We start from the raw sequence: 121,896 nt of genomic DNA, 5'->3' as shown, positions 1-121,896 counted from the left end.
ACTAGAAGCACCATCTGAGACTAAAGGGATGATCCTTTAAAACAGAGATGAGGAGGGATTTCTTCAGCCAGAAGGTGGTGAATCTGTGGAACTCTTTTCTGCAGAAGGCTATGGAGGCCAAATCACTGAGTGTCTTTAAAGACAGAGATAAATAGGTTCTTGATTAATAAGGGGATCTGAGGTTATGGGGAGAAGGCAGGAGAATGGGGATGAAAAAATATCAGCCATGATTGAATGGCGGAGCAGACTCGATGGGCCGAGTGGCCTAATTTGGCTCCTATGTCTTATGGTCTTATGTTCAACATGAATCGGTAACAGGAAAAACTTTTAAAGGTGAAGGAGAATAAACAGACGCACTGTGGTCACATATATATTTCCAGAACGTCAAAAAGAAACAGCCTGGCTGTATAAAATTGTTGCCTTGCCTTATTGCATTTTAAGTATAAAAGTACTATCGTTGAATTGGATAGGAAAGCTACAGGAAATTAAAATGTGCTTCACCTCTTCGAATTTTAGCAATTCACCACTGTTTGGCCGAGACAGCAAATGCCTCTGTCAGTTAAATTTTCATTGGTCAGCAGGGTATTGTTACAGCTGAGTATTACATGGTGCTTATATTTAGCATGTAAGCGTGTGAAGGCCAAGAAACTTAATCCCCTTTTGAACTGTTCTGAGGCGACTTTTTGGAATTGAGCTGTCAACTAACACTCATCAAATGTGAAGCTCCATCGCAGTGCCTGATATTATGATACGCCAGACATGATGCATGCACATCAGGAGTGAGTGGCAGAACAGCTAACCTCGCTGGATTTGAAACACAATACAGAGAGTTACAGTTACACACTGTCAGCTTCAAATCACAGTTTCAAGAATCAAGACGCTCATGATGTCCAGGTGAGCCGATGCAGTTGGACGTTACCTCAATAATTCCACTTCTCCGAAGCTCTTCATTATTCATTTAGTATGTCATTAAAATTGCAATAAGGACAGTAGATACAAATTGTCACACACTGTATTTGTGACAGATAATTTAATGAATAACTGCCACTGTTGCTCTGCAAGGCTATTTTCATGGTTTGGTAACTGGAAGTAAAGCCAATAAACTTAAGCCTGTCTCGTTAAGCAATAGATCTCCAAATGGTGGTTACAAGCTATTGCAAATAGAAAGCAAAGGAATAACTTACATTTCCATTGTGCTTCACAAAACCTCAGGGCACCCCAAAGTGCCTGACGGCCATTGAAGTCTCTTTGATGTGAAATCGTTGTTGTAATGCATCGAGAATTAGTTTGCACACAAAGGACTTGTCCTTGTGTGTGAGAAATGATACATTTAAACTTGCAATTATACTTTCGGCATGAAATTGAGATGACCAAATGGAAGGTACAATGTGGACCTCTCTCTGCCCACAGAAAATGAAGCTCTGTGCATATATTTATTAGCAGTTAAAATTTGATTGTTACCAAAGATTAGAAATGAAAGTTTAAAATGACCCAATACCTGTGAAATTGAGCATAGTGCTGCTGGTGCAGGGTGCCATTAAGATATTTAAGTTGGCTGAAATACATAGTAACCACTTACAGTGCTGGGCCCTGTTTCTAGAGCACAGTGGTCAACAAACAGCAAGTTCCACACTGGGCTGCACACGAAAATCAGTTAGACGAGGAGACAGCATCAAGTTTGCATGCTTGGCTGCCTCATTGGGACCAAATTTCCAACAACAGGCCACAATTAAGTTTTCCCCCAACAAGGCAGCACGGCAGCATGGTGGTTAGCATAAATGCTTCACAGCTCCAGGGTCCCAGGTTCGATTCCCGGCTGGGTCACTGTCTGTGCGGAGTCTGCACGTCCTCCCCGTGTCTGCGTGGGTTTCCTCCGGGTGCTCCGGTTTCTTCCCACAGTCCAAAGATGAGCGGGTTAGGTGGATTGGCTATGCTAAATTGCCCTTAGTGTCCTAAAAAATAAGGTTAATGGGGGGGGGGGGGTTGTTGGGTTACTGGTATAGGGTGGATACGTTGACTTGAGTAAGGTGATCATTGCTCGGCACAACATCGAGGGCCGAAGGGCCTGTTCTGTGCTGTACTGTTCTATGTTCTAAGTTTAAAACTCATTTCCTTTTATACAGCCGCCAATGTAAAGTTGAAGTGCTGTGAGCTTGTTTTCTGCAGTTGGTCCCAAGTACATGGACAAACTTAGTGCAGATGACTGAATAACTGTGTTACACTGTACAATCACATTCATGTCAAGCCAAAATCTTTTAACATCAGCATGAATTGTAATAGAACTTGAGCTATAATTAACTCTGAATCTTGGGGTCTCTCTTTGATTTTTTAGCATGCTGTTTTCATATTATCATATGTACATATAGTGCGTGCCCTAAAATTGTACTGTATAATACTGGGAATGCACAGCATTTCTGGTTAATGTTCTTGATAAAAAGTAGAGCAAAGAGGGGGAGACATGGACGAGCCACGGAACATCAAGGAAAAGGAAAGGGTATATGAGGGGGAGGAAGGGAGGGGGCAAAGGCTCACAAAAAGAATGTGAAGGACAAGTGACAAAGCCGCAGAGGACTAGCCTGAGGGCACCTGGTTAATACATGTTTGGGCCACATTGGGAGTACAGCAGAGGCAGATTGGCCAAAGGGGGATCTCAGCCACAGAGGGAGGGGAGACAAGTGTATGTAAATATTGATAATGATCTTTGTTTGTTGTGTCTTCATTTTCTCTCTTTTCTTTTTTTGCTTTTATAATTTTAATTTTTCCTTGATTGTTTTTGCTATGCATCATGTCCGGTGATGCAGCTTTCAATTGAACTTACAAACTGAAATGCTAAACATAAAATGTGAAAACCAACAGAAACATTTTTTTAAATGTTCTTGATAAAATAGTGATACTGTAATTTTGTACAAGCATTTAACCTTTTTTTACCCTTTAGGATTCAGTTTCTGCTGTACTACGGGGAGAAGGTGAGCTGTTGGTGAGTATCTGGTAAGTGCTCAAGGTCTATTTTCTTATTGTTTAAAATAGTACTGGCATTTGTGATAAGATAAATAAATATCTAAAAGAAAATAATTAAATAAAACAATAAATTAAAGCTCATAAGTATGGGAGGACAGGTGATATGTCAAGTCTGCAGCATGTGGGAGCTCATGGATACTGGTGTTATTTATCAAGGCGAGCACATCTGCAGTAAGTGTCTGCGACTTGAAAGAATTTGACTCCGGGTCACTGAGTTGGAGGCTGAGCTGCAGATATTCTGATATGTCAGGGAGGCTGAGAGTTACCTGGATGCTTTGTATCACGAGCATTCACAGCCCTTAGGATAGAATCTTCTCGTTCGGAAAGTGGTCAGGGACAGGTGCGTGTGACTGCAGCTGAGACATGGAGGGGAACCCGAAGGGCAGGAGTGCAAGAATGTCAACCTCTGCAATTGTCCAACAAGCTTGAGGTTCTTTCAGCTTGTTTGGATATGATTGGGGGCTACAGGGTGGATGAGATGATGTCTATGGCGCGGTTCTGCAGGGTGCCACTCAAGTGACGGAAGCTCATAAGAATGTAGCAGACAGTATGGTGAGGGCGATTGACACTGCTCCCTGCAGCAAGGAGTGAGAGACCAGGCAGCTGCATTGCCTGCCTGGTGCCAGGGTTCAGGATATGTGCTTCGGGCTGGAGAGGAACTTTCCAGTGGGAAGGGGAGGATCCTGTTGTTGTGGCCCATTGAGGTACCAATGACTTAGGTAGAAGGATGAAAGTGGTTCTGCATAGTTTGAGGAGCGAGGCACTAAATTAATCAACAGAGCCTTTGAAGTTACAGGGCAGGATTTTCCGTCGGCTGCGCCAGAATCGGGAAACGCAATTGGATGGAGAATCAATTCCGTGCCACAACTGTGCTGATTTCACGCCAAATCGCAATTCTCTGTCACCTCGACAGCAGTGTCAAGGAATTTCAGAACACACACACAGTAAACACCATTTGCATATCATTAGTGGGCCCAACCCGGTATTTTCCAGGGCCTCCGTGATTCTGCGCCTCCAATGGGCCGTATTCCCGATGGCATGGTTCACTTATGCTCAGTGACCCCCCATGAGACGAGGGCCTTGCGCAGGCAAGGACAACCATTGCTGCAGCCTGCAAGGCAGCCACCTTGCTGCGCATCCCACTGACCATCCAACATGGTCCCCAGCTCAGCAGAATGATACCGGCCATATGGGTGCCCCACTACACCAACCCCACACCTAGTCCCCAGCCTCCATCCCACCCTCCCGGCTGCCATCCGTTGGCAGGGCATCACGCAGCCCACCCAAGGGCAACGCCCACAGTAGCTTGGGGGTGCTGGACGTGGGTCATGGAGCATAGCGCTGGCAAGGGCAGTGCCAGCCGATTGTACCCTGGCAGCAGGAACGGGCGTCAGGGCCAGAATCCCCATGGTGCCGGCACCGATAGGGCCAGGGGTGTGGGAACATGCAAGGGCAGAGCCTGCAGTGCCAACCGGGGCTACTGCGTAGTCTGTTAGACCTGGTTGGGTACGGGAGTCCGCACTATGCTAATATAGAACATAGAACAGACAGCACAGAACAGGCCCTTCGGCCCACAATGTTGTGCCGACCACTTTCCCTAATCTAAGATCAACATAATCTACGCCCCTACAATTTACTGCTGCCCATGTGCCTGTCCAAGAATCGCTTAAATGTCCCGAATGGCTCTGACTCCACTACCGCTGCTGGCAGTGCATTCCACACACCCACCACTCTCTGTGTAAAGAACCAACCTCGCACATCTCCCCTATACCTTCCTCCAATCAGCTGGAAACAATGTCCCATCGTGATAGCCATTTCCGCACTGGTGAAAAGTCTCTGGCTATCCACTCTATCCATGCCTCTCATCACCTTGTACACCTCTATAAAGTCACCTCTCTTCCTTCTTCGCTCCAGTGAGAAAAGCCCTAGCTCCCTCTATCTTTCTTCTTAAGACATGCCCTCCAGTGCAGGCAGCATCCTGGTAAATCTCCTCTGTACCCTCTCCAAAGTATCCACATTCTTCCTGTAATGAGGCGACCAGAACTGGCACAATATTCCAAGTGTGGTCTAACTAGAGTTTTATAAAGCTGCAGCAAAACCTCGCGGCTCTTAAACTCAGTTCCCCTGTTAATGAAAGCCAACACACCATATGCCTTCTGAACAACCCTATCAAACCGGATGGCAACTTTGAGGGATCTATGTATGTGGACCCCAAGTTCCCTCTGTTCCTCCACACTTCCAAGAATCTTGCCTTTAGCCTTGTATTCAGCATTCAAAGTCGACCTTCCAAAATGAATGACTTCACATTTATCTCGGTTGAACTCCATCTGCCACTTTTCAGACAAGCTCTGCATCCTGTCAATGTCCTGTTGTAACCTGCAACAGCCCTCGACACAATCGACAACTCCACCAACCTTCGTGTCATCGGCAAACTTACTAACCCACCCTTACAATTCCTCATCCAAGTCATTTATAAAAACCACAAACAGCAGAGGTCCCAGAATAGATCCCTGCAGGATACCACTGGTCACTGACCTCCAGCCAGAATACTTTCCATCCACTACCACTCACTGTCTTCTTTTGGCCAGTTAATTCTGTATCCAGACAGCCAGATTTCCCTGTATCCCATGCCCCCTGATTTTCTGAATGAGCCTACCATGGGGAACCTTATCAAATGCCTTACTGAAATCCATATACGCCCGACTTTGAGCTATGTGTCTAGTCACATCCTCAAAGGATTCAATGAGTCTTGTGAGGCATGACCTGCCCCTCACAAAGCCATGCTGACTATCTTTAATCAAACTATGTTTTTCTAAATAATCTTAAATCATGGGCGGGATTCTCCAACCCTCGGTGCTGAAATCACGTTGGGCGCAGGGGCGGAGAATTATCCAAAATAGGCTCCCACGCCGGCACGCGATTCTCCGGCAACCGGAGAATCGGCAGCAGTTGCGAGCATGCGATTGGCGTGCCGTCGGTCGGGGGCCTTTGAAAGCGCCCCCCGCAGCAATTCTCTGTGCTCGACAGGCCGAGTGCCCGCCGAGTTGCGCCGGCATGGTTGACATGTAGTGCCACCTGGTGGGACCTCGGCGTTCTGGCTGCGGGGGCCGTCCTGCTGGGGGGGGGGATCCGATTCCAGGGGGGAGGCCTCCATGGTGGCCAGGCCCACGATCAATGGCTACCGATCGGCGGGCGTGCTCATTCCAGGGGGTGCCTATGCTCCTCTGTGCCGGGCCCCTGTAGGGCACCGCCATGTTGCGCATGGGCAGCTGCGAAGACGGCTCCCGAGCACATGCGCAGCCGCGCGGGCGTAACTGCAGGGTCCCGCGGGCAGCCGGAGCTGCAAGTCGCACGCTGGGGCCCTGCTAGGCCCCTTGATGGAGAATTACCCTGGACCTTCTAGGAAAAAGTCCGGAGTGATTCCTGCCTGTTTTCTGGCGGGCATGGGGACTTAGTCCCCAGAAGGGAGTGATGCACTGTTAATTACGACGAGTCGCGAGTAGATTGTAATCGAGGCTTTATTACACAGAGATGTGTGGCCTCCTACAGCAGCTGACAAAATGGCTGCTGTACGGAGAGCACACATATTTATACTCCGCCTACTGGGCGGAGCCAGCAGGCAGGGATCTACCCCCATACCTGTAGTACAGGGGCCTTACCGTAAAATCCATATATACAGTATAATACATCAGTGGTGATTACCACAGGGAGAACCCCACTCCATCTCTCAGAATCCTTTCCAATATTTTGCTCACCACAGATGTAAGACTGACTGGTCTGTAATTCCCAGGGATTTCTCTATTCCCTTTCTTGGACAGGGGAACAACATTCACTTCCCTCTCTTCATCCGGTACTACTCCAATGGAGAGTGAGGACATAAAGACCATCGCCAACGGCGGAGCACTCTCCTCCCTCGCTTCCCATAGTAACCTTGGGTGTATCCTGTCAGGTCCAGGGACTTATCTAACCTGATGCTTTTCAAAATTTCTGGCACATCCTCCTTCTTTATATCAACTTGTTCGAATCTATTAACCTGGTTCGCGCTGTTCTCATGAGCAACAAGATCCCTCTCCCTCGTGAATACTGAAGCAAAATATTCATTTACGGCCTCCCCTATCTCCTCAGACTCTAGGCACAAGTTCCCTCCACTATCCCTGATGGGCCCTACTCTCACTCTGATCATCATCTTCTCACGTAAGTGTAGAATGCCTTGGGGTTATTCCTAATCCTTCCCACCAGGGCTTTTTTATGCCCCCTTCTAGCTCTCCTGAGTCCATTTTTGAGTTCCTTTCTGCCTACCTTGTAACCCTCTAGAGCAGTGCCAGATCTTTGCTTCCTCAACCTTACATAAGCTTCCTTCTTCCTCTTGACTAGAAGCTCCATTTCTCTTCTCATCCAAGGCTCCTTCACCTTACCATTCCTTCCTCGTCTCAGTGGGACAAAACTATCCAGCACTCACAGCAAGTGATCCATAAACAATTTTTGATGTGTCAACCTTTCACCCCCTGCAGTCAACGGATATTGGAAATCAATTAGCCATGGTGGCCTTCCAACTCGTCGCTGCAGCCCTGGGAGATGCCTTGCGGCTATACGGGCTGCAGCTGATCGAGGAAGAGGATGCAGCAGAGCATGAGGCAGCAGAGACTGCCCCAGAGAAACAGGAGGCAGCTACCCAGGATAGAGCTGGCCGCCCAACAGGACAAGGGAGAGGATGTGCAAAGGAGGCATCGCATGTGGCTTTGTGTATACCGGCAGCGTCAGTCATTCGAGGACCTGCTGGCCTGGGCGTGACGTCGAAGACTCTGGCTGAGCAAGGAGACAGTGCGACATATCTGCCAGATCATGGTGTATCTGGCACTGTGGGGGAATGGGGAAGGTCACCCACTCCCGGTGGTCACGGAGTCCCTATAAGCCCAGTTAGCACAATAAATCCATTTCAATGTGGATTGAGCCCACCAGGATGCACGGGCAGCGGGGTTCGCCCATCATCGACATGCCACGGATACAGGGGATGACCAATGGGATGCATTTACCCCTATGAGCATCTGCAGATGACAGGCCACTCTACACTAACTGAAAGCTGGTCCCCTTGATAAATGGGCATCTGGTGATTGACCATCAGTTGCGCATCATGCATGTCTGCGCCCGATACCTGGGCATTGTGCACAACGCCTTCATCTTGGCTTACCCTCCCTGGTTTGCATGAGGCTGGAGTGGGAGCAGGGATATGAGGAACAGAGTTGAAACTGGGGACACCAAGGTGGTTGGGGGGTGCGGGGCGACAGTGGGAGAGAAGAAAACCTTGGGCGCGATTCTCCCAAAACGGGAGAAATCGTAAAGCTGCCGTAAAACCCGGGCGGGTTTTACGGCAGCGCGCCCCTTCCCGACCGGGGACCAGAAGGGGCTAGCAGCCCGACGCCGTAGGCTCCGTCAAGACGGGCTTAACGATTTTCGTTAAGCCCGCTTGCCGGAGTTAGCGCCGGCTGACGCGTCATATGACGTCAGCCGCGCATGCGCAGTTTGAAAGACTCCAACCCGCGCATGCGCAGGTGACGTCATCGCGTTTTTGCGCGAAACCCGCGCATGCGCGGGCCGGGTTGCCCCTCAGCCGCCCCGCGAATGGATACTGCGGGGCGGAGGAAGGACAAGTAGTGCGCGGGCATCGGGCCCGCTGCCCGCGATCGGTGCCCACCGATCGCGGGCCCATGGCACCCTTGGCACGGCCGTGGTACGGTGCCATGGTTATTAATAGCGAGTTAGTCACGCCGTTTTTATGAACGGCAAGACCAGGTGTGTTTGCCGTTCGTAAAAACGGCGTAAAGGGCTGGGACTTCGGCCCATCTAACAGCTGAGAATCGCTGCCGGCCGTAAAAAAACGGCGGCAGCGATTCGGGTCGGGACTTCGGCGGGGGGGGGGGGAGAATAGCGGGAGGGCGGCAAAAATGTCGGGAAGGCCCTCCCGCTATTCTCCCACCCGTCGTGGGGGGCGGAGAATTTCGCCCCTTGTGACAGGTGGGCAAGCCCACGAGGTGGCTTGGTGAGAGAACACCTTGGAGTTGCGAGAGGTGGATGAGTGGATTAATTGAGAGACTAGAGGTGGAAAACATACCCTGGCCCTGCAAAGGAATGCATTTTTTCCGGCTCATGTCCCATCCTTTTCTGCAGTGAAGTGACACTTATTAATGCTGCAATACCCTTCCAGGCAGGAGTAGTCCCCATGCTGGTGGGCCACTTCCTGGAGTTCTGATACAGAATGTCCTGAATCTGCTGGAGTCCATCCATAAGTCTGGTCAGAGATCCCTTGGGAAATCTTGGGGCAGGCTTCCTGGCTGCCATTACACATGCAACAGCTCTAGACCAAGTACTGGGGAGGCCATTATATGGAGCTGAGTGATTTCAGTCATTACTTTTTCCCAAGGTGAGCAAATCAGCAGAAGGCGCCAAGAGTGCTGCGTGATTCATGCAGTGAAAAAGAGGCTAAAAAGAATTCTGTGAGAAATCAGGCAGCATTTGATCCATTTTTTCAACGGAACTGACGATTTATCTTTCCTTGGTAAGATTCCGCCCACAGATCTATAATCAATAAGGGAATCGAGGGCTATGGGGATAAGGTGGGAAAGTGTAGTTGAAGATTATTATATCAGGTCAGTCATGGTCGATGGGCCGAATGGCGGAGCAGGCTCGATGGGCTGAATGGCATACTTCTGCTCCTTTATCTGGTGGTCTTATGCTCTAATGTACCAGATTCTGACAATCCTTGCTTTCTTCATGGCAATTCCTCAGCCAACCCGGGTGGACTTGCCAACCAATCCTTTTATTTCCTGCAGTATAAATTGCGATCATTTAAATTTGGCATTCTTGCATTTGACCTGATCTGTGTAAGACCAACAGTTTTAGTAACATACGTTCTCTCTTTTTTTCAGCGATATACAAATCATTCAGTGCCGTAATTTTCCTTCTCTATAAAATTATTTAATCTACCATTTGCAATCATTGTGACTTTAGGCATGTCTTACTCTCATTCTAAATGTTGGCTTTTCCAAATTTTTGATTGTTTAGCTGTGCTATTTATCTCTGAACGTTAGGATTCTCTCAGAGGCAGTGTAAAGCTGCTTGTCTGCTCCCTTTCTGCAGTTTATATATCTTAACTGCCTAATTTAAAAGTGCAAGCATGTTTCATGAATAAGATATTCAAAGACATTCCATCTCCGAGTATCAGGTTTGAGCTTTTGTTTTGAGCTGAGTGTGGTAGTGCAGTGACTTCAGTACAGGATTAACCAAGAAATCATCAGTTCAAATCCAGCTAATACAGGGCGAGTGGCTATGAGAGCTGTAAAAAGTTTCCTCGTATTTTTAGGGAAGAAAATCTAACATCCCTTTAAAATCTGACTTCCACATGACTAAGTCTGACACGATCTGCTTTCAACAGAAATCCAAGCAATCATCTGTAACTCGGCATTAAACAAAATTCCACCTCCACTTTGCTGGGGTATGATGTTGCCAGCATTTCCCATAGTTAATAAAAATTTGCACCAGAAATAGACACTATCTGAATTAATTATCACTTCCTGAACTCCAAAGGCCTTCCTAATTTTAAATCGTCTGAAAGGGTACCGCTGTATGGTGCAGATTGTAACAATACCTACATTGATATCCGAAGAACACGTTAAGCAACATGTGTGAAAAGAGTCCCCAACGTTTTCAAATCTGAAGCCTGCATTAGCGAATTAGTTCCTGCCCAGTAACTGATACACTGAAGACATTGGCTGAAACATGATCTTAATTTTATAACTCTTACCTCACAATGACATTCTGGAATGATCCGTGATCTGTTTCTCACCTAAATGCTGCCTCTGAGTGACATTATCCACAAACTAGCATTGGCTTTCACACTGATTCGCTCAGTTGACTGGATTGCGATTTTATAGGTCAGATAATGCCAACCGCAAGGTTTTGATCCCTGTTCTAGGAGGAGGTAGATTCAGGGCCTGCCTCCACACCCTACACACAGAGGGGAAGAAAAGTCACAGGACTATGCTGTGGTTCAGCAAACAATTACCAACTGAAGAAGACATTTTCACACTGTTGACAATGCCCAGCTTTAGCTCACCACCATCTCGGACTCCTTTGCTGTTGTTAAATTATTTGACAGCATGTCCAACATCCTGTACTGGATAAGCAGAAACTTCCTTTAAGCAAATATTGGGAAAACTGAAGCCACCGGTTTTGGCCCCGACTTCAAACATCATTCCCTCGCGATCCTAATTCTATCCCTCCCCCTGACAACTATTTGAAACTAAACCAAACTCTTCTCAACCTTGGTGTTCATGTTTGAACCCAAGGTGAGCTTACAATCACATATTCTCTCCAAGACCCCTATTTTCATCTCCAAAACACCACTTGACTCCACCCTGCCTCAGTTGATCTGCTGTTCATTTTTTTGTTACGTTTGGTCTTGATTCCAATGCACTCCTGGTTGGTCTCCCACATTTTACCAGCTGTAAACTTGAAGACATCCAAAGCTCCAATGATGATGCTCTTACTCGCATTCACTCCTGACCTCTTTACCTGCTGACCTTCATTGGCTCTTGATCAAGCAATGCCGTTTGAGTTTAAAATCTCACTCTTGTTTTCAAATCGCGCCATGGTTTTTCCCCACCGTATTTCTTTCATTTCCTCCAGCCTCACAACCCTTGGAGATATCAGTGCTCATCTAATTCTGACTTCCAGAGCATGTCCAATTTAAATCGCTCCACTATTGGTGGCTATCCTCACCATTCTACCTCACTTTCCTCTTTTCAGCCACTTCTTAAAAACTACGTCATTGATGAAGCATTTGGTCACCTGACCTAAAGAGCACAATTTAACTGGAAAAGATCAATGTCTGGTTTTGGGCACATTTAGATGGGTGTTTCTCGGTGACTGCAGCGCTGAGAAAGACCCTGCTATTCAACGGCACTTGGCCAGATTTTTGACATTGGGAGGTTATCTTCACCAAGGCCACACTTAGAGTCATTTTCTCAGGTTGCCCCAATCTGCCCCTCCCCCCCTCACTGTTTTCGACACCCCTCCTCCACCAAACTCGGGGAGACCCCCGGGAACACCACATCCCTCCTCCACCTGATAAGGACCCCCCCCCCCCCCACCCCCCCCAGGCCCGATCCCTGGCAGTGCCAACATGACACCCAGGCACCATGTCTTGCTAACCTGGCAGTGCCCCTGCCAGCCTTACAGTGGCAACCCGCCCACCCTGGGTTCCGGGGAAGTGTCAGGGTACCACTCTGCCCTTTGTCTGACAACCCGGGAGTCTCTAATGCCCCCCCCCCCCCCGATGTACCATTAAGACTGGTACACATTTGTGAAAAGCAGTACAAAACAGAAGCGTGGTGAGGTCTCCCAGACAGCTTTCAACAGACCTGAAAAATCATTATACTGTCCGTAATGAGTCAACCAAGGTACAAGTTGGAGAAATATACATTACTCAAAGCAACATAACTGTTTCAGCAACAGGGGTACATCATCAAATTTCATTATGCTGCATTGGTTGGCAAATGGCAGAAGGAGAATTGGGATCCTGGCAGAAGTCCATGAAGATCCAACTCCCACCAAGATTCAATGCTATCCAAGGAAGCATCTGCACCACAAATGGTAGATTTACCTTAGTTTCATGAATACATAAGTGATGTGCCCATTTTTTACTCAGGAAGCCATTAACCAATAGTGAATCATAGAATCGTAGAATCATAGAATTTACAGTGCATTTGGAGGCCATTCGGCCCATCGAGTCTGCACCAGTCCTTGCAAAGAGCACCCTACCCAAGCCCACACTTCCACCCTACCCCCATAACTCAGCAACCCCAGCTAACCTTTTTGGACACTGAGGGCAATTTAGCATGGCCAATCCACCTAACCCTGCACATCTTTAGACTTTGGGAGGAAACCGGAGCACCCGTAGGAAACCCACGCAGACACGGGGAGAACGTGCAGACTCCGCACAGACCGGGACCCAAGCCAGGAATCAAAACTGGGACCCTGGAGCAGCAAAGCAACTGTGTTAACCACTGTGCTACCATACCGTTCCATGAAACCGGAACTGCAATCAAAACTTATGTACTGTAGTGACAGTAACAATAAGCATGATGAAGGCACTCAACTATTGCGCCATATGTTCCTTCCAAACAATATCAAACTTGGCAAGGATCAGTCAGTTTGTAGAACATAGCTGCATAGCTGAGGTCAGGGATGCCCTGGTTTGGCGCATGGTTGATTTCTTTAAATTAAGAAACAGGATGTAACATCAGAAGACGTTAACAGTTTTATCATTATTATCAGACTGTCTGCCCTCATGCATTCAATAAAGCAGCTGACAATATATGATGAGTAGATATCAGTGCATGGTTTCCAGGTAATAGCCACATAGTTTCATGCTAAAGGAATTGAGGGATCTTTACTTATTCCAGTGTAATCAGAGGTTGAAAAATGCATTCATTACATTGCTGTACCGTGCTCTTCAGAAGATTGAAAATATTGCCTTATTAGGCTATAATATTTTGGCTCAAATTAAAAATCTAATTTATTATATAATCGCCCAAAAGCAGAAACACACAGGAAGTCACTAGTAAAACACTTGACTTAAACAATACCGATAACGGTGGAGTCCAAGGTTTTTGCAGATATTCCTAAAATAATTCAGTTCAGCCTTTGATGAAATGATGGTAAGCAATGATCACCATAGAGACACTTTACAGAACCTCAGAAGGAATAGACAATATGAAACGGGAAACTAAGGGTCCAACAAAAACCCACAGCTCTTCTACATATTAACTAGCATTCCAACAATTGGTTTCCACACCCTCGATGAAAGATCTTATACAGATGACAATATCTTCCATATTGTGGTGGCTTGAGACTTACAGTAACAACGAGGGGGTTTATTAACAGCAGGCAAAGGCAACTATATACAGGCACAGAGAAATAATGGTTCGGTCTTGACTCTCCAGCTCCAGGGTCCGCACTGCCTGGATCGCTGCTCTCAGGGCCCCGTGCTTTCTCTCTATTAGTCAGGGTTCATGCGCTCCTGCGTAACAACTCCCGAGCCAGTCGCGTGGGCCCCAAAGCCCAGTCCCTTAAAGGGCCATACTATCTCACACCTCTCCCCTTAATCCCTCAACACATTTTGCAAAGTAAGCTGTATACAAGTGCTATATACAAGGTCAAGATACATAAGGGATAAAGGTTCATCACAGAGTCAGTCTGTCTGGGGGCCTTCGAGTCCTCGCAGATCTATTTACCCGCAGCCAGCTCCACCGTCTCCAAGGTAGTCTTATCTGCAGAAGATGAAGGTTCAGGTGACTCCACCTCTTTTGTAGGGCTGTGCGCCTCTCCAGCTCTTACCTGGACAGTTGGTGGGGCTGACTCTGAAATTCCCAGTTCCTTCTCCTCTAAAACAGCAATAGGAGTGCCTGCGGTTCTAGTTGGAACTATCTGTTTAGGAATGGGGGTTATCATCTCCCGGATTCTCAAGTGGTCGACATGCTTCCACACAGTCCTGCCATTAACATTTACCACATACGATACTCTAGGTTGGGATACAATCCGATCGGCTAACAGAGACGGACGGAGGTAAAATTTTGAACTAGAACTAGGTCACTCACCCGGAATGATCTGACATGCCTTTTGGAAATATCAAGTCCAAACAAGTTCTGAGGCAACGGCCCTAAACAATTCAGCCAGCGTGACCCCCATGGTTGCGTGAGGGTTTGTGTTTAGGACAACAGAAGTTGGCCAAACAATGGCACAATAGTCAGTCTGCTTGCTTCCTTACAGCATTTTTAAAAGTCTGTCCCATCCTTTCTGCCAACCCATTAGATGCAGGATGCTACGGGGCCATTCTGGTATGCCAAATTCCATTCATCTGAAAAAAGTGCTGGAAATCGTTCCCAGTGAAACGGGTGCCATTCTTGACACATGGCGTCTGCTAAACCATGTACAGCGAATAACCGGCATAAGGCATCCGCAGTAGCCGCCGAGGTCGTAGCTCCCGTCTCTTGTATAGATAGCCATTTGGAATGAGCATCTACCAAGACAAGAAACACCTGCTTAAAAAAGGGCCTGCATAATCGACATGTGCTCTGGTCTATGGGCGGCCCAGCCACTCCCAGTGGTGGAGATTGGCAGAAGTAGATAACAATTGTTGAGTCTGGCAGGGAATGCGTTGCCATACCACTTCCTCAATAACTTTATTGATTCCCGGCCACCAGATATAACTGCATGCCAGCATCTTTATCTTTGTTTGGCCTGGATGGGCACTGTGTAATTCTTGTAAGAGGGCTTCCCTCACTGGGTGTGGAATGACGACTCGAGAGTCCCAAGGTAGTACTTCAACCTCACAGGTTAGTTCACCCCTGCTGGTTAACTACGACCTCAACTATTCAGACCTCTCAAGGTGCCATATTACTTGTTTCACCTTGGCTAATAGCAGATCTCACTGAGTCCATTTTTGTATGTGTCGACAAGATGTCGAAGAAGTTCAGTGCAAAAATGATTTCTTGGGGATACTGACGGTGCCACCAAGATCTTTGGCAAGGGGAAAGTACTCAATCTGTCCACATTGGAGATTTGGGTGCCAGGCCTGTGTTGGGAGGTATAGCTGTAGGTCGCTAGCAGCAAGGTTCAGCATAGCACCCTAGCAAAGGCAATTGGGGGCATTGGTTTATCCTCTCTCAAAGACCCAATAGTAGCTTATGGTTGGTTATTATCACCATCCATAAAAGTATTTGTAGAACTTTTTAACACCAGAGCTGGCGGCTAGTCCCTCCTCTTTGATTTGGGCTCAGCTTCTGAAAGTGTCCTTGAGGCAAAGACAATTGACCATTCTGATCTGTCCACCCTGTCCTGATCTGGCTTCCCCAGGTTGAAATGAACTAAAAGGTTTGAAGATTGCAGAGCTTATTTTACCAGGTAGAAATCTTCCTCTTGCTGCTCCTTCCATTCCAACATTGTTGGTTCCTTAGCAACTGATGTAGAGGCGCCAATGTCATGGCCAGGTTTGGATTGAACCTGTCATAATAGTTCACCATTCCCAAGAAAGATTTCAGCTCGGCTATATTCCAGGGTGCTGTGACCTAATGTGTGGCTTTGACTTTTTCATCAATTGAGTGTAAACCTGTGGCATCCACTTGGAGCCCCAAGTAGGTGACTTCCGTGGTCTGGTGGGTACATTTCTCATGTTTAAGACAATCCCCGCATCTCTGAATCTCTTTAATATCTCTTCCAAACTTGACATGTATTCTTCGTGTGTGGTTCTGTGACTAAAACATGTCTTGGTAGACCATCACTTTTGGGATACGCTGAAGGAGGTTTTCCATGGTACACTGGAAAATAGTTCAGGCAGAGGAAATGCTGAAAGGCAGCCTCATGTGTTGAAATAGGCCCGTACGTATATTGATCCTGGGGAATCTTTGGGACTCTTTGTCTAATTCCAACTGCAGGTACATGTTGCTGAGATCCAGCTCAGAGTAGTTGAGACCTCCTGCCAGCTTAGCGTAGAGGTTCACGATTCGGTGGATCCACCTGGGTAAACTGGAAGATTGTGAGCTTATAGTCCCCACATATTTTGTTGATTATTCAGTCTTCAGCACAGGAACTATGGGGGCCGCCTACTTGGAAAATTGCACTGCTTTAATTATTCACAGTTCCTCTAATCCAGTGTTTTCCTGGGACACACTTTTGCAACTGGCCAACCGTCGGGACCCATGGCAAACCAAGCTTTGTGACACACGCCGAACGACCTTCGGGACCTACGCTGACCAACCTTCATGACACAACCTTCATGACACACACCATGTTCGCTTCCATTTAATGCAAAAGGGGAGCCTGCTTGGTCCTCACGATCTCATTTGAATCTGGTTCAAAGGAGCAATGGGCAATGCACATATCAGATGCAGACTTCAGCCAGTTACTTTGTACCGTCTTCATCTTGATGAAAATGGAAAATCCAACCTCACACATGTAGGTCGTCATGAAGGGCAATAGCAACGAAATGTGTGTTTTACTCAGCACTGGATACTTCTGGCAGATGCTACACCAGAATGCTGACAGCTTTGTGGGCTTTTTGTGGGTTTCTAATGTGGTGCTACAGATCAGCTACAGCAGCATAGATTTTTAATTTGGAGTCAGCTCTAAGTTAATAATTGAACTCAATCTTTAACCCAGGGTTGGGGAATCGAGAACTAAAGAGCATAGGTTTAAGTTAAGAGGGGAACAAATTAATAGGAACCTGAGGTTATACAGGGCCTTGGTGAGGCCACACCTTAAGTATTATGTGCAGTTTTGGCCTCCTAGTTTGAGGAAGGACATTTTTGGTATTGAGGGTGACCAGTGAAGGTTCACCAGACTAATTCCTAGGATGGCAGGACTGACATATGAAGAAAGACTGAATCGACTGGGCTTGTACTCACTGGAGTTTAGAAGAATGAGAGGGGATCTCAGAGAAACATATAAAATCCTGATGGGACTGGACAGGCTAGATGCGGGAAGAATGTTCCCAAAGTTGGGAATGTCGAGAACTAGGGGTCACAGCCTAAGAATAAGGGGTAAGCCATTCAGGACTGAGATGAAGAAGAACTTCTTCTCTCAGAGAGTTGTGAACTTGTGGAATTCTTGTGATTAAAGAGGGCACGATAGAGGATTCGAGCACTGAGGCAATATGGGTGGAGCTAAGAAATAGGAAGGGTGCAGTAACATTGTTGGGACTTTACTACAGGCCTCCCAAAAGTTAGCAAGAAGTAGAGGTACAAATATGCAGACAGATTATAGAAAAATGTAGGAGCAATAGGGTGGTTGTGATGGGAGATTTTAACTTCCCCAACATTGAATGGGATTCGTGTAGTGTTGGAGACGTAGATGAAGCAGAGTTTGTAAAGAGCATCCAGGAGAGTTTTTTAGAGCAGTATGTAAATAGTCCAACTTGGGAAGTGGCCATACTGGACCTGGTATTGGGCAATGATCCCGGCCAGGTGGTTGATGTTTCAGTCGGTGATTACTTTGGGAATAGCGATCACAATTCCGTAAGTTTTAGAATACTCATGGACAAGGACAAGAGTGGTCCGAAAGGAAGAGTGCTAAATTGGGGAAAGGCAGAGTATAACAAAATTCGGCAGGAGCTAGGGAATGTGGATTAGGAGCAGCTGTTTAAGGGTAAATCCACATTTGAAATGTGGGAGTCTTACAAGGAAAGGTTGATTAGAGTGCAGGACAGACATGTTCCTGTGAAAATGAGAGATAGAAATGGCAAGATTAGGGAACCATGGATGACGGGTGAAATTGTGAGACTAGCTAAGATGAAAGAGGAAGCATATGTAAGATTGAGGCGACTCAAAACTGATGAAGCTTTGGAGGAATATCGGGAAAGTAGGACGAATCTCAAACGCGCAATAAAAAGGGCTAAAAGGGGTCATGAAATATCTTTGGCAAACAGGGTTAAGGAAAATCCCAAAGCCTTTTATCCGTATGTAAGGAGCAACAGGGTAACTAGGGAAAGGATTGGCCCACTCAAAGACAAGAGAGGGAATTTATGCGTGGACTCAGAGGAAATGGGTGAGATTCTTAATGAGTACTTTGCATCGGTATTCACAAAGGAGAGGGACAAGACGGATGTTGAGGCTAGGGATGGATCTTTAAATACTCTAGGTTAAGTTGTCATACGGAAAGGGGAAGTTTTGGGTATTCTAAAAGACATTAAGGTGGACAAGTCCCCAGGACCAGATGGGATCTATCCCAGGTTACTGAGGGAAGCGAGGGTCGAAATAGCTGGGGCCTTAACAGATATCTTTGCAGCATCCTTGAGCACGGGTGAGGTCCCGGAGGACTGGGGAATTGCTAATGTTGTCCCATTGTTTAAGAAGTGTTCAAGGAAAATCTAGGGAATTACAGACCTGTGAGCTTGACAGGTATCGTGTAGTGTTGGAGACGTAGATGAAGCAGAGTTTGTAAGGAGCATCCAGCAGAGTTTTTTAGAGCAGTATGTAAATAGTCCAACTCGGGAAGTGGCCATACTGGACCTGGTATTGGGCAATGATCCCGGCCCGGTGGTTGATGTTTCAGTCGGTGATTACTTTGGGAATAGCGATCACAATTCCGTAAGTTTTAGAATAGCTAAAAGAGTACAAAAGTAGGCAGGTCATGTTACAGTTGTATAGGACTTTAGTTAGGCCACGTTTGGAATACTGCGTGTAGTTCTGGTCGCCACATTACCAGAAGGATGTGGATGCTTTGGAGAGGGTGCAGAGGAGGTTCACCAGGATGTTGCCTGGTATGGAGGGTGCTAGCTATGAAGAAAGGTTGAGTAGATTAGGATTGTTTTCATTGGAAAGACGGAGATTGAGGGAGGACCTGATTGAGGTCTACAAAATTATGAGAGGTATGGACAGGGTGGTATGAGTGGTAGGCAAACTGTTGGAGAAGATACTGAGGGATAGGATCTATTCACATCTGGAAGAAAATAGACTTATCAGTGATAGGCAGCATGGTTTTGTGCAGGGAAGGTCATGTCTTACAAACCTAATAGAATTCTTTGACGAAGTGACAAAGTTAATTGATGAGGGAAGGGCTGTAGATGTCATATACATGGACTTTAGTAAGTCGTTTGATAAGGTTTCCCATGGCAGGTTGATGGCAAAAGGGAAGTCGTATGGGGTTCAGGGTGTACTAGCTAGATGGATAAAGAACTGGCTGGGCAACAGGAGACAGAGAGTATTGGTGGAAGGGAGTGTCTCAAAATGGAGAAGGGTGACTAATGGTGTTCCACAGGGATTCGTGCTCAGACCACTGTTGTTTGTGATCTACATAAATGACCTGGAGGAAGGTATAGGTGGTCTGATTAGCAAGTTTGCAGATGATACCAAGATTGGTGGAGTTGCAGATAGCGAGGAGGACTGTCAGAGAACACAACAAAATATAGATAGATTTGAGAGTTGGGCAGAGAAATGGCAGATGGAGTTCAATGCAGTGAATCTACATTTTGGAAGATCAAATTCAAGAGCGGACTATCTGGTCAATGGAAGGGTCCGGGGACAATTGATGTACAGAGAGATCTGGAAGATCAGGTCAATTGTACCCTGAACGCAGGTTGATAGAGTGGTCAAGAAGGCATACAGCATGCTTGCCTTCATCGGACGGGGTATTGAGTACAAGAGTAGGCAGGTCATGTTACAGTTGTATAGGACTTTAGTTAGGCCACGTTTGGAATACTGCGTGTAGTTCTGGTCGCCACATTACCAGAAGGATGTGGATGCTTTGGAGAGGGTGCAGAGGTGGTTCACCAGGATGTTGCCTGGTATGGAGGGTGCTAGCTATGAAGAAAGGTGAGTAGATTAGGATTGTTTTCATTGGAAAGACGGAGATTGAGGGAGGACCTGATTGAGGTCTACAAAATTATGAGAGGTATGGACAGGGTGGATAGCAACAAGCTTTTTCCAAGAGTGGGGGTGTCAGGTGGTAGAGGCGGGCACGATAGCATCATTTAAGAGGCATCTAGACAGGTATATGAACGGGCAGCAACAGAGGGAAGTAGACCTTGGAAAATAGGAGACAGGTTTAGATAAAGGATCTGGATCGGCACAGGCTGGGAGGGCCGAAGGGCCTGTTCCTGTGCTGTAATTTTCTTTGTTCTACCACAGAAAGCTGTTGGGGCCAGTTTGTTGGATATATTCAAGAGAGAGCTGGAGGTGGCCCTTGTGGCGGTGTGGTGCAACAGGGACTGGGGGCGCAGGCAGGCCCACTGTGAAGATTAATGTGACAGTGGCTTCGCACATGTTAGGTGAAACATGTTTTAGTAGTGAACATTTTACTGTGGCAGATTTCCATTCTCCCTAGCTACAGATGGTGACCAGGTGTCCACACCAGTGCCCACTCAGTGCTCCTCATTCTTTGACCTCCCATGGTCTAGTGCTACATCTAGTTGACTCGGATGCACATCAGAGGTGGAGACAGCCTTCTGCTTTCCATGCCCTGTGGGCTTTGATGCCCTTGGCAGATGTCCTCTGGAGGACCTGGGACTGGAGGGCTCAGCCAGTCCTGGAGGCCCCCCATTGTCTGCACCATGGTGTCGACACCCTCAGTGATGATCCTCAGTGACTGGGCTACGCTCTGGCGTTCCTCGGCAATGTCCACCTGAATCTGGGACAAGTCATTCATCAACTGGGACATGCTGTTGAAGCCCTCAGCCATGATCATCACAGACTGAGCCATGCCTTGGACATGACCACTCATGGCTCAGATGTTATGCTCCAGGTTTTCCACTGTGATTGCTACGCTAGCAGTGTTTCCCTCGATGCCACACATTGCCAGCATCATTGTGAGGGCTCCTTTTTGGCACTAAGTGCAGTGAAATACAGGTTGCGACCTTGCCAATGCAGGCAATGCTAAAATCCCCGTCAGATGCACGCAAAACCAGATTTTAACTTTTGTCTGTTGAATCGCACCCTTAGTCAGTCTTTGGGTGAACTGCGCCACATATTTCAACCCTGATGTTTCCTGAATTAGTTTATTGCCACATAATCACCATGGGGTGAACTAGCTTCAGGAAAGGAGGCCAATACAAGTTGATGTGAAGTTTTCTTTTTGGTTGTTTCAATGTTCCTCAATATTTATGGAGCCAGGTGTAGCAATAGTGATTCTCTCAACACTAAAATACTACAGGCCGCTACTGAGCTGACTCACCTCCCTCTGCCTTGCTACAGCTCTGCCCAACACTTAAAAGCCTCTCCAAAACCGAGGGCGGGATTCCCCCCCCCCCCCTCCCCCCGGGCGGGTCGTCTCCCCAGGTGAGGAGGATGGGGGCAATGGTCAGGAGAGATGGGGTGGACATGGACGGGAGGCTGCCCACCAGTGGGCACGGTACAGGCTGATAGCTGCACGTTCACGGACTAGGAGGGTGTGGGAATCGCCAAGTATGGTCACAGACTGCACTCCGCGGCACCAGCCTATCACCCTCACCCCACCCACCCAACACCAACTACACGCAGCCCACCCGCATGTACACCACCCCTCAATTACACATCCACTGGCGGCACAAGGAACCGGGCTCACACGGACGCCGGTGGAAGCGTGTCTATTGCAGGCCATGGAGGATGATGACAACCCGCCCTGCGATGAGCTCTGGGCTCTACATCGTTGGACAATGTTGTCATAATATACGCTCATGTATATAATGAGATGCAGACAGGCAGTGATTGACACACAGGATGACCAATGAACACATAACACAGAACAACCAATCACCAGACAAGACACCACCACGATCAAGCTCACAGGGCATTAAGACTCCCGCTTTTTTCGGACCCAGACACTGAGACAGTCAGTGTGTACAAGTCAGTGGACATTATTGCCATGTGGTAGCTAGTAAGTCTGGTCGAACCAGTAAGAGGTTGTCAGTAGGATTAGTAGAGTGTCAACCCACAGCTGAACATGTACATCTGTTCGTAGTTTAAATAAAACCGTGTTGGATCATCTCCGTTGTTAGATGTTTGTTTTAGCTTCCCTGCATCCAGTTGCAGTCAACGGGAAACCAACCTGCCGAACACATCATGGTACCAGAGTGCTATTAATCCTGCCGAACCTACCTCGAGTAAATCTGCAACGACCAGAAAGTGGCCATCCAGCGATATGGAAAACATCCAGCCTCCTCCGCAGCTCCGCATCTCCGGCAACCTCACCACCAATTGGAAGATCTTCAAGCAAAAGTTCCTCCTGTATATCGAGGCCTCCGACCTTGAGGCAGGATCAGATGCAAGGAAGATTGCGCTATTTCTCTCGACCGCGGGGAATCATGCCATCCATATCTACAACTCGCTTACGTTTGCCGATGGCGAAGACAAGACGAAGTTTAAAACGGTCCTGCTGAAATTCGACAGCCACTGCGATATTGAAGTGAATGAGAGCTTTGAACGGTACATCTTCCAGCAGAGGCTTCAGGGTAAGGATGAACCTTTTCAGTCCTTCCTGACCCATCTCCGCATCCTAGCGCAGTCATGCAATTACGGCTCAGCAGCTGATTCCATGATCCGGAATCAGATCGTTTTCGGGGTCCACTCCGATTCCCTTCGGCAGCAGCTCCTTAAAATAAAACAGCTAATTCTCTCTGTCGCTATTGAGACGTGCGTGGTCCATGAGCATGCCAAAAATCATTAGTCCCACATCAGGGCGGTGGAAAATGCAAAACTAGCTTCCCATGAGGCAGAACGGGTGCAGGCCATTGAAAAAATGCAAGGCCTGAAAATAATTGAATGTATAATTGAAAATATGGAAAGATGTGTCATTTGAAACATGGAAGTCTGGCAATATCTGGTTTGAGAGAAACATGAGAGGATACAGGAAAAGATCCCACGAAGTGTTAACAGCAGCTGCAAAGAGCGGGATTATAAAATGCAGATTATTTCTCCCAAACAAGTTTAGCAAACACAGGGGGCGAGATTCTCCCAAAACGGGAGAAATCGTAAAGCTGGCGTAAAACCCGGGCGGGTTTTACGGCAGCGCGCCCCTTCCCGACGGGGGACCGATTCTGGTCCCCGGTCGGGGCTAGCAGCCCGACGCCGTAGGCTCCGGCAAGACGGGCTTAACGAAAATCGTTAAGCCCGCTTGCCGGAGTTAGCGCCGGCTGACGCGTCATATGACGTCAGCCGCGCATGCGCAGTTTGGAAGACTCAAACCCGCGCATGCGCGGGTGACGTCATCGCGTTTATGCGCGAAACCCGCGCATGCGCGGGCCGGGTTGCCCCTCAGCCGCCCCGCGAATGGATACTGCGGGGCGGCGGAAGGACAAGTAGTGCGCGGGCATCGGGCCCGCTGCCCGCGATCGGTGCCCACCGATCGCGGGCCCATGGCACCCTTGGCACGGCCGTGGTACGGCCGTGCCAATCGGTGCCATGGTTATTAATAGCGAGTTTGTGACGCCGTTTTTACGAACGGCAAGACCAGGTGTGTTTGCCGTTCGTAAAAACGGCGGAAAGGGCTGGGACTTCGGCCCATCTAACAGCTGAGAATCGCTGCCGGCCGTAAAAAAACGGCGGCAGCGATTTGGGTCGGGACTTCGGCGGGGAGGGGGGAGAATAGCGGGAGGGCGGCAAAAATGTCGGGAAGGCCCTCCCGCTATTCTCCCACCCGTCGTGGGGGTCGGAGAATTTCGCCCAGGATTTTTGTCTGAAGCTAAAAGCAATGGTTCACACCTTCATTGAAAGTAACTATCTTAGTAAGCATCTGGAAAAGCATGGATGAGGGTTTCAGTTGAGTTAAGTGATAAATGTAAACCTTTCAAGTTATAACCAAGTGAATTTTTAGCAAATGCTAAAAGCAATGTTTCACACCTTCATTGAAATTAACTATCTTAGTAAGCAGCTGGAAAGGAAAGGATGAGGTTCAGTTGAATTTGGTGACAATTCTAGGTGTGAAGTTCTGCCGATATCAGGTAAATTAAAGAAAACTGGAGACTATCAGTCTACTAGAAACATAATTTAAAGCCAATATCAAAATCAAAATTATGAGCTGGTGACACAATTGGAAAATAAAACTATAGAAATGACAGGAACCAAACCAAAATTCACACCTCTATTGAAATCAAAGCATTTTTGAACATCACAAATGAAACAATGTAATCAGAGACCTGAGAGGTGAGGTTATGTCAAAATGAATACTTAGTTGAATTAGAATGTTTAGATCAAGGATACTTTTTACAATCAAAGTGAAATAATAGTTACTTTACAATGAGGTCATAAAAACTTAATAACTGTTAGAAAGAGAATATAAACCCAGAGACCAGAGCAGGAACTACCAGAATCAGATCTCAGAGAGAAGGAGAGAAGGAACAAGAGAAGTAAGCAGAGTCAGCTTACAGCCAGCTCGGTCATGGGAAAGATAAAACATATCAGCCGAGCTAAAACAGCTAATACATCTAAGGAAGACTAGTATTTAAAGAGGAGGCAGAGTCAGCTCAGAGTCAGCTCAGAGGTAGCCAGCAGAGCCATCTCTCACAGCTCGGTACATGGGAAAGATAGGACATAGCAACCGAGCTCACCAGCGAATACATCTCAAGAAGACCAGATTTTAAAGAAGATTGATTATCAAGTTGGGCCTGAAGGTCCCTTCAACCAACCAGAAGGATCCAGAAGCAAGATCTTTTTACCTTTCTGTAAAGAAAGTGATTGCAGCTTTTAAAAGAAAAAATATAATAATAAAATAACTTAATTTAACCTGAAACAGTGGTTATTCATAAGTCTACTTTACTTACTTAGCAATGCGGGACCCAGGATCGATGAAATCTTTGGTAAAGGTATGGGTTATACCGGGGGATAACTTGAAAATATAGTTTGACCTGAATAGCACCCCTGAAGCCTGCATCAGAGTCAGGGAGTGAGAATCCCTGTTCACCATTTAGAAGGTCGTCCCTTTTTGGTGTAGGAGGACTTCTAAGAATAGTAGTGAGTTTTCAACAACAGTACATTGGCCAACCGCACTGCGCATGCACGCTGGCGCACGGAACACGCTAACATCAGCGTTATGACGTGTCCGAATTGTGGCTCCGCCCATTTAAAGCGGCAATGTCCAGCCAAAGGACGGCGATGCCTACAGGGTGAGAAGCCAGGCCATTACGCGGCCTGCTGCCGGTCCGCTCCACGAATTATCAGCCAGCGGTCCCAGATACGGCGCAGAAGTATCCGTTCGGTACAACAAGACATGGGGGATACTAATCCCGACAGCCCAACGGATCCCGATGCTGATTGTTTTGAATCTCCATATTGGGTGGACATCATAACCACACGCGAGCTGGTCACCACTGCACCGGCAACCCGCCTTTCGATCCTCAGTGTGGATCCCGATGATGAGTGCTATCCTCACAGTCATCAGGCTCACATCCAATTTAAACTGGACACCGGCGCGTCTGCGAACTTCATATCGCAGTCAGATCTCGACAGCATCCGTGACCGACCAAGCATTCTTCCACTAACATGCCAACTCCTCGTCTGCAATGGCAATGCCATACCTGCCAGTGGATCGTGTTGGCTAGGGGTATCTCACAAGGAATTCAAGGCAACCTTACAATTTGAGATTGTTCGGCCTGACAGGGTGTCCCTGCTCGGTGCTCACGCCTGCAAGTTCCTGAATCTGCTCCAGCGAGTCCACACCATGTCCTCGACACTGACGACTACTTCGACTGATGTGAATCTCCAGGCCGAGATAGACGACATCCTCACGCAATATCACAACGTGTTTGATGGAATGGGCCTGCTCCCATATCGCTACAAAATTCTGCTAAAGCCGAACGCCACCCCAGTGATCCATGCACCACGCCGGGTGCCGGTTCCTCTCAAGGATCGGCTAAAAAAGCAGCTGCAAGACCTCCAAGACCAGGGCATCATCTCATCTCAAGGGTCATGGAACCAACAGACTGGGTTAGCTCCATGGTATGCGTCAAAAAACCCTCTGGTGAACTCCACATTTGCATTGATCCCAAAGACCTGAACCGCAATATCATGCGAGAACACTACCCGATCCCGAAGCGTGAAGAGTTGACCAGTGAGATGGCTCATGCCAGATTCTTCACCAAGCTGGACGCCTCCCGGGGTTTCTGGCAAATACAGCCGGACGCGTCCAGTCGTAAGCTGTGCACGTTCAACACTCCATTCGGCCGCTATTGCTACAACCGCACGCCCTTCGGTATCATATCAGCTTCCGAAGTATTTCATCGCATCATGAAGCAAATGATGGAGGGCATTGAGGGGGTGAGAGTATATGGAGACGACGTGATTGTCAGGTTCACAACGCCCGAGGATCAGGTTGTCCCCCTCCGACAGGCCTTTCAGCGGATTCACAAAAATGGCCTCCAGCTCAACAGGGCCAAATGCTCCTTTGGTCAATCCGCTATCAAGTTCCTGGGTGACCACATTTCACAACACGGGGTGCAACCTGACGCCGACAAGGTGTTGGCGATCAACGCCGTGAAGACCCCGGAGGACAAGAAGGCAGTCCTCCGCTTCCTCGGGATGGGGAATTTTCTGGGGAAATTCATTCCCAATCTGGCAGCCCACACCACAGCCCTCCGGCATCTCATGAATAAGTCAACAGTGTTCCAGTGGCTGCCCGCACATGAAAAGGAGTGGCTCGAGCTAAAGGCGAAGCTCACCACAGCCCCAGTACTGGCATTCTTTGACCCAACCAGGGACACCAAGATATCTACTGACGCTAAACAGGAGGACAGCATTGGGGCGGTGTTCCTCCAGCAGGACGACTCCTCATCTTGGGCTTCCAGTGGCATATGCCTCCAGGGCCATGGTGCCGAACGAGCAACTGCATGCCCAGATCGAGAAGGAATAGTTAAGTTTCATGACTGTATATGGCCTGCCGAAGTTCACGGTGGAAACAGGTCATAGGCCTTTAGCCCACATAATCCAGAAGGATCTAAATGATATGACGCCTTGACGACAGCACATGCTTCTTCATCTCCGTCGTTATGACTTCGAACTCGCCTACACACAGGGTAAGGAGCTGATCATCGCAGATGCCCCATCCCGATTCATCACCATGCCATGTGACAAGCGCGACTTCATCTGCCACATAGAGACACAGGTGCAGTTGTGTGCCAGCAACTTACCAGCCACTGATGAACGTGTGGTCCAAATACGTGAAGAAACTGCCAAGGATCCTCTACTGCAGCACGTGATGCAACATCTCGCCCATGGCTGGCAAAAGGGACAGTGTCCCCAGTTCTTTAACGTAAAGGACGAGTTGACGGTTGAGGGAGTCCTTCTTAAACTGGACAGGATCGTCATTCCTCAAAGCATGTGAGCTATGGCGCTCGGGCAGATCCATGAGGATCACCTTGGGGTCGAAAAATGTCGACACAGAGCTCGGGAGGCGGTTTATTGGCCGGGTATCAACCAGGACATTGCTAACACGGTCCTCAACTGCCCGACCTGTCAGAAGTTTCAACTGGCTCAGTCAAGAGAAACACTGCAACAGCACGAGCTTGTGACCTCTTCGTGGTCTAAAGTGGGGGTAGACCTCTTTCACGCCAATGGGCATGATTATGTGCTCCTGGTTGACTACTTCTCCAGCTACCCGGAGGTGGTGAAATTGTCGGACCTCACGTCTAGGTCCGTCATCAAAGCCTGCTAAGAGACATTTGCCAGACACGTGATATCACTCACAGTAATGAGTGACAATGGTCCGTGTTTTTACAGCCAGGGAGTGGTCTGATTTTGCACGAGCCTACAACTTCAGACACATCACTTCCAGTCCCCATTACCCGCAATCAAACGGGAAGGCCGAAAAAGGGGTCCATATCGTCAAGCGGTTGCTGTGCAAGGCTGCAGACTCAGCATCTGATTTCCACATGGCGCTGCTGGCCTGCAGGGCGGCCCCATGTCGACTGGTTTGTCTCCAGCGCAGATGCTCATGAACCGCAACTTGGGGACGACTGTTCCAGCCATTCACATTCCAGACCTTGATCACCTGATGGTGCTGTAAAAGCTGCATCTGTCCAGGGACCAGCAGAAGATCGCGAATGATGCTCATGCCATGGATCTGCCTGCGCTGGCTCCCGCAGATGTTGTTCACGTCCAGTTGCCTGAGGGAGGTTGGTCGGCCCCAGCTGTTGTTATCAGGAAGGCCGCCCCAAGGTCTTTCATTGTCCAATTGTCTGATGGCTCCATTCTCCGGCGCAACAGGAGGGCGCTGTGGAGAGTTCCCTGCCCACCGCCTAACAGCATTACTCCGCCGGCTATCGTGCCTCCTCCGGACGTTTCCTGCCACGAGGCTACTGATCTGCCATTGATCCCGCCTGTCCACTACACCACCGCAATGCCAGCAATCCCGCCTGTCCAAGTGCCGGCGTCTCCTGCTCCACCTCTGTGGCGATGGGTCAGAATTCGGAGCCCGCCTCAATGACTGAATCTATAGACTTTACTTTTGTAAATTTTGTTCACTTTGCTCTGTATCTACACGATAGACACCTTCCCATATATCTCTGTTCATTAACTCACCTTTTGTACATAGTCAGGCATGTATTTCCCTTCACGTTTCATAACTTATTTTTAAAAAAAGGGGAGATGTCATAATATCCACTCATGTATATAATGAGATGCAGACAGGCAATGATTGACAAATAAGATGACCAATGAACACACAACACAGAGCAACCAATCACCAGACAAGACACCACCACTATAAAGCTCACAGGGCATTAAGACTCCCGCTCTTTTCGGGACCCAGATACTGAGACAGTCAGAGTGCACAAGTCAGTGGACATTATTGCCATGTGGTAAATCTGGTCAAACCAGTAAAAGGTTGTCAGTAGGATTAGTAGAGTGTCAACCCACAGCTGAACATGTACAGGCATTCATAGTTTAAATAAAACCGTGTTGGATCATCTCCGGTGTTAGACGTTTGTTTCTAGCTTCCCTGCATCCAGTTGCAGTCAACGTCAAACCAACCCGCCTAACACATCAAATGTCTGACCCATGGCCACAGTACCACTGTCCACCCAGGCCGTCCCTGCATGCGACCATGACACTGCAGCGCACGGTCCCGTCGTTTGCCCCGGGGGATAGCTAGGGTGACCTGGGGGGAGAGGGGGTCACAATCACGTGAGTCTGACATTTTATCACCCTTCAGACACCCACTGGTGCTCACCTCACATCACACCCCCCCCGCACGCATCGGACAGAGCACAAAGGCAGCTTCTGTAAGTGGGAAAGTGATTTTAATAACAAAGAGTTCATACACGTGCCCTAGCCCTAGATCTAATCTGTGCCCTGCACCCGTGCCAACTTACTCAGTGTCTAATGTTTTGGCCTTATGGGCCGTATGACTACATCTAGGTGGTTCCCCAGACGGTACAGCAGAACTGGAGGTGGACTCTTGTCATTCCTGCCCTGTGAGAGGGACGCTTTTGGCGGCTGTATCCTGGGGCAACCCGGCCTAGATGGGCCAGGCTGTGGCTTGGGCGACTGGGATGGCGAGCTGCCAGCCTGTTCTGCCCGCTGCCCACCAGATGCACCTGGGATGGAAGGAGGGGGAATCCGAGGTATCACGGTGTTCCGGGACCTCCTCCACATTGGGACCCGGAACGGGCCCCAGCACCTTCTCCTCCCTCAGGGTGCCCGATGGCCCCCGAGCCTCTACATGGGTCAGGGAGGCGAAAGGACCTCGCACCCAACGCTCCCCCCCCCGACACCTGGCACTTCCAGTCCTGGAGGCCCGCCCTGGTATCAACAAGGGTCTGCAAGTTTGCAGCCATGGAGCTCAGGGAGTTGGTCATCCCTGTCTGTCTGGGCGATGCTGGCCAGCACCTAGGAAATGGCGCCGATGCCCTCAGCGATGGCCTGCAGAGACTGGGCCACTGCCTGCAGAGACTGGGCCATGGCTTGCTGAGACTGGGCCAGGGCCTGCAGAGACTGGGCCATGGCTTGCTGAGACTGGGCCAGGGCCTGCAGAGACTGGGCCATGGCTTGCTGAGACTGGGCCAGGGCCTGCATAGACTGGGCCATGGCTTGCTGAGACTGGGCCACTGCCTGCAGAGACTGGGCCATGGCTTGCTGAGACTGGGCCAGGGCCTGCAGAGACTGGGCCATGGCTTGCTGAGACTGGGCCAGGGCCTGCAGAGACTGGGCCATGGCTTGCTGAGACTGGGCCAGGGCCTGCAGAGACTGGGCCATGGCTTGCTGAGACTGGGCCAGGGCCTGCATAGACTGGGCCATGGCTTGCTGAGACTGGGCCAGGGCCTGCAGAGACTGGGCCATGGCTTGCTGAGACTGGGCCAGGGCCTGCATAGACTGGGCCATGGCTTGCTGAGACTGGGCCAGGGCCTGCAGAGACTGGGCCATGGCTTGCTGAGACTGGGCCAGGGCCTGCAGAGACTGGGCCATGGCTTGCTGAGACTGGGCCAGGGCCTGCAGAGACTGGGCCATGGCTTGCTGAGACTGGGCCAGGGCCTGCAGAGACTGGGCCATGGCTTGCTGAGACTGGGCCAGGGCCTGCAGAGACTGGGCCATGGCTTGCTGAGACTGGGCCAGGGCCTGCAGAGACTGGGCCATGGCTTGCTGAGACTGGGCCATGGCGTTGAGTGCCGCTGTGATCTGCTGCTGGCTCTGCCTCATGGCTGCCTGTGAGAGGGCACCCATGTCCTGGGCCACAGACGCCGCCTGCACGGAAAGCCCCACACCTTGCATACTGCGACCTATGCCTGACACCATCGCAGCCATTGCCTCCACCGCGGACCCCACCTGTGCGTTGTCAGCCTGGGTGCCACGCATGACCGGCACCACTACCTGCTCCTGCACATGGGTAGACTCCTCCACCTTCATCTGTCGCTGCCACCAGCCGGCCGTTAACCCCTTTGGTCGTCCCTTGGTCCGTGACTGCATCGGGTCTATGGGTGGGTGTGGTAACAACAGGAGCCTGGGACCTGTCTGGGCGGCAGATGGTTGCCCATGCCGGGCTGCCCTCTGACCACCCAGCCCCTCGGCTGCTCCTGCCTCCACCTGCTGTACCGGGACGGCTGTGTTGTGCGCACCAGTTAGTGTCCCAGATGCCTCATCGCTAAATTGCCCAACCGAGGTGAGTGTCTCTGCGATGGTGGAGGGTGTAGGAGATAGCTGTGGCGTAATGTCGAGGTCCTCATCCGACCCGAAGTCCGGGGTCCCCTGGGGTGGTGATTCCTGTCCATCCGTCCCCTGTGTGTGGGTATCGTGTGCGTCAGTGTCCTGGGCGTCGGTATCCTGTGTTTTAGGGTCCTGTGTGTTCGGGCCCTGTGTGTGAGTGTCGTGTGTGTCAGTGTCCTGGGCGTCGGTATCCTGTGTGTTAGGGTCCTGTGTGTTCGGGCCCTGTGTGTGAGTGTCGTGTGTGTCAGTGTCCTGGGCGTCGGTATCCTGTGTGTTAGGGTCCTGTGTGTTAGGGTCCTATGTATCGGTGTCCTGTGCATCAGTGTCCTGTGCATCAGTGTCCTGTGCGTCAGTGTCCTGGGTCGGCTGCAACGGGGGCCTGTTGCTGTGGCTGCCCTCCTTGCCGCTGGGTGTGGCCTGCCGGCGTCAACGCACTTGTACTAGACGTGGGCGGTGTCCACCTGGTGCTCTGAATCTGTCCCTGGCTCGTGGCCGCCTTGGAACCCCCTGGGGGCGTTGAATGCCTGATGGGCTGGGTCTGTCCCTCCTCCCCCATAACCCCCTCTCCCCCGTATCCCCACTCCCCCGTAGGATATGGGGGAAGAGGGATATGGGGAAGGGGGTATATGGGGGAAGGAGGATACGGGGGAAGGATGTATATGGGGGTTATGGGGGGAGGGGGGGCTATGGTGGAATATGGGGGAATGGGGGATATGGGGGAAGGGGTTATGGGGAAGGGGGGATATGGGGATATGGGGAAGGGGATATGGGGAAGGGGATATGGGGAAGGGGGATATGGGGGAAGGATGTATATGGGGGAAGGGGGGCTATGGTGGAATATGGATGGATGAGGATATGGGGAAGGGGGTTATGGGGAAGGGGGATATGGGGAAGCTGGATATGGGGGAAGGGGCATATGGGGAAGGGGAATATGGAGGAATGATGTATATGGGGGTATGGGGGAAGGGGGATTATGTTGTATATGGGGGAACGGAGATATGGAAGAAGGAGGATATGGAGGAAGGGGGGATATGGGGTATATAGGGGAAGGGGGTATATGGGGGAAGGGGAAAATGGAGGAAGGGAGATATGGGGGAAGGGGGATATGGGAGAATGAGGGATATGGGGATATGTGGAAGTGGGAGCTATGGAGGAATATGGGGGAACGAGGGATATGGGGAAGGGGATATGTGGGAAGGGGGATATGGGGGAAGGAGGGATATGGGGGTATGGGGGCTATGGTGGGATATGGGGGAACGGGGGATATGGGGGAACGGGGATATGGGGGATATGGGGGAAAGGAGATTTAGGGGAAGGGGATATGGGGAAGGGGATATGGAGGGATATGAGGAAGGGGATATGGGGCAAGGGGGAAATGGGGAAGGTGAGATATGTGGGGATATGGGGGGATATGGGTGAGGGGGCACATGGGGGATATCAGGAAGCGGGATATGGGGGAAGGGGATATGGGGAAGCGGGGATATGGGATAATAGGGGGAGAGGGGTATGGGGAAGGGGATATGGGGGAATGTGGATTATGGGGAAGGGGGTTATGGGGGAAGGGGGGTATGGGAGAAGGGGTATATGGGGGACATGTGGGAAGGGGCAATGGGGGATATGGGGAAGTGGGATATGGGGGAAGGGGGCTATGGGGAAGTGGGATATGGGGAAGGGGGATGTGGGGAAAGGGGGACATGGGGGAACTGGATTATGGGGAAGGGGGATATGGGGAAGGGGGATATGGGGGATGGGGGATATGAGGGAAGGGGGATATGGGGAAGGGAGGATATGGGGAAGGGGGAATGGGGGATGGGGAGATGGTGAATTTGGGGGAAGGGGGATATGGGGAATGGGGATATGGGGGATGGGGAGATGGTGAATTTGGGGAAGGGGGATATGGGGAAAGGGGATATGGGGGAAGATGGGATATGGGGGATATGGGGAAGGAGGATATGAGGAAGGGGATATGGGGAAGGGGATATGGGGGAAGGGGGGTTATGGGGAAGGGGATATGGGGAAAGGGGACATGGGGGAACTGGATTATGGGGAAGGGGGATATGGGGAAGGGGGATATGGGGAATGGGAGATATGAGGGAAGGGGAGATGGGGAAGGGGGGATATGGTGGGATATTGGGCAAGGGGGATATGGGGGAAGGGGGTGTTGGGGAAGGGGGGACAAGAGGGAGGGGGGAGATGGTGAATTTGGGGGAAGGGGATATGGGGAAAGGGGATATGGGAGAAGATGGGATATGGGGGATATGGTGAAGGGGATATGGGGAAGGGGATATGGGGAAGGGGATATGGGGAACGGGGGTTATGGGGAAAGGGATATGGGGAAAGGGGGACATGGGGGAACTGGATTATGGGAAGGGGGATATGGGGGAAGGGGGATATGGCAGGATATTGGGGAAGGGGGATATGGGGAAAGGGGATATGGGGGAAGATGGGATATGGTGGGATATGGGGGAAGGGGGATATGGGGAAGGGGATATGGGGAAAGGGGGACATGGGGGAACTGGATTATGGGAAGGGGGATATGGGGGAAGGGGGATATGGCAGGATATTGGGGAAGGGGGATATGGGGAAAGGGGATATGGGGAAGATGGCATATGGTGGGATACGGGGGAAGGAGGATATGGGGAAGGGGATATGGGGAAGTGGGGATATGGGGAAGGGGGATATGGGGGAAAGGGGATCATGAGGGAACTGGATTATGGGGAAGGGGATATGGGGAAGGGGGATTTGCGGGATGGGGATATGAGGGAAAGGGATATGGGGAAGGGGGATATGGGGGAGGTGAGATGTTGAATTTGGGGGAAGGGGGATATGGGGAAAGGGGGATATGGGGAAGATGGGATATGGGGGAAGGGGGATAAGGGGGAAGGGGATATGGGGAAGGGGATATTGAGGAAAGGGGACATGAGGGAACTGGATTATGGGGAAGGGGATCTGGAGGAAGGGGGATATGGGGGATGGGGATATGAGGGAAGGGGATATGGGGAAGGGGATATGGCGGGATATCAGGGAAGGGGGATATGGGGGAAGGGGATACGGTGAATTTGGGGGAAGGGGGGATATGGGGGTGGGATAAGGGGAAGGGGGTATATCAGGAAGGGGGATATTCGGGATATCGAGAAGGGGTAATGGGGGTTATGGGAGAAGGGTGATGTTGGGGAAGGGGATATGGGGAAAGGGGAATATGGGGGAAGGTGAGATATTGAGGGATATGGGGGAAGGGGGATATGGGGAAGGGGGTTATGGGGGATGGGGATATTGGGGATATGGGGGAAGTGGGGCAATGGGGGATATGGGGGAAGGGGCATATGGGGAAAGGGGGGATATGGGGAAGGTGGGATATGGGGGGATATGGGGGAAGGCGTATATGGGGAAGGGAGATATTGGGGATATGGAGAAGGGGCAATGGGGGATATGGGGGAAGGGGATGTTGGGGAAGGGGGATATGGGGAAAGGGGAATATGGGGAGGGTGGAATATTGAGGGATATGGGGAAGGGGATATGGGGAAGGGGGATTTGGGGGAATGGGTATATGGGGATATGGGGGAAGGGGGGCAATGGGGGATGTGGGGAAGGGTATATGGGGAAGGAGGATATGGGGGAATGGGGGACATGAGGGAACTGGATTATGGGGAAGAGGATATGGGGAAGGGGGGGTTTGGGGGATGGGGATATGAGGGAAGGGGAATATGGGGAAGGGGATATGGGGAAGGGGATATGGGGGAAGATGAGATGGTGAATTTGGGGGAAGGGATATGGGGAAACGGGGATATGGGGGAAGATGGGATATGGGGACGGGGTTATGGGGAAGGGGGATATGGGGAAGGGGTACATAGGGGATATGGGGGAAGGGGGGCAATGGGGGATGTGGGGAAGGGGATATGGGGGAAGGGGGATATGGGGAAGGGGGGATATGGGGAAGGGGGATATGGGGAGAGGGGAGCATGAGAGAACTGGATTATGGGGAAGGGATATGGGGGAAGGGGGTTTGGGGGATAGGGATATGAGGGAAGGGGATATGGGGAAGGGGGATATGGGGGAAGGGGGATATGGGGGAAGATGAGATGTTGAATTTGGGGGAAGGGGATATGGGGAAAGGGGGATATGGGGAAGATGGGATATGGGGGAGGGGATCTGGGGGAAGGGGATATGGGGGAAGGGGGATATGGGGAAGGAGATATGTAGGAAAGGGGGACATGGGGGAACTGGATTTTGGGGAAGGGGATATGGAGGAAGGGAGATATTGTGGATGGGGATATGAGGGAAGGGGGATATGGGGAACGGGGATATGGTGGGATATCGGGGAAGGGGAATATGGGGAAGGGGGATATGGTGAATTTGGGGGAAGGGGGATATGGGGGGTGGGATAGGGGGGAAGGGGGATATTGGGGATGTGGAGAAGGGGCAATGGGGGATATGGGGGAAGGGGAATGTTGGGGAAGGGGGGATATGGGGAAAGGGGAATATGGGGGAAGGTGGGATATTGAGGGATATGGGGGAAGGGGATATGGAGGAAGGGGGATATGGGGAAGGGGATATTGGGGATATGGGGAAGTGAGGTAATGGGGGATATGGGGGAAGGGGCATATGGGGAAAGGGGGGATATTGAGGGGTATGGGGAAGGGGGATATGGGGGAAGGGGGATATTGGGGATATGGGGGAAGTGGGGCAATGGGGGATATGAGGGAAGGGGAGATGTGGGGGAAGGTGGGATATGGGGGATATGGGGAAAGGGGGTTATGGTGAAGGGGATATGGAGAAGGGATATGGGGGAAAAGGGGGACATGGAGAACAGGATTATGGGGGAAGGGGATATAGGGGATATGGGGAAGGGGATATGAGGGAAGAGAGATATGGGGAAGGGGATATGGAGGAAGGGGATATGGGGGAAGGGGGATAAGGGGATGGGGGATATGGGGAAGGGGATGGGGGGATATGGGGAAGGGGAATATGGGGATTATGGGGGTAGGGGATATGGTCAAAGGGGGGATATGGGGAGAGGGATATGGGGCAAGGGGGTATAGGGAAGGGGAAAGGGGGAAGGCAGTGGGGGGTCTCACTTAGCGCTGCGTGGCTGGCTGCCGTTTTGGGGACATCGCGCCGATTCATGGAGAATCCCGCACCTAGTTCTCAATTCTAAAAGCAAAGTCATACAGACTTTAAACGTTAACTCTGATTCTGTCTCCACAGGTGCTGCCAGACCTGCTGAGGGTTTGCAGAATTTTCAGTTCCTATTTCTCAGTTCATGCTTTCAGTCATTTCAACTAACTCTTTTATCATTGCTGGGCATCCACTTTCTCTGAAGCGCATTGAGACATTTAGTGATTTATAGGCACTTATGTAAATGCAAGTTGTTTTTGTGTTATGTTAATTAGCAATCAATGGCTAATGGGCAAAAAAGCTAAATACTACACTCATTAAGAAATAAATTGTTTCTATTCTGGTCATTTAGTTCTAAGGAATTTGAATCACCCTCACTGCTTTTCCAAAGAAATAGACACTTTTATTGTATTATATTTAGGTAGATTAGAAAATGATAAAGGAGTCTTACCTTTGGTAATTTAAACATGGAGACGAGATGATTAATATCAAACAATTGAATATAAAAGGGTAAGTCAAGAGTGTCTCTGATATATCCAAACTGTGCATTGGCATTCATTCAACTTGCCCACCTTTGAATAAGGGATTATAGTGAAATAATATTAGATTTGGACATTCCTGAGCAATTTGGATTGACAGCTTGGAGCACAGCCACTGACTGTTCAGTGTCGATGGTGTTGGAGGCCCATCTGTCTTTGTTTCTCTGTCTTTTCAGTGCTGTGCCAAGAGTTAGAACTATTTCAGACTAATAGGGGATGAGGCCTATAAATTCGATAAATGAACTCAATCAAGTCATCAACCAAGATGAATCTTAAAGGGAACAAGAGAGAAATGTGCATCCTGTCAGACAGTATTAAAACTAATGGGTCATTTGCTTTAGAACAATAGTCTCTTGCTTACATTGCCTACAAATGAGATTACCAATTGGATGGGTTCGGTTAACAGATTTATGTTGTGTAAGGCACAAGGGTTTGTAGATTGTGTTAATTATTTAATATGTTAAATTATTTAGGTCATATAGTTTAATAGTTTAAATGCTGTAGATAGTTACCCTTATTGCATTTCCTTGGATAATAGAGGGTAATGAACTTTATCTCCTTCAGTGCAGTTTTTAAACAGAATCTAAAGTGACTCACTGCTGCTTTCTGTGAGGGAAGCTGACAGTACAAGTAAGCAGCTAAAACGTGAACAATGTACGTACATGTTCGGATATGTTACGTATTTTTACGACATCATCCAAATAGGGATAGAAAATGAGGCAGTGCACTCATAGTGATATTGATCCGCTTCTCTTTTTTAAAAAGCAAATTGAGCCACTACTTAATTATAAAGTTCACCTGGAATTGAATGTCCTCAGGAGGAAATAGTGCTCATTTTTGCGACAAAAATCCATTGCGTGGATTCTGGTTACAATATTTGGAAAGCAAAGCAATGTAGGCTCTCACAATTTAATGCAATTTCAGCATGTCTGAGGATAGCAGATTGGCCTTTTTTCAACCAGAGAGAGCCTGATCAATGTCACTAATAACGTAAGTATATTAAAGTTGCCTGCTGCGGAGAACAGAAAGTCACATTGATAACCCTACACAATCCAGGAACAAAGAAACAGTATCTCTCCACTGAATTTGCTTCTGAAAAGAAATTTTCAGAGCGAAACATTTTCCTTCCCTGCAATAACTGCAACTAATAATAGGGTACATTGCCCACTGCACATTTCTGAATACAGTGGAAGTGTTCAATCAGAAATATTAACCTAGCTTGTTCTTTCAAATCTAGCTGACTTGTTTCGCGAATGTTTTCTGGTTTTAATTTCAGATTTAAAAACATTTATTTCAGCAAATAAAAATCGAATACATTTCTGTGTCCATTGCATCTCAGGCATTTCAGCTTGTCACAGACCCACATTGATGTCTTACATGATTGGTTCAAATCTCACATTTGGAAAAGACAAACAAATCACAAATGAGGACGTGGGGAAAGTAAAATGGAAAAGTCCAAAGATGTGCAGGTTAGGTGGGGTTACGGAATAGGGCAGGAGATTGGGCTCTTACAGAGGGTCTGTGGAATTCTATGGGGTTTGTTTTGAGAAAAGGTGTAACCAATCAAAACATTCCATGGGCACCAGAAAACCATCTATGGAAAATTAGTTATGCCCCTACTACATCTCCGAAATGGGCCTTACCAAAGTCACAGTTAAATCCTATGTGATTGAAACAATAGCAAACTAACCCTGCAGCCATTGACATGGTTGACCACACCAACCTCATCAAGTACCTTTCCTCCACTGTTCATCAGACGAGAGTGTTCTGGTCTAGTTCCATTCCTGCCCACCCAACTGTAGCCAGAAAATCACTATCAGCCCTTTTTTATTATCTCTGTTGTCCCTCAAGGGCCTATCTTTGGCCCTTTCTTACCTACTATCTACATGCTGTCCCTTGACAACATCACGTGAAGTAACACTGTCAGGTTCCTATGTATGTGAGGTGACACACAGCTCTACCTCGGCACCAGGCCTCTCAACCCCTCCACTACTTCTGTGCTGTCAAACTGTCGATTGACATCCAGCCTTGGATGAGCTAAAATGTCCTCCAGTTAGATATTAGGAAGACCAAAGATTGGCTTTGACTTAACCCTCCACACAACACAAACAGGAAACAGTTGAGGGGCATGTGCGTCCTAGTATGACATGTTGATTCCTATTGTCATTTTTATGGAGGTATCGAGCAAAGTGTTTAAATTCACTTCATGAATATTCAGCCTCCCCCCAACCAATCGCAGCATATTCCTATCCCTGCTGCCAACAGTAAACTCGATCCCTCTAGTCCCACCTGCAGCCTTCCTTTTGGTTGGATCCCATCTCAAGTCCCAATTCGCAACTTGCCCTGCAAACATGATTATCGGTGATCATCCCTGGCGCTCCTGGTTCTAGACCCCTGCTGCTGGCTTTCCCATCCAGCAATTGAGGCCAACTTCTCGACAGGAAATGGAATGCATCGCACAAACCCAAGGTTTGGGGAAACATGCCAAAGCCCACTTTTAAAATAATTCAAAAACATCTCTGCTTACGGATAAGGGATGATGTGGAAATGCTGGCGTTGGACTGCGGTGAGCACAGTAAGAAGTCTTACAACACCAAGTTAAAGTCAAACATGTTTGTTTCAAACACCAGCTTTCGGAGCACTGCTTCACCTGAGGAAGGAGCAGTGCTCCAAAAGCTAGTGTTTGAAACAAACATGTTGGACTTTAACCTGGTGTTGTAAGACTTCTTACTACTGATAAGGGAAGGGATGAAGTTAGTTTCTCTCCTGGCTGTCAAAAAGCTTTCCACCTCCCTCTTCATGATACGTATTAAAGCCCACATCCTCGTTGCTCACTTTTCTGGTATGTTCCTGGTTCCTGGTATGTGGTAAATTTTGTATTTTGTGAACTCGACAGGTGAATGGCCTCATTGTCCCTGTAGCTCACTGGTCTGACCTATCTTGATGAGTCTTGAACCTCAGTGTTCTCGTGCTCCACTGATATTGCAGCCAGCTTGGAATTCAAAGTAATTTGGGTCCCAAATCAATTGCTCATGCACTTCAGTACTGTGGACATAACGTGCAGTATAGGCCTGAGAGCCCTGTAATACAGGAAACCAGCTCTCAGTTTATAGCAACACGTTGGGGCACCAGAGTTTAATTCCCAGTTCTCTTAAGTTAACACACCAGGTAGGAAAATTTCCTCTCTGACCAGATGTAATGAAGCAATGCGCCTGTTTATGAAGAAATGCTTAATGTGAGTGAAATTGAAGTGTTGGTTCAAAACAGGGTATCTCATTGGTTGCTCATTAATCCTAATTAGTCTTTATTAGTGCCACAGGTATGCTTATATTACACTGCAATGAAGTTACTGTGAAAATCCCCTAGTTGCCACACACAGGTGGCCTTTTGGGTACACTGGGGAGAAATCAGAATGTCCGAATCACCTAACAGCACGTCTTTCGGGCTTATGGGAGGAAACTGGAGCACCGGGAGGAAACCCACGCAGTCATGGGTAGAACGTGCGGACTCCACACAGTCAGTGACCCAAGTGGGAATCATACCTGGGACCCTGCCGCTTTGAAGCAACAGTGCTAACCACTGTGCTACCCTCATTATACGTTCTGCCTGTGTAGTAACCTGCACAGGACTCATCCAGCTGGTGATGATTGTTACCCGTGCTCAATTGGACTGAGTTAACCCAGCACTAGCATAAAAGGCCGGCAGCTGTAGAGCCAGCTAAAAAGGTCTGAGGACCTGGTGAAAGGTAACCGGGCCCTGTGCATGTATGAACTTTTAAGAAGCCTGTTGGACTCTCCTGCCTTTATCACAGCCTGATATTCAGTTCCATATGCCCATGGTATTTATGGGGAGCCAACGAGGTTGCAGATGGGGTCAATGAATGCAATAGGTCTGGGGATGCAAAACATAATAGCAGGTCTTTATTTTCACCTTATAAGTTCCTCTTGCCTTGCTGGTGGGAGGAATCCGAGGGGCAAAGGGGTATGGGCGGGGAGGGGGGGGTGCGGGGGAGGGGGGGCGTTGGAGTTACAATTCTGCTCTTCCTGCCACGCAAGGAATGCTAACACAGCAATTTACTATTGGTAGCCGGCAATCCCTGCCTCTAATCCACTGTGGAATATTTCCTTGCAACAAATCCGGCTCCCAATTGGACTGGAAGAGCCTAATCTGTGTAAGCGCCTTATCAACACTTAGATCTCTGATGTTCACCGTTATATTGGGGTTGTCGTTGTCTTGTTATTCTCTTGACGTAGCATAAGCTGCTTCCTTGATGTGCACTCTGACAAAGGAAGGTTCAGACGTGGAGATAGCTTCAACACGTTTATTAAACTATTAACAATTCTCCTAATTGGATTCAACTCTACTGTTAATCCTGCTATAGCTACTGAGACTGACGAACCAGTCTGCTACAATCCACGTGGTGGGTACGAAGTGTTGAATCAACCCTGTGTACACACTGAGTGTCTCCACTGGAAAGAGGAAGATCATGTGTGCTCTGTCCTTTTTATATGGGTTGGTGTAATGCCCTCCTGTGGTAGTGTCACCTCTGTGTGTATCGTGAATGCCCATTGGTTGTGTCCTATCTTACTGACCTATTGGTTGAATGTCTGTGTGTCATGTCACTGGTGCTCCCTCTAGTGTCTAGCTAATCTATGTGTATTTACATTAACCCCTTGTGTGTTTACAGTGATGCATATCACCACAGTCGTATGCAATTTGTATCCACCGCTGGAACCCTCTTCCACCGGCATGGACGTTTAATATCAAACTTATGGGTTTCACTACATCTCATATCACATATGTTGTATAAGATCTACAAATGAAAAGGTTAACTGGGGATAGGGTGGAGATATGGGCTTAGGATGTGTGCTCTTTCCAAGGGCCGTTGCAGACTCGATGGGCCGAATGGCCTCCTTCTGCACTGTAAATTCTATGATTCTATGATAAATGGGTTTTGCCTGTGTCCAATTTCATATGCAGAGTTCACACTTTTATCTCGAATACTATTTGTGTATATTAAGGAAAGATTCACTGCATTGCTCATTGTAACTTTATTTAAAATCTTGGATTCTAAATATAAAACTGCACAGCAGGCTTTATAGTGATATGTCCCTGTCTCGAGAGGATGGAGAGTTTTGGTACGGCTGGAAGCTGAGTATGCAATCGACTTTTGGAAAAGTACCAATGTAGAAGAACAGAAGGAACGTCATAATGACTTCTTTACTTTTCATGTATCTCATATTACCATACTCACAGTCGCTTACAATTGCGATAACATTTCCATTCACCATTTCAAAGTAGAAAGCTGTTTCCTTTATTTTTGGATCAGGTTTTCAATTTAATTCTTGGCAGACTTTGCATATTGCTCATTCGCATTATCTAAACTAAAAATATAACAATATAATGAATATAATTTAGTATAATACAATACCTACTTTTGCACATGTCTGCTATTACTAACCTGTATTTATACTGTAGAAAAACATTGGTGCTTCCGAACACAGCACTTGGGAAAAGTCAATTGCATCTTTTATAGTCTTGGCTTTCATGGCTAGGACTATCAATAACCTTAGGGCCAATATCAAGAAAGCTTTGTTCCATTGTTCCATTCTTAGAATGACATCTCAACATGATAAAGTCTGCAGGGGTAGGAATGTTATCTATTTTATCTGTTTTGAAGAACCTTTCCTTAAAATTGATTAATGTTTTCAGAAGCTGTTTAGTGTCAAATGCTCTTAATGTAACTATTTATGATGAGCTTATAGTGATACATAGTCAAGCAGCAAGGTAACCATTTTAATGGTTTTCACGCAGAGAAAACTATTTTACCTGTGATGCGACTTGTACTCCCAGAACTAAGCATTAGCTGACAGGAAACTCAGCATCACTGAATTTATGTGAAGAAAGCTATTGCTGTTTGAACATAGAACATAGAAGGACATGTTTGAAGGACATTACTGTGTTTTTCTTTATTATTTCACAGGACATGGGTATCACCAGTTAGGCCAGGATCCATAATTTCCCTTGAGAAGGTGGTGAGCCATATTCTTGAACCGCAGAGAATCATGCGGTGTAGGTACATCCGCACTGCTGTTCGGGAGGGAATTCCAGGATTTTGATCCAGGGACATCAATATAGTTATAAATCAGGATTGTGTGTGGCTTAGACAGAATATGCAGGTGATGGTGTTGCCGCGCATCTGCTGCTCCTGTCCTCGGTGGTAGAGGTTGTGGGTTCAGAAGATGCTGTCAAATGAGCCTTGGTAACTTGTGGCCATGCATCTTGTAGATAGTAGACGTGGATGGCGCTGTCCTTTGGAGTAGAGATAGTGAATGTTGTATGTGGTGGTGGTGGATGGGGCGCCAATCAAGCAGGCTGCTTTGTCTTGGATGGTGTTGACCTCCTTGAGTTTTGCTGGAGCTGCACTCATCCAGGCAAGTGGAGTTATTTCATTACACTCCTAACTTGTGCCTTTTAGATGGCAGACAGTCATTAGGGAGTTAGGATGTGAGTCACTGGCTGCTGAATTCCGAGCCTCTGACCTGCTCTTGTAGCCACGGTATTTATATTGCTAGTCCAGCTCAGTTTCTGGTCAATGGTAACACCCAAAATGTTGATAGTGGGGGACGCAGAGATGGAACTGCCATTGAATGTCAAGGGGAGATGGTTGGATACTCTCTTGGAGATGATCATTGCCTGGCACTTGTATGACGTAAATGTGACTTGCCACTTATCAGGCTAAGCCTTATTGTTGTCCAGGTTTTGCTGCATATGGACTGCTTCAGTAGTTGAGGAATTACAAATGGCGCTGAACATTGTGAAATCATCAACAAACATTCCCAATTATGAGCTTTGATGGACGGAACGTCATTGATGGAGCAGCTAAGGATTGTTAGGTCTAGGACACTGTCTTGAAGAACTCCTGCAGTGATGTCCTGGAAATGAGATGAGCCAGAAACAAAGGGCTGGATTCTCCAAAAATGGGACTATGTTCCCACGCCGGCTTAAAAACGCTGGTGTTTCATGCCAGACTTTCCTTAAAAAAATTTACAGCTATTCACCTACCTTGAAGGGGCTGGCAGGGCCCCGGAGTGCTTCTTGTAACTTCAGCTGCGGATACGGGACCCCGCACTTGCAGTTGCGAGTCCACACATGCGCACGGCGGCGGCCTGCAGCAGTCGTGCCGAACGCGATGGCGGACTCAGCAGGCGGACCTGGACCAACAAAGAAGGTCCCAACGATCTGCCCCGCGCCGCTCGATCTAACCCGTCCGATTGTCGCCCCGGAAGCTCGTAAGGCCTCCCCCAGTACTTGATGCCCCCACCCCCACCAGTGCGGCCGTGGACTGAGTCCGCAGCTGCCACACGAGAGTCCCGACCAGCCATACGTGGTTAGAACCACGCCATCAGGAATTCGGCCAGTCGGGACCGGAGGATCACTGGGAGGGCATCTGGCAATGGCCCCCCAGCCGTGCCGTCTAAATTATGCGCGAGTGATTCTCCAGGGACTGGGGAATCGCGGGAGCGGCGCAGGACCCGATTTCGGCTTGAAATCAGATTCTCCGCCCCCACGCCAAATGTGATTTCAGCGCCGGGCTGCAGAGAATCCAGCCCAAGATGTCATCAATGTACCAGAAAAAGTAGTGAGGGACAGAACCTGAGTAGGACTGGAACACCTTTCCCTCACCTTCACATGGTTCATCTCTGACTCTTCAATTCCCTTTGTCGCTTTCTCTGTTATCATTTTTGGCATTTTTGGCTACCAACTAATATTTAGTATCAGCCCACAGACTCCCATGACTACCTTAAATACATTTCCTCATATCCAGCTTCCAGTAAGGACACTATTCAATTCTCACAATTTCTCTTCTTCCATGACATCTGGCATTTCTGATACATCTTCCATTCAACTCAATGAGATCCTCCAACTTCAGGTTTGACAAGACTTTTGATGGTATCCATTCCAATTCCTAGACTTCTACTTTCATTCCTTCCCCATCTCACAGATCATTACTCTCATCTTCTACCCTTCCTGTTTCCATGTTCAATGGACCGCACACTACTTTTTTTGCCATCTCTAGTGTGATGCCACACCTCATCTCCACCCCCCCATCCTCGCACCACCCCAACATCCATGAAGGGCAACCCTGGCCCAATCACATGTGCACAAAAATGCCATCTTGGCACCTTGGCAGTGCCAACTTGGCACCCTGGTAGTTCTCCACCAGCTGGTAGTGCCACCTGGGCACTGTCAGGGTGGCCCCAGGTAGTACTGTGAGGATGCCAGGATGCCAGTCTGGCACTGCCAGGATACCCAGGGTAGCCTCAGGTATCTTACTGCCTTGCTCTAATATGAAGATTTGCGAAAATGTGAATAATTGGGTTGAATCTCGCGAGGCGTTGTGATCTGGGTGGATCCCGAGAGCCATTGAAGGGACATCTTCACAATTACATGAATAGGATGGGAATAGAGGGATATGGAGCCCGGAAGTGCAGAAGATTTTAGTTTAGACGGGCGGCATGGTCGGCGCAGGCTTGGAGGGCCAAAGGGCCTGTTCCTGTGCTGTACTTTTCTTTGTTCTTTGTTCTTTGTTTTTTCACTGGCCATTCAGCAGAGGGCAGTAGAGCGGAGCTGCTGATTGGCTGTTGTGGGGAAAATTTGCATCAGTGCATTGCGGTCACTGCATCCAGAACGTGTACCTGAGAAAGACACCCTCCGTGTTCAAGTGAAGGCAAGCATCCAGCAGATGGCAGTAGAGTGGAGCTGCTGATTGGCTGTTGCAGAGAAAATTTTCATCAGTGCATTGCGGTCACTGTATCTTGAAGGTGGTTTGTGGAGGAGCTGTTGTCAAGTGACAGTTAAACCCCAAACACTTCTTCAGTGTTTCCCTCCCAACCTCCCTAAACAAGAACAAAAAATCACGGTAAGGATCCCAGCTGAGTAAAGATAAAGAGGGAGACTCGAGGGCAGGTAGAAGTAGAAAGAAGTTGAACCATGATGTCACAGCCTGCAGGTAAGTGATTGGCTGGTGAATGGTAAGTAGTTTTTATTTTCCCTCAGGTGTTCTCGTGCGGGGCACAGTGGTTGCTGAGTGAGTGCTTGCTGAGAAGGAGAGTAAATTTTTAAAAAACTTACTAACTGCTGGGTAAGTAGTAAAGATTTAAATTGTTTGTGCAGACCCATAACAACTGCTGTTCTCATGTGGGGCGCATCGGTTGCTGGTTAAGTGTTTTATTTTTACCTGTATTTAAATGGGCAGTTCCTAAACCCTAGATAATACACTTGTAGTGTCCCCCACCCTTCCACCTCCTCTAACCTAAGGGGTAGAGTGAATAACAGGTAAGCTGTTTCTTTCTTTTTGTTTTATCTAGAGGGGATGGCAGGGAAGGCAGTGCAATGTTCCTCCTGCAGAATGTTTGAGGTGAGGGACGCCGTCAGTGTCCTTGCTGATTTCACCTGTGGGAAGTGCAGACATCTCCAGCTCCTCAGAAATCGCGTTAGGGAACTGGAGCTGGAGCTGGATGAACTTCGGACTATTCGGGAGGCAGAGGTGGTCATAGATAGTAGCTTCAGGGATGTAGTTACTCCGAAGAATCAAGATAGATGGGCGACGGTGAGAGGGGCTGGGAGGAAGCAGTCAGTGCAGGGATCCTCTGTGGTTGTTCCTGTCAGTAACAAGTATACCATTTTGGATACTTTTGAGGGGGACGACCTACCAGGAGTAAGCCACGGTGAACAGATCTCCAGCACTGAGTCCGTCCCTGTGGTTCAGAAGGGAAGGAGGGAGAGCAGGAGAGCAATAGTTATTGGGGACTCGATAGTTAAAGGGACAGATAGACGGCAACGAAAGAGACTCACGGATGGTATGTTGCCTCCCGGGTGCCAGGGTCCGTGACGTCCCAGACCGTGTTTTCAGAATCCTTAAGGGGGAACAGTCACAAGTCGTGGTACACATCGGTACCAATGACATAGGTAAGAGAAGGGACGGGGATTTAAAACAGGAATTTAGGGAGCTAGGGTGGAAGCTGAGAGCCAGGACAAACCATGTTGTCATCTCTGGTTTGGTGCCGGTGCCACGTGCTAGTGAGGTGAGGAACAGGAAGAGAGTGCAGATAAACATGTGGCTGCAGGGATGGTGTAGGAGGGAGGGTTTCAGTTACGTGGATAATTGGACCACATTCTGGGGAAGGTGGGACCTGTACAGACAGGATGGTTTGCACCTGAACCAGAGGGGCACCAATATCCTCGGAGGGAAATTTGCTACGGCTCTTTGGTGGTGGGGTGGGGGGGGGGGGGGGTTTAAACTAATTTATCAGGGGGCTGGGAAAACGAGCTGTAGTCCAGAAGCCAGTGTTGAGAGTAGTGAGATACTGAGGAGGGTATCAAGGTCGCAGGAGTGTACCGACAGACAGAAAGATGGGTTGAAGTGAGTCTTCTTCAATGCAAGGAGCATCCGGAATAAGGTAGGTGAACTTGGAGCGTGGATTGGTACTTGGGACTATGATGTTGCGGCCATTAAGGAAGTTCTGGGGTATAGATATTTCAGTAAGAGTAGGGAAGGTGGTAAAAGAGGTGGAGGGGTAGCATTGTTAATCAAGGATAGTTTAACGGCTGCAGAAAGGCAGTTCAAAGGGGATCTGCCTACTGAGGTAATATGGGCTGAAGTTAGAAATAGGAAAGGAGCGGTCACATTGTTGGGAGTTTTCGATAGGCCCCCAAATAGTAATAGAGATGTGGAGGAAGAAATTGCAAAACAGATTCTGGATAGGTGTGGAGGTCTCAGGGTAGTTGTCATGGTTGACTTTAACTTTCCAAATATTGATTGGAATCTCTATAGGTCGAACAGTTCGGATGGGACAGTTTTTGTACAGTGTGTGCAGGAGGGTTTCCTGACACAATATGTGGTGTGGATAGGCCGACAAGATGGGGGGGAGGGGGTGGGGGGGGGGGGGGGCACGTTGGATTTGGTACTGGATAATGAACCGGGCCAAGTGTTAGATTTGTTTGTGGGAGAGCACTTTGGAGATAGTGACCACAATTCGGTGTCTTTTACTATTGCAATGGAGAGGGATAGGGCCATACGGCAGGGCAAGGTTTATAATTGGGGGAGGGGTAATTATGATGTGATTAGGCAAGAATTAGGGAGCATAAGATGGGAACAGAAACTATCAGGGAAAGGCATAAATGAAAAGTGGAGCTTGTTCAAGGAACAAATACTGTGTGTCCTTGATAGTTATGTTCCTGTCAGGCAGGGAGGAAATGGCCTTGTGAGGGAACCATGGTTCACCAAAAAGGTTGAATGTCTTGTCAAGAGGAAAAAGGAAGAGTATGTAAGGATGACAAAACAAGGTTCAATTGGGTCACTTGAGGGTTACAACGTAGCAAGGAATGAGCTAAAAAAAAAAGGGCTAAGGAGAGCTAGGAGGGGGCATGAGAAGTCCTTGGCGGGTCGGATCAAGGAAAACCCCAAGGCTTTTTACTCATATGTGAGAAATAAAGAATGACCAGGGTGAGGTTAGGGCCAGTCAAGGACAGTAGTGGGAACTTGTGCATGGAGTCAGAAGAAATAGGAGAGGCTTTGAATTAATACTTTGAAAGCAGACCAAGCAGGCCAGCAGCACGGTTCGATTCCTGTACCAACCTCCCCGGACAGGCGCCGGAATGTGGCGACTGGGGCTTTTCACAGTAACTTCATTGAAGCCTACTCGTGATAATAAGCGATTTTTTTTTTTCATTTCATTCATTCATTTCTTCAGTGTTTACCAAGGAGCGGGGCCATGTTTTTGAGGATGGGAGTATGATACAGGTGGTAGGCTGGAGGAGGTAGATGTTCTGAGGAAGGATGTATTAGCAATTTTGAAAAACCTGAGGGTTAACATGTCCCCTGGGCCAGTTGGGATATATCTAAGGATTCTTTGGGAGGCAAGAGATAAGATTGCAGAGCCTTTAGATTTGATCTTTGGGTCCTCACTGTCCACGGGGATAGTGCCAGAGGACTGGAGAGTGGCGAATGTTGTTCCTCTGTTCAAGAAAGGGAATAGGAATGACCCTGGTAATTATAGGCCGGTCAGTCTTACTTCAGTGGTCGGTAAGTTAATGGAAAAGGTCCTGAAGGATAGGATTTATGACCATTTGGAAAGATTCAGCTTAATCCGGGCTAGTCAACACGGATTCGTGAAGGGTAAGTCTTGCCTCACAAATTTGATTGAATTCTTTGAGGAGGTAACTAAGTGTGTCGATGAAGGTAGAGCAGTTGATGTCGTATGCATGGATTTTAGTAAGGTGTTTGATAAGGTTCCACATGGTCGGCTCATGAAGAAAGTAAGGAGGTGTGGGATAGAGGGAAATTTGGCCAATTGGATAAGTAACTGGCTATCACATGGAAGACAGAGGGTGGTGGTGGATGGAAAATTTTCAGACTGGAGACCAGTTACCAGCGGTGTACCACAGGGATCAATGCTGGGTCCTCTGCTATTTGTGATTTTTATCCATGACTTGGAGGAGGGGGCTGAAGGGTGGGTCAGTAAATTTGCTGATGACACCAAGATTGGTGGAGTAGTGGATGAGGTGGAGGGCTGTTGTAGGCTGCAAAGAGACATTTGATAGGGTGCAGAGCTGGGCCGAAAAATGGCAGATGGAATTTAGCCCTGATGAGTGCGAGGTGATTCATTTTGGGAGAAAAAATTTGAATGCGGATTACAGGGTCAACGGCAGGGTTCTGAGGAATGTGGAGGAACAGAGAGATCTTGGGGTTCATGTCCACAGATCTCTGAAGGTTGCCACTCAAGTGGATAGAGCTGTGAAGAAGGCTTATAGTGTGTTAGCGTTTATTAACAGGGGGCTTGAGTTTACGAGCTGCGGGGTTATGCTGCAACTGTACATGACCTGGTGAGACCACATTTGGAGTGTTGTGTGCAGTTCTGGTCACCTCATTATAGGAGAGATGTGGAAGCATTGGAAAGGGTGCAAAGGAGATTTACCTTTTGCAGGATAGGTCTTATGAGGAAAGGTTGAGGGAGCTAGGGCTTTTCTCTTTGGAGCAGAGGAGGATGAGAGGTGACTTAATAGAGGTTTATAAGATGATGAGAGGGATAGATAGAGTGGACGTTTAGAGACTATTTCCTCGGGTGGATGTAGCTGTTACAAGGGGGCATAACTATAAGATTCAGGGTGGGAGATATAGGAGGGATGTCCGAGGTAGGTTCTTTACTCAGAGAGTGGTTAGGGTGTGGAATGGGCTGCCTGCTGTGATAGTGGAGTCGGACACTAGGAACTTTCAAGCGGTTATTGGATGGGCACATGGAGCACATCAGAATGACAGGGAGTGGGATAGCTTGATCTTGGTTTCGGACAATGCTCGGCACAACATTGAGGGCCAAAGGGCCTGTTCTGTGCTGTACTGTTCTATGTTCTATGTCGCGCCATAGCGAGATGCTTTTCCGAGGCAGCGTGGCCAGGAGATCATGCCCATTAGGTTGGATTTTCCTGGCTGTTGGAATACAGGGTTGAAGGCAGGGAATGTCAAGCAAAGGAAGAGTCCATGTTGGGACAGATCCCCGATTTATTCCTGACACCAGGAGACTTTCTCAGATTCAGCCTGGTAACCTATCTTCTGCCTGCTCCATGAGGTGGGCAGCCTTGGAGGGTGGCTAAAGCCCTATTTAGGGATGATTTTATGGCATTTCTGGAACTTTCCCACTCGAAGAGTGGGTCTCCACACTGTGCGAGACTTCTAGGTAGCTTGGAGGCAGCCTCCCTGTCACAAGTCTGCAGGCCATCAGAAGCCAGAAGCTCCAAGCTCCAATGACGGGATTGAGTGGATGAAACCCCACAATTGTGAGAACGTCCGATCCTCAATCGTGGTTTCCTCTTCCATCCTAATGACCCTCCTGGCTTTGACTGTCTTCAGTGCAGTCTGTTGGCTAGCCAGGGCACCTCCCTGTCAGGCATCCTCACAGTCCTCAATCTGCCTAATTGATGCTCACCTCTCCTGACAGAGGTTTCTATGGATCCAGAGCTGTTGGCCCTCTGATTGGGCCTGCAGCATCAGGAACTCTCCAGCTCTTCGCAATTGGAGGGCGCCTTCCAAAAGACTGCACAGCCGGATTGGCTCCTGGCAAATGCAGGCTCAGACTCCTATTTGGTTTTGGTGTCAGGTACCGAAGCCCACAAGGAAATGCAGCCTGTGAATCCTATTTCTCTCTCCACAGAAGCTTCCAAACCTCTACTTCCAGCATTTTTCAGTCTTTCTTTTAGATTCCCAGCATCTGCAGTGCTGTTCCTGCATTCTGAAAAAGAAATGGGGTTGATTCCCTGGCTTTTACTAAGGTAGCTGAACTCCACTAGAGCAGGAGCTGCAGAAAAATGTAAAGTCGATTTAAAATTAGAGTTTGCACAGATACATTTTAAATGATATATTTGTGATTAAATTACTATCTTCACCATATACCCAAGTGTAAGTAATTGGAATTATTATGATGTCATTAAGGCTTTGATGTGAATGAAGGAACATGGATAATGAGGCTGAGTCGAATCACTCATTGGCGCCATTATGCAGAATACGAACTAAAAATAGACACTGAGGCAAATTAAATGTTTACTTCAACTAATGGCTACCTAACTTAATAATAGCTGAATGAAACTACGATGTTAAATTCTGCCTTGATTTATCCAGCAAATGAATTATGCATTTGACATTTAAATTGTTCTAATTTTCCAGCAAACACCAGCTAAAAAGATGTCATTATATGCAACGTTCGCACAAGGTTTAGGAGACAAATATTAATTCAGCACCGCTGAATTGAGCAGTTTTTCAAAAAGACAACGTTATCCATTCCATCTGTTTTTCTTTCTCAATCACTGAACAAATCTGTTAACTGATTGCAGGCAGAGAAAAATACATCTTTGCATTTGAGCCAAAAGCTCTATTCTCAATGTTTGCTTGCATTTGTGCAGCGCTAATTGCAGAGAAGTGTTTTCTTCAGGAGTCAGTAAGAGTGAAAGGAGCTTGCATTTATGTGGCGCCCTTCAGTTCTCAGAAAGCCCCTGAGCACTTTGCAGCCACTGAATTATTTTGAAGTGTAGTCACTGTTGCTGTGTGCCTAACTGCAACAGCCAGTTTACACACCACAATAAAAATAACTACTGAATATGTCTGTGCTGTTTGTTGAGAGACTTATTTTGACCACTAGACCAAGGGAACTCTCCTGCTTTTCTTTGACTACTGCCTGTGGACCTTTCACGTCCACCTGGGTAAATAAACAGAGCTTCCGCTTAACATTACATCTAAACAAACCTCAAACAATGCAGCACTTTATTAGCACTGCACTATAGTTTCCACCTTAGAGCATATATCCAATTGACACAAGTTAGGCCGTCAACCCTGAAGCTCCTGATTTAGAAGCTGGCTGGAAAGTAGGGACATAGTCTCAGAATAAGGCGCAGGCCATTTCAGATTGAAATAAGGGGGAATTTCTGCACTCAGTGGGTGGTGACGCTTTGGAATTCTCTGCCGCAAATGGTTGTGGAAGCTCACAGTAACTCAGCATGGTCAAGACAGAGGTCGATAGATTTCTAGATATGAATGAGATCAAGGGACATGGCAATAGCGTGAGAAAGTGGAGTTAAGGTCAATGATCTGCCATGATCTAATTGAATGGCGAGGCAGGCTCAATGGGCTGAATGGTCTATTTCTACTCCTATGCTCCCATGTCAGATGCTAAATTATTAAATGGTTCTGAGCTGGAGTGAGTGAAAGCTGATGCTTTATTTTTCATAGATTCAAACAGGAGGCCATTTGCCAATCATGTCCGTACTGGCTCTTTGAAAGAGCTAACTAATTAGTTCCACTCTCCTGCTCGTCCTCCATAGCTCTTTAAGTTTCTCCCTTTCAAAAATGCATCCAATTATCTTTTTGATCTGCTTCTCCTGGCCTTCCAGGCAATGCATTGTAGATCTTAATAATTCATTACATTAAAAATATTTCTCCTTATCTCCTTTTGCTCTTTTGAACATCTTAAATCCATGACCTCTGGTTACTGATGCTCCATTCAATGGAAACAATTTCTCCCCTGTTCACTCTGAGAAAACCCCTCATCATTTTGAACACATCTAATCATTTTCCCGAGAATTTCCTCTGAGGAGAGAAAGTTTTCTTCAGGCTTTTTTTGTATTTAGTGCCTTAAAGACTCAATGAGCAGGAAATTCCTTGGAACTGTTCCCACTCCACTTCACCGTAAATGCGTTAGAGTGTGCAGAAATTGCCCCGCTCTTAGATGGAAATTGTGAAGAAGAGTATGTTTAGAGGCCACGAATATAAGGGGCGGGTCGGAGAATCACCGGGGGCTGGTGTCAATCCCGCCCCCTGCGTCTCCCGAAGTCTCCGACCGGTAAAAAGTTGGCGAGGCGTCAATCCCGCCGCCTGCCTCGGAGAATGGTGTGGGCTGGCGGGAGGCTATGGACCTCGGTGCTGCCCGTATTCTCCTGGCCGGATGGGCGAAGTCCCGCCGACGTGATCACGGGTCACGCCGGCGTAAGTCAAAACAGCTATTCAACGGCGTCAACCACTGCTGATGGGGGGTGGGGTGAGAGCCGGTGCCGGAGAGGAGGGGAGAGTGCCGGGGAGGGGGGGAGAGTGCCGGGGAAGGGGGGGGGGGAGAGAGCGAGTACTGGGGAGGGGGAGAGAGAGAGAGAGCGAGTACCGGGTAGGGGGGAGAGTGCCGGAGAAGGGGGGGACAGTACCGGGGAGGGGGGAGAGTGCCGGGGAGGGGGGGGGGGGAGAGAGCAGTGCCGGAGAGGGGGGGACAGTGCCGGAGACAGGGGGTCAGTGCCGGAGAGGGGGGGGGGGGGGGGGAGAGAGCGAGTGCCGGAGGGGGGGGGAGAGAGCGAGTGCCGGAGAGGGGGGGAGAGAGCGAGTGCCGGAGGGGGGGGGGGGGGGGGAGAGAGCGAGTGCCGGAGAGGGGGTGGGGGGGTGGGGGGAGAGAGCGAGTGCCGGAGGGGGGGGGGGGGAGAGAGCGAGTGCCGGAGAGGGGGGGGGGGACAGTACCGGGGAGGGGGGGGAAGTGCCGGGGATGGGGGGGAGAGAGCGAGTGCCGGGGATGGGGGGGAGAGGGAGCGAGTGCCGGAGAGGGGGGGAGAGAGCAAGTGCTGGAGAGGGGGGGGGGGGGGGACAGTACCGGGGTGGGGGGAGAGTGCCCGGGATGGGGGGGAGAGAGCAGTGCCGGAGAGGGGGGGAGAGAGCGAGTGCCGGAGAGGGTGGGGGGAGAGCAGTGCCGGAGAGGGGGGGGAGAGAGCGAGTGCTGGAGAGGGGGGGGGAGGGGGAGAGAGCGAGTGCCGGAGAGAGGAGGGGAGAGAGCGAGTGCCGGAGAGAAGGGGGGAGAGAGCGAGTGCCGGAGAGGGGGGAGAGACCGAGGCAGGGAATCGTTATAACGAGACCCACATTGCCACCCGTGCTGTCATTGAGTGGTCCATCGGACTGCTCAAAATGTGGTTCCGATGCCTGGACACTCTGGTGGTGCACTGCAGTACATCTCCCACCACTTTGTGGTTGTATGCTGTGCCTTCCAAACCTGTCATGCTGGAGAATGGGCCTGTAGTCTCGTCTGAGGAGGAGGCAGAGCAGACGAGCAGAAGAGCCCGAGGAGGATCTGCAGGAGGAGCCAGAGGAAACACCCATCATCTGCACATGGTTTGTATCGAGGGCTCTTGCGGGTGGGTGAGGGAGCAGAGGATAGGTGGCAGCAAGTGTCCGGCATGCCGGAGAATCAAGGAGGCCCTCGTCCTTACCCACTTCTCATTGGACGAGGCCTTCTCCCCCAAACCCCCTCCTTGACTCCCCTCTTCCCACCTGCCTGCCGACTACTGTGTTCCATCATCCCAGGGTCTGCGTTACATCACTCCAGGTTAATGGTGCTGTGTTGACACTGTCAGCGGGTCACTATACAAGGCAGAAGAGTGTTGATAACTCACTGTGAGGTTAGCTCTGGTGCTCCTCAGTTCAAGAGAATGTCTGACTCATGTCTTTCTGCTGGCAGTACAGTCATACCCATCCTCTGGACGGGTTCTGCATTGGGGGCATATGATCTTGGACACTGTGCCCGGGGGTTGGGGGGAGTGGAGGGCAACAGGAGGTGGAGGGTGTATGCAGGCCTGCTGTGCAGGTTAACGTAACAGAGGCTGCACATGTATCAGGTGTAAGATGATTTAATAGTGCAAAATTGATATTTCCATTGCCAATAATGACCACCCAGCCCCCTCCAGTTCCCGTTCAGTGATCCTCAATCTTCTTTATTTGACGTAGTCAACTGCTACATCTAGGTTTGTCCCCAGGGTGCATATCAGAGGTGGAGGTAGCCTGCTGCTTTTGCGCCCTGTGGCCATTGATGTCCTTGGCGGAGGTTGGAGGTTTGGAGGGCACCTGTCGACTTACAGGCGTCACCGTGCCATCCTGTTTTTCCTGCAGCCCTTGACCAGCATCATTGTCAGGAGGGGGAGGGGATTCAGGATAACTGGAGACCTCTATCATTTCATTTTTGACAGGCCCCGGGTTGGCCTCCAGGACTTCCTCCTCCCTGATGTGGGGTTCTGGGGATCTCCTTAGGGTGGAGAGGCAGCTGGAGTGAGCTCCAGAGGCCTCTGCTTTATCCGGTCCTGGCACCTCCCCATTGAATGCACCATGGTGCGACACCCACAGTGATGCTCCTCTGTGACTCGGCCACACTCTGTAGTACCTCGGCAATGTCCACCTGCATCTGGGACATTTCCCTCATCAACTGGGACATGATGTCGAGGCCCTCAGCCAGCACGTGGACCTCGTCCTCCAGATTTCCCACTGCGGTCGCCACGCATTGCCAGCATCAGCTCCTGCATCCGTGCCCCTTGGGATTCTTCCAAGAGGCTATTTACCCACCGGAGTGTCGCTGACATCCCCTCCTGCATCTCATGGCCGTGTCTTAACATCTGCAGCAGCTCTGGGATAACCTTATCCAGAGGATCAGCATTTGACTGGGACCAGAGCTGAGTCCTGGGATCCAGCAGACCTGTGACTGCTGACACCCAGGGATGTTCCTGCATCCAGCTGATGGGTATCAGCAACTGTATGGTGCTCACCAGATTGTGCCCCCGAAGCCTGTCCACTAATGTCACGCATGTAGGTGTGTGGCTCTGCGCCACTGGAAGGTAGGGATGATAGCTGTGACGCGTCAATGGTGGTCTCCTCGGAGCTCCACTCCGAAATGGTCTCACAGGTGGCAGGGGTGAGGCCGGTTGTGAATGGTCCGGTCCCTTCAGATGGAGATCCTGCAAGAAAATTGACATGTGGTCAATGAAAAGGAAGAATTAAGCACTGCTGCCTCACGGTGCTGAGGAACCGGGTTCGATCCCTGCCACAAGGCATTGTCCATGTGGAGTTTGCACATTCTCCCTGTGTCTGCACAGGTCTCACCCCAACAACCCAAAGATGTGCAGGGTAGGTGGATTGGCAACAATAAATTTCCCCTTAATTGGAAAAAAATGATTGGGTGCTGTAAATTTATTAAAGAAAAAATATGCTTAATTAAAAAAAAAGGAGGAAGGGTTATTTTGTCTGATATGAACAACTCACTTTTTGTGAGGGCCACGAAGAATCCAGCACGAGTTTTCAGGATACAAAGAAATAACATTTATTTACAATAACATATATATATATATATATATATATATATATATATATATATATACACAACAGCAGCAACAACATCTCTTGCTGCCAACTCCTCTCGCTCTGGTTCCAAACTGGCCAGCTCTATATATGCAGGGAGTCTGCTAATGATTTCTCCGCCCCCCTCATTGGGGAAGCTCTTACTCCCACAGGATTGTGGGATTGTCATTAGTCCCCAGCCAATGGTAAGCAGGCAGGTTATAACATCCCTACCCCCCAAAGTCCAAGGAATCTACCGAAGACCCTGGCAAAAGAGGGCGTCGGACTCGTTTTGCCGCAGGTCGGACACCATTTGCACAAGGCGCTGGATCGGGCGGCATGTAACAAGATGGAGACCGGCGCTTCCGTGATGAACGGCATAACAGTTGTACATCCACGGCCCGTGGGCCCGAGGATTCCCCCTCTGAGGTGTCTTGTGTCTCCATCTCGGAGTCAGAGTCTGCTGCCTCCGTCATCTCAGCGTCTTTATCTCCACGCGGTTATGTCACGACCTGCGCAGGCTTTGAGTGAGGCACAAGAGGAAGATTGTGAGGAATACTTTCCATTGTGTCTGGTCTCTGCGGCTGTAGAAATGAGCTCCTGGGGCGGGGAATCTTTGGAAGGGATAGTCTTCTGGACCGAACATGGTCTACATGTTTGCGCTGGAGATGCTCCTGGGCTTGTACCTGGTAAGAGATAGGGCCCGTTTGGCGAAGGATTACGCCAGGGACCCACTGGGCACCACCAGCAAAATTCCGAACGAACACTGGGTCACTGGGCGTAAACCGCCGAATCGGCCGATGCCGTGAAAAGCCATGTCCCTGCCGTTCTTGTGAGCGGCGTACTTTTGCGCCAATGTCTGGGAAAACCATGCTAAGGCGGGTGCGAAGTCTCCAGCCCATTAGGAGTTCTGTGGGAGCTACCCCAGTCACTGCATGGGGGCTGGTCCTATATGAAAACAAAAACTGAGCCAGTCTTGTGTCCATCGACCCGGAAAACTGCTTCTTTAGGCCTCATTTGAATGTCTGCACTGCGCGCTCTGCCAACCCATTTGAAGCCGGGTGATAAGGGGCAGAGCGGATATGGTGTATGCCGTTCATCTTCATGAACCTTGCAAACACCTCACTTGTGAATGGAGTGCCGTTGTCCATGACCAGCATCTCGGGGAGGCCATGCGTATTGAAAGACAAACGCATCTTCTCGATTGTTGCGCAGGACGTTGTGCCTCCCATCTTATGCACCTCTAGCCATTTAGACTGGGCGTCGATTAATGGCGGGAACATGGATCCTTTGAAAGGGCTGGCGAAATCGGCATGCAAGCGCACCCAAGGTCGCCCTGGCCATTCCCAGTGATGTAGGGGCGCGGCCGGCTGAAGCTTCTGATGCTCCTGGCAAATGGAGCAGTTTTGGGCCACCTTCTCAATGTCGGTGTCGAGGCCTGGCTACCAGACATAACTCCGGGCCATCATTTTCATTTTGGTCACACCTGGATGCCCATTGTGCAAGTCTCTCAGTATCAGCTCCTGTCCTTTTCCCGGGACAATCACACGTGTTCCCCACAAAAAGATGCCGTCTTCCACGCTGAATTCGGACAGCTTGGAGGAAAATGCCCGCAACTCGCCTGGGAGCTGTCTATGCTGCCCACCATACAGGACTATATGCCGAACCTTTGACAGGACTGGCTCCGCCTGGGTCCACTCACGGATCTGTGATGCCGTGACAGGCAACATGTCCATAAAATTTAGGGTTGCAATCACCTCACCGGTCGTGGGGGTCGGCATGGGGCCAGTCGATAAAGGCAATCGGCTCAGTGCGTCGGCATTCCCTATCTGGGTTCCTGGTTTGTGCTCCAGAGAATACTCGTAGGCAGTGAGCAACAAAGCCCAGTGCTGGATCCGTGCGGAAGCAATGGGCGGTATTGGCTTATCCTCTCTGAAAAGTCCCAGCAGAGGCTTATGATCAGTCACGATAGTGAAGTGGCGGCCATATACGTACTGGTGGAAACGTTTCACCGCAAAGACCACTGCCAGGCCCTCCTTGTCGATCTGCGCGCACTTTTATTCCGCTGCAGTCAATGTGCGAGAGGCGAAAGCTATCGGCCGCTCGGCCCCGTTCTCCATCTTGTGGGACAGGACAGCCCCAATACCATACGGGGATGCATCACATGTGACGAGCAAACGCTTTCCATGATCATAGTGGGTCAGTAACCCAGACAACGACAATTGTTGTTTTACCCGCCGGAAAGCGGTTTCTTGCGGCTGACCCCAAAGCCAGGTGTGATTCTTCTTTAGCAGGAGGTGCAACGGGGCCAGCGTAGTTGCCAGATTGGGGAGGAACTTCCAATGATAGTTTACGAGGCCGAGAAACGAACGAAGACGCGAAGTGTCAGTCGGGGCGGGGGCCTGTTGAATCGCGCGCACCTTCTCTACGACGGGGTGCAAACTTTCGCGGTCCACCCGATAACCCAGGTAGACTACTTCCTTCACCTGAAAGACGCACTTTGTGCGACGTAAACGGACTCCAGCCTCCGAAAAGCGTCTAAGGACAGCCTCCAAATTTTCCAAATGTTCCTGCTCCGACGTCCCTGTGATCAAAATGTCATCTAAGTCGACAGCAACACGCGGTAAACCTCTCAAAATACCCTCCATAAAGCGTTGAAAAATAGCGCAGGCAGAGGATACTCCAAAGGGCAACCGTGTATATTCATACAGGTCCCAGTGTGTATTAATCGTTACATATGGCCGGGAGGCAGGGTCCAGCTCCAACTGTAGGTAGGCATGACTCATTTCGAATTTTGTGAACGAGAGTCCACCTGCAAGCTTCGCTTAGAGATCCTCTATGCGAGGCATTGGGTATCGGTCGAGTCGGGAAGCTGTATTCACTGTAAGTTTATAGTCGCCGCACAAGCGAACTGTGGCATCTGGCTTCATTACAGGTACAATCGGTACTGCCCAGTCAGCGAAAAGGACGGGCCTGATGATACCCAAACCGGGCTGGAATACACCTGGGTACCATCCTAGCACCTCAGTCAACCCTCCAGAACCTGTTTGGAGGATGTGCTGCCTCTGCAACCGCAAATGGCGCAACCAGTCCCGACCCAACAGGCTGGGCCCATGGCCGTGCACCACGGTAAGTGGGAAACGCCCCTCCTGGCGTCCATAAACAACAGGGATCATTGTAGTTCCTGCAATGTCCAGTGGTTCCCCCGTATAGGTGGCCAGCCTGGCCTGTGTGTCCGTTAATGTAAGGATCTGTATACCCTGCTTGATGCGGTCGAATGTCCTCTGGGCGATCACTGAGACCGCTGCGCCAGTGTCCAACTCCATCTCAAGCGGGTGACCATTGACCCGTACCGTCACTTTAATGGGGGCCACACGGGGAGCTGCCACACAATGCAGCTGCAGGCAGTCGTCCTCCGTCTCCACGTCCTCGGGAGTAGTCGCCGCTGGTTCATCCAAATGAAAGGTACGGCCCCAGGGCTGACCCCAGTTTCGGTCGGAACGACGGCACCTCTGGCGCCCCCAGGACCAGCGTCCGCGACAGGGTCGGCGCCTACAAGTATGACACAGACATGGCTCCTCATCCATTGGTTCTAGAGAAGGCTCCCTTTGGGAAGGAATGTCTGACGGCCACTGGCGTCGATCCAGACGTCGCCTCGCCCAAGGTACCGCAGGGGTGCGGGGGGGATGCTTTCGGACGGAAGGGGTTGCACCCCAAGGCATGCACCTCCATTCCCTGTAGCTCCTGCACTCCCCGTTCTGCACTCTCTCGGGACAATACTATTTGAATGGCCTGTTGAAAAGTCAATGTTGGCTCGGCTAACAACTTTCTCTGGGTGGCCGCATTGTTTTTTTTTAAATTTAGATTACCCAATTATTTTTTCCAATTAAGGGGCAATTTAGCGTGGCCAATCCACCTACTATGCACATTTTTTTTGGGTTGTGGGGGCGAAACCCACGCAGACACGGGGAGAATGTGCAAACTCTACACAGACAGTGACCCAGAGCCGGGATCGAACCTGGGACCTCAGCGCCGTGAGGCGGTTATGCTAACCACTTGGCCACCGTGCTGCCCTTGGGTGGCCGCATTGTTAATACCGCAAACCAAACAGTCGCGTAACATTTCTGACAAGGTCTCACCATAGTCACAGTACTCCGTAATCCTGCGTAGCCTGGATAGAAAGTCGGCAAGGGATTCTCCTGGGGTCCTCTCAGCAGTATTAAACCGGTAACATGGGACTATCGCTGATGGGGTTGTGTTAAAATGTTGCCCCACTAAGTTCACAAGTTCATCAAACGTTTTGGTGTCCGTCGCAGCTCGGTACATAAGGCTCCTAATCACCCCAAACGTATGCGGGCCGCAGGCGGTGAGCAATATGACCACCTGGTGCTCGTTTTTGGTGATGTTGTTTGCCCGGAATTAGTAACGCATCCTTTGTGCGTACTGGTTCCAGCTTTCCAGCGCAGCATCAAAAACATCCAAATGTCCATACAGAGGCATGGTGTAATAGAAATCAACTCCCAACCTGTATCCAACAAAAATCCAGGGAGGTGGCTTCAGCAGCGTAGACAGCTATTCACTTTAACCCTCGTCGCCAGTTTTGTGAGGGCCACGAAGAATCCAGCACGAGTTTTCAGGATACAAAGAAATAACATTTATTTACAATAACATATCTATACAACAGCAGCAACAACTTCCCTTGCTGCCAACTCCTCTCTCTCTGGTTCCAAACTGGCCAGCTCTATTTATGCAGGGAGTCTGCTAATGATTTCTCTGGCCCCCCTCATTGGGGAAGCTCATACTCCCACAGGATTGTGGGGTTGTCATTAGTCCCCAGCCAATGGTAAGCAGGCAGGTTATGACATCACTTGAGACAGGTCATCTGGGTGAAGGGGCAGTGAATCCTCACCCCTGCGGCGACAGCCAGTATCGCTATCGGTGGCTGCTCTCCCCTCGGTCATCCCAGTGATCTCCAGGACCTGTTCCTCATAAGGGGTGAGGACTTTGATCTCTGGCATCCCCCCCACCATGGCCCTTTCACACCTATTATGGACCAACTTATCCTACAGGGAAAAAGAGGGGGCATTGTGAACCAAACACTTGATGGATCAAGTGCACCAGCACACCCCCTTCATGTCCAGTTGCTGTGCCCTCTGCTATGGCAGGTGGCTAGCGTGGGCACTGCAACTGGACATGAAGGGGTTGTGCTGGTGGGTGCTGGTGCATGCCAGGATATGCTGAGAAACAAGCACGAAGATCAGATGTGGGGAAGGTGCGAGGTTTCAGCCGGGGGCTGGGGGGGGGGGGGGGGGGGGGTGGTATGCGGAACCAATGCCAGTCGAGTGGTGGAAACTTACCCTTCCAGCTCAATGAAAGTCCGACATTGTACAGTCCTCCTGGTCATTCTTCCCACACTGACAGCCGCTGCTACTGCTTCCCAGGTGGCATTGGTGACCCTGCTGCTGGCACTCCAACGTACTTTGGGGAACAGGATGCCCTATCTCGCATCCACTGCGTCCAGAAGCCTGGGCAGGTCGGCATTGCCATTACGAAGAGCAGGTCTGCACATTTCCATGCTTGTGTATTGACTGGGAGTTAGTGGTCAGGGCGTGTTTGAAAGCAGCTCCGCCTTGTTAACAGCGAGACGCTGAGGCACGTGTCCAGTGAATCAGACAGCGAGGGAGCCAGCAATGGCGAGAAGCTCATGGGGGCTGATGTTCGGCATTTTGTGCCATTAATTATGGGCCGCAATCTCGCCGGCGTGGGAATCGGGAAACACTCCGCCAATTACGCCCAAAATGATATTCAGAAATGTTTTCATTAAGTTGTGCCCCATAGTTACTGTTGTTCTATAGGCAAGTGTGAGATCAGGGCTGGAATTCTCTGGCTGTTTCTCTGATCCCATCAGCAGTGCCTAGGAACACATGGCTGTGGGACCAGAAAATCCAGCCCCAGCAAAATTCAGCAACTGAATAAATCTTCATGATATTGGTAGAGGGAGGAATGTAGTTTGTTAAGAACCCCGTCGATGTTAAATGCAAGGGTATTCCCAAAATCCAGAGGGGTAACTTGAAACATTAGGTCTTAGTGGTATATATTTTCAATTTGGTATACTGTGAGAAAAGATATGTAAATCAGGGTGGAATAGTCCAGTCATTTTGTGATCAATTAAAAAAGAATATTTATTAACTTAAAAGAAAAAAAACACATGGCACTAAGGACTATAACACATTATAACACTTAATTAGGTGGATTGGCCATGCTAAATTTCCCGTAGTGTCCTAAAAGGTAAGGTTAAGGGGTGGGGGGTTGTTGGGTTACGGGTATAGGGTGGATACGTGGGTTTGAGTAGGGTGATCATGGCTCGGCACAATATCGAGGGCTGAAGGGCCTGTTCTGTGCTGTACTGTTCTATTCTATTCCATACAGATGGCTATATTCACACAGTATTACATGAAGTTACCTCTTGGTTCCTAACTACTTACGTTTCCTGAAGTCTGAGTCACTGCTTTGTTCCCAATCAACATCCAAAATTATATAACTCGATGAGCTAAATTCAGCAGATAATTATCGCTCACAGGTTATTTGGCCACATTTGGGAAAACTGTTTTCAGTTTCAGCGAAGGTTAAATTTCTTGGTTCAGATCTTAACCGGCTGCTCATTTAGCAATAACTTATTTTTGGGAGACTGTTTCTGCAGCTGGGTATGGCTGTGAAAGTAGCTGCTACTGTGTCCCTTTCTCCAGTTATTGCGCAATGGATATATATTTTTCTTTCTTTGATGTTACCCACCCTGTGGATCCAGCCTTCAGCATATACGTATCAATTTCCTTATCTGTCCACTTCTGTACCCTATTGTTTTCCCTGAATCACATAGGCAAACACTTACATTTCTCACTGAAATTAAGATATGTCCAACACGGCAGCTTGCCTTAGTTCTGCACTAAGTGCCATTTTAGATGATGGGAGTATTTCCATGTCAGCGAGGGTGGGGAAGGTACTTCCATTCATCCGTTGTATTGGTTTACATTGATTCCCAAGGATTTTAGTGGATCTTGCTCTAAAATTACATAGGTCAAGAAAAAGCTTCTTGAAGAAAATTCATATTTCATGCTCCATGTCTTGCAGCAGTACTTGCAAAGAAAATTCTGACCCAGTTATAGTTCACAAACTTATCTTTCTCCTTCAGATACTACTTTACCTCTTGGGCATATTCAACGGTTTTATGTATTTTATCATCTTTAGTATTGTCTTCTTAGATTACCCATTTGGCTGATTCCAATTCCCTCAGTGTTAAGCATTTCAATTAATCTAAAATGGTCACAAACCAGTAACTATATTAATGGATATAATAAACTGAAATATTAAAGCTCAATTATCATCTAAACCCCAGAGAGGAGATTTTACTACCGAAAACATGACTGTAAATTCACCACTTAATTATAGTTTACATAGAGTGTTATAGGAGCAGTTTTATTTTGCTTGGCTAGGATTTGTTGTTGTCAACAGTGATGGTACTGGTCAGAGATGATGCCAAAAGTATTTTATATGATTCATGGGTGATGAGGCCCAGAAAGATGGGTTATTGACTGTACCCACTGCAAATAACTTGTCAAGTAATAATCATTAGTTGATTGGCAGATACTAAAAACAGCCAGTCTGTTCGAAACGTATATCATTTTAATTTTTGGTTTAACTGTCACTCAACTGCTTCTTAGCAACATAGAGGTAAGGTAATATGGGTCAAATTAACATTTTAAATAAAATATAAGGCCACACGTGTTATCTGGGAAGTGAATTGTGGAAGATTGCATTGTTCAGTGTTTCTTAGAAGTCTTTACAAGAATAAAATCTAAGGCTGGCTAATGTGCTAGTGTTCAATTCTGATCTGATCATTCCTGCATGATTTCATAATTTATGTGGTGAAGCAAGTGGGGCTTGAAAGGTGAAACAGCATAATTCTTGGAATAGCTTTATTTAAATGTCAGTGTGTAGCTAATCAGTATTTGAATAGAGCCACCTGATCTTACAGTCGCTAGATAATTATAGGTGATTCAGGTCCACAAGAGGGAATACAGATACTTGGATGTAAATCCCTTGCTGAAAGACGCTTTTGTTTCTAAGGTGGGCTGTTCTGATAGATTAAGTGAGTTTTATTTCTCTAATAATCAAAATGGCTTTAGCAATCAGGAGGAATGCTCTGCACTGCACTGCATCATCTCTCATATGCTTAACCAGCAAGATAGAGTTACACTCTTAGATAATCAAGTTTGCAGTTCACATCACATTCAACCCATAACAGTTAGAAGTTGGGTCGGAATGGGTGTGCATATCTGGGTTGCATTTTAATTCCAGCTTTATGGCTTTGATGGTATCCTGCAATGTAATTGTTCATCCTTCACTTCAGTTTTTGAATATATTTTTTTTAATAAAGGCTTTACAAAAACTCACGGGTGTAAGAATTAGTTAGGCCACAATGCATATTTTAGGCAATGACATCCGAGAGCAGCAAAGCAAGCCATGCCGAGACAGGGGTATATCACAAAGTGACACCACAGGAGAAGGAATCATTTGGGGTGAGCAAATTGGTAAGCTTTCAATTTTAATTGTAATTTAATTAAGCCAATCAACTTTAAAGTAAGATTAGATCAATTAATTAGCATTAAACTAAAGTCAATTTGATCATTCATCACATCAATTAATTAATCAAACCTGGGGGAAAAGTTAACATCATGCTATAAAACTTTAATAAACTATAGTGTTACGAGGGATATTGGACAGAAACTCTAATATTTTATTTCAATTTTGTAAGACTATGAGGAAAGGATATTTCGTTCCAGGAGTGATTGCGCAACAAAATAGGGGGTTGGTATATTAAAACAAACTTTATTACCAACACGGAACTAAACTATTTAACATCACCCCAGAAAACATCTTACTTACACCTCAAACAATACTACTCAATACAGTGAATACAATACCGATAATTGCGATCCTTATTCCCACTCAAACAACAAGCTCTCAATCCACTGTAACTACCAAAGACATTCAGGAATACTTGCTTTACAGAGGTGTTCTTTGAGAAAGAGAGATCTCTTGATACTGCTTCTAAAAAAAGATTTGACTCCTGTCAAACCCATGCAGAAACTCTGGCTGTATATCTTCAGAAGATGCTTTTCAGCTTGTTTCAGTTCCCCCTTGTTCGCGAACAAGTCTGCACTGCTTTAAAGACCATTAATATATTTTTATTCAACTGCAGAGAGCAAACTACCTGACTTGACTTGTGGTCACAGTTTCATGCTGAACTGCACTGACCTGCTTTCTCCAAAATGTCTGTTGCCTTAGCTCCACCCCGTCATTACTAATCATAATGCTAATGAACTCCACAGGCAATCCCCTTCAACCAACCAAAATTACATTAGTCAAACTTTTTTTTACAGCAGTTTAATTACGCCACAGGCTCCCAACCTTTCAAACCAAGATTATTTTAAAACCTGATTGCAGCAGTCAAACACACTCTAACCCAGGCTTCCAACACTTATTTCACCAAATAACTATAATAGAACACATCTGAAATTTCAATGCTCATCACAGTAAGAAACAGAAGACATGGAAATTTGCAGCACACAAGAAAGCCATTCGAACCGCCATGTCCATGCCAGCTGACAAAGAGCCTAATTCCAATTCCAGTTCTTGATCCGTAGCTTTATAGGTTATGGCATTTCAAGTGCTCATCGAAGTACTTTCTGAATGTTATGAAGGTTTCTGTCACTACTGTCATTTCAGGTAGTGAGTTCCAGATTCCCACCACCCTCTGAGTGAAATATTTCCCCTCAAATCCGATTTAAACCACCTACCTCTTACCCTAATGTGCGCTTGGTAATGGACTTGTAAGGGGGAGAGGATCTACCTTTTCACTCCATCTAAATCCCTCATAATTTTATACACTTCAATTAGATCTCCTCTTAGCCTAAAAAAATACCAAACTACTGCAGGTGACGGAGATCTGAAATAAAAACATTTTACCCTCTTGAAGGTATAGTCAGGGAGATAGAATGTCTGCAGCTACAATCAGGAGCTCTGAAGGTTACGTTGGCTGCTAAGTGACAGCATTAAAGACATCTCCTCTTGGCTGAAGACAGATCTGGAGTGGGACGGGGTGGATCCTATGGCATTGGTTCCTCTCTTGAGTGAGCGTGTTCGAAGCGCTCAGCTCCCCTTTTCTGGTCCTTGACTACGGGATTATGTCCTGGCAATTATTATGATTTGACCAGAGCGGACAGTGAAAGGAAGGTGAGACCACAATAATGGTAGTTTTAAAATTAATTGATTTATTCAAGAGAAATTGAGTCTTCTGCAACTCAGATTAACCCGCACACACAAACACCAATTATGAAGTACTAATTGTAAAACAAGAGACCAAGCTGCACATCCTTACTTAAAACAATTTTTGCAATGTTTTACAGGAGGTTTTATATATATATCATCACTTACCATCCCTCCTCAACAAGCCTAGCCTATTGGGGGTTTCTGTAAGCTGACAGAATATACACACCACTGCCTAGCTGAATGGGTCTGTTTAAAAACACACAAAATCTTCAGGCTCCCCTCTGGCTTCTTGGGTCCTAGTTCATTACGTCTGTCTCTGCATCTGGTTCGTGGAGACTTGCTTCTCCTGTTGAGCCCATAGTTCTACCTTGTGGTGGCCGCTTTGTAGGATTTTAGTCTCTTCTTCTTTACAAATCTCCTCCAGCCCAAACTTCTGTGCCAAACTTCTCAATCAAAAATTCTGAGTAACCAGCTCAAGATCTCTCCACCTCACTTGTCTGTGTCCTGTATCTTTAAGCGCACATGTTTTAAAGGAGCCGGCTGGCTCCTCCCACTGATTGATTTCAAAGACAAAAGGCACGCTATTCACTCTGAGGAAGAAGTTAACCTGATCAGTTTCTTCACAATAGTTGATGATGTCATTAGAGCTTGCCTGATTGCTAGAAAATGGCTTCTTGGGGATACTGGGCCAGTTTGAATTGGTTTGACATTAGTGGAATAGGTTTCTGTCTGGTTCGAGCAGAAACTCATTTCCATCATCATTGTCTTCCTCAGCTCACTCTGAGCCATCCTCATTCCTGGCATAATATTTCAGTTGGTCCTGCCCTGGCCCATTGTCCCCTTTGTCCTTCTGTGGGATGGTTTTGTGACGTATATATCTCTGCCTGGCTGCTTCCAGCCATTTTGTTGCAGGCTTTATGCAGGAAAGCTTTCTTATTTTAAAATGTCTGTGAGTCTTGCCATTTCTGTAGCAATGTTTCCCTAACTGGCACGGATGGAGAGTTGCCAAGTGGAACTGAACCCAATCACGGTAGCACAGTGGTTAGCACTGTGGCTTCACAGCGCCAGGATCCCTGTTTCGATTCTCAGCTTAGGTCACTGTCTGTGCAGAGTCTGCACGTTCTCCCCGTGTCTGCATTGGTTTTCTCCAGGTGCTCTGGTTTCCTCCCCCAAGTCCCAAAAGACGTGCTGTTAGGTAATTTGGACATTCTGAATTCTCCCTCTGTGTACCTGAATGTGGTGCCTAGGAGCTTTTCACAGTAACTTCATTGCAGTGTTAATGTAAGCCTATTAATGACAATAAAGATAATTATTATTATCTAACAGATAGCAGCAGAAAGTGCTCTGTCCGGGTAAATGGTCTGACCCTCATCTGCACCGTGTACTATTGGAACAGTGGAACTTCTGTATCTGTCCCTTCACGACTAATTAATTCTACGTGCCTTCTCTCATCATGAAATTCCTCGCTTCTGGAATGAAGGATCATCCTGCAACAGTCATTCTGCCACCCTCTGAAAGAATGAAGCATTGGACATTTGATTCTGGGGTCTGAGCTCACGTGAAACCATAAGTTGTATTTTTATTGTGGTCTTGCCCTGCACTCTGTTCTTTTTCGTATCTCTTATTGTATGAGTGCAAAAGGGGCAGACATTGCAAACCCCGTCCTGCGTTTTATGTGTGTATAAAACAAACTAACCAAATCTCAGGTGCAGATGTGATGCCGACAGGTCATCTATTAAGGCAATATCTCCCACATGGTGTAATAAAAGGCATAAGTAATGTGGATTCCTTATTGAAGAATAATTGTCAAAAGCCACTATTTGCATCTAACTTAGTGAAAATCAAACTCTTTCCCAGCTTTACTAGACTCTCATCCATGGATGACATTGGCTGAGTGCCCCTTTCGACAGCTTTATTCAGCTGTGTGAGATCTTCACAGATTCTTAGTGATCCATTTCATTTCAATACTGAAACAGTACCTGAACACCGACTTGTAGGTTTTGTTACAATTCATAGAATATACAGTGCAGCAGGAGGCCATTCAGCCCATCGAGTCTGCACCGGCTCTTGGAAAGAGCATCCTACCCAAGGTCAACACCTCCACACTATCCCCATAACCCAGTAACCCCACCCAACACTAAGGGCAATTTTGGACACTAAGGGAAATTTATCATGGCCAATCCACCTAACCTGCACATCTTTGGACTGTGGGAGGAAACCGGAGAACCCGGAGGAAACCCATGCACACACGGGGACGATGTGCAGACTCCGCACAGACAGTGACCAAAGCCGGAATTGAACCTGAGACCCTGGAACTGTGAAGCAATTGTGCTATGCACAATGCTACCGTGCTACGCAAGTGAGATTACTTCTTGTTAAAATTACGTCAACTTTCTGCTTTACCTGCTGCAGAAGCGGTGATAACTTTCCTCAGTGTGAATAGAAACACCAGCTTTGCTTTGGGATATACGACGATGTGATAGGCTTTTTTCAATTTTCCATGAACGATTGTGGAAATTGAGCTTTAAAATCTTTCGGCTGTTCTTCATTTTCCAATTCCTGCATTCTGCACATCATTTGTAAATCTGTGCTTCAATGTTTTTTTTTTAAATTTAGATTACCCAATTATTTTTTCCAATTAAGGGGCAATTTAGCGTGGCCAATCCACCTACTCTGCACATTTTTGGGTTGTGGGGGCGAAACCCACGCAGACACGGGGAGAATGTGCAAACTCCACACGGACAGTGACCCAGAGCCGGGATCGAACCTGGGACCTCAGCGCCGTGAGGCGGTTGTGCTAACCACTAGGCCACCGTGCTGCCCTCTGTGCTTCAATGTTAAAGTGCACAATCCTAGTTCTGGATTATGTATATGGTTTTGGTGATACTTCTCTCTATGTTGCAGTCATCTGTCCTCTGACTTTAAGTTGTGTGCCTCCTAGTCCGTGGAGTTGTACTCTTGATGACAGACGGCCTCAAACCAAGAAAGAACTGTAACTTCAGTGTCTATTTTAAAACATGTTTTATGCCCATTGACTAAAATGTCAACACTCCAACAACTTCCTGTTGACCCTTCAATCTCATCCAAGAACAGTAGCTCTAAATCATTAACATCTTCAATTTCTTAGATTTTGCTAACCTGTGAGGATCTTGTTTTGTCTTCCTGCAATGGAACCACCTTGATCTGACACACTGCTTTAACAAGATCCACCCTTTTACAAAAATGGCCCTCTGCAGTTTCAACAGGACAATCTCAATGTTGATGCAGTCTATTCCAACAACAATGATAACACTTGGTTATGGTTTATTGCGCATTCACAGTTTCTATACAGCCACATTTTTATTCTGAAACTAAACAACGTCGACTGAGTTGGTGCTTCCTTCACCTCGAAGTAATGAATGATTCTGTTTACTAAACTCAGCTTGCCTAGTCAATGAACAGTCTTGGTTAGTGTTAAGTCATCCCTCAACTGCAAGAGGTTGTAGAAGACTCCAACAATGATTCTGTTGTAAATTAATTCTTCCTTTAAGTTGTTCTACTCACAATTTTCTGATGGCCATTATAGATCATGAATAAACAAATTGACACTTTCCCCTGGTCACTGGGAGGGCTTGTTAAACTTTGCCCACTCAACAATAGTATTTTCCATGAGATAGAAGTTGGTATTGAATGGTTCCATTACTTCATCATACGCAGCAGTTTCCTCCTCAATCCCTTGTCTGACGAGGATATCATCTGCACAACACTCATTGCATACAGAGGTGTATTGACCCTGATCCTTGGTCAGCTTTGTGGCAAGTCCCAATGCAGTGCACTATCTTGCAAATATTTGGCCACAGTTTTGCCATGCTTCAGCTTTATTTGGACCCACAACTTGCTCAAGGCAATCTGGTAATGGCAGTGAATTCTCCATTCTGTTCTTGTCCTCATGCTATTCAGTCACTGGCTGTTCATTACCCTGCTCTTCATTTTCAATCTGCCACCAACTAATGTCTATGGTTAGTATCTCCTGGGTTAGAGTTTAGCATCAACTGCATCTAGGAAGAGATTTCGTTCTTGCATGAAACTGAAAGAGAGAACCTGATCATGATAGTCATATGATCTTATCTCCAAGATGATGTGAACAGTCTTATTTGTATTAACATGAACTTTTTACACTACACTAATGATCTGATGATAGCTTGGTGGCATTGTTGGTTTTGTTGTACTGCTCTTCCACTGCACTATGAGGATGGCTCACTGCTGTTATCAACCAGGCCTGGAGGGGATAGCTCTTGTCATCCAGGACCAAAGCATCAATCTGGGATAGAAACATAGAAAATAGGAACAGGATGTGGCCATTCAGCCATTTGAGCTTGTTTTTCTATTCATTAAAATCAACGCTGATCATCCAACTTAATAGCCTATTCTTGCTTTCCCCCCCTAGCCTCAAAAATTTGAGGAAACTGCAAGTTCTGCAAGAGAAAGGAGTCGTGGGAGCTTCCTGGGAAACAAGTACAGATGTGATTGATTCCTCACCTGTGGTCCGAAACCAGGAGGACAGTTAGAGAGTAGAATCCCTTAAGATGGACATCGATGTTCCGAGGAAACTTTAATGACAATATGAATGCAGTCAATTACCCATTGCACTTTCAGGAATTGAGTGATACCCATGGAGCCCACCTGGCTGTCATCATCTGTGGTGAACCCAATAAACATGTTGGCATGACAGAAGGGGGCATTGGTTATTTCATTGATGCACCATTGTTTGGCAGCTATATGGACCCCTGGAAGTAACCAGTGGGGAAAAGGATGAGCGCTGTGGTGACTGTGAGACTCACATGCATTGGATTGCCACCAAACCCATGTGGCTTCAGGTATTGCTGCAGGGTCCTGCCAATTTCGGTTACCACTTCCCGAAACATCCTCAGGCATCCCTGGCATTGCTACCAGACATCTGGAGGTAGTTTGTCAGAACCCTGAAAATGCGCCAGTGACTTTCTTTCCTTCCCTCTTCCTCCCCCTTGAGTGCTGAATCCTGCTTTCCTAGTGTCCTCAGTTGTTGACCGGGGTACGCTCTCCTTTCTTGTATCCTTGCCTCCTGCTCCTGAGGTTTTCAGAAGATTGAGTGTATGAGACTCTAGGTATTCCACCAAGTGAACTGTGTGAGAAAGGCAGATTGTGACATGAGAACCTGTGTGTTCATAGGTTTTATCTTTGCAGCCATTGAGCAGTTAGGTTCCATTGTCCACACCCAAAACTCCACCCATTTATCAATGACGGCCTACCACTTGGATCTGTGCTCTTGGAAGCTAGATGCGGTTTATAAAATAGCCAGCTACAATGTGTGAGTGATTCTTGCATTTCAGCCCCTGGACCTCCCCTCTCCCAGTTACCTTCCACTTTGTCCCCATCAGCCACAACCCTCCGAACTCCACTGCAAGCCTTCTTCTCTGCCATCATTGACCCTGGACTTTGTGTTTCTTGAAGTGTGCATGCTATCTTTCCTGCTTGAGCCTGCCCACATCCCAGTCAAAATTTCTCCTATAATACTAGACCCTTCCAACATCATCCTTAAAATTTTCACGCGATCATGTGACCTGCCCAAGGAGACCTTTGAATCCCGACCTCAAACTGAAAGTGCTCATCCTTCAAATCACATTGTTCCTTTCACTACGAAGGTTCGCTGTCAGCCAGCATCCCACAGGGTGTGTTCAACCCACAGGGCCAAACTTTGGACAGTACCGACTGTGCCCTATAGGCTCATCATTTCATTTATCTTCATTGACTGTCCCACACACCCTACCTCATCTGCACCCAGTTACCAGGCCCTCTCTACTGCTCACAATTCTATGCTCCAATCCAACTCGCTGTCCCTTCTCAAAGCCCTCTTCCACTTCTTCATGCCCCCCCCCCCCCCCCACTAATCTCCCATCCACCTCACCACTTAATTGCCAGTCCCAACTTTCCACCCAAGCTGCCATCCGTCTGCTTCCCTGCCTTATACTACACGGTACAAAAAGAGAATCGCTCATCTTAGATGCTACAGCTCAATGATGACTGATGAACTGTTGTCAATTGGCACCGGGGTAATGTTGCCAATTAATAATGGTGCTCTTTAGAGTCGCCAGGTATCAAATGATACCACCACAAGGCTTCACCGGATATCGATCAAAGGACCACACAACCAGTTAGTCAGTTCAAGTTCAAAGATGGTTTATTTACACACAAGGATTACTTCGACATGAAACACAAAACACTGCAAGTTAAACTACACCTAACAACCACAATAACATATATACTTAACTTCAGGGCAACCGGCTCTTTGCAGATGGACAAGGCCTTTGTCCGGATCTTGCGTGGCTGGGTGGAAGAAGTGGCTCTGCTTCTGCAGGGCTCATCCATCTGGTAGCGATCGTTGGTCTTGAACTTGTCTGTCTGGTCGTTATGCTGCACTTGGGTTGGCATAGGCCGGATCCAAGAGAGACCGAGCACATGGCTGTGTCTCTTCGTATCCCTCTGGGATTTCACGCTCTTTGAGGCAGTCCTCAACTTGGACCCAATAATTCGACAGGCTTCGATCACTGCCTTCGATTTTGGCCGATAAAGAGGCGGGTGCCTTGATGGCTGGGTGTGTCCTTAGCGGTCATTGACCTTGGCTGTTTGGGCTCCCTGAGGAAAGGGAGTGGTCTGTATCTGTATCAGTTACCTGAGTACAGTTCTTTCGTTCTGGGGAAATGGGCCTTTAGAATGCAAAAGAGCGGGGGTTTCAATCGGGTCTGGTACAGAGTCTTGTAACGCGCACAGTTGTAGGAGCCCAGCGATGATCACAATGTAGGTCATCAGTCCTCTCTTCATCTTGTCTTCTGTCTTCCGTTTTCCTTATATTCATGGGGGTGCAAGCAAAATATTTGTTATTATCTTCGGTTACTATCTCGTTTATTTGTCTTTCTCTCCTTAACTTCAATTACCCATTAGAATCGTCACCATGTGTGACTCACTCATTTTTTTACTGAAATAACATTTTGAGAGACAAGACATTGCCAAAAATAATTTCTTTGTAAGTGCAGGGATTCTCGCAGCTCATGGTCGATGGGGGGAGTGGGCGGACAATTTCTCCATCCAGTCTTTCATTTACTGCAACCAGTGATGGGTGAGGCTCATCTTACTCGCCAAATTTTAGGGCGGCCAGTTTTATAGAGTTTCGTCGTCCAGAGGTAGTTCGTGTGTACAGTATATGTGGCAACCAAGTGTGTCAACCATGTAAATAGCTGGTGGGGAATGAGCAGAGGGTCACAGAAGGTAAAGGGATGAGTGTACAGACTGTGGCAAAGGGCATTCTTTAAACCACAATAAAAGAGCAGAGAAGGGAAAACTAAGACCTGCCAAATACAGTGAAAAGTGTAAAGAACCATTCCAGAGTACTCAAAGTGACGGGAACATGAGGTGCATGTGGGCTGCAGCTGGGCAAGAATGGGTGGAATCCCAGGTAGGGCGGTGATCAGTGCCGTTGCTCCACTACCGGAGTTTAACTGACCGGATGCATTTTGGGTCCCCAGGCAGGGAGGGGATTAGTGCCGTTATTCCCTACCTGGGTGACCTAAACGAGTGGAAAGAATTTGTAACACATGTGAGATCCAACAATTGTTCCTTTAATGGCCATTGGTCAGTAAATGGCATCGGAAGAGAAACTATGACTGTATCAAGAAATTGGGTGTGAGGTCGACATTAATTAAAACCATGTAACAAGAAGAAAGAAAGAAGGAAAATAAAAAGACGGGCAGGCTCCATCAGAAAGTAGGACACCGTGATTCTTATGCGGCGGATTTTTCTCATCATCTGGACACCTCAGGGTTCTGTACCAAAAAGCGTTGTAAAAGGATTACCATAACCAGAGTCAGAATCTGAATCATCACCATCTCCCGGTTGTCAGCCTCGTGTCTGCCATTTTTGTGCCGTGGCCACGTGGGCCGTCGTGGAATCCAAATCATCATGTCTAACCAGTCTACAAGAGTTGCCGCGGTGCCAAAAAGGGGTTTGTTTGTTATGAGGCGGAGAGACGGGGCAGTGAAGGGCAAGTTATTGTTGTCAGGCGGTGGCGGTGGCTCTGGCTGTGGATATGGAAGGGAGTACAGGGGGCCAAACAAGTCTTGGTCGTGGTACCGGGGTCTGAAGTGACTGGGGCCGGGGAGGTTGTACCAGTGGTCAGTGATCGTGGTCAATTCGGGGATGCTGGCGCTGTCGTCGGATTCAAGCTCCAGGTGGGAGGTCATACCTGTGGGCGGAGACAAGGTCGGGTCTGTGGGCGTGGACATGCTGTCAGGTCTGGGGGAGGGTTGGAGTAGGTTATCGATGGGTGGGGTGTAATCGTCTGCTATTGATAGGGAGATATGGTGGGAGTGGCTACATTGGGTTCCATAGACATTGAGCTGGTTAATGTGGAACCAACCAGTTTTACCATTGGGGTACATTATCTTGTACACAGAGGGGCTTACTTTGTCCAAAATGGAACAGGGTCCTGCAAATTTGAGGGAGAGGAAATAACTGGGATTGTAAAGGGAAACCATTACTTGCTGACCGACTGTGTACTCTGCGGGGTGAACGGTTTTGTCAAAGCAGGCTTTACTCTGCGCCTAGTTGGACACCTGCAGCGAGCTGTGCTGGTTTAATATTGGCTGTGTCTTGTTGGACCGCTTTTGCATGGGTGAGGGTGGCGATTGTGGGGCTTGGCAAATCAAGACCTAATAAATATTCAATTCCTTTCATGGGCCGTCTGGTCATGAGAGTGTGGGGGGTGAAACCTGTGGAACAGGAAACGGTATTCCGAATAAACATAAGGACAAATGGAAGAACTGTGTCCCATGTGGTATTATTCTGTTGCACCATCTTTCTAATGGTTGCTTTTAAAGTGCGATTCATTCTCTCAACAATGCCGCTGGATTGGGGGTGATACGCAATGTGAAATTTTAGTTTGATTCCAAAAATCATTAGGACATTTTGCATGACTCTGCTGGTGAAATGGGAACCTTGGTCTGACTCAATGCTGCGGGGGAGTCCCCAGCGTGTAAATATCTGTTGGGTCAAAATCTTAGCGGTAGCCTTTGCTGTGTTTGTCCGTGAGGGAAATGCTTCTACCCATTTTGTAAAGGTGTCGATTACCACTAATACGTTGTGATGAATGGTATCAGTAGCTGCTGTAATGGTACCTTACCTTTAATACATTGGCATTTTAAGACCACGCTTGGAACCCTGGGGGACTCCGCCTTGGTGCCGCCCCCAGGAAACGGTATATAAGATGAGGCTCACTCATGAGGATGCAAAAGACCTAGGGCGCGATTCTCCGCACTCACGACGGGGCGGAGAATAGCGGGCGGCGTAAATTTTTACGGACACGCTGGTCTGACGCCCTCCCGCTATTCTCCCCCCCCCCCACGCCCGCCTCCCGACACGAATCGCTGCCCGCCGTTTTTTTACGGCAAGCAGCTATTCACCCCTGGCCGATGGGCTGCATTCAAAGGCCTTTACGGCCGTTTTTATGAACGTAAAACACACCTGATCTGACCGTTCGTAAAAACGGCCGTAAAGTCCCGATCTGGGGAACCATGGCACCGATTGGCACGGCAGTACCACGGCCATGCCAAGGGTGCCATGGGCCAGCGATCGGTGCCCACCTTACCCCGCGCACTCTTTATCCTTCCACCGCCCCGCTGTATCCATTCGCGGGGCGGCTGAGGGGCATACCGGCCCGTGCATGCGCGGGTTTCACGCATATGCGTGATGACGTCATCCGCGCATACGCGGGTTGGAGTCGTCCAATCCGCGCATGCGCGGCTGACATCATCTGACGCGTCAGCCGTCGCTAACTCTGGCTAGCGGGCTTAACAAAATTCGTTAAGCCCGCGATGCCAGAGTTCACGGCCGCGCGGGTACTAGCCCCGACCGGGGAGCTGAATCGGTTCCCGATCGGGGGGGGCGGAGGCTGGCGTCAAACCCGCCCGTTTTTGATGCCAGCTTCCCGAGTCTTCGTGACTCGGGAGAATCGCGCCCCTAGTAATTCTGAAAGAAGCTTCACATGCTCTTCCTTTGTGTCATCTATAGGAGTAAGTCATCCACATACTGTATAAGGCATTCGGGGAGGGAAAATTTAGAAAGTCCGTTGGCCAATTGTCGGTGGAAAATGGAGGGGGAGTTGTGGAATCACTGTGGGAGGCATATCCACGTATACTGCTGCCCTTGAAATGAGAACGCGAACTTATATTGACAGGTCTTGTCTTGCGGGATGGACCAAATACCATTGCTGATGTCCAGCACTGTGAAGTACTTTGCCTGTACTCCCTGCTTGAGCATGGTCTTGGGACTCGTGGTAACGGTGGTGGCTGCAAAAGGGGTGACCTTGTTAAGTTCTCGGTAGTCAATTGTCAGTTGCCAAGAACCATCGGGTTTTTCACGGGCCAAATTGTGGCATTATCTGTTGAGGCTACTGGCCGAATTACTCCTTGATGTAATAAGCTATTGATGACTTTTGAAATCTCACCCCCGGCTTCCTGTGGGAAACCGTATTGCTTCTGTGGCTTAGGATCGGGACCTAAAATTGTGACCATTCCTGGGATCTTCCCACAATTGTGTTTGTATTGGGCAAAGGAAGCTTTATGTTTTCTGAGGACCTCTCTAATTGTCTGGTCTGTACTAATTGTTTGCGGATCAAACCAATAGTCTCCTCCTGAGCAAATCCTATGTTCACAGTCCCCTACTGTGAGTGTAGCGGGGGCTCTCGCTGTTTTGGCCATTTTCCATACATATCTATTCACGGGATCAAAGGGAAGGTTGTGGGAGCTCATAAAATCAATTCCTGGAATGTGCTCGGCTGTTTGAGGCAAGTCGACTATGGTGCTAATGGTTCCTATCTGAATATCTACTGTGATGTCTTCCTGCTGTATGCGTCCGGTAAATCCACTGAGGGTGATGGTGTCTGTAGAGGGCCATTTGTAATGCTGGAACATTGTGAAGGAGTTTAAAACACAGTTTGGGACCCTCCTGTGTCCCAAAGAAATTCTACTGGATGTCCCCGGACTGTGCCTGTGACTACTGGTCTGCCTGATTTGTCCCAGAGTGTGTCGCAGACCCAAGTTGGGGAATCCGAACGCCATCAATCTGTGGTGTTGATTGCTGAATTATCTGAACGGGCGCTAACACCATGTATGGGCCTAACATTGTTCCTAGGTGGGGGGCCTGGTTGTTGGTGGCGTTGCTGGTTCGGGGGGTTTTGTCGGCATTCGCGGGCGTAATGTCCAATGTGTCCACAATTATAACAATCTTGTGGTGCCTGTACTCTGGGGTGCAATCTTTCATGTCTACCCTCATTTACCCATGCTGGGTCCTGGTTAGTTCTAACTGGATGCATATTTGCTTCTACCTGTTCCTGATCTGCCTTCCTGTGTAGGGATTGTTCCCAAGCTCTGGAGAGTCTCTTCAATATCCACACTTCATTGTGTGTGGAGTCTGCGGGGTCGTAATTCACAAAAGCCTTTTGACCTGCTTCTGTGGCGTGGGAGACTAAAGTGCGGGCCCATGTAGTTGTGTTGTCGTTATCTAAGTGTGCGCGGTTCAAATTCCCAAATACCGCTGTAAAATGGATCCAAAATGACCTGCAAATGCAGTCGGATGCTCCCCCTTCTTTTGCCTCCAGTGATTTAAACCTTCTACGGGGTCTCCCTTGTTGTACCCAATCACATCTAAAATGGCCATTTTCATCTCCTGTAGGGTTCCTCCTCCTACATTCTGGGTTCTGGTAAAGCTGAGATAGCGGACTGGTCAAGGCTCATTACTATAAGTTTAACTTCCTCCCTTTCGTCTAGACCGTACATAACCTTTTGCTGGCATACTCTCTCAAAGAAATTATACGGGTCTGCAGTGGGTTCGAATGGATCAAATTTAACGCAGGCATCTCTCAATTGGGTGATGGATAATGGGGTGGTGTAAACGCAATCGGGCTCCTCCCGATCCGATGACTTGCGCTGTGTGGTGACCGGATTTTTGGGGGTGTGTGCTGCCTGTGCTGTCGGTGGTGCCGGTGCTTTTCTTTTCGGGGCCTGGGGGGCTCTATTGTCATTTTCTGTGTTCTCCACATATCTCTGGGTGGTTTCATTTAGTTCTTGCCAATTGGGGGCACCTTCCTCATCTAAATTTTGTCCAAAGGTATCTCTGAATCCATTTTGCACTGAAAGCAGTGACTGCAACTTCTCTATTTGTTGTCTACATTTCGCGTGGTCTACTGTGCTCTGTCTCTGTTCTGTTGTGGAGCTATGGAGCGCTCGCAAAGCTGTCTTTAAATCCACACATTGACTACTTAGCTGGGCTACCTGCTGTTCTGTTTCTTCTCTTACCAGGACTGCGCGTTGTGTATCTTGATAGGCTTTATTGTACTGGGTCTGAAAGCTGCTAAGGTGAACTAAACAAGATTGGTGTGCCTGTTTGACATCAGCCATCGCTTTATCTTTAGCTGCCAACTGTTCCCGGAGTTGCTCAATGATCTTTACGCTTTCACAATTTTTTCCCTCATTCTTCTCTTCTTTCTCAACTAGCTGCCTGCGGAGCGTCCTCACGATCTCCTCTGTGCCTCGCAACTGTGCCAAACAGAACATTATTGCCATCAGCTTTCGCACTTTCGTTGCATCTTTCTTATGCACCTCAGTTCGGTTGTCCCACCAAGTTTGTCCTATGCTTCCTGGACCTGACTCTTCATTTGAACAAAAATCGGACCAAAGGGGCCATCCTTTCCCCTTTAAATACTTCCTCAACTCTTCTTTCCATATGCGGCACTGCTCTGCTCTGTTGGTCTTTGCGACCTTGGGTTTCTGTGGGTACATTAAATGTTCCATCGCTTTTGTGGCCATTGCTTCTAATATCTCTTTTCCAACCATTAATCTCTGCTTCCTATCGTTAATTTGGGACAGGGGGATAAGGTGGCGATTTGAACTGCGGGTATGGCCTGAGCTATTTTCCGGTTCACAATTCCCTCGATAGTTTTGACACAATCTAACAAGTTTACCTTATATACCTGTTAGTACGCATGCAGGTTAGTACACACTTCCGAAATTCGGTGATTTGGTCGATATGTGCTTGCAATTGTGATTCTTTCTCTTTCACGCAATTGGGTTTCAATGTTTGTAGGTTCTCTCGGAGTGACAAAATCACTTCTAATTCGAGTCAGATAGGTGCTGCTGACTTAATCTTGAAGGTTGGACTAAATTTCAAAACATTTTGTGATAACGGGCAGAATCTTGTGTCCTCCCTTTTGGCCAGTTTGGTGGCGGAGTGGCATTTAATCAGGTGGGAGGATGTTGGATAAGGACCAATCAATTTGGTGGCAGGATAGCCTGCGGACGGCCTACCCATCCTGCTGCCAATTAAAACCCTTAAGTGGTCAATAAATGTTCACTTAAGGGTCTCATCCTGCCATTGTTGATATTCAACTAGGCAGGCAGGTAGCTCACCATGTGAGGAACACAACAAACACGTGTGGGTTTGCTTGCAGGCACCAGGGTGAGTGTGTGGCAGTGGGTCCCCCACTTAAAGCCACTCAGCATCCCTTTGAGATTGAGGGATCCGGCATTAGGGGTGTGTGTGTGTGTGTGTGTGTGTACTGTGAACCACCTGCATGTTCTTGCTGCCAACACACTTCTGATCCCCTCTCCCATGATACCCCCCACATCACCATTCACAGCTGGCCTGTCCATCTGGGTGATGTGCAGCCATCGCTTCCCTGATGGTGCTGCCGTTCAAAGAGCTGTCAACCTGCTTGACCAGCAGCATCTAGCAGGTGGAATTTTCACCCCCACCTACCCCTGTGCACTAGTTCCGGGGTGCGGGACGGCGGGGGGGGAGGGGGGGGGGGGGGGCGGGGGGGGGGGGGGGGGGGGGGGGGGCAGGGAGAGGAGGCTGGTTGCTGATCTGTAAAGTGCCTGATTGTCGCATGATGCAGGGTGCCTTCTCAAAAAGTAGCGACCTCGCTCCCACAAGAGTCACCCAGTGATAATGCATGGCTTACTAAAGCCCCAAGGGATAATGTGAGGACAACATGTCACTGCCATGCCTCCGACCTCATTTTCAGACTGAACCCACCATCATAATTTCAAAATTTCGGCTTAGTGTCCAATATGGTTCCTGCTCCCTGAGTCATCATTAAATTCAGCCTCAAGTAACTATTGATGTTTTGATGTAAACTGAATGAATAATAAATTAAACCAGATCTTCTCAAATTAAGGCGTTGTAAGATCATGAATAGCCTTGCATATATCTGAGTACTGCTTTGATTTTTGAATTTCTAACGTGAAACCATGAAAGCACATTTTATGGGGTTCATTTTCCTACAAAGCTTAGTTATTCCATGCTGCCCCTTTTTTTTTAACCTGCTGCAAAATTGGTTTTCTGAAAACTTAATAATAAAACGAAAGAAGGTATTTTTTAAATAATGCAACAGAGATATGCCTGTCGCCCTTGCATTGTGACCCAAAATGTTCCAAATGCTGGAAGTACAACATTGCTATGACTATTAATCACACCTCTCAGGGGTACCAGCTTCCTGCAAATGGATGCAGATGAAGCATCTTTACAGCTCTGTGTTTTGAGGTGTGTTTCCTCTGTATTTATTTTAAGGCTGGAAAAGTGATACAGAGTCAACAAATAGTAATTACAAGGAAGATTAAGCACAGAAATTACCCGAAGGAAATATGCAACATCTGAAGTAAATTCATTTGCAATCATCTATGGTTTCTTAAACTTCAGTTTCATTGCAGTTTGAATTTCTGTACAGGATGTGTATCTATTAATAACAGCAACATTAACGTGAATCTTATTTATCATTCAATGCAGAAACATTCAGCTAATTCAGCAGAAAACAAAGAAAAACAAGGTTAGCTTGGTCCCTACTTCTAATAACACCTCCAGAAGACCTCCAGAAGTCCTTGAGGAGTCATTTGTGGATTGAAAAGCATTGAACTGTACAACTGAGGTAATAAACAAATGATAAAATTGCTTCTAATGATACCCTTTGCTGTCCCAGTTGAAAAAGATGTGCCTTAGGATAGCGTATGTATTTTAAAATCTCTACAGATGGTGGAGAAATAACCATTCATGACTTAGTTTAAAATTTATGGATGCAAAAAAGGGCTTTGTGTTGCTGCTGAGCCCAGCATCCCCAAAATGGTGGCACGTCTGCTTCCTGCCACTTCTGGTGCAAAGCATGTGGCATCCTACATTTGGCAGGGTACGTTTTCAACATGCTGACATCACACACATTTATTTTTTCTGTCTGGGACACTAACCACAGAGTTCACCCCACGAGTTTCTTTTTAATACTGAACCTAGCTTTCACTGGTTCACCAGCCAAAGGCAGCAAGACTAGCATCTTATTCCCCAAGTCCAAAGTTTTGAGCCTGAGTTGTTCTCTCTATCTGTGCTTCTTCGCCCACTAAGGGCTCAGGATGCTCTCTCGCCACCAAATAAGCTTTTGAGAGCCTATTTTGGGACCTTTGGTACATAATCTAGGATGCCTCTTGTGACAAACATCTCTCCTTAATAGGTTTAAGCGGATCCCTAACCTCACATCTATAGGTTAATTCAAAGGGACTCATTGCAACTAACAATAACAATATTCTTTTATTCCAATCCTGGCGACACTCAAGAAAATAGGTCCTGATCATATGCTTTAGGACCTGGCAATATCTCTCCAAAACACTTTGGGGCAGCAAATGGGAAGCAGATGACCTGAGCTGTATCACTCTTAAGTTGCACATGACCTCCTGGAACACACCTGAGCCCTGTTCAGACTAAATTTCTTTTGGCAATCTGTGCCGAGTTAAAAACTGGACCAACGTTTGCTATGATCCTTTTCAAAAGTACTGCCTCTGGAGATCAACTGGGTAACTCCATGATGATCAGGAGATACTCATCAGCCATTTTTGGTCTCAGCAAGCGTCCAACACAATCCAGAAAACTGTTAATCAAATGCAGGTATTGTATTGGGCCTGGTTTAATCAAGGGCTGTGACTTCCCAAGCATCTGACATGAATGAAATACCTTATGCAACTTCAACTGATGAAAATGTGCCATTATCCCAGCCTAAGTCTTCCAAATTTTCAAACAACCTGTAAATAAAACTCATGGGCAATTCTGAAAATCTCACTATGGTAACAAGGAGAGGCAAAACTTGATGGATAACAGCCCAATCCTCACCAGCTGGCTTCTGGGGACGTCTCCACTACCTCATGAAAATGTCCTTCTTCATATAGTAACACAAAAGGACCTTTTCAGCCTCTGTCTGAGACCAGCTCCTCCAATCAGGATCTGTCTGTTGTTCCTCAACAAAAGAAGATCTTTTAAACAATTCACCACTGTTTGTATTGATGCCTTTAACATGAACATCCCTATTCTACTCTTTGCAAACAGTTTTTGTCAACCAAACATCCGAATTGTCCTGCACAACAACTGAATCAACGTCATCTTGTTTAATATAGGGACATAGAAACAGAGGAGCATGAGTGGGCCCATCGAGCCTGCTCCACCATTTAAACAGATTAGGGCTGATCACATACCTCTTATGCTATTTCTCCTATTACCATATCCCTTGTTGTCATCACTACTCAGAAAACTATCAATTTATGTCTTGAATGCGCTCAATGATTGTGCTTACACAGCACTCTGGATTAGAAAATTCCACAGATTCACCACTCTTTGAGTGAAGAAACTTCTCCTCATCTCAGTCTGAAATGTTTGCCCCTTATTTTGAGACTGCGTCCCCAGTTCTTCCCTCACCAGCCTGGAGAAATATCATTTTCACATTTACTCTATCATGTCAGGCGTGTGGTGGCACTGTGGTTAACATTGCTGCCTCGCAGCGCCAGGGACCCAGGTTCGATTCCAACCTGGGTGACTATCTGTGTGGAGTTTGTCAAAGTTGGCAGCTTGCCATTTCTGGCAGTACCACTGACAGTGATGGCTACTCCCAGTAACGCACTGTGGCCTTCAGCAGAGACCACTGCTGGATTCTTGGAAACAGCTAAGTGGAATGTTATATCTGGTGTTATGGGCCAGGGTTTAAAGAACACCAAAGTATATCATGGAGTTCACTTGACCAACAACTGTTTATAGATTTCAGTTATGAGGAGCACAAAGGCCTACTCTTCAGGGATTGTGCAACAGAGGCCTTCAGCATTTGTAATCAAAAACAAAGTTTATTCTACAAATCCAGTTAACATTTTATAAACACCCACAGTAAGCATTTTATCAACTACAAACAAATAAATACCCCACACAGCTGCAGTACTCTATAGTTAACCCTTAATAACTTCTGTTTACTGTTTCACTCAAGTAACAACATCGATAAATCAGACAATCTCTTTTATCATAAAACAGTAGGTTAGAATTCCTTCCAGAACACAGTTATTACTTTGAAGTTATCAAGTGATCTGGAGACACCTTTTTAACATGTAGAGATAGAGGGCTGGATTCTCCGCCCCGCCATGCCACATTTCTGCCCTGACCCGCCGGCGGGATTCTCCATTACGCCAGCCACTCAATGGGGTTTCACATTGTGGGGCAGCCTCACGCCGTCGGGAAACCCCGGGCTGCCGTCAAAACGGAGAATCACGCCGGCGGATAATCCCGCCCTGAGACTCCAAGATCCTTGTAGTCTGAATACAACTTCCAACTGTCTAAACCGAAAGTAACACTCAGAGCCACAAACAGCTTCCAGTTCAAAACAAAAGTAAAAACTAGGGCCATTGCCCAGCTCCACCCACATAATGACATCACTGCATCCATTTGAGAAGACAAACATTTCTCAAAGGGACATTCCCATGACACTGGAAATAAATCTGCGCACCTTGACAACCATTATATTCCAGCTGGCAGAAACAAATAGTAAACATCAATATTTGCAGGGCTGGATTTTCCGGTCGGCGAAATCATGTTCGGCGACTGGCCGGAGAATCCAAGTTTGCGACAAAAACGGGCAGCACCTCTTTCGCGATGCTCCGCCCCCTCCAAAGCGGCGTACTCACAGAGTATGTCGCATCATGTATCAACGGCCTCAGGACATTGCCTGAGGCAGACCCCCCTGATGCTCAACTCCCGACCGGCTGAGATCCCGAAGGCATGGGTTTCTCATGGTCTCACTCATCAGGAACTCGGCATGGCAGCTGCAGACTCAGTCCAGTGCCACCACAGTCAGGGAAGGGCAGTTCGCGGGCAGGGGGGGACATTATTTGGGGCTGGGGGCACTGTGAGGGAGTGGCCAGGGGCCCATGATCTTGCGTCCCCTTGACATGGCCTTTGAACCCTCACAATGCCCCAACTCACCTTGAGGGGTCCTCGGCCCCTCCCCCACTGCACCCTACCTCACACGGGCAGTGCACCCCTGGGCCCGATCCCATGTATGAGCAAAATGCCAACCTGGCACCTTGGCACTGCTGACCTGCCACCCTGGCAGTGTCCCTGCCTGCCTGAATATTTTGCATGCCGTGTCCGCTAGTGGCTGCCGCCGTGCGCTTCTGCGGTCACAGACCCAGAAATTACCAGGGTGTATTGGCAACTCAAGCGTAAAAGTCTTTTTATTTTACAAACAACATTACCTATGCGAGGCCCGGTCTTCTCTCCGTTCTAATCGGCTCTACAGTGGCTGAGCTTTTATATTAGTGCTGGGTAGCTACCCGCCCACAGCAGGGGAGCACACAGTTCCAATGAGCACAGGGAAACAATCACCCCCAGTCCTGTGCAGGTTATTACAATTCACACAAACATGGACTAGGCGTAATGGCATCGGGGATTGGGGGGTTGGGGGCATTGGAGGTTCCCAGGCCATTGGAGACCCCTGGATGGGCAGGGACAGGGCAGGGTGGGACCCTGGTTCTCCCTCTGGCACACAAGCACCTTGACAGTGTCAAGCTGGCACCTTGGCACTACCACCATGGCATTGCCAGGGCATCATGGCAGCACTGCCAGGCTAGCAGGTGCACAGCCAACGGTCAGAGACAGGATGATTAAAGATTGGGACGCCCTTTCAAAATGGCAGCCTGATCTCTGGGGAGTTGCTTGCCGGCGGGTTCAGCTCGCCATTGCTGAAAAAATTTCTAAGTGTGGGCTAGACCGGGGAGAAACGCTCCGAGACCCAAAAAAATGACTACAGGCAGGATTCTCCAGCTGCACCCGCCTGGCAATCGGAAATTCCCACCCAAAGTCAATGTACCTTAACATGGTCCACGTCCAGCCCGTGGCGATCTAGTGGTGGGCGGGGCAAAATAATCCAGCCCGAAGGCCACGCTCTGCTGACCTGCCACCCTGGCAGTGTCCCTGCCTGCCTGACAGTGCTGCCTGGCACCCTGGCAGTGCCCTTCTGGCACCTTGGTAGCACTGCCGGGTGCCGAGGTGGCAATGCCAGGTTGCCAGCCTGGCAATGCCAAGGTGCCCAGGTGGCATTAGCAGTGCCAGGGGCCACCCTACCCAGAGGTCAACCACCCGAGGGCCTCAGTCCCAAGGAGGCTCCCCCAAGTGCTGTTCCGCCTGGTCTGCATATGTGGTGGCGGCTGACTGGGGTCTCCTCCGCAAGGCTGGGAGAGGCCACTGCGGGTGGGATCCAGTTTGCAATGTCCCGCAAGATCTGGTTAGATCTTGCAAGGCACTGCGGACGTTTGGAATCCCGGGGAACGCCTCTCCCAGGATCTACTGGCCGTGTTTCGCTCCGATTCCGGTGGGACACTGCCAGTAAATAGTGCCCTAAGTGGGGGTAAATACCGGTGTGGATCTCACCCAAAAAACTGGTGAGAAACACGATGCCAAACTTGCCCAAAAATGACACTTAGAAATGTTTTGGTTAAATTGCGCCCAAAAGAACGAAAGTCTATGTTGTTAGCATGTAAGGAAGCCTGGGTGCCTGAGGATAAGAAACTTCCACACTATCTTTACTGCTTCCTGTTAATTACAGTTATGCTTAATAAAGTCCACTTGATTCATAGGTACTGCTCATTCATAACTTGTTTGCTCAGGCACAGCTGAGGACACTACAGTTATAAATTAAAATTCAAAGCCCAGACAATATAATTTAAAAAAACATTCAAATCCTTACAATAAGACATCTCAGTGTTGAGTTGACCTGGCCAAATCATTCTCATTCAGTTCTCATGTTTTACAATGCTGTCTGTTCCTTATGTACATGATGATAGAGTTTAATTCATTATTCATTTTTAAACTCTGTCGAACTTAGTACATTGTGTTATTCTTTAATAGTTTGTAGCACACTGCAGGCAGTGTGTTATTTTATATTTACAAGCAGGTGTTGCTAATGGTGAATCAGTGGTTACATAATTGGAAAGAAGATGCTCGTTGGGAGATTTGAAGAAGGTGTGGGTACCAGCTGATGCAAGACATTTTTGTAATTATACAGGGGGAACTCAAGCGACATTTTTGATGGATGACTATTAAAATTTTGTACAGAACATTTTGTACAGAAATAGGTCATGTTTCCTTCATCCATGACAGGTAAATAAGTAAATTTATTCTTCAAAGATATCAAAAATATCAAAGATACCCAGGGATGCCCAGTTTTTTTCATACATTTTTGCTTCTCGTCAAAGCTTCATAAGTCAAATTCTGTGTTTATTAAAATGAATTTGGGGACTTTTACTAATATTTTGGGCATTGTCTAAAGTAAACCCCATTTCTTATGGTAATTGAATAATTCAAGGCCTACATTTAACCAGACAAGGTTACTGAATGTTTCTGTCTTTTATCAGCGTTCTGAACTTCAAATTCCAGTTTTTTAGTTAAAGGAAAACATGGCTCTGGTATCGTGTGATTTGGCTAGGTGCACAAATCTTCGACTCCATTGCAACATGCTCAAGTCAAGAAGTCTCAACTGGGTTTCAGGAGTCTTTGACCTGTTCTGTAGCTGCACCCACACCTGCAGCTGCTCCCATAGAACATAGAACAGTACAGCACAGAACAGGCCCTTCGGCCCTCGATGTTGTGCCGAGCAATGATCACCCTACTCAAACCCACGTATCCACCCCTATACCTGTAACCCAACAACCCCCCCCCCCCCCCCCCTCTTAACCTTACTTTTTTTTAGGACACTACGGGCAATTTAGCATGGCCAATCCACCTAACCCGCACATCTTTGGACTGTGGGAGGAAACCGGAGCACCCGGAGGAAACCCACGCACACACGGGGAAGACGTGCAGACTCCACACAGACAGTGACCCAAGCTGGAATCGAACCTGGGACCCTGGAGCTGTGAAGCATTTATGCTAACCACCATGCTACCGTGCTGCCCATTAATCCCCTTCTACATTCATCTGTGTTTCATCTCACGATTACTCATACTTCATTTACTTTCTATTTCAATTTCTTTCTTACCACAGCCAGCCCTGCTATGCAGAAAACTACAATCTTTCACCCACCTGTCAGCCTAAGCTTGGCTCACTGCTGGATTCCAACATCCAACATTTTTCCTGTGCTTGGCCTCACCGAGACACAAGCTCAACTCCCTCCTTCTCAGCTCAGAAACAATGCTGGGTGCAAGAATTAGTTTGTTATTAGTATTGTCATGAGTTACTTCAACAATTGTAAGTGAGGTGATAGACAGTGATTTCATCATTGATGAGTGATTTTTCACTGTAGAATCAACATTGCTCAGGCCCTTCGCCAACAGTCTGCTACTCCCATGCAAGATGGGGCATGCAGCCCATTGCTTACTCCATTTGGCAAGTATAAAGCATCAGTTATGATAAAAACACCCAACTGAAGATAACAGTAAGTACACACTTTATCTAACATTAAGAAGTTTACAATAACTCAATACAGCACACTTCTCCTTAAAGGTGTTAATTTGACTCTCCTCAGCGAATACAATTGCTTTCTGTACTCACCAATGTCATGTAATCTTTTCATTCTGTTGTAAATCTTTGTTTTGATACAAGAAATGTTATTGATCCTGGTTAGTATGTCTTTCACATAGCAATAAAAAAACCCAGCCCGCTAAATGGGATGCATTTGAGAAGAAACTGATATGAACTGGCACTCACAAACCACCAATACATATTTCTCCGCAGAGATTGCATTCATTCTGGGGACTCTGCCTTTCAGCAACTGTAAATTAGCTTTTAAAAGGCTGGTCAAAAATTGTCAGCGCAGCACCTTTCAATACTATGTCAAACAGAATGTAATTGAATATACAGCACAGAAACAGGACATTTCGTCCAAAAAAAATCTATGCTGGCCTTTATGCTCCACTGTAACCTCCTCTCGTCTTTCCTCATCTGACTCTATCATTATAACATAAAAGTAAAATACAGGGGATGCTGGAGTGCAGTTTTTTTTCCAGAATAACTATTTTGTTTACCCTCATATGCTTATCTGGCTTCTGCCTAAATAGGGCTAGACGATTTGCTTCAATTATTCTCTTTGGCATCAAGTTCCATATTCATTAGCACCCTCGCGAGGCCATTTGCAGATGTACGCAAGTCAAACTGCAATAAACCATTTCAATTGGGTGTTTGACTTCCATGTGACACACATTCTCTTTTGGCTTGCAAAGACATCATCTCGAACTCTTACCCCTCACACACTCTCACAACCACACACACTCCATTCCTCTATGCCAGCTCCATTTCCACCATCCTTCATCCATGGCCTTCATGCTCCCCCCCATGCCCTTCTTGCCTCCATGGCACCCCAATGCCCTCCTTCATTATTAAAACTATTGAAACAATATATTAAAAAGCACAGTGAAAGGCAACCTGAAACATGCAGTCTTTCCCACCTTGGAATGTATAACTCCCCCACACTCCCCTTGGGCTTCACCTCCCCCCCCCCCCTCCCCCCGCCCGACCCAACACTCCCCTGCCTGCCCCATCCCCAACTCATAGCGATAGCCAGAAACAAAAAATAAATTCTTGCTTTTATAAAAACATAAGAATTTGGAGGATGGTTAGGTCATACAGCCTTTTGAGGATGTTCTCATAATATTTGGAAATATGCTGGAAAATTCTTCTTCAACCACTGGAGAAAATTAGGCAAGCTTCAGAAGCCATGGTGACTGGCTGGCATCACCCTGCAATGTTAAACTCAACTTTGATATCTGGATACCTTTGTCACTCTTAACAACCTATCCAACATTCTTCAAAATTTTAAAGTAAACTAACAATTCAACCAAGGAATGAGGGCGTGCCACATTTTCAGGTGCCAGTTCAGATTTTAAAACAAAGAAATATTTGGGGTACGGAAGGAGGCCATTTAGCCAATTGTACCCACAAAAACTGAGAAAGTATAAGGAGTTTCCTGTGTCCTGGACAGTATCCTTCTCTCAGCCAACATCACCAAAATCAAAAGAATAGTACAGGTCATCCATCTTAATTGGGGTTTGTGATACTCTGTTTTGTACAAATATTGCTGTTTGTGCCCTCATGCAACAATAACTACACTTCAGTGGTGACCTATTGATTGTGAACTGCTTTAAGGACATGATAAGATGCTACATGAATGTGAGTTCTTTCTTTTAGTCATGTGTATTTATTTGAGGAATTCAATTAGACTCACCCTTGCATCCTTCTATTAACTCAGCAGCCATCAAAATGGTTCATGAAGGGCTTCTATTTAGCCAGCAAACTCCAAGCCTTTCCCAAATTCAGTGTTAATTAGTTCCGACTACAATTTCATGATCACACAATAACTTAATGGATTGCCCTATCCATCCCCTAAATATTTCCTCTCAGCTTTTGTAGATTTGAAACTTTCTAGTCAATGGCACCAGTCCAGACAAACCTCTTTGACAAAGATTGATGACAGGCTTACCTTCTGGAAAATGGTTTAGAACCAATTGAATTGCCTTTCAGATGACGCATCTACTGATCCTATTTCATTTCCTTAATGACTTTTCTGGCTTCCTGATGTGGTACATCGTAATCTACCTTCATTGCAATCTTCAGCTGATTGAACATAATTATTTCTGTCCTCTCTCAAATTCAGTCCTCTCTCAAACATTGCCATTGAAAATAGGGGTTTAATGGAATAGATGGGAAGAAACGGTTTCCTCTGACAGGAAGGTTGGTATCCAGAGGACTCCGACTTAAGATCATTGGCAACTAAAACAAATCTGATGGGAGGTGAAGAGCATTTTTTATGCAGCAAGTTGTCATGATCTGGAGTGCACTACATGTAAAGGTGGTGGAAGTAGTTTCTATGGTAAGTTGCAAAAACGAATTGGATAAATACTTGAAAAGATCAAATTTTCAGGGTTATCGTCAGAGCGCAGGGTTGTGGGACTAACAGGATGGCTAACATAAAGAGCTGGCACAGGCTGAATTCTCTGCTGTATAAAGTGATGAAACTCCTAACGCTAAAGAAGAATGTTGAAGGTGCAGTTCAGTTCATGGTGCCTATCCCAAATAAGCACAATCATATCCCCTACCTTTGACTCAGTTACAGCCACATATTCATTATTGGGAAGTGTTTAACATGTGATGCACATTCCTTCTACCAAAGTCTCACTCCAACTGAAAAATTATTCAGAGTGAAGCATAGTTTCCCCATGGAAACAAGAGCTTTAACACCACATGAACATTTACAGTTTGTTGGCAAACTAGTGGATTTACTGACAGCCTGCCACGCCTTTGTCACCCATTTCCCTTGAAGCAAAGGGTGTACATTAAGACTGGTCATAGGGGTCTAGGCTATTTCAATGAACAGCAGCATTATCTTCCTCACCAGAACACCTAGGTTTTGTATCTAAAACACTAACTTCCCTATACTTTCCATATTTTGGCACAATTGCACTTTGTGTGAATGAAGATGATCCCACTTTAGACAGAAGAACAGATGCTTACTCTGGTAAAGCACTAAAGGTCCTTACAGCACCTCACGGGATATGTTTGTCTGAAATGATTTCAATGGAGGTGGTTAGGTTTAAAATGAAATGGTTAGCAGCCTTGTTAAATATTGGAGGTAGGTGTTCCCGATGAATGTAATCAGCATTAAGCTAGTATCCCTCAGCATAATTTCATGGCCAAAGTGCTTCCTGTTTTCACATTAACTGTTGGAGGTGGATTGTGAGCTTGAATCCACCATATTAATAATGTATGGCTTTTTCAATATAATGCGGAACACCTGCCAGATTAAAGCATTGCAAACACAATTTGCTTAGATAGGAAAGAGTTGACAAAGGGGACATTGCAATAAATTGTTTCAGTTTCTGCAATAACTGCTGACAATGATTTCTTTAAACTATTTTTTTTGCTTTTACCTTCTTCAACATAATTTCTAGCGCATCCATCAGCTCCTGACAGAGGATGCAGTTCTACACGCCGTTGGAGCTTTCAACAGCTAAGCCGAACTTACTGCTCTGAGCCTAAGACCAGTGGCAGGGGCAGGGCATCGTAGTGATTCCCGCCGCGAAGAATAGTGGGTAAACCTGCCGATTTGCATGATGGTCAGCTCATTAATTATGCAGCTGGGATTTTGAAACTGAATTGTGTGGCAGGGCAGGTAGGACATTGAGCGACACAAAATCGCTGGCTTTGAAAGCAGACCAAGGCAAGGCCAGCAGCATGGTTCAATTCCTGTACCAGCCTCCCCTAACAGGCGCCGGAATGTGGTGACTCGGGACTTTTCACAGTAACTTTATTTGTAGCCTACTTGTGACTATAAGCAATTTTCATTTTCATTTCATGTCTGGGTGCTATATTTAAAAGGCACTGGACATGGGCAGCACAGTGACACAATGGTTTGCACTGCTGCCTCACAGCTCCAGGGACCCGGGTTCAATTCCGGCCTCAGGTGACTGTGTGGAGTTTGCATTTTCTTCCCGTGTCTACGTGGGCTTCCTCCGGGTGCTGCGGTTTCTTCTCACAGTCCAAAGATATGCAGGTTAGGTGCTAAATTACCCCTTAGTATCCAAAAGGTTAGGTGGGGTTACTGGGTCACGGTGATAAGGTGGAGGCATGGGCTTAAGTAGGGTGTTCTTTCCAAGGGCTAGTGCAGACTCGATGGACCGAATGGCCTCCTTCTGCACTGTAGGGATTCTATGATTCTATGACATTCATTCATGCATCATGCAAGGACTCTCAACAGCGACTTGTTCTCCAGGCAATGCTTCACTGGAGACTCTCCTCCTGGCTATGAAGGATAGGAGGGCTGTCCTCTTTCCCAGGGATGGGAGAAAGCCAATCCAACTCACCATACCTGCCTGGGGGGGGGAAGTCACCAGGGTGGTCAATGCCACAGCTCTGCAGAAGAGTAACCGCTCTGCAGTGCAGGAAACAAATTAATAATTTAATCCGCTTTATCAGTGTAAATGAACCCACACTCACCTCACCTGTCTCTGAATGCCTCTTGGGATGTGGGTGTCAATGGCAAGGCCCCATGTGGAGGGACTCAAAGTTGAGGGTGCAGGATGGAAAGTCAACCTGCTGGCCTGTGTAGTCCTGCATGTTATCCAGCTTCCTCTGCACCTTTGGAGCTGGACATATCCAGGCAGGGAAACAGTAGATTTAGATTTAGTTTCAGATTTATATATTGTCATGTGTACCGAAGTACACTGAAAGGTATTGTTCTGCCTACAGTCTAGTCAGATCATACCACACATGAAAAACATAGGATATACAATGGATACACAATGTAAATACCTAGACATAGACATCAGGTGAAGCATACAGAGTTTAGTGCTACACAGTACAGAAGATGTGTGGACAGATCCGTTCAATCCATAAGAGGGTCATTCAGGAGTCTGGTATGAGCAGGGACGAAGCTCTTTTTGAATCTGTTAGTGCGTGTTCTCAGACTTCTGTAACTTCTGCCTGATGGAAGAGGTTGGAAAAGAGAATAACCCGGTGGGAGGGGTCTTTGATTATGCTGCCCGTTTTCCCAAGGCAGCAGGAGGTGCAGACAGAGTTAATGGATGGGAGGCGGATTCGCGTGATGGACTCGTCTGTGTTCGAGACTCTCTATACTATGCCCTCACACCCCTGACTTCTGTCTTTACATGATGAATAGGTTTTGTGGAGTCACAAGGTCACTCATAAGCCAGATCCCAGACTAGAACCCAATTGTTCAGGGTCCAACAACAAGAACCCCGATTTGTTATGGGATTTCAGACGAGACCCCAACTTTTTACTTTGGAAATTTGTGAGAAAATGTTACTGCACCCCATGAATGATAACACTGACCAGTAGTCAGCGTCTATGATGGAACAAACTTCAGTTTACACACAGAATTATACAACTGAGCAACAAAGATATTGGGCGGAATTCTCCGGTCGGCGACGGTGAAATCGCATTCGGCGATCGGCCGGAGAATTCCTGTTTGCGCCAAATTGTCACCTGTGGCCCTACCCCGATTCTCCGCCCCTGGTGGGCTGTGTTCCCGACGGCGTGGGCCACTCATGCCATTTCTTTTCGTGAACACGACGTGGCGGCTGCACTCTGAGTCCGGCACCACCACAGTCGGGTGGAGCCGTTTCGCGGGCAAGGGGGACTGGGTGCACTGGTGGGGGGTGGTCCGGAGGTGGCAAAGGGGGTGACTGGGGGACAGCATGTGGCAGGCTGGGTCCGCACGTAGCCGGTGCCATGCTGCACGGCGCGTGCGCATGCGCGACCACGGACCCGGCCGTATCCACAGGTAAAACCAGACGGAGGATCGGTTCAGCTTTTGCGCCATTTTGCTGGCGTAAAACGCCATTGTTCCCATGCCAGCGTCAGCACTTCGTCTTCAAAACAGAATCGTACGTTGGCCGACGCTGAAATCATGAAACGCGTTTGAGCGGAGAGTTGCCTCCGACGCGGTAGGTGCTAGTTTGACACCAAATAAGGATGCTCCGGCACCCCGAAAAGGGCATTAATGCGTCGCTTGCCGCGCTGGGCTAAAGAACAGTAAGCATATCATTAGTGGGCCTGATACCCTATTCTTGAGCCTCCGAGATTCACCGCCTCCGATGGGCCGAGTTCCGGACGGCGTGGTTCACTTGTGCTCTCAAGAGTCATCAACCTGGCGTCGTGGCTGCTGAATGAGAGAGAGGAGATAGGAAATGGCGTGCCGTGACTAAGGGCTGCTGGCCCAGACACTGGGCATGCTGGCTGCGGTGGGGGGCCCCCGGGGGGCCGAGTGAGGGGGAGGGTGGGGAACAGGCCGAGCAGCCAGGGTGACCCCCATGGGACTGTGGCGGTGCCCAGGCACCAACCTCCTTCACGGCGGCCATCTTGCTGCACACCCACTGACCATCCATCTTGGCCCCAGGCTCTACACAGTGACAACAGCCTTATAGGTGCACCCACCCCCGCACCCCATCCTCATGCCGCAGTGCACCCCCCTGCCCCCAAACACCCCGCCCAACCAGCTGCCTCTCACCGAGGGACCACCCAGGGCAACACCCACGGCAGCCCCCAGTGAGGGCAGTGCCAGTCAATGCTACCCCTGGCAGCAGAGACAGATCCAGCAACGGGGACGCCGACGGTGCCGTATATCGACGGGGCAGGGATGCAGGAGTGGGGGAGGGATATGCGTGGGCGGAGCACGCAGTGCCAACCGGGTCACCGTGTATCCCATAGAACCTAGCTGGGTACGAGAGTATGCACCATGCTAACAAGTTGGCGTCCACCCCCTGCAGACAATGGCGTTTGGCATTTTGCCGACAATGCTGGCCTCTGTGGTGATGGTCGCAGCTCTGCGAGATGCCCTGCGGCCGCATGGGGGCCGCTCGGAGAGAGTAGGGTTAAGCTACAGCAGTGGAGTGGGCAGCAGCAGAGTGGGCAGCAGCAGAACATCCAGCAGAGGACTGGGATGCAGAGGACGCGGCTGCAGAGGACGCGGCTGCAGAGGACTGGGCTGCAGAGGAACTGGCTGCAGAGGGGCAGGTGGCAGCCGCACATGTTGGAGGGCCGGCTGCCCAACAGGCCGAAGAGGAGGAGGTGCCAAGGAGGTGCGGCATTAAGCCTCGTGTGTACCGGCACTGTCTCTCATTCAAGGACCTGCGGGACCGGGTATGCCGTTGGAGACTCCGGATGGGAAGGGAGACAGTGTGACACATCGACCAGATAATGGCATACCTGGCACCGCAGGGGTATGGGGGAGGATACCTGCTCCTGGTGACCGCCCTGAACTTCTACTTGATGGGATCCTTCCAGTCGCCGAGTGGGGACCTGTCCGGGATCTCGCAGACCTCGGCGCACAGGTACATCCGCGCCGTCACAAAGGCCCTATGTGCCAGGGAGCCTCAATGCATCCAGTTCCATGTCAACTGAACCCACCAGGATGCCCGGGCAGCGGAGTTCGCTGTCATTGCCAGGATGCATCGTGTCCAGGGGGCGATAGATGGGATGCATGTCGCCCTACGGCCACCTGTGGATAGCAGGCTGCTCTACACTAACCAAAGGCAGTACCACTTGATGAACATCCAGCTGATCATTAACCAACAGCAGTGTATTGTACACCTCTGTGCCTGATACCCGGGCAGCGTGCACGACTCCTTCATCCCGGCACACTCGGTGATTCCTGACATGTTCAAGGGACACCGCCCCGGGCTATAGGGTTGGCTCCTGGGCGACAGGGGTTATCTGCTGCGGCTGTGGCTGATGACACCTGTTCGGAGGCCACAGACCGATGTAGAGACCCGCTACAACGACACCCATACAGCGACCAGGATGGTGATCGTGCGGTGCTTGGCATCCTGAAGATGCGGTTCAGGTGCCTGGACCACTCTGGAGGGGCCTCCAGTATGATGCTGGGAGGGTTCCCCACATCGTGGCGGCCTGCTGCATTCTCCACATCACACAACAGAGGGGCGATGTGCTGGAGGAGGAGGTAGAACATCAGGCCTCGTCCAACGAGCAGTTTGCGGGGAAGAGGGAGGATGGGCAGCACATGGAGCCCAGGCAGGCACGGGAGGCCGCATGGCATGTGAGCCAGAGCACACGTGCACGGGCCACTTTGATCACCTGCAGGTTCACCAACTAGGCGGGGGGAGGGGGAGACTAACCAGGGGCCTGGAAACCGCATCCCTCCGCCACAGCCCCTCACCAGCAACCCCTAACCCTCGGCCACTTCCCAGCCTGCAACCTCCTCTGTGATACATAACTGCCACACTACGGGGTCTGTGCCCTGGGTTGGCAGTAACAGTGGGTCTGGTCCATGAGATGGAAGATGATGACACCCCGCTTTGCGATGAGCTGTGGTGCTCCGCATCATGTGCCAACCTCTGACTCCTGCCCACAGTAGCACTTTCCACCATCCACCTGGATGATCCCTGCATGTGAGTTGGCCATTCCATCAGACGGTGCCATTGAATCCCTGAGATGACGGTGGCGGGGACGGGTGGGGGTGGGATGACCAAGGCACTCACAACATCTGCCCATTTGGCTCCCCCCCTCTCGTCCGACCAACCTAGACCTGCCCAGCCCTCACACCCATCGGACAGAGCGCAGACAGGTTGTAATGGTGGTGACAGGTGTTTATTGTAAACAAATATTTACAGATTTGTGCCCTAGCCCCTGTAACTAAACTGAGCCCTGAACCTATGTCAACTTAACTGGTGTCTAACTTTCTGGCCTTACGGGACCTAACACTACGCCTTGGTGGTTCACCAGACGGTACAGCAGAAGTGGAGGCGGCCTGCTGTGACTCCTGCCCTGCGACCTGGGTCCCCACTGACGGGCGTCTTCTGGAGCCGCCGGGCATGGATAGGCCCAGCTGTGCTTGGGTATCCCGGGGTGCCACCGGACGCACCAGGGACAGAGAGGGGGGATTCCGAGGTGCTGAGGTGTTCCGCCACCTCCTCTGAGAGAATCACCGGCACTGGCCCCATCTCCTCCTCCACCCTCCGGTGCTCGATGGCCCCTGGACTACTCCATGGGAAGGGGGTGCGAACAGAGGTAACCCCTGAGGCTCCCCTGTCACCTGACACTGGTCCACAGGGAGTGTACCATCTCCATCTGGGACTGCACCACATCACACTGCGACTTTGCCACCACCTTCTGGGTTTGTGTCACAGCAGCCAGTGACTGCGTCATCTCCCTCTGGGACTGGGACACCTCCCTCTGTATCTGCCCCACATCGACCAGAGCCTGGGAAATGCCACCAATGTTCTCAGCCATGTCCTGCCGTGACTGGGCCACGGTCAGCAGCGCCACTGCGATGTCCCAGTGGCTCTGGCACATGGTTGTCTGTGAGACGCCGACTCTGCCCTGGGTCTTGGCCACCTCCTGCACAGTGGCCCAGGCCTTGGACATATTAACACACAGCCGAAACATTCGCCTCCAATGTCTCCACTGCGGATGCCAGCTGTATGGTGTTGGCCTGGGTGGCACCCATGATCGGCACCACTTCCTGTTCCTGCGCACGGTTGGACTCCCCCAACTGCACCTGTAGATATTGGATGTTCGCCGGCATCCCCTCATGTTGTCCCTGGCTCTGCATCGCCACAATCGATGGGACCGTCCATTCCAGAAACTCGAAACCCTTCTGGACGTCAGCTAGTTCCTGGGGTCGGCCCGCCCTCCGACCATCCAACTCCTCCAGTGTTCCTACCTCCACCTGATGTACCAGATCAGCTGTGTGGTGCGCACCAGATAGTGTCCCAGGAGCCTCTTCGCAATGTGCCCAATCGAGCATAGTGTCTCTCGGATGGTGGAGGTTGTTGGACACAGCTGTGACGGAAAGTCAGTGTTATCGTCTGCCCCGAGCTTCAGGGTGTCCTGTGTCTCGGGTGGAGGACTGGTGTCCGAGCTGCTCCAATAGTAAGGAGCCGCAGGCCTGGCGGTCCCCCCCATGTCTACTCCCGCTTCCGGTGGCTATGCGTGGCCTTCTCCTGGCCGTGCTGTGGGGGTGGGGTGGGGTGGTGGGAAACAGACAACGTCTGTGTTAGACAGTCCGACACATGCAGCCCAAAGGATTGGTGTCTGGTGGCTTTGATGCCAGCATGTGGTGCAGTGTGGGGGTTCGGCATCCCTCCAGGTGGGGTGGTGTGTTGGGTTACGGGTATGTGTGAGGGGGATTAGTAACAGGAGAGTGCTGCCTACTCACCCTGGCAGCCCTGAGGAGGTTGTGCAGTTTTTTACAGCACTTCGGGCCAGGCCAGACAGTGTTGCCTACTGCACTGACTGCCTCTACCACCTGCACCCATGCACGGTGAATGGCTGCGCTTGGCAGCCTCCATCCCAGACCAGGGCACAGGGTCATCCTCCTCTCCTCCACAGTGTCCAAGAGGGTCTCCAGTTCAGCATCAGTAAATCTCAGGGCCGCTCTGCTCACTGTCATCTTGTTGGCTGGGATGGTGTGTATGGGGAGTGATGTATAAGCAGCTGCAGCTTGTCAGCCTCCTGAGTGTCAACCATGAAACCAGCGAATCCGGCCCCGTTCCTCATTAGAATCAATTGTGCTCCAAATGGCGCCGGTGCTAACCCCTTAACAGTAGCAGAATCGGTCCAGGTGCAGCACCAGTTTTGCTGTCAAGGAAGTCCATGAATTCTGTGTTGGCGTTAACACCGAGGGCGGGATTCTCCGTTGCCCAACACCGCTATCGTAATTAGCGATCGGGTGGAAAATCCCTTCTGACGCCCAAATCGGGGGCTGGACCAGTTTGACGTTGGTTTTCTATTCTCTGCACCCTCCGAAATGGCATCATCGCATCATGTGCCGCACGCTGTTGGAACGGCGTTGGCGCGTCTTTGGAAGGCCCTCCCCCAATGCTCCGCCCCCGATGGGCCTAGATCCCGACCGCACGGCGGATGTGTGGTCCGAGTGGTCAGGAAACTGGCATGCAGTCGCAGACTGGGTCCAGTGCCGCCACAGTCAGCCAGGAGCCATGCTGCCGGCCAGGGGAGCTTCCGCGAGGGCTGGGGGGACAGGTGGGGGGTAGCCAAGGGGTGGCCAGTGGAGCAGTGTTTGGCGAGTCGGGTCCACACACGGCCGGTGCCATGTTGTATAGCGCGACCGCAGCAGGTCATCACTGTTCGCATGCGCAGCCACAGACCCGGCCATTCTCTGGCTGTTTTTGGCTTGGGAGCCAGAACTGTTACCCGGCGCAACTGCTAGCTTCTCACCGATCCCAGGAATCCGATTTTGGCATCGTAAAATGCCACAATTCCCACGCTGGCATTGGCACTTTGCCGCAAAATCGGAAAATCCTGCCCCTAGTCTCAGAAACCGAGAATCCCACATTCTTGTGTCTGCTTAAAAAAGCTTACATTGCCACCTTGGGGCGGCACAGTAGCACAGTGGTTAGCTGTGTTGCTTCACAGCACCAGATTCAATTCACGGTTTGGGTCTCTGCGCGGAATCTGTACGTTCTCCCTGTGCCTGCGTAGGTTTCCACCGGGTGCTCCGGTTCCCCCCCACAAGTCCCGAAAAATGTACGTTTAGGTAATTTGGACATTCTGAATTCACCCTCTGTGTACCTGAACAGGCGCCGGAATGTGACGACTCGGGGCTTTTCACAGTAACTTCGTTGCTGTGTTGATGTAAGCTTACTTGTGACCATGAAGATTATTATTACAAAAAAACAATGATTCTCTCCCTTTGTATTCACAGCAAAAATATTAAATCCAAACTATAAAATACAAAAATTTCTCACATTTGTCGCACCTTCCCCAGAAACAAAACGTAACCAGTAATATGAAAAGCTGGATTCATTTTCCAATCCTATTCATTACTAAACTCTACTTTTCTATTACAAAATATATATCTTGTCATATTTCTACATGCAAATTTAACTTCTGTATAGTCAATTTCAGTCTTTCTTTCTCAACTTTTTTAATGGTCCAAAATCTTTTGAACATCAGAATCTTGCTGTTACTGCAGTTTGAGCTTCTCCTCATGAAATTTAGCTTCCAAGATCTTTGTCTTCATCTCTAACTTTCTCATGAATTCAAACCAGAGTCTGCTCATTGCAGAATGTGCTTAAATTTCCCAGACTTGCTTTTTGTAAAATCAGAGACAGAGGTATTGGTTTCTCCCGTAAATATCTTCCACAAAGATGTTGGTATTCTATATAGGTCACATCTCAGCCTGCTACTTTCAATAGGAAAAAGTCAATTTCTCTAGACTTTCCTTTAGGCTAGGCCTCCAACACGACAAAATCGATCTCTTCCCCTGTCAAAAGAAATGCTGTACTTTTTCAGTGTTGAAGGTGATATGAGAGTCATTTTGTGCCGAAGAAATGCAACATATCATTGAGAACTGCCTGGAAAGAAGCTTTTTTTCAGTCATTCCAGCCTTTGCTATGTTCTGGGAGTATTGCATACCTGAGTAGCCATTTCTCCATAATCCAACAAAGTGTGGCAAAGTTAGTTGACTCTGGACTTCAGATTTCTCTTGCTTCACTTATGTAGAACATAGAACAATACAGCACAGTACAGGCCCTTCGGCCCACAATGTTGTGTCGATCATTTATCCTAATCTAAGGTCAACCTAACCTACACCCCTTCAATTTACTGCTGTCCATGTGTCTGTCCAAGAGTCGCTTAAATGTTCCTAATGACTCTGCCTCCACCACCTCTGCTGGCAGTGCATTCCACACACCCACCACTCTCTGTGTAAAGAACCTACCTCTGACATCTCCCCTATACCTTCCTCCAATCACCTTAAACTTATGTCCCCTCGTGACAGCCATTTCAACACTGGGGAAAAGTTTCTGGCTATCCATTATCCATGCCTCTGATCACCTTGTACGCTTCCATCAAATCACCTCTCTTCCTTCTTCGCTCCAGTGAGAAATGCCCTAGCTCCCTCAATCTTTCTTCATAAGACATGCCCTCCAGTCCAGGCAGCATCCTGGTAAATCTCCTCTGTACCCTCTCCAAAGCATCCACATCCTTCTTAATATGAGGCGACCAGAACTGGACACAATATTCCAAGTGTGGTCTAACTAGGGTTTTATAAAGCTGCAGCAAAACCTTGCGGCTCTTCAACTCAATCCCCCTGTTAATGAAAGCCAACGCACCATATGCCTTCTTAACAATCCGATCCACCTGGGTGGCAACTTTGAGCGATCTATGTACGTGGAACCCAAGATCCCTCTGTTCCTCCACACTTCCAAGAATCCTGCCTATAACCCTGTATTCAGCATGCAAATTCGACCTTCCAAAATGAATCACTTCACATTTATCTAGGTTGAATTCCATCTGCCACTTCACAGAGCAGCTCTGCATCCTTTCAATGTCCTGTTGTAACCTGCAACAGCCTTCGACACTATCTATAACTCCCCCAACCTTCGTGTCATCGGCAAACTTACTAACCCACCCTTCCACTTCCTCATCCAAGTCATTTATAAAAACTACAAAGAGCCGAGGTCCCAGAGCAGATCCCTGCGGGGCACCACTTGTCACCGACCTCCAGGCTGAATATTTTCTATCCACTACCACTCGCTGTCTTCTTTTGGCCAGCCAACTCTGTATTCAGACAGCCAAATTTCCCTATATCACATGGCCCCTAACTTTCTGAATGAGTCTACCATGAGGAACCTTATCAAATGCCTTACTGAAATCCATATCCACCACATCCACTGCTTGACCTTCATCAATGTGTCTCGTCACATCCTCAAAGAATTCAATGAGGCTTGTGAGGCATGACCTGCCCCTCACAAAGCCATGCTGACTATCTTTAATCAAACTATGTTTTTCTAAAAAATCATAAATCCTACCTCCCAGAATCCGTTCCAATATTTTGCTCACCACAGACATAAGAATGATGGGTCTGTAATTCCCAGGAATTTCCCTCCCTCCAATCATCCTGTACTACTCCAGTGGCGAGTAAGGAGGCAAATATTATCGCCAACGGCGCAGCAATCTCCTCCCTCACATCCCGTAGTAACCTTGGGTATATCCCATCATGCTCAGGGGATTTATCTATCCTGTTGCTTTTCAAAATTTCCAGCACATCCTCTTTCTTAATATCAACCTGTTTGAGTCTATTAACCTGGTTCACACTGTTTTCATGAGCAACAAGGTCCCTCTCGCTAGTGAATACTGAAGCAAAGTATTTATTTAGGGCCTCCCCCATCTCCTCAGACTCTAGGCACAAGTTCCCTCCACTATCCCTGATCGGCCCTACTCTCACTCTTATCATCCTCTTATTTCTCACATAGGTGTAGAATGCCTTGTGGCTTTCCCTAATCCTTCCCGCCAGGGCTTTTTCATGCTTCTAGCTTTCCTAAGTCCATTTTTGAGTTCCTTCCTGGCTACCTTGTAACCCTCTAGAGCCGTGCCAGATCCTTGCTTCCTCAACCTTACGTAAGCTTCCTTCTTCCTCTTGACTAGAAGCTCCACTTCTCTTGTCATCCAAGGCACCTTCACCTTACCATTTCTTCCTCGTCTCAGTGGGACAAAACTATCCAGCACACGCAGCAAGTGCTCCTTAAACAACCCCACATTACTGTAGTGCATTTCCCCAAAGAACAATTGTTCCCACTTTATGCTCCTCAGCTCCTGTTTAATAGCAGTATAATTTCCCCTCCCCCAATCAAATATCTTCCCATACTGTCTGATACTATCCCTCTCCATGACTAGGGTAAAGGTCAAGGAATTGTGGTCACTGTCACCGAAATGCTCGCCCACCGAGATATCTGACACCTGGCCTGGTACGTTGCCGAGCACCAAGTTCAATATGGCCTCCCCCCTAGTTGGCCTATCTATATATTGAGTCAGGAAACCTTCCTGACAAAATCTGCACATTCCAAACCATTTGCAGTAAGGAGGTTCCAGTCAATATTAGGGAAGTTGAAGTCACCCATGACAACAACTCTGTTACTTCTGCACTTTTCCAAGATCAGCCGCCCAATCTGTTCCTCTATCTCTCTGCTGCTATTGGGAGGTCTATAGAAAACTCCCAATAAAGTGACTGCTCCTTTCTTGTTTCTGTCTTCCACCCATACTGACTCAATAGACAAACCCCCCTCAACTACCTCCTTTTCTGTCGCTGTGATGCACTCCCTAATTAACAGTGCTACGATCCCTCCTCTTTTACCTCCTGATGAGACCATCAATTCACAAGATACGTGATTGAAAGTGAATTGTGATTTTAATAGTCTTTCAACTGAGCCTGCCTGCGATGAGATGAACTGGCAGCAGGCTCACGACTGCAGATCTTTATACTTCCGGTTAGTGGGAGGAGTCATGGGCAGAGCCATGGGCGGAGCCAAGGGTGGAGCCCAGTACAAACTCCTCATCTCCCCCTATGGGCAGAGCTGCGCAACGCCTCGTATACAGAGCTCACAAGGACACAATACATATGATACAACACAGTGTGAATTACTAGGTTTATAATTCACCACATTCACCCCCTGTAAAAAAATCGAGTCCGGCGGGGTTGATGGGTCTACAAATTGAGCCAGTCCGGCGGCCGAGTCGTCCTTTGGGATCGGCGAAGCACCAGGGTTGCAGACTCTTCTGGTGGCTGGGTGGTGGCGGTCGGTGAGGGTACAATGGTGGACTCCGGGGGTGATTCGGTTCGAGTTTCGTACACGACTGGTTCGACTGGCGATGGGGAGCGCCGGAAACCGATAGGCGCGGGGGCGCGGAGCACGGGCAGTGAACCTGTAGGTGCGGGGGCGCAGGGCGCGGAGGGTTGTGAGGGGTGTAGTGTGAGGGGTACCTCGGTGGTGGGATTGGATCCTGCAGGCGCCAGGTCCCGGATGGAAACAGTGTCCTAACGGCCATTGGGGTATTCGATGAAGGCGTATTGGGGGTTCGAGTGGAGTAGGAGCACTCTCTCTATGAGTGGGTCAGATTTGTGTGCCCGGACGTGCTTCCGGAGGAGAACTGAGCCTGGTGTCTTCAACCATGCTGGGAGCGAAACCCCCGTGGTAGTGCCCCTAGAAAAAGCAAATAGCCGTTCGTGAGGGGTCTGGTTGGTGGCTGTACATAGGAGGGACCTAATAGCATGGAGCGCGTCGGGGAGGACCTCCTGCCAATGGGAGGTCGGGAGATTCCTGGACCGGAGGGTCAGTAGGACGGTCTTCCAGACCGTCGCGTTCTCCCTCTCCACCTGCCCGTTCCCCCTGGGGTTGTAGCTGGTAGTCCTGCTCGAGGCGATGCCCTTGCCGAGCAGATACTGACGCAGATCGTCGCTCATAAAGGACGAACCCCTGTCGCTGTGTACGTAGCTGGGGAACCCGAACAGGGTGAAGATACTGTGTAGGGCTCTGATGACTGTGTGGGAGGTCATATCGGGGCATGGGATAGCAAAGGGGAAGCGGGAGAACTCGTCAATGACGTTCAGGAAGTACACATTCCGATTGGTCGAGGGGAGTGGCCCTTTGAATTCGTGCTTAGGCGTTCAAAGGGCCGGGAGGCCTTTACCAGGTGGGCCCTGGCTGGTCTATAGAAGTGCGGTTTGTACTCCGCACAGATCGGGCAATCCCTGGTGATGGCTTTTACCTCCTCGGTGGAGAAAGGCAGATTTCGGGCTTTGATGTAGTGGGCGAGCCGGGTGACCCCCGGATGGCAGAGGTCATTGTGGATAGCTTTCAGGCGGTCGTCTTGCGCACTGGCGCACGTGCCACGGGACAGGGCATCTGGGGGCTCGTTGAGCTTCCCCGGTCGATACATAATATCGTACATGTAGGTGGAGAGTTCGATCCTCCACCGTAGGATCTTATCATTTTTAATTTTGCCCCTTTGTGAGTTGTCAAACATGAAGGCAACCAATCTTTGGTCAGTGATGAGGGTGAACCTTCTACCTGCGAGGTAGTGCCTCCAGTGTCGTATAGCTTCCACGATGGCTTGTGCTTCCTTTTCGACTGAGGAGTGTCGAAGTTCCGAAGCGGAGAGTGTTCGGGAGAAAAAGGCGACTGGTCTCCCTGCCTGATTTAGTGTGGCTGCGAGAGCGACCTCTGAGGCATCCCTCTCCACCTGAAAGGGAACGGATTCATCCACCGCCCGCAAGGCCGCTTTGGTGATGTCCTCCTTGATGCAAGTGAAGGCCTGGCGAGCCTCATCTGACAGAGGAAAGAGTGTGGCCTTAAATAGTGGGCGGGCTTTGTCCGCATACTGAGGGACCCACTGGGCATAATAAGAGAAAAATCCCAGGCACCTTTTGAGGGCCCTGGGACAATGAGGGAGAGGGAGTTGTAAGAGGGGGCGCATACGGTCCGGGTCGGGGCCCAGGACTCAGTTTTCCACGACATAGCCGAGGATGGCTAGCCTGGTCGTGCGGAAAACGCATTTCTCCGTGTTATACGTGAGGTTGAGTTCCTGGGCAGTCTGGAGAAATCGATGGAGGTTAGCGTCGTGGACCTGCTGATCATGGCCGCAGATGATGACGTTGTCCAAGTACGGAAACGTGGCCCGCAGTCCGTACTGGTCCACCATTCAGTCCATTGCTCATTGGAACACCGAGACCCCATTCGTGACGCCAAAGGGAACCCGGAGGAAATGGAAGACGCGGCCATCTGCCTCGAATGCCGTGTCGTGGCGGTCCTCTGGGCGGATTGAGAGCTGGTGGTATGCAGACTTCAGATCCACCATGGAGAAAATGCGATACTGGCCGATCTGATTCACCACGTCTGAAATCCTGGGGAGTGGGTACGCATCAAGGAGCGTGAACCGATTAATGGTCTGGCTATAGTCCACTACCATTCGGAATTTTTCCCCGGTCTTGACGACCACCACCTGAGCTCTCCAGGGGCTATTACTGGCCTCTATGATCCCCTCACGTAGGAGCCTATAGACCTCGGTTCTGATAAACACCCTGTCCTGCAGGCTGTACCGCCTGCTGCGAGTGGCTATGGGTTTGCAGTCCGGAGTGAGATTGGCAAAGAGTGGAGGGGGGTCGATTTTTAGCATCACTAGACTGCAGATAGTGAGTGGAGGTAGGGGTCCGCCGAAGCTGAGTGTGAGGCTTTTGAGGTTGCACTGGAAGTCGAGTCCCAGTAAGAGTGGGGCGTAGAGTTCGGGGAGTACGTATAGCTGGCGCCCTGAATCATTAGGGTCGCGATGGTGCGCCCTTGGAGGTGAACAGAGTGTGAGCCCGAAGCGAGGGAGATCGTTTGCCGTGCAGGGAAAATAGGGAGCGAACATCGTCTTACCAGATCTGGGTGTACGAAGCTCTCAGTGCTCCCGGAGTCGAAGAGGCATGGTGTACTGTACCCATTGATTTTAACGGTTATCATCGAGTTGCGGAGGTGTTTCGGACGCGACTGGTCCAACGTGACCGCGCTGAGTGCGGGTAGTCGGCGGCCCGATCAGCTGTGCTGGAGTGGCCCCGTGATGACTGTCCGCTGAGGTCGTAGTCTTCGAGGTGAGTTTCAGAGTTTGAAGAGGATGGTCCCCAAGATGGCCGCCCCCGTGGATCGCACGTGGCGGGCGGCGAGGAAGATGGTGCCCAAGATGGCGGCCCCCATGAGTCGCCCGTGTCGGGTGGGGGCGGTGTCGGCATACAGGCTGCAGCATTTCGGGGCTTGCGGGCCTGCGAGTTTTAGAAGCGAGTGCTCTGGGCCGCGGGAGAGTTTGGAGAGGGGGGATTTCTTCGCCAGGCAGATCCGGGCATAGTGTCCTTTACGACCGCAGCTGCTGCAGGTCGCGTTGCGGGCCAGGCAGTGCTGCCGTGGGTGTTGGGGATGCCCACAAAAATGGCACATTGGGGCTGCGTAGTGGGTGGGTGGCCGCGTGGCACAGGCCTGAGGCAGTCGCTGGTCGGGGGCTCCGTAATGGCCAGAACATCGTAGTTCCAAGTACTGATCCATGTTCTAAGTTTATCTCCCTTATTCCTGACACTCCTTGCATTGAAACAGACAGACTTTAACCATTCCACTGAGTGCAACTTTGCCCTATCAGCTGTCTATCCTTTCTCACAGACTCGCTGCATACTATTTCTACCTGTTCAACAGCTGCTCTATCCTCTGATCTGGCTCAGGTTCCCATCCCCCTGCCAAACTAGTTTATACCCTCCCGAAGAGTTCCAGCAAACCTCCCACCCAGGATATTGGTGCCCCTCCAGTTTAGGTGCAACCCATCCTTCATGTACAGTTCCCACATTCCCCAGAAGATATCCCAATGATCCACATATCTGAAGTCTTCCCTCCTGCACCAGCCCTGTAGCCACGTGTTCAGCTGCATTCGCTCTCTGTTCCTTGCCTCACTTGCACTTGGCACTGGTAGCAATCCTGAGATCACTACTCTGCTTGTCCTGCTCTTTAGCTTCCAACCCAACTCACTAAAATCACTTTTTAGATCCTCATCCCTTTTCTTAGCTATGTCGTTGGTGCCTATGTGCACCACAACTTCTGGTTTCTCCCCCTCCTCCTTAAGAATCCTGTAGACTTGATCCAAGACATTCCTGGCCTTGGCACCCAGGAGGCAACGTACCTTCCGGGAGTCTCGCTCGTGACCACAGAATCTCCTATCCGTTCCCCTAACCATTGAGTCTCCTATCACTATTTCTTTTCTATTCTCCTCCCTTTCCTCCTGTGTCACAATGCCAGGTTCAGTGCCAGAGACCTAGCCGCTAGGGCCTTCCCCCGGTCGGTCATCCCACCCCCCAACAGCATCCAAAGCGGTATACTTGTTTTGAAGCGGAAAGGCCATGAGGGATCCCTGCACGGTCTGCCCGTTCCTTTTCCTTCCCCTGACTGTAACCCAGCCATACTTGTCCTGCACCTTGGGTGTGGCTACCTCCCTAGAACTCCTCTCTACCACCCCCTCTGCCTCCCTGATGATCCGAAGTTCATCCACCTCCAGCTCCAGTTCCCTAACGCAGTCTCCAAGGAGCTGAAGTTGGGTGTACTTCCCGCAGGTGTAGTCAGCGGAGACACCGGTGGTTTCCCTCAGCACCCACATCCTATAGGAGGAGCATGCAACTGCCCTAGCCTCCATCCCCTCTGATCAGAACTCCCAAAGTCATTTAAAGGGAAAGAAAAAAGAGAAAAAAATTAAACACCCATTCGGCCCTTAAAAAAAAATATATATATATTGCTACTACTCTCTGAAGTGAACCTTCTAAAATTGGTGATTCTGCTAAATGATACAAAGATAGCTTGCTGTCCCCAAAAAACAAAGCAAACACAAAAATTTTAAAATGTAAAAAAAAGACCCAAAAACAAACAACTCTTAACTTACAGAATGTAGCTGCCCTCTGAACCAACTGGAACTCCGCCCTCCGACTCTACTCCCAGTCAGCTGCACTGTCTGTGAACTCCCGGCTCCCTTCCCGCTCTTTGAGGAAATGTAGGAAATGAAATGAAAGGAGCACCTTGCTCCCTCCTCACCTAACTCCCTCAGTCATCAAACTCTCACTTTAACACTCTAATGCACACAAATGCAGCACTCCATTCTGCTGCAACATTGTGTAACTTTCTCTCCCAATCATTTTTTCTAAAGAATCAATACTCCACTCAGCTCTCTTATTCAACTAAGCAATCTGATTCTCTTCACTTTCATGGATAACCTGTGATTCACGAACCAGGCTCTGAACTGTCTTTTCCAGATTCTTATTCAACCCTATGCTTCCTTCGGTTTTTTTTCTATACAGCATCTTTAGCTCTTCAAATTCCTTTTGAACCTGTGCCAACTGGAGTGAATTTAGTCTGTAGATGTTGGTTAATTGGAACAGTACTTCCTACATCTACATCGTGTATAGCCACCTTCTTACTTCCCATATATCTCAATGTGATTTTAATAGCTCTTTCAGGTCACTCTGATGTTCCTCCAGAAGGTAACTCAGCCATTATCCCAATTTCTTTATCCTCATTGTTTCATCTAATTTGAGGAATGTTGAATTCAGAATCCTCTCTTGATTTATCTCTTCCCCTTGAGTTATAACTACTAACACACCTCTTGATTTCCTTCCCTCTCCAAACACCTTTTGAGCATATTACCTGGGCATGTGTGACATTTATGACAAAATTCAACTGCATCCTTATACACTCCAGCCCAATAAAAATGAGTTTTCTATATTTGCCTGAGCTTTCCTTACTCTTAAATTTCCCCCTACTGGAACCTCATGTGCTATCCGGAACACCATCTTTCTAAACCTACAAGTAATATGACTTAATGAACTTCTGTCCATTTCTCATCTGTCGGAATATGTAAAGATCTCTAGTTTCTAATTAATACATTATTTCTATTGTAATTACACTCCAATATATATTCAGATTCTGGACATGATTGAAAGGCTACACTGCCCCTGAAAAGCAGCGCAACACGGCGCATCATGGCCGATAGACCCGGTAGACCCCGCTCCCAGGATCAACTCAGCTCGCAATGTCAAGCGAAAGCTAATGTATACAACAACTAGTCTCACCCTAATATACAGGTTACCGAGGGACCCGAGCTGGTGGAATCTATCTCCTTCACCTCGGAGACCTTGGGCGAGCGCTATTCAGTACCAGTCTCCACAAACGGAAAGCAGGTGGAACGGTTGAACGGTTTGAGGTTGAAACTTGGTAATTTGGTGCAGTGAGGTAATCAAGAAAGGTAAGTGGTAAAGAGCCAAACCACCCATAAAATTGGGGACTTTGGCAGAAAAGATTCTTAAGATGTTTGGGGGCCTCACGGTAGCATGGTGGTTAGCATCAATGCTTCACAGCTCCAGGGTCCCAGGTTCGATTCCCGGCTGGGTCACTGTCTGTGTGGAGTCTGCACGTCCTCCCCGTGTGCGCGTGGGTTTCCTCCGGGTGCTCCGGTTTCCTCCCACAGTCCAAAGATGTGCTGGTTAGGTGGATTGGCCATGCTAAATTGCCCGTAGTGTCCTAAAAAGTAAGGTTAAGGGGGGGGTTGTTGGGTTACGGGTATACGGTGGATACGTGGGTTTGAGTAGGGTGATCATGGCTCGGCACAACATTGAGGGCCAAAGGGCCTGTTCTGTGCTGTACTGTTCTATGTTCTATGATACATGATAGACTCAGGATTAAAAAGACAGAAGCTGAATAAGTGAATACACTACTTTATGCAGTAGCTCCAATGATCAATGGTAATATTGCAAAGCAAAGAATAAATTAATCTTCAGATAAATTTCATGAAGTTCAAAATTCATTTGATGCATATTTTAATCTAAGAAGCAATATGATTATAGAGAGAGTACAGTTCCATAAATGTGTTTGTTGCATTGCGAGACAAGTGACAAGACAGTTCAATTACAACAATGATTTATTTACCTAAAGATAACTATATACTCAAAACAGTACAATTATTACACAGGTCATGCTCCTCTACCAAGCTGACTCTGACCAAACCCCAACAGCTAGACTCATGTCTAAACAGCTGATAGGCCAACGTTTCCGCACTCCACCCCTATGTGCTCAGGGCCTGTCATGTGGCCCACAAACTATTACCCCTTACGCTACCACATTCTTTCCCCCCAGGTTCCCCTTCAGACCCCTGAAATACAAAAACAAAAAGTTTGTTATTTCCAATTATATACAGACAAAGATAGTTACAGGAAGGGAGCTCAGATCAAAATTCATAAGTTATGTCTATCAGGTGTGTTTCTAACTCTTGCAAATATTTCAAGTTGGCAACTGGCTCTTCCAGATTGGAGGCATCTAAGTCTGCAGCAAGAGTAGGCAAATCTGAAATGGGGGCATTACTAATTACCTCTTCAACTCCTTCTGTGGCCCCTTCTGATTCCCTTTGAGAAGATCTCGTTTCTAACACCACCGACTTAGCAAATGGTATACTGTTCGCTGGGATTGGGTCCATCTGCCCTTTTGCGGAGACGACAATTTCTGATCAACATGGTTTCCAGCTTCACGGCTCTATAACACTGACCCAGTCCTGGCAACAACTCTCTCAGGTAATCGTTCTGGTCCTGCACCAAAGTTCCGCACATACACTCAATCTTCTGTTTGGAATGACCTGCTTTCTCGGCTGTATTGCAGTGGCCTTTTTGTGAGGCTTCCTTAACCTCAACCCTTGTCGACAAATTTGGAGGAATTAGGTCAAACCGAATCCTGAGATGCCTACCCCATAACAACTCAGCCGAGGTGACCGTAGTAGTGATATACAATGGCTGAATTGTGCGAGAGCAAGAAGTCTGCCATCAAAGCAATAGTGACTGTTAAGTTCTTTTTCAATTTTTCTTTGAAAGTTTGGACAACTCTTTCAGCCAGGTCGTTTGATGCAGGGTGGTAGGGGGATGTCCTTAAATGTAGGATCCCCTTGGACTTAACAAAGAGTTGACACTCCTCAGCTGTGAAGGCAGTACCATTGTCTGAGACAATCACCTCAGGTAGGCCATGAATGGCAAAGATTATTCCACAGTGGCCACTGCAGTAGTCAGACGTATAAGCAGAACATCCATCCATTTTGAGTGGGTATCTACAACAATCAGAAACTTTATAACCAAAAGGGGACCCTCAAAATCGATGTGGAGCCTCATTCACAGATGCCCCAGCCACTCTCAATGGTACAAACCTGCTGTCGGTGGAAGGCTGTAGAGAGGCTGACGCTGCTCAAATTGATTGACCATAATTTGGATCTCCTTGTCAATCTTTGGCCACCGAACCTAACTCCTGGCCAGCATGTTCACCTTTGAATGACCAGGGTGACTGCTGTGCAATTCTTGGAGAAGAGACTGCTGCTCTGTAACCCCACAGAACACCATTGCATATCCCTGGTTGCATATAGGGGCTAATCTGTTTTGACTTCTCAAAATGCAAGAGAACCATCCTTCAAACGCTTGACAACACAGGGTCTCTGTTGGTCCATGTCTTAATGTGACCAGAACAATAGGTAGAATATCAAGACATTTTAGAGCCAGAATGATCCCATGTGGAGAGGGAGGCTTAGAAATTGTTTATTGCAGTGGAAACCTGCTCAAAGCATCCGCTAAATGGATACAAATGGGTCATTAAGATTTGCATTCAGTTACATCCTCCTGCTGGCTTGTGGCCATGGATCAAGATCCGACTGCCGGCAGGGGGTCAGAGCATCGTGATAAAGTCGGTGCCCGACTTTCTGCCTGATTATCGGGCCATTGGAAAACACGATCGATGCATCGTGTGACGGAGAATCCAGCCCATGTGTTTAAATTAAGTAAGTAGATTTGAGTGGAATAAAGATACTGTAAATAATGGGAGGAGCCAAGTCTGTAGCAGGCAGTCTCTGGGAAGCCGTGAGCTGAACATCAGCTTGTGGAGAAGGCTGTCAGATTCAGCAGTAATTTGACAGATAAGGATTTGCAGGTTGTTTATGATGGAACCATCAATTCAGCGAACACGCGTAGTTGGATCTGAACAGAGGCTTTAATACACTTACAATAGAGCCAGCCTATTCGTCGATGAACTTCAGGTGAACTGGCAGGCTGGCTCTAAGGCACTGATCTTTATACATCGGTCCCAGGGGGAGGAGTCCTGGGCGGAGCCAAGGGAGGAGCCCAGTACAAATTCTCGCGTACTCCCAGAGCGACTCCCCCTGGTGGTCGGATAGTGCAACTGCACTTACAATAGGTAGATAACGAACATATATACATGGAGTGATATTGGCAACTATATATAGTGTGAATCACGTTCACCACAGTTTACTAAAAGGATCTCTCTCTCTTCAAGCAGTCTTTAAAGTTGATAAAGTTACTTTGTTTTATGGTGGTTTTTATTTTTGTATTGTGCTCAAGAGGGTGATCTGATAGACAGAGTCAGGAATGTTGAGATGTGAGACTATTAGAACATAGAACATACAGTGCAGAAGGAGGCCATTTGTCCCATCGAGTCTGCACCGACCCACTTCACCCTCGTTTCCACCCTATCCCCATAACCCAATAACCCCTCCTAACCTTTTTGGTCACTAAGGGCAATTTATCATGGCCAATCCACCTAACCTGCACATCTTTGGACCATGGGAGGAAACCAGAGCACCCGGGGGAAACTTACGCAGACACGAGGAGAGCGTGCAGACTCCGCACAGACAGTGACCCAAGCCGGGAATCAAACCTGGGACCCTGGCACTGTGAAGCCACAGTAATATCCACTTGTGCTACCGTGCTGCTATTGTAGTGGGAATCGGCGTTGTGTTCAATGGAATCATAGTCATATGAGGCAATCATGCCCAGCCCGACCAGAAAATGGATGTGCTAGTTTTTTCCCTACACCCCCTACACCTAAGCTGCTCAACATGTACTGGTGGTAAGTGCTGTCACTTCACGATGTACAGGTTGTGAAGGAAGAAGCATGCCACTGTGAATCAGGACACATGTTCTTGTGAGTACTGCAAGGTTCCTCCAGAGTGGTCAAGGTAGCATTACCTCAGCACCTCAGCCTGCTCTTTGATACTTTGTGTTGCAATGCTGCCCCCATGTCGTTGGGTTGTGGAATGGAGTCATCAGCCAGACAGCCCTGCACCCTAGTGACCATGCTCTGGTTTGAAGTGGTGACTCATACTGAGGGAACTGTGGACTGGTGTGGAATGGAAGCATCATGGCTGCTGCCAGGATATCCAGCATTCACCAGCATACTGTGCTGAGCATGGTCACACACCCACTGCATATTTCTTGAGTGGTAACCTTTGAGGTTGTAGTACATTTTTGCATTTAGATGCAATGCCCACAGGGTGATGAGCAGCCTTTGGGCCCCTGGAACACAGGGAATGCAACTACCTTAGCAAAATCACTTTCTCACTCCGGCTGTGATTCACTGGTCAGAAAGAGCACAATGAACTCCCTTGATATAAAGAGCATCTGCCACCTCTCTTATGCATGTATGGATCGCAAATAAATTCAGGGTTCTGGTCACCCTCACAGTCACAAACAGTGCTGTCATTGCCCTGTTCTGGTCACAAGAGATCACAGATGATGCTCCTGGCTTAAGTTAAGAAAGATAAATGCTCCTGGACGACCTTAGGTGGATGAGGCCTCCTGCAGAGAGGCCGTCTCCTCTCCTCCTCAAACTGCAGGCATTTTCTTTGCTGCCTCTTCTCCATCTCGCTCTCAAGGTGCAACTCCCCCCCCAGGTGGGTTGGTAGCCATAGCACTCATCATTGGGAGCAAGTGGTCTGACCAGAATCCTTGAATTCGGAGCAAGTGGTCTGACCAGAATCCTTGAATTCAGAACCTAAGCTTTGTCCATGTGCCACATCAAACCCTGTTAATTTCAACAATTTTAACCAACTCTGCATGTCCATACTCAAATATAGTCAGTGGAAGTTAATCAACAACTAAACGGAGAGCGATTGATGATCCTTTCGAATAGCGCCAGTGAGGGATTCTCCCTAATGCTGACACAAGGTCAATTACGTGTATTAAAAAGATGCTTACGGTCCACGCGCCTAGTTTTCCCCGCTTACTCCATCACTAAAATAACATTGGGAGTGATTTTCCCCTCGAGTTCGCCATGAGCATAAATGGTGATGAGTGCCCAAAATCTTGCAATAGTCGGGAAATAAGATTCTCGGTGGCGAGATCACATTTCCCGATTTCCCCCACCCCTCGCAAGTGACAGAACAAGGATCCTCATTGAAAATCATTTTAATGATTTTGAATATTATTAAAGGGTCTGCCAATTCCATGATCACCCTCAGTGAACATTCAACCTCCAAGTTGACAAGGTTCAGACCAGCTTTATGAAGACAGGAAACAGTTGAGGGGATTCAGCTGGCGGCACCAAGGTAAGTGTGGACCTCAGGGGGCGAGGGATTTGCCTGGACAGTGCCAGTCTGTGCTCATCTGGAAGTGCCAACCTGTGCCAACCTGTTAGTGCTGGTCTGTGCCAACCTGGCCATGTCAGCCTGTATTTTCTTGTTCAAACTTAAACCAGGGGACAGTGCCAGGAACAGGCCCTCTGGGGAGCACAATTGCGGGGGAGGACAGTCCCCTTAATGTATTGGGGGGGGGGGGGGGGGGAGGGGAGAGTACCATGGCCTTTTAAGAGGGTGACTGGGCAGCATGCAGTGAGGGGGGGCCTGGCACCTGGGGTGGGGGGAGGGGGAATCTGGTATGAGGGGCCTGACCTGACAATGAGGGGGAAGATCAGGCGACACTGCCGCACTGGTTGTGTGTGGGGAGTGGGGGGAAGAGTCCCCAATGCTTGTGCAGTAGGGTGAGAAGTCCCCACAAATTGTGCTATGGGGGAGAAGGGAGTGAGCTCCCAATATCTTTGTGATGTGGGGGGCTGGAGAGAGTTTAACCTCAGTTCTGATTGGGGTGCCCTTTAAAGATGGTATTCCAATCTCTGTGGAGCCAGCCTTGTGGGTACTCTCAGGGTACTCTTTTAGGTTGTGGGGGCGAAACCCACGCAAACACAGAGAGAATGTGTAAACTCCACACAGACATTGACCCAGAGCCGGGATTGAACCTGGGACCTCAGCGTTGTGAGGCCGCAGTGCTAACCCACTGCGCCACCGTGCTGCCATGAAGAGGTAAACTTTTCCAACAGCATTTGTTTTGCACTCGGCTGCAAAATCTACAAATTCTCCCTGAGGATCAGAAATAAATGATGTATCTCCAAAAAGTAAAAATGCATGAAATAGTCTATGGAATATAAATTGGCATCCTTAGTACTCATTTATAAGTGGACACAAACAGTACCAATTTATCAGTGGGACAGATGTGGCTAATCTGTTTATGAGCATCCCAGGTAGATGCCCAATACAGGTATTAATTCTTTGAATATGTTAATTAGAAGCCCAATCCCTGTTTCAGGATTTCCTGCTGGAATAAATCAGTGCAGGCATTGTGCTTATTAAAGCAATCCTCCGAATCCACAAGATGGTGGCACCATCTCTCACCTCCTTCGCCGAAGCCTGCTTCAATGAACACCTGGGATTTGCTACTGCCAGGGAAGGAGTCACCCTTGATATTGTTGTTTTCCTTTGTGTGAGCTATCTGTCAAGTAGCTTGCTCCATGTAAACTGGTGAAACCCAAAGTCAAATTTTCACTGAACATTTACTGCTTCTGCGATGAAATGTCTGAGGGCATAAACAAGCCAGGATGAATTTTTACCTTTGTCATTGCAATTATGATACTTTCAAACTGTGTTTAAAAGGGTTGGTGAATTATAGACGCAATAAGCCATATGCGTGTATGTGGTCGGCTATATTAGGGGTATCGTGATACCTAGGTGGGATGTACGTTATACTGTAGTATGAGTGGTAGAACCTGCCTGCTGGTTTCGCCCAGCAGGCAGAGCATAAGAGTCTGTGTTTCACCCACAGCAGTCATTCTGCTGGGGTAACTACTTGTTCATTAAAGCCTTCAATTGGACTACAATCTCGCTTCAGTAGTGACTGATCGTGCATCATGTATATTATGTCATGGTGGTAACTGAGGCATGGCTCAATGAAGGTGTGGAAGCAGGGTCCTTTTAACGGGTGTGCCATCACAGTCCATGTGACTGGCTTGGGGCGTACCATGCAGGAATGCGTAAACCCCGACCAGTGGGGAAGAAGCGCGGCGCCAGGGGAGGGGACTACTGGTCAGAGTGAACCCGGGAGCCAGAGTGTGAAGACCTATATCAAGATTCTGTCCTTATACATTAGTTACCCTTGTCATTTGCCAATAAAGCCTTTGTTCTTAATTACTGAATTCCTCTGGTATTGTCTCGAGCCACTGCATTGCCGGTGAATATAAACCGGACTGAGATGAGGAGGAATTTCTTCTCAGGCCAATAGGCACCACCATTACACGTGAGAACACCACCCACCAGGTACGTGGTGCATACTCGTGCGACTCGGCCAACGTTGTCTACCTCATACGCTGCAGGAAAGGATGTACCGAAGCGTAGTACATTGGCGGGACCATGCAGACGCTGCCACAATGGATGAACAGACATCGCGCGACAATGGCCAGGCAGGAATGTTCCCTTCCAGTCGGGGAGCACTTCAGCAGTCAAGGACATTCAGCCTCTGATCTTCAGGTAAGAGTTCTCCAAGGCGCCCTACAGGACACGCAACAACGCAGAATCGTCGAGCAGAAACTTATAGCCAAGCCCCGCACACATGAGTACGTCCTCAACCGGGACCTGGGATTCATGTTGCATTACATTCACCCCCCACGATCTGGCCTGGGCTTGCAAAATCCTACCAACTGTCCTGGCTTGAGACAATTCACGCCTCTTTAACCTGTGATTATCCCTCTCTCCAGTTGCTCCATCTGGACCTGTAAACACTTAATTACCTGCGAAGACTCGCATTCAAAGTATCGTCTTGCATCATTGACTTTGACAAAGATATGTTTCTGGAACCCACCTCCTCATTCTCCTGAGGAAGGATCAGTTCTCCGAAAGCTAATGATTCAAAATAAACCTGTTGGGCTTTAACCTGGTGTTGTAAGACTTCTTACTGTGCTCACCCCAGTCCAACTCTGGCATCTCCACATCATGAATGGGAAGTTAGACACATTAGACCAGGAGGCCGAATACTGCAGCCAGTATAATGAGCAGCTCCATTAAAAACAGGGGAGGATAAACAGACGATTATCCTATTAACAGTTTGTGGGCCAAAAACCTACAACCTTGCAAGTAATTTGACATCCCCTGAGGCTCCTGACAGAAAGCTATTTGACCAGTTGGTGAAGCTGGTCAGGGAGAATTCCAACCTCAGACCCTCAATCATACTACAGGGATACAAGTTAAACTCAGCTGTCAGGGACCCAGGAGAAACAATCTCCATATTTGTTGCCAGATTCCCGGAAATGGCCGAGCATTGTGAGATTGGTGCAGCACCCAACGACATGCTGCGTAATCATTAAGTATGCGATATTAACAAAATAAGAGTGCAAAAGAAGCTTCTGGCTGGAACAAAGATTATCCAAGACAGGGTGATCGAGATTGCTCAGGGATTCGAGTGCATAGAGAAGGGCACATCAGAGCTTCAAAGCATTGAAGAGAGTGTGCTGATCCAGCTGTTGGGCGGTATGACTGCAAGGCGCGTGGCCAGGTTGACAGGCGCAAAGGACATTATGCTACAATCCCTGGAACAAGGTCATAGTCAGTGCTCAGGGAAGAAATTGGCCATCAGTCCAGAAGTCAAGATGACTGTTATTGAAGTGGGGGAGATCACCCCCAAGAACCTCGGGCTGAATTCACCATCCTGGAGACAAGGAGCAGGATTCTCCGCCCCACCGTGCCACATTTCTGTTTCACCCCGTCAGCAGGATGCTCCGTTTCGCACATTGCAGCACCTGTCAGGCTGCGCCAATTCAAAATAAAAAGAGAAACAAGCCAAGGCCCCAGAGAACAAGTGGCGAGGAATTCAGATGAAGAACTGAAATGTACAGATTAAACATGGTGAAAGTGAGCAAAACAGCCACAATGGAAATAGTCCTCACAATAAATGGAAGACCATTAAAGATGGAGGTTGACACCGGGCATCGGCCACGGTCGTGGGTGAACAAACATTTAAATATCTTCGAGGAGGCATTCAGTTTTTGTACTTGAGTGACACAACAGCCGAGTTGGTGACATATACAGGGAAAATGCTGAAAAGTTTAGGAACAACCGTGACTCCATGTCATATCAACAACAAAATGTCCAGCTCCCTGTGATCATTGTCGAGATATGTCGAACAAGTTGAAATTTTCAAAATCTCATACGGTATCTTTCGGGAAGTCTTAAGCAAATATAAGGACATATTCCAGAATGAGTTAGGGTGAATAAAGAAAGCTCAGGCCAAGATTTACATCAACACAGACTCAACGCCAAAGTTTTTCAAAGCGAGACCTATCCCTTATCCTTTGCACCAAAATGTGGAAGCTGAACTTAAACACCTGGAAGAACTGGGAATAATCAGACCTGTGCAGTATTCAGAATGCACCCATCGCCCTGCACTGAAACCGGACTGCTCAATTAGGATGTTCAAGTAGATAAATATCCAATTCCACATATTTAAGACCTTTATGCAAAGTTGGCAGGGGGACTCACTTACACCAAACGCAACCCCAGTCATTCCTACTTGCAGCTAGAACTGGACGAAGATTTTCAAAGGTTTGCGACAATTAACACCAGTTAAAGGCCAGTTTTAATGCACCAAATTACCCTTTGGTACCTCCTCGTGGTGTGCAATATTCCAGCGCACAATGGAGAATCAGCTCCAGGGCATCCCAAAGGTTGTGGTCTGCCTGGATGATGTTCTGGTGACAGGAACGTCACACGAGGAGCACTTGGCAAGCTTAGAAGAGGTGCTGAGAAGATTCTGAGATGCGGGAATACAATTGAAATCCAAGAAGTGCACTTTCCAATCTAGTGAGGTCACTTACCTCGGGGTCAAAGTGAACACAAAGCACCTGCACCCACTTGAAGACAAGCTGGGAGCCGAGGAGAAGTCCCTGCAGCTCAGAAAGTGACAGAATTAAAGTCCCTCTCAGGGATGGTTAATATGATTGTTTTATTCCCAACTTAGCAATGACATTGGCGCCAGGACATTTGCTCTTAAGAAAACACAAGTTTTGGCATTAGAAGGAACCATGGGGGCATGCTTTCCAAAACGTTAACCTAGTCTTCCAGTCATCGAGTCTAATTGTTTACTTTTACCTGAGAAAAAACATAATTCTGATCAGTGATACTGTATGGGATGGGGGAAATCCTTTCCCCAAAAATGGAGGATGGCTCAGAGAGGCCAATTGCCTTCGCCTCTGGAACACTTTCTGATGGCTCGTGTAAATATGTACAGATTGAGAAGGAAGGCCTGCCGTATCCATGCTGTCAATAAATTCACCAGTCTGTTTATGGCCGACATTTCACAATAATAACGGACCACAAGCCCCTGAGGCTCCTCCGTGAAGTTAAGTCGATGCCACCAATTGACTGTGTCAGACCACAACAATGGACTTTGTTGTTGCCGGTCTCTTATTACATCCTTCAGCATAGGCCAGGCACAGAATGTTTGAACGCTGATACACTGAGTTGGCTCCCACTTCCAAAGAACCTGGCACCGCCACTGGTGCCTCACGAAATTGTGCTGCCAATGAACTTTCTGGACACCCTGCTAGTTTTGTCAGGTCACATAAAGGATGGAGCCAACATGACCCAGTCCAAAGTGAAACGTATGATCTTAACTGGGTGGCATCAGGGTATATCTGATGAATCAAGACCTTCCTTGCTTGTGAGGCAAACCCCATTGTAAGGATGGAGTTATGCTCTGGGGGTCCTGAGTGACAGTGCCAGCACCAGCCCAAGAGCTCTGTTGTTGCTAGAATTGTATAATGCCCATTCAGGCCAGGCAAAAATGAAAATGTTCACTCGTAGCTACATCTGGTGTCCTGGCATAGATAAAGACAGTGAACACATTGTGCACCAGTGCCACACCTGCTGCACACAACAGGTGCTGCCATAAACAGCCAATGTCCACCCTTGGGCATGACCTGGTAACCCATGGATGAGGGTACATATGAACATTGCTGGCTCTTTCTTGCGCAATATGTTCCTAGTTTTGGTTGACGCGCACTCAAAATGTTTGGAGGTTCAAGAGATTGGAATGATGACCTCAGCGGCCACAGTCGAGGTCATATGGCGGGTGTTTTCTACCCGTGGCCCTCCTGAAGTAATAGTGTCTGACAATGGCACTCCCTTCACTGGAGAAGAGTTTCAGCACTTTGTTGGAAACAGCACATTTTGTAAAAATGGGGCATGTCATTCCAAGTGGACGACCTGATCCTCATCAGGAACTTTGCCTCAGGCTCACTATGGTTACCAGGCT

General features: G+C 48.4%; 1 long non-coding RNA gene across 1 annotated transcript; it reads left to right on the top strand.

The window, feature by feature from the left end:
* Positions 1-701: 701 nt before the first annotated feature.
* LOC119962779 lies at positions 702-82,313 on the top strand. The gene is made up of 3 exons (XR_005459959.1): positions 702-894; positions 2,936-2,988; positions 82,179-82,313. It is a non-coding gene; the product is annotated as an uncharacterized LOC119962779 (long non-coding RNA).
* The last annotated feature ends 39,583 nt before the right edge of the window (positions 82,314-121,896 follow it).

Source organism: Scyliorhinus canicula, chromosome 3, assembly GCF_902713615.1.
Source record: "Scyliorhinus canicula chromosome 3, sScyCan1.1, whole genome shotgun sequence".
In the NCBI taxonomy this organism is placed as follows: domain Eukaryota; kingdom Metazoa; phylum Chordata; class Chondrichthyes; order Carcharhiniformes; family Scyliorhinidae; genus Scyliorhinus; species Scyliorhinus canicula.
Note: the sequence above shows the minus strand (reverse complement) of the source record. Positions and strands in the feature narration are given on the sequence as shown.